Genomic DNA, 142,943 nt, shown 5'->3' with positions numbered 1-142,943 from the left:
GATGACACAGCTTTGCAACAGTTGATATTCTAGTTTCAAGCATGTTTTACTCAATATAGGTCATCAAATCTCAGCAACAAGCTGTAATATCTTACTGAGATCATTTAGGACCAACACACTTAAAACAAGTAAAACACTCTAACATAAAAATCTGCTTAGTGAGAAGAATTATCTTATCAGACAGAAAATAAGCAAATGTCACCCTTATTTGAGATATTTAATCTTACTTAGATATCAGTTTTTGCAGTGCACCGTAGACTTAAATAGCGACGACTAAACACAGGGAGACAAAATAAAGCTGCTGCAGGACACTCAAAAGGAAGTGGAACTACAAAAAAGGTGTGCAGGACAGGAACTCAACATTAAACATGGAAAAACACTAACAAACCAAAAATAAGGCAAGGCCTGGCGTACACTTTTCTTATTGCACTCAAAGAACAATTGACAATTTTACATATTACATGTAGTCTGCCACAATCTAGAATTAGGTTAGAATAGAATAGAAAGATGTATTGACATTGTATCGAATGCTTCATGATTTATGGTTGCCAATTTTGATCTGTGCTTTAAGACAAATGCAATAATCATGAGTAAATACTGAAAACAATGCTATGGCTGAAAGTACACAGATAAGACATGTGGCAGGTATATAAAACACACATTGATAAAGATAAAACACAAATGAAAAAGTGGGAATTTGTAACATAATTCAGTCAATTCACTTACAAGACGTTAGCAAAGGTGGGCTGTGCAAAACCCCGGAAATGATGTGACAAGCTGACCAATCACGGCTCTTTTTTTTGTCAAACTTTATTTCAACAAAACTATGACACAAATAAAGTCAAACAATCAGAAAATGCAAGTAAACATGTTTTTCAAAATATGTACATGAACATATTTGTTCACTTCAATTTTCCAACAGTCTTTATAAATTGAAGCAAAATAATTCCCCCCAAAAAATGAAACACAAAAAAACATGAAACGTGCAAAGGATAAAAATTTAGGGAAGAAAAAAAAAGAGTCATTACTATGGTTTTTATTTTGTCTTTGATGGAATTTGTCTTTATGTATTTTACAATTTGGGAAGATTTCACAACCTTTTTGTTTTTTTCATCATTAGTGAACGCTGATGCTAAGATAATATTTTTTTTTATGTGCACGTGATCCAGTTTGATCAGTGTCAAAATAAAAGCACATGTTACAAAATAAACCCGGCATTATGCCTGCAGTTGGTCAAGCTGATGGTCTTGTAGTCCATTCCGGTCTTGTGCGGGTCTACAATCTTCGGCAGCTCTTTGGTCTTGCCCGTGGCGGACAACAAACGGAATTTATTGACAGAGATGTGACACAATGTGATATTGATCACAAGCAGCGGTGATTCAAAGAAAGAGGAAATCCTTGTCATGATATCAAGGTGATGAAACGTGAGCCCTGAATGATTTCATAGCAACCAACTTATTTTTCTAATCAAGCCACCAACAGCCAAAGAAGAATCTATGGTATAACAAGAGAAGCAGTCGGATGAAGAAGAAAGCACATCTCCATCTCATCTCCAAGTGTGATGACGTGCCTCAGCCATGGAGACATCTCTCAGTGCACAAAGCATCCTGGAGGAAGAAGATGACTCAGCACATTCCCAACAAACACACATGAATCCAAGTTGAACATCTTCTTCACACAAAGTCCCAAGAACATTTAGAGATGCAAACAGTCCATGTGAGCTAACTCACCGCGTCCCACTCAGCCTTCAGCCGGCATGTTCTCGGGGAGCTCGGCCCCGCCGTGGCGAGCTGTGGGACAAACGCACCGTGAGCCGGTTACTCCCGCTAAGCAAACACCTCACACTGGTGGAGGAAGAACATCCAGAAGGTGCCTCATCACTCACATCAGATCTTTGAGGAGTGACTTAGAAACATCAAGAAGCAGAGTGCTGATCTTCTACTTCCTGACTAAGATACATTCTTGATGAGTCAGCAAACCTGAATGTGCACACTTGATGTCTCATTTGGTCGATCCTCATCATGAGGACTCATGTCAAAAGTTCGATATAAAGTGTGGCGTATTGATGGATGGAAACTCTGTCTTTTATTGTGAAAGTTGGGATTTTCAGGCTAAACTTGTCACAAACGTCTGCATCAGACCTTCATATGAGTGATGCTTCACCACGGCTTTGTTTCTTGCGGCTCAAAGAAAATATGTTTTACTTACGAGCTGGATCGTATTTGGCTGAAATGACAGAGAAACAAAAGGTGAAATGGACTTTTTCCTCACGCCACGCTGTGTTTCTATGTGAGAGTGGGTGCTCTGTCTCTGTGGATCTTTGAGGAGGAGGAGGAGGAAGAAAAAGGAAAAAAAAGAATAAGAAAAAGGGGAAGAAGAAGAAGAAGAAAAAGAAAGTGAAGAATGAAGAGAAAAAGAAAGTGAAGAATGAAAAGAAAAACAAGAAAAGAAGAAGAAAAACAACAATGACAAGTAAAAGAAGGAAATCTGTGTTCCTCACCTTGTCTGTGTCGCCTGACGAGGAAGATGGCCGCCAGGAGGGCCGCCACAGCCACGACCGCCGCCGTGGCACCGATGGCGACGCTCCAGTGGTCTGTTGAGAGCAAAAAGCACAAGTGGAGTGACAAAGCATGAAGAGGAAACCTTCATGACTACTTTGCATGCAGACGTCAAGCGTTGTCATGGTGACATGGATCAATAACGGCGACACGGATCAATAATGGCGACAGGTGGACTTGTGATAGGAAACATCTCCAACTAAATGTGTCTTTCTCACCTTCATGGCTTGCGTTGCTCAGGATGCTTCTTCTCTCCAGCTTGGTGACCAAGTCCTCCTCGACGCCAGACAGCTGGAACACACATTCGTACTTGCCCTCCACGTCGGCCGTCACCTCCACTTTCAGCTCCACCGACATCTGGAAGGTTCCGTCGTGGTTGGGGAGCAGCTCTCCGTGCTCCACGTCCTCGAACATCTGCTCGCCGTCTTTCCTCCAAAACAGGTCGGCTAGGTCGGGGTAGAAACCTGTCGCCATGCAGGTGACCGGAGAGGACGGCGTCTTCTGGAGGAGGAACACCTCTGGAAGCTCTGCACAGGAAGTGATGTCACGTGTGGACAGAAGACAACGTGGAGAGAAGGTGTGAACGGAGGTGAAGATGGAGAGAAGGTGTGAACGGAGGTGAAGACAGAGACAAGGTGTGAACGGAGGTAAAGATAAAAAGAAAAGCACAAAAAGAAGGTAAAATGGAGAGAAGGTGTGAAGGAGGTGAAGATGGAGACAAGGTGTGAACGGAAGTGAAGATGGAGAGAAGGTGTGAACGGAGGTGAAGATGGAGACAAGGTGTGAACGGAGGTAAAGATGAAAAGAAAAGCACAAAAAGAAGGTAAAATGGAGAGAAGGTGTGAAGGAGGTGAAGATGGAGAGAAGGTGTGAACGGAGGTGAAGATGAAGAGAAGTTGTAAACGGAGGTAAAGATGGAGGGATGGTGTGAACGGAGGTGAAGATGGATGGAAGGTGTGACGGAGGTGAAGATGGAGAGAAGGTGTGAACGGAGGTGAAGATGGAGAAAGGGTGAGAATAAAGGTTAAGATGGAGAGAAAGAAGAGAATACAGGTAAATATGGAAAGAAAGAGAATGAAGGTAAAGATGGAGAGAATGTGAGCATACAGATGGAGAGAAAAAAGAGAATGAAGGTGAAGGTGGAGAGACAAAATAAAGAATGAAGGGGAAAAGAGAGGATGAAGGTAAAGATGGAGAGAAGGTGTGAGCGGAGGTAAAGATGGAAAGAAAGAAGAATGAAGGTAAAGATTGCGAGAAGAAAGAGAATGAAAGAAAAGATGAGAGAAAAAAGAGAATGAAAGTAAAGATGGAGAGAAGGTGAGAATGAAAGTACAGATGGAAAGAAAGAAGAGAATAAAGGTAAAGATTGAGAAAAAAAAGAATGAAAGTAAAGATGGAGAAAAATAGAGAATGAAGGTAAAGATGTAAATAAAGAAGAGAATGAAGGTAAAGATGGAAAGAAAGAAGAGAATAAAGGTAAAGATTAAGAGAATTAAGGTAAATATGGAAAGAAAGAAGAGAATAAAGGTAAAGATGGAGAGAAAGAAGAGAATGAAGGTAAAGATGGAGAGAAAGAAGAGAATGGAGGTAAAGATGGAGAGAAAGTGAGAAAGAATGAAGGGGAAAAGAGAGGATGAAGGTAAAGACGGAGAGAAGGTGTGAGCGGAGGTAAAGATGGAAAGAAAGAAGAATGAAGGTAAAGATTGCAAGAAGAAAGAGAATGAAAGAAAAGATGAGAGAAAAAAAGAGAATGAAAGTAAAGATGGAGAGAAGGTGAGAATGAAAGTACAGATGGAAAGAAAGAAGACAATAAAGGTAAAGATTGAGAAAAAAATAATGAAAGTAAAGATGGAGAAAAATAGAGAATGAAGGTAAAGATGGAAATAAAGAAGAGAATGAAGGTAAAGATGGAAAGAAAGAAGAGAATAAAGGTAAAGATTAAGGGAATTAAGGTACAGATGGAAAGAAAGAAGAGAATAAAGGTAAAGATGGAGAGAAAGAAGAGAATGAAGGTAAAGATGGAGAGAAAGTGAGAAAGAGAAAAGTATAAAGAGACAGAGTGTAATGTCAGTGATGTTCCTATAGGGGGCGTAAAAGGTGAAATTACAAGGTGTGTTCCTACCTGTTCTCATTAGGACCTCCTTGCCATACTTCACATACTTCTTCAAGTAAGAAGGACATAGCTCAGTGTAGTAATACTTATTGTAGTCTAGTGTAAGTATGTCCTGGTCCCACTTGAGTTTGGTGGGGAAAGCTTGTTGTTTTGCTGCAGTATATGTCCATGTCTTCATGTCCAACGATATGAAATCTTCTCCATCATAACCATACTGATCCCAACCTTTAACTTCATCAGTCTCATCATTCCATTCACATCCATACATCCTCTGGACAATGTGAACACCTGAGAGACACAAAGTATTGTAAAGCAGAGTGAAACACACACAATGTGTTTTATGTAGAATATTATGGGATGGACAGAGACAAGTGTCAGTGCAGTAATGTGTGTTTTTACTACAGTATAAAAAGAGTACTTCAAATATATTTGAATAGTAGAAAGTTCAAGATAAACAAACCTCCAGTTTGGTTGAAACGCTTCTTAAGAATTTCAATGCTGACTTTGTAGACTTGCTCCTGAACAACCCAGATCTCTGTGTTTCTCTGCCAGTAGTTTGGATTCTCTTCTGTGATTTGGTTCATCCAGTCCTGTTTGGCTTCTGCTTTCCTGCTCTCGCTGTCATAGTGAACCACCTGGACTTCATCAACATAAGCAACCATCACAAACTCTGGGAAGTTTGGAACTTGAGAGGACGAAGTGTAGAAATACTTCAGCGTGTGAATCACTGAAAGAAGAGCAACTTTTTATTATTTTGTGTCATGTTCAACAATCTTGCAGTGTGAATATTTGATGTCATTCAGTCTTCAGTCGGGTCTTAAAGTGAACATCAAACACTGCCAGACATCACAGTCTACAGTCACATGGTGTCTATGAAAAATACAACACAATAATAATATTACTAACATTTATTTTAATAAGCCATCTGTTGACAGTTTGTACATTTTGAAAATAAACATATTTTTTTTCTCCAATGGAGGATGAATAATGTCAAGTACAAACGTGTAGACGCCCAAAGTTGTACACACCCTCAACACACAGACTAATAACTACTTTCATTTCTCAATAAATATTTTACATTTATGTCACAGGAGGTTAAATAAATTGTTTAACCTTTAATAACAAGTTTGTATTTTTCAAAATTATTTGTGTATATCTAAACATTTGTTTAGGCATTTTGTTTGTCCTAATTAAAAGAAAAGACATCAATTATTTTCACATCATTTGTATGAGCTTTTTTGGTGGGAAATGATATGTTCAATAAATCCCATTCAAAGTTTAAACAAATTATAAAACACTAAAATAATATTGATGTATTTCAGGAGAATTTCCTCAGTTACAGTTAAACTAAAGATGACAGGAAAGTGAGTGAATTTGTTCAAGTTGAACAACAATGAAGATGAAAACAATGACGTTATTCTTGTTATCTCAAAGTAAAAAATGTTAGGATTAAAAATAAATGACATATTTATTTACAAAATATAACCTGTTTCAAATGAATCATGATAAGGTAATAATAAGCTTGATTAAGATAAGAACGAGTATAATTAATAAGTAGAAACTCACAGAATAAGTGGAGGCACAAAGAGGATTTATGAATAATGTTTATAAATGTATTTTTTTTTTAAAAAGGAGGACTTACCAGGCGCCCCGCTGTGCATTTGCACGACCAGAAGACAGAATAAAAACAAGTTCATGATGTCAGCACAAAATAAAAAGATGTTTTCCACTTTTAATCCCGCAGAGAAAGACAAACTGACTAACAACCAGGAAACACCAACAAGGAAGTGTCGAGGCACTTTTAAGAATGCGCCACCTGAGCCAATGAGGAGTCAGCATTCTGTGACGTCAACGTTGATAGAGAGCGCCCCTTGTGGCCATGTTAGGTAAATGCTTGAGTAGCGTTTTCTGGGAAATCACGTGACCTGACAAGAACAACCGGCGCGTCAAGTTTGCAGCCAAATTTCCCTATCAGAGATTTGTTTTCTTCTAATGTTCACCAACTTATTTATTGGATGGAAAGAAAAAGAAAGAAAGAGGAACGAAGATGAAATTTAAATCGTATTATAGTCCTCTCAAGAAAGCATACAAATAATGATTGACAGGGCAGAAAGTGCGTGCCCACTTTTCTTCTTTTTATTTCACTTCTGAATTTGAACCTCCATTATGTCTTCCAAGCGTAAGGCGTCCCTGGTGGAGTAACGGGACACGCTTCTGCCTTGCATGGGTTCGATTCCCGGACAGGGTTGCATCGAGAAGGGCAACCGCTCTTATAACTAACTTGAAAGCATTCATGCGATTGATCAAAGTGCTGAAAGTGGGGAAAAGTGTGAGGCAGACGCTTTTGGTGGGCAAATCATCAAAGAAAAGGAAAGTGAAAGTAAAATTAGACACGGTGAAGCCAAACATTGACTGATGTTATCTTTATGCCACTGTCAAGTAAGGAAATGTTGGCAAAAAACACTTACAAGCTTATTTGACTTTGACCCAATTCATGTTTTGAAAATGTGGACTATTTAATATAATAATACATATATTTTATTAATACAATAATAAAGTAATACGTTTGGGGATGTGTAATATTGTTTGTCTGAATATACTGAATGTTTTCATCCTGGAATAGTTTTGATAAGTTGAGAAATGTGAAAGTAGTTGAGTGTGGAAAAAAATGATGCAGTATTAATAATAATAATAACAACAATGCTCTGCGGGTCGTCCGCAGATCTTGCCCCAAGTGGAGGAGTTCAAGTACCTCGGAGTCTTGTTCACGAGTGAGGGAAGAGTGGATCGTGAAATCGACAGGCGGATCGGTACGGCGTCTTCAGTAATGCGGACGCTGTATCGATCCGTTGTGGTGAAGAAGGAGCTGAGCCGGAAGGCAAAGCTCTCAATTTACCGGTCGATCTACGTTCCCATCCTCACCTATGGTCATGAGCTTTGGGTTATGACCGAAAGGACAAGATCACGGGTACAAGCGGCCGAAATGAGTTTCCTCCGCCGGGTGGCGGGTCTCTCCCTTAGAGATAGGGTGAGAAGCTCTGTCATCCGGGAGGAGCTCAAAGTAAAGCCGCTGCTCCTCCACATCGAGAGGAGCCAGATGAGGTGGTTTGGGCATCTGGTCAGGATGCCACCCGAACGCCTCCCTAGGGAGGTGTTTCGGACAAGTTCGACCGGTAGGAGGCCACGGGGGAAGACCCAGGACAGGTCGGGAAGACTATCTCTCCCGGCTGGCCTGGGAACGCCTCGGGATCCCCCGGGAGGAGCTGGACGAAGTGGCTGGGGAGAGGGTAGTCTGGGCTTCCCTGCTTAGGCTGCTGCCCCCGCGACCTGACCTCGGATAAGCGGAAGAAAATGGATGGATGGATGGACAATGCTCTGCAGCATTCTCACAATAACAACGTCCTTTGTTTTTTAATCCGTTATGAAATAAAAAATGTGAAAATGGAGCTCACGTCGTCTCTGAACTGAAGTCAGCCAAGCAGCAGTAAAGATGAGATCAATAAGGTGAAAAGGTCAGAAGTAAGGTTTCTTCAGGTAAAACGTGGAGTCTCTACCGCCACCCGGTGGCCGAAAAGTATACCAGCCTGAGGACAGAAGAATGACAGTGTTGGAGAGGAATTAAATTGTTGGGGTAAATTTGGCGATTAAAAGTCCAAAGCGCATCGGATTCCGTGTGACTGTCTGGACGCTACAATTTGTTTGATGTTCAAAATCCCGATGTTCGTCACGGCACCTTATGCGTGTGGCGAGTGTTATGTGGAAACAGTTTTGTTTGGTCGGTGGGTCGAAATTCACGATGGCCTGTGACTGTCACTACACGATCGGTCCACAAACGCGCAAAGACCACGTCACTTCCGTCAAATGGTTTTACGGCAGTTACGATCGTGCCCGCCATCCCAGTTACCATGGTTTTCTCTTTTGTAATCTTTATTTGAATAACAATATTTTATAAAAAAGATTACATACAAAACAAAACAAAAGTTACTTAGGAATACAGTATTTATTTTGGAAACTGTGCGTCATTTGTGATTAAGGGCTATGTCAGGTTCAAACACTGATGACTTCTATTAAACAGACAAGAAGCAAGGAATTAAACAGAGACAGAATTCAATTTAGCTCATTGAGGAGAAACGTCTGGGCTGTACTCTTTCTACAGTCTTCCACCACGCTCTGACATAAATGTCACAAAACATGATGTATAGCAGCCCGCGACCCCAAAAAGGGACAAGCGGTAGAAAATTGATGGATGGATGGATGATGTAGCAGAAGCTCCGTCGTAAAATATTGCAAGTCTCGGAAGTGACCTGCTCTTCGCGCATGCGTGGACAGTGGTATTCCTTTAGTATACACTTACATACATTCTGGTCGCACAATGACTTCCACTGAAACGCATATTTTCAACACACTGAAAACCTGACATAATGCTTTCCCCACAAATACTGAATGGAACCAAGCATCTCCCTTCGAAATAGAAGGAGAAAAGTAGATGTGGGTGTAATTACTTGCGAAATCTCTGGTTAATGCGAGGGACATGCAGTGTGTTTGTTCATTCAAATGTAAACATTGACTAACAAACGACTTAAATGCAAAAAACATTGTTATAAATTCCCTTTGTCAATGATGAAAATAGAAGATAAAGATCCCTATTTAATATGTTAATTGTTGAATATAATTTATTACATTATTGTTGACGTAAACAAGTTAATAATTGAGTCATGCACATTTAAGTTGTTTAAGTCAGCCCAGAGCCTGGGGGTCTTCAAAACCCTTCTTAAGACCTACCTCTTCTTGCTGGCCTTTGACCTGAGCTGAGTCCGCCCACTGAGCCACTATTTCTAGTTCCCCCCCACCCCCGACCCCCTTCGCTTTAGTTTTTTTTCAATTTGTCGGACTTTTATTATTATTATTTTTATTTTGCCATTTTTACTTTTTATTCGACCCCTTTTGCCGTATTGCTTTTGCACTATCTTGTTTGGCTCATTTATTGTTTATGTTCTTTGTTTGTTTTTTTGCTCTATGCTTTTTAACCTGTACAGCACTTTGGTTCAATTTAAAAGTTGTTGTAAACGTGCTCTATAAATAAAGTTGACTTGACTTGACTTAAGTTGAGTCTGTTTGAGTCAGGCAGTTTACCGGGCAGCTAATAGACCTGCATTTAAAATAAACTGCCTTTTTATGACAGCATGTCAAAAATAAATCTACAACTGGATACAATCTACGCCCAAATAACTGATTATTTGCCTCCTATTATTAGACTACATCCCAAAAGTGGCAGATTTGATGACAATCCACACCACATAAAAAAGGAAAAGTGGACATATTCAATGTTATCAAGTGCAAAAACATGTTTTTACCACCTATGTTGCACTTCAATCTCCATACGCGGCACTGACATTAGTCAGAGTAGCAGCTTGTCCAACACAACAAAATATAAATAACATATTTATTCATTTATTTATGTTTAATTGTTTGTTTAATTAGATGGTAAAACACTTATTTAACTACTTTATTAATTCCCAAAGGGAAAATTGTGTGGTTAATCCACAGCATGACAGCATGTCAAAAATAAATCTACAACTGGATACAATCTACGCCCAAATAACTGATTATTTGCCTCCTATTATTAGACTACATCCCAAAAGTGGCAGATTTGATGACAATCCACACCACATAAAAAAGGAAAAGTGGACATATTCAATGTTATCAAGTGCAAAAACATGTTTTTACCACCTATGTTGCACTTCAATCTCCATACGCGGGCGGCACTGACATTAGTCAGAGTAGCAGCTTGTCCAACACAACAAAATATAAATAACATATTTATTCATTTATTTATGTTTAATTGTTTGTTTAATTAGATGGTAAAACACTTATTTAACTACTTTATTAATTCCCAAAGGGAAAATTGTGTGGTTAATCCAATTTGCTGCAAAATAGAAACAGAAAGAAAAAAATGTCATTAGTAAATAAAAGTAATAAAAAGACACAAGAGTACGAAATGTTGTTTCCCGATGAAAAAAATAGTTCATAAAGTAATAAAAGAAAGGTATACTAGTACAAATTCTTTCCTTGCAAATTAATGACAGCGTAATGTAATAAACTTAAATAAGTACCAAGTACAGTCTGAGTGGACCCTCCAATTACACATCTAATTGGTTCTTGAAATGGGTTCGCAATTGCAGAAAATAGTTTTTTGGAACACCCATAATAAATGTTGGAATTGTGGATAATGTGTTCCATCTTCGACAAACGTCCCTATTTTAGTAAAAGGATGTAATCTATGTACACTTTAAACACAATCAAAAATAAATAAGTAAGCACAAAATATGGTAGCAAAGTTTACAAAAATTTAAAAAAAAAAAAATCTACGTTCAGTTACGGTTTAAAGATCGTACTGTTGCACTCTCATCCGTTACAAAAAATAACTTTAAATATAAGATCTGTAAAGTTACTCGTGTTATTTTTATACCGACTTCAACAGCAAGTTATGTCATTCCACACTCGAGATCTGACAGCGTTCTGTTGTGTGTCTCACTTAAATCGTTCCCCCTGCAACGATTATAACGCTACTAGCCACTGCTTAATCTGAGAACACAACTTGAAATGTTCTAGCATCAACCACACATTTACTTCATCTTTAATGTTTCATATTTGACATAGGGATAATATTATAAAGACATGTTACAGTATTATAACGACATTTAACTTCAGAGGTCCCATGTTCATGAACGTACCGTGTCTGAAAGGTGATTGGTGGAGAATGAGGAAGTGTTGTGGCTGGGAGGGACTGTCATGTGACTTCATAGGAGTTCCCCTCATTGGCTGCAGCTGGTGGGTAGCCATCTTCCTCAGGACAAAACATCTCCTGTGTGATTTAAAAAAACCATCATGTCAAGCAAAGTCAGATCGTGGCCAGACGCTTCGAAATATCCACTTCTAGACAACAATGTCAGCGCCTGAAGCCTCTGGGGAACGTTCTGGTGTTCTTAGATTTCAAATTGGTGGAGAAATGGCCGAGTTTGAGCGAGTTAGAAAGTTCGTATTTTTCATGTTTAGTTGTGACGAGAGGGAGATATTTAACTTTAGTCTCAATTAGAGAGAAGGGCGCACGTTTGCCATAAAAGTTACATTTTCTGAGAGAGACAAATATATCTACGTTTTACTGAAACACATGACGCACCATTCACTGCAGTTGCCGGTTTAAACTTCTCATTTAAAGTGGAGTTATCGGCATTGAAAAAAAGACTATGCGGAAACATACTTACTTGGAAGCGTCAGACGAGGGAACAGCGTTCAACAGCATACATACTTTTAACAATCTCCCGACAAAGACCACAGCACACTGCAAAAAGTCAGTGTTCAAAAACAAGAAAAAAAAATACAAAAATGAGGGGTATTTTACTTGAACTAAGCGAAATTATCTGCCAATAGAACAAGAAAATGTGGCTTGTCAGGACTTTCCAAAACAAGTAAAATTAGCTAACCTCAATGAACCCAAAAATACCTTAAAATAAGTATATTCTCACTAATAACAAGTGCACTTTTCTTTGTAGAAAAAAAAGAGACCTTTTTGCCCAATATGTTGAAAAATATTCTTAAATGAAGTAAATGCTAGTGCCATTATCTTGACATAATGATATGCGCATGATTTTTTTTTTCATGCTTGAAGTAAGAAATTATTACTTTAAAAAAGTAGTTTTATACTTGTGAGTGTTGATGACACAGCTTTGCAACAGTTGATATTCTAGTTTCAAGCATGTTTTACTCAATATAGGTCATCAAATCTCAGCAACAAGCTGTAATATCTTACTGAGATCATTTAGGACCAACACACTTAAAACAAGTAAAACACTCTAACATAAAAATCTGCTTAGTGAGAAGAATTATCTTATCAGACAGAAAATAAGCAAATGTCACCCTTATTTGAGATATTTAATCTTACTTAGATATCAGTTTTTGCAGTGCACCGTAGACTTAAATAGCGACGACTAAACACAGGGAGACAAAATAAAGCTGCTGCAGGACACTCAAAAGGAAGTGGAACTACAAAAAAGGTGTGCAGGACAGGAACTCAACATTAAACATGGAAAAACACTAACAAACCAAAAATAAGGCAAGGCCTGGCGTACACTTTTCTTATTGCACTCAAAGAACAATTGACAATTTTACATATTACATGTAGTCTGCCACAATCTAGAATTAGGTTAGAATAGAATAGAAAGATGTATTGACATTGTATCGAATGCTTCATGATTTATGGTTGCCAATTTTGATCTGTGCTTTAAGACAAATGCAATAATCATGAGTAAATACTGAAAACAATGCTATGGCTGAAAGTACACAGATAAGACATGTGGCAGGTATATAAAACACACATTGATAAAGATAAAACACAAATGAAAAAGTGGGAATTTGTAACATAATTCAGTCAATTCACTTACAAGACGTTAGCAAAGGTGGGCTGTGCAAAACCCCGGAAATGATGTGACAAGCTGACCAATCAGGGCTCTTTTTTTTTGTCAAACTTTATTTCAACAAAACTATGACACAAATAAAGTCAAACAATCACAAAATGCAAGTAGACATGTTTTTCAAAATATGTACATGAACATATTTGTTCACTTTAATTTTCCAACAGTCTTTATAAATTGAAGCAAAAAAAATTACCAAAAAAATAGAACATACAAAACAACATGAAACGTGCAAAGGATAAAAATTTAGGGAAAAAAAGAGTCATTACTATGGTTTTTATTTTGTCTTTGATGGAATTTGTCTTTATGTATTTTACAATTTGGGAAGATTTCACAACCTTTTTGTTTTTGTCATCATTAGTGAACGCTGATGCTAAGATAATATTTTTTTTTATGTGCACGTGATCCGGGTTGATCAGTGTCAAAATAAAAGCACATGTTACAAAATAAACCCAGCATTATGCCTGCAGTTGGTCAAGCTAATGGTCTTGTAGTCCATTCCGGTCTTGTGCGGGTCTACAATCTTCAGCAGCTCTTTGGTCTTGCCCGTGGCGGACAACAAACGGAATTTATTGACAGAGATGTGACACAATGTGATATTGATCACAAGCAGCGGTGATTCAAAGAAAGAGGAAATCCTTGTCATGATGTCAAGGTAATGAAACGTGAGCCCCGAATGATTTCATAGCAACCAACTTATTTTTCTAATCAAGCCACCAACAGCCAAAGAAGAATCTATGGTATAACAAGAGAAGCAGTCGGATGAAGAAGAAAGCACATCTCCATCTCATCTCCAAGTGTGATGACGTGCCTCAGCCATGGAGACATCTCTCTGTGCACAAAGCATCCTGGAGGAAGAAGATGACTCAGCATATTCCCAACAAACACACATGAATCCAAGTTGAACATCTTCTTCACACAAAGTCCCAAGAACATTGGGAGGTGCAAACAGTCCATGTGAGCTAACTCACCGCGTCCCACTCAGCCTTCAGCCGGCATGTCCTCGGGGAGCTCGGCCCCGCCGTGGCGAGCTGTGGGACAAACGCACCGTGAGCCGGTTACTCCCGCTAAGCAAACACCTCACACTGGTGGAGGAAGAACATCCAGAAGGTGCCTCATCACTCACATCAGATCTTTGAGGGGTGACTTAGAAACATCAAGAAGCAGAGTGCTGATCTTCTACTTCCTGACTAAGATACATTCTTGATGAGTCAGCAAACCTGAATGTGCACACTTGATGTCTCATTTGGTCGATCCTCATCATGAGGACTCATGTCAAAAGTTCGATATAAAGTGTGGCGTATTGATGGATGGAAATCTGTCTTTTATAGTGAAAGTTGGGATTTTCAGGCTAAACTTGTCACAAACGTCTGCATCAGACCTTCATATGAGTGATGCTTCACCACGGCTTTGTTTCTTGCGGCTCAAAGAAAATATGTTTTACTTACGAGCTGGATCGTATTTGGCTTAATTGGCTTAATTGGTTTAATATCCGAGCTCAAAACTTTAGCGAGACATGGGTACCCAGATTCGACTCGGGAAATTGGACAAACCCCCCTCGCGTGCTGTCAGGTATCCCCGCTTACCTGCGTCGTGCGCCGGCGGCTCCTTCACGAAGAAGGCGCTCCAAGAGGCGGGGGAGGAGGGGAGGTATTTTGGTGAAACTCAGGATCCTGCTGTCATCCTCTCGCACGTTCGATCATCGCCTCCTTCCTGGTGGACGCTGCCGGCGTACCTCCGATGTCCGGCGCACAGCGCGCTGGATCCAACCTGTCGCCTCTACCCTGGGCGACCTCCTGGCGCCGGCGACCGCTGCTGCCTCCGGCCTTTCTCCGCTGCTTCTCCTCCCGGTTAACCCGGCGGCATCTCCGGGCCGCGCTCCTCCTGGCTTGGTCTCACGGTGCTCTCCGGCCCGTGGGTTTGGGCGTGGTTTGGACCGCTCCGCCCTACGCATGCTGAAGCGTGCTGTATCACCTGCTAGCGAGGAGTTTAATCTTCGGATGGCCCTGTTAAATGTCCGGTCCTTGGCGAACAAAACGTTCTGGCTCAATGACTTCTTTACCACCCGAGAGTTGGATTTTATGTTCCTCACCGAGACCTGGCTGACTGTTGGAGACAATGTGGCGTTCTCCGAATTGCTTCCACCGGACTGTGATTTCCTCAACTCCCCCAGGACTACAGGCAGGTGCGGAGGAGGTTTAGCCTCTGTTCACAAATCTTCGTTCACTTGTCGGCAGATTCCACACGTTACCTATGCTAGTTTTGAACTACAACTCTTTGAATTAATTCTGTCTCCCCCTGTTCTGTGCGCAGTGGTATATCGTCCACCTAAATTCAACAAAGACTTTTTACATCACTTTGCTGATTTTCTATCGGGGATTTTGGTGAATTACGACCAAATTGTAATTTGCGGCGATTTTAATGTTCATGTTTGCTGCCAATCAAAACCTTTGGCCCGAGATTTTCTGAATCTCCTTGATTCATTTGACCTCAAGCAATCTGTCATTGGCCCGACACACGAAAAGGGACATACTTTAGATCTCGTGGTATCATATGGTTTATCTGTTTCTGTAAATGAAATATGTGCTATGTCTCTCTCCGACCATTCACCAATTTTGTTTACAACGGTAATCCCGTGCTCTGGCAATAATTCCAGCTATGTCCCCGAGCGCCGCTCACGCATGATCAACCCTTCAACTGCTGCTATGTTTTCAGTTGCCTTCAATAGTCATTCAATCTGTGTACTGGGTGTAAACTGTGATTTTACTGCTGACGAGATTTTTTCCATGTTTACCTCGGCTTGCACTGATATTTTGGACTCTGTTGCGCCCCTTAGATCCAAACGTAGCAAAGCTTTTCTAACACCATGGCTAAATGACTCTACGCGCGCTCTCAGACGTGCTTGCAGGCGCGCGGAGCGAAAGTGGGTGAAGGATAGGCTTCATGTCTCCCTCCAAATCCTGCGGGACTCCGTGTCTGAATACCAGCGAGCCGTAAAAGCATCAAAAACAAAGTATATTTCCACCTTGATCTCCAGTAACAGTCATAAACCCCAAGTTCTTTTTAAAGTTTTAAATTCTCTCATCAACCCCCGTGATGTGTCACCTGTTGTCCCCTCACCTGTCCTCTGTGAAAGTTTCTTAAACTTCTTCATTGACAAAATCTCTGCACTCAGACCATCTGACACCTCCGCTCCTCCTCTCCCTCCCCCTCCCCCGCTTCCCCAGCTTGCTGTTTTCGAGCAGTTTGAGCCTATTTCCCTCTCCTCCCTCTCGGACGCAGTCAAACACCTGCGGCCCACATATTGCCCATCAGATAGCCTTCCCTCTCGCCTTCTCAAAGAAGTCCTTGATTCAGTTGGCCCTACTATTTTATGGTTGATTAACACCTGCCTCTCCTCCGGATATGTCCCGGCTGCTTTTAAGCATGCTGTGGTGCAGCCTTTAATTAAAAAGAAAAATCTTGACACGTCTGTTCTTTCTAACTTTAGGCCTATCTCTCAGTTACCCTTTCTGTCCAAAATCCTTGAGAGAGTAGTGTATGTCCAGTTACAATCTTTTCTAGCTGCAAATAACATCCACGAGAAATTCCAATCTGGTTTCAAAACATCTCACAGCACTGAAACGGCACTCCTGAGGGTGCAAAACGATCTGCTTCTGGCCGCTGACTCTGGTAGTCCTGTGATCCTGATGCTTCTGGACCTCACAGCTGCCTTTGACACAGTGGATCACAGGATTCTACTGTCACGACTGAAGCAGTACGTGGGCATCTCAGGTGTAGCCCTAAGCTGGTTTCAGTCCTACCTAACTGACCGGAGTTTCTCTGTGCAGCTAGGAGACTTTCTCTCCTCGGTGGCCCCCCTTACCTGTGGTGTTCCTCAGGGGTCAATCCTGGGTCCCATACTCTTCCTACTGTACATTCTACCTTTAGGTGAAATCCTGGTCAAGCACAATGTCCCATTCCACTGTTATGCCGATGATGTTCAGATCTATTTACCTCTTAAGGCCACAGGACAGGTCGCACTTCAACCACTGCTTGACTGTCTGACTGACATTAAAGCATGGATGAGTGCTAACTTCCTCAATCTTAATGAGAGCAAGACCGAGATAATCATCTTCGGCGATACATCTCCAGTCTCGTCTGTCAGTGCTCTTGGTCCTCTGGGTGTAAACATCCGGTCCTCCGTGAGAAATCTCGGTGTGATCTTTGATAGTGCCTTCAAATTCACCAAACAGGTCAGCTCAGTGGTTAGTACCAGCTTTTACCATCTCAGAACCCTAGCAAAGACCAAGGCCTATCTCTCCCAGAGCGACCTGGAGACTGCTATCCACGCCTTCACCACACACCGGCTAGACAACAATAACTCACTGTACGCTGGCATTGATCAGGCATCACTCCGCCGTTTGCAGCTTGTGCAAAACGCGGCTGCCCGTCTCCTCACCAGTACCAAAAAACGCGAGCACATCACCCCAGTGCTGGCCTCACTCCACTGGCTCCCTGTCCGTCACCGCATTGATTTTAAATTACTTTTAATTGTTTTTAAATCCCTAAATGGTCTGGCCCCACAATACTTGACCGAGCTGCTGCATCACCATACCTCGTCTAGAGCCTTGAGGTCAGCTGACCAAATGCTTTTGGCGGTCCCCAGATCCAGGCTAAAGACCAGAGGGGACAGAGCCTTTTCCGTTGCCGCCCCTAAGCTCTGGAACAGCCTTCCCCTCCACATTAGGTCAGCCCGGAGCCTGGGGGTCTTCAAAACCCTCCTTAAGACCTACCTCTTCTCGCTGGCCTTTGACCCGAGCTGAGTCCGCCCACTAGGCCACCATTTCTAGTCCCCCCCCCTCCCACCCCTTCGCTTTAGTTGTATTTTTCAATTTGTAGCACTATTATTATTATTATTTTTTTTTTTTTCTGCAAATTTTTTAAACTTTTTATTCGACCCCTTTTACCGTATTGCATTTGCATTGTCTTGTTTAGCACACTCATTGTTTATGTTCTTTGTTTGTTTGTTTTTTTTTGTTTTGCTTAGTTGTTGTTGTTTTTTTTGTTGTTGGTTTTTTTTTGTTTTTTTTTTTTTTGTTTGTTTTTTGTTTGCTCCATGCTTTTTTAACCTGTAAAGCACTTTGGTGCAATCTAAACAGTTGTTGAAAATGTGCTATATAAATAAAGTTGACTTGACTTGACTTGACTTGGCTGAAATGACAGAGAAACAAAAGGTGAAATGGACTTTTTCCTCACGCCACGCTGTGTTTCTATGTGAGAGTGGGTGCTCTGTCTCTGTGGATCTTTGAGGAGGAGGAGGAGGAGGAGGAAGAAAAAGGAAAAAGAATAAGAAAAAGGGGAAGAAGAAGAAAAAGAAAGTGAAGAATGAAAAGAAAAAGAAGAAAAGAAGAAGAAAAAAAATAATGACAAGTAAAAGAAGGAAATCTGTGTTCCTCACCTTGTCTGTGTCGCCTGACGAGGAAGATGGCCGCCAGGAGGGCCGCCACAGCCAAGACCGCCGCCGTGGCACCGATGGCGACGCTCCAGTGGTCTGTTGAGAGCAAAAAGCACAAGTGGAGTGACAAAGCATGAAGAGGAAACCTTCATGACTACTTTGCATGCAGACGTTAAGCGTTGTCATGGTGACATGGATTAATAATGGCGACATGGATCAATAATGGCCACACGGATCAATAATGGCGACAGGTGGACTTGTGATAGGAAACATCTCCAACTAAATGTGTCTTTCTCACCTTCATGGCTTGCGTTGCTCAGGATGCTTCTTCTCTCCAGCTTGGTGACCAAGTCCTCCTCGACGCCAGACAGCTGGAACACACATTCGTACTTGCCCTCCACGTCGGCCGTCACCTCCACTTTCAGCCCCACCGACATCTGGAAGGTTCCGTCGTGGTTGGGGAGCAGCTCTCCGTGCTCCACGTCCTCGAACATCTGCTCGCCGTCTTTCCTCCAAAACAGGTCGGCTAGGTCGGGGTAGAAACCTGTCGCCATGCAGGTGACCGGAGAGGACGGCGTCTTCTGGAGGAGGAACACCTCTGGAAGCTCTGCACAGGAAGTGATGTCACGTGTGGACAGAAGGTGAGAACGGAGGTGAAGATGGAGAGAAGGTGTGAACGGAGGTGAAGATGGAAAGAAATGGACAAAAAGAAGATACAATGGAGAGGTGTGAACAGAGGTAAAATGGAGAGAAGTTGTGAACGGAGGTGAAGATGGAGAGAAGTTGTGAACGGAAGTGAAAATGGAGAGAAGTTGGAAATGGAGGTAAAGATGGTGTGAACAGAGGTGAAGATGGATGGAAGGTGTGAACGGAGATGAAGATGGAGAGAAGGTGAGAATAAATGTAAATATGGAAAGAAAGAGAATGAAGTTAAAGATGGAGTGAATGTGAGCATGAAGATGGAGAGAAAAAAGAGAGAGAAGGTAAAAGTGGAGAGAAAAAAGAAAGAATGAAGGGGAAAAGAGAGAATGAAGGTAAAGATGGAGAGAAGGTGTGAGTGGAGGTAAAGATGGAAAAAAAGAAGAATGAAGGTAAAGATTGTGAGAAGAAAAAGAATGAAAGAAAGATGAGAGAAAAAAGTGAATGAAAGTAAAGATGGAAAGAAAGAAGAGAATAAATGTAAAGATTGAGAAAAAAAGAATGAAGGTAAAGATGGAGATAAAGAGAATGAAGGTGAAGATGGAGAAAAGGTGAGAATGAAAGTAAAGATGGGGAAAAGGTGAGAATAAAGGTAAAGATTAAGAGAATGAAGGTAAAGATGGAAAGAAAGAAGAGAATAAAGGTAAAGATTGAGAAAAAAAGAATGAAGGTAATGATGGAGAGAAAGAGAATGAAGGTAAAGATGGAGAAAAGGTGAGAATAAAGGTAACAATGGAAAGAAAGAAGAGAATAAAGGTAAAGATTAAGAGAATGAAGGTAAAGATGGAAAGAAAGAAGAGAATAAAGGTAAAGATTAAGACAATGAAGGTAAAGATGGAAAGAAAGAAGAGAATAAAGGTAAAGATTAAGAGAATGAAGGTAAAGATAGGAAGAAAGAAGAAAATAAAGGTAAAGATTGAGAAAAAAGAATGAAGGTAATGATAGAGAGAAAGAGAATGAATGTAAAGATGGACAAAAGGTGAGAATAAAGGTAAAGATGGAAAGAAAGAAGAGAATAAAGGTAAAGATTAAGAGAATGAAGGTAAAGATGGAAAAAAAGAAGAGAATAAAGGTAAAGATTGAGAAAAAAAGAATGAAGGCAAAGATGGAGAGAAAGAGAATGAAAGTAAAGATAGAGAAAAGGTGAGAATAAAGGTAAAGATGGAAAGAAAGAAGAGAATAAAGGTAAAGATGGAAAGAAAGAAGAGAATAAAGGTAAAGATTGAGAAAAAAGAATGAAGGTAAAGATGGAGAGAAGGTGAGAATGAAAGTAAATATGGAGAAAAATAGAAAATTAAGGTAAAGATGGAAAAAAGGTGAGAATAAAGGTAAAGATGGAAAGAAAGAAGAGAATTAAGGTAAAGATGGAGAGAAAGAAGAGGATGGAGAGAAAGTGAGAAAGAAAAGTATAAAGAGACAGAGTGTAATGTCAGTAATGTTCATATAGGGGGCGTGCTAACATGTTAAAAGGTGAAAGTACAAGGTGTGTTTCTACCTGTTCTCATTAGGACCTCCTTGCCATACTTCACATACTTCTTCAAGTAAGAAGGACATTCCTCAGTGTAGTAATACTTTAGGTAGTCTAGTCTAAGTATGTCCTGGTCCAACATGAGTTTGGAGGGGAAAGCTTGTTGTTTTGCTGCAGTATATGTCCATGTCTTCATGTCCAACGATGTGAAATCTTCTCCATCATAACCATGCTGATGCCAACCTTTAACTTCATCAGTCTCATCATTCCATTCACATCCATACATCAACTGGACAATGTGAACACCTGAGAGACACAAAGTGTTGTAAAGCAGAGTGAAACACACACAATGTGTTTTATGTAGAATATTATGGGATGGACAGAGACAAGTGTCAGTGCAGTAATGTGTGTTTTTACTACAGTATAAAAAGAGTACTTCAAATATATTTGAATAGTAGAAAGTTCAAGATAAACAAACCTCCAGTTTGGTTGAAACGCTTCTTAAGATTTTCAATGCTGACTTTGTCGACTTGCTCAGCAGCAACACAGTTCTCTGTTTGTCTCTGCCAGTAGTTTGGATCCTCTTCTGTGATTTGGTTCATCCAGTCCTGTTTGGCTTCTGCTTTCCTGCTCTCGCTGTCATAGTGAACCACCTGGACTTCATCAACATAAGCAACCATCACAAACTCTGGGAAGTTTGGAACTTGAGAGGACGAAGTGTAGAAATACTTCAGCGTGTGAATCACTGAAAGAAGAGCAACTTTTTATTATTTTGTGTCATGTTCAACAATCTTGCAGTGTGAATATTTGATGTCATTCAGTCTTCAGTCGGGTCTTAAAGTGAACATCAAACACTGCCAGACATCACAGTCTACAGTCACATGGTGTTTATGAAAAATACAACACAATAATAATATTACTAACATTTATTTTAATAAGCCATCTGTTGACAGTTTGTACATTTTGAAAATAAACGTATTTTTTTTCTCCAATGGAGGATGAATAATGTCAAGTACAAATGTGTAGACGCCCAAAGTTGTACACAACCTCAACACACAGACTAATAACTACTTTCATTTCTCAATAAATATTTTACATTTATGTCACAGGAGGTTAAATAAATTCTTTAACCTTTAATAACAAGTTTGTATTTTTCAAAATTATTTGTGTATATCTAAACATTTGTTTAGGCATTTTGTTTGTCCTAATTAAAAGAAAAGACATCAATTATTTTCACATAATTTGTATGAGCTTTTTTAGTGGGAAATGATATGTTCAATAAATCCCATTCAAAGTTTAAACAAATGATAAAACACAAAAATAATATTGATGTATTTCAGGAGAATTTCCTCAGTCACAGTTCAATTAAAGATGACAGGAAAGTGAGTGAATTTGTTCAAGTTGAACAACAATGAAAATGAAAACAATGACGTTATTCTTGTTATCTCAAAGTAAAAAATGTTAGGATTAAAAATAAATGACAGGTTATATTTTGTAAATAAACATGTTTCAAACGAATCATGATAAGGTAATAATAAGCTTGAATGAGATAAGAACGAGTAGAATTAATAACTAGAAACTCACAGAATAACTGAAGGCACAAAGAGGATTTATGAATAATGTTTATAAATTTATATTAAAAAAAAAAGAAGGAGGACTTACCAGGCGCCCCGCTGTGCATTTGCACGACCAAAAGACAGAATAAAAACAAGTTCATGATGTCAGCACAAAATAAAAAGATGTTTTCCACTTTTAATCCCGCAGAGAAAGACAAACTGACTAACAACCAGGAAACACCAACAAGGAAGTGTCGAGGCTCTTTTAAGAATGCGCCACCTGAGCCAATGAGGAGTCAGCATTTTGTGACGTCATCTTTGATAGAGAGCGCCCCTTGTGGCCATGTCAGGTAAATGCTTCAGTAGCGTTTTCTGGGAAATCACGTGACCTGACAAGAACAACCGGCGCGTCAAGTTTGCAGCCAAATTTCCCTATCAGAGGTTTGTTTTCTTCTAATGTTCACCCACTTATTTATTGGATAGATAGACAGAAAAAGAAAGAAAGAGGAAGGAAGATGAAATTTAGAGTTAAAAGTAATGAAAAGGTTGAACATCCAATCAGTGATCGTGTTAGTCCTCTCAAGAAAGCATACAAATAATGATTGACAGGGCAGAAAGTGCGTCCCCACTTTTGTTCTTTTTATTTCACTTCTGAATTTGAACCTCCATTATGTCTTCCAAGAGTAAGGCGTCCCTGGTGGTGTAACGGGACACGCTTCTGCCTTGCATGGGTTCGATTCCCGGACAGTGTTGCATCGAGAAGGGCAACCGCTCTTATAACTAACTTGAAAGCATTCATGCGATTGATCAAAGTGCTGAAAGTGGGGAAAAGTGTGAGGCAGACGCTTTTGGTGGGCAAATCATCAAAGAAAAGGAAAGTGAAAGTAAAATTAGACACGGTGAAGCCAAACATTGACTGATGTTATCTTTATGCCACTGTCAAGTAAGGAAATGTTGGCAAAAAACACTTACAAGCTTATTTGACTTTGACGCAATTAATGTTTTGAAAATGTGGACTATTTAATATAATAATACATATATTTTATTAATACAATAATAAAGTAATAAGTTTGGGGATGTGTAATATTGTTTGTCTGAATATACTGAATGTTTTCATCCTGGAATAGTTTTAATAAGTTGAGAAATGTGAAAGTAGTTGAGTGTGGAAAAAAATGATGCAGTATTAATAATAATAATAACAACAATGCTCTGCGGGTCGTCCGCAGATCTTGTCCCAAGTGGAGGAGTTCAAGTACCTCGGAGTCTTGTTCACGAGTGAGGGAAGAGTGCATCGTGAGATCGACAGGTGGATCGGTGCGGCGTCTTCAGTAATGCGGACGCTGTATCGATCCGTTGTGGTGAAGAAGGAGCTGAGCCGGAAGGCAAAGCTCTCAATTTACCGGTCGATCTACGTTCCCATCCTCACCTATGGTCATGAGCTTTGGGTTATGACCGAAAGGACAAGATCACGGGTACAAGCGGCCGAAATGAGTTTCCTCCGCCGGGTAGCTCTGTCATCCGGGGGGAGCTCAAAGTAAAGCCGCTGCTCCTCCACATCGAGAGGAGCCAGATGAGGTGGTTTGGGCATCTGGTCAGGATGCCACCCGAACGCCTCCCTAGGGAGGTGTTTCGGACAAGTTCGACCGGTAGGAGGCCACAGAGGAAGACCCAGGACAGGTTGGGAAGACTATCTCTCCCGGCTGGCCTGGGAACGCCTCGGGATCCCCCGGGAGGAGCAGGACGAAGTGGCTGGGGAGAGGGTAGTCTGGGCTTCCCTGCTTAGGCTGCTGCCCCCGCGACCTGACCTCAGATAAGCGAAAGAAAATGGATGGATGGATGGACAATGTTCTGCAGCATTCTCACAATAACAACGTCCTTTGTTTTTTAATCCGTTATGAAATAAAAAATTTGGAAATGGAGCTCATGTCGTCTCTGAACTGAAGTCAGCCAAGCAGCAGTAAAGATGAGATCAATAAGGTGAAAAGGTCAGAAGTAAGGTTTCTTCAGGTAAAACATGGAGTCTCTACCGCCACCCGGTGGCCGAAAAGTATATCAGCCTGAGGACAGAAAATTGAGAGTTGGAGAGGAATTAAATTGTTGAAATTGAGCCCGCTGTTGGGGTAAGTTTGGCGATTAAAAGTTCAAAGCGCATCGGATTCCGTGTGACTGTCTGGACGCTAGAATTTGTTTGATGTTCAAAATCCTGATGTTCGTCACGGCACCTTATGCGTGTGGCGAGTGTTATGTGGAAACAGTTTTGTTTGGTCGGTGGGTCGAAATTCATGATGGCCTGTGACTGTCACTACACGATCGGTCCACAAACGCGCAAAGACCACGTCACTTCCGTCAAATGGTTTTACGGCAGTTACGATCGTGCCCGCCATCCCAGTTACCATGGTTTTCTCTTTTGTAATCTTTATTTGAATAACAATATTTTATAAAAAAAAGATTACATACAAAACAAAACAAAAGTTACTTAGGAATACAGTATTTATTTTGGAAACTGTGCGTCATTTGTGATTAAGGGCTATATCAGGTTCAAACACTGATGACTTCTATTAAACAGACAAGAAGCAAGGAATTAAACAGAGACAGAATTCAATTTAGCTCATTGAGGAGAAACGTCTGGGCTGTACTCTTTCTACAGTCTTCCACCACGCTCTGACGAAAGATTGCACGCCTCCTCTTTTATTTGGACTTTCCCTGATTACCTGGCAACAGCTGTTTCTAAGGGGAGAGGGGGGTCGTAAACAGCCGTTGCCCTTGGTCACAAAACAGTTCAAAGAAAAGATGCCTGGAGCTTGCGTCAGGTCCTGCTTCCTCTCCGCTTTGTAGATCTCGGGTCAAGACAAAATCTTCCTGTGGATTACAATAGAAGAAAGAAACCAACACCTTCATGTCGCTTCTCATCGTACACAGTGGAGTTTTACAAGCCTTCTGCTTGGTAGGATCAAAGACAGCTTTTTTCCTCTCGCCGGGAACTCATGGCAACACAAAGTTTTGTGATAACTTAGATACAATTATTCTGACAGGCTTTATAAATAAACTTTGATTGATTTATTCATTGCAACGACACAAAAGTAAAAGTGATGGAAAATGTGGCGATAATACTCCCTAAATTTGTTAAATCTACCCCTTGTTCATGTTTAGATTTTTGTTCCTTTATACTCCCAGGTAAGATATTATTTTTATACAAAACATTGACCAAAACATAAATGTCACAAAACATGATGTAGCAGCCCGCGACCCCAAAAAGGGACAAGCGGTAGAAAATGAATGGATGGATGGATGATGTGGCAGAAGCTCCGTCGTAAAATATTGCAAGTCTCGGAAGTGACCTGCTCTTCGCGCATGCGTGGACAGTGGTATTCCTTTAGTATACACTTACATACATTTTGGTCGCACAATGACTTCCACTGAAACGCATATTTTCAATACACTGAAAACCTGACATAATGCTTTCCCCAAAAATAATGAATGGATCCAAGCATCTCCCTTCGAAATAGAAGGAGAAAAATAGATGTGGGTGTAATTACTTGCGAAATCTCTGGTTAATGCGAGAGACATGCAGTGTGGTTGTTCATTCAAATGACTAACAAACGACTTAAATGCAATAAACATTGTTATAAATTCTCTTTGTCAGTAATGAAAATAGAGGACAATGAACCCTATTTAATATGTTAATTGTTGAATATAATTTATTACATTATTGTTGACGTAAACAAGTTAATAATTTAGTCATGCACCTTTAAATTGAGTCTGTTTGAGTCAGGCAGTTTACCGGGCAGCTATGTTTACGTGCCGGGGTCTTTGAGTCAGGGTTGTTGAACAAGTGTGAGAGCTGCTGAAAAAGTAACACATAAAGAAGAATTTGGAACGTAAAAACGTTAACCGGAGTACGCTCACGGGTGAAGAATCCCAGCACAACATCAACATCGGTTTATCTATATGGTTCTTTAATAATGATCGTGGTGGGTTTTTATTTCACAGAGGTGTGTAAATGTGGGTTTTATATGTGCAATGACACCTTTAAACCACTAGATCTCGACAAATCACGTGGTTATGTAACTTCAACGTTATTGACGTTAAAACAAACGCTCAGTTTAAGCAAAAATAGGTGCCGATACCGTCCATCCATCCATCCATTTTCTACCACGTGTCCCTCTTGGGGTCTCAGGAGCCCATCCCAGCTGCATTTGGGCGGAAGGCGGGGTACACCCTGGACAAGTCACCACTTCATCACAGGGCCAACACAGATAGACAACATTCACACACTAGGGTCAATTTAAGTTGCCAATCAGCCTATCCCCAGGTGCATGCATGTCCTAGGGCAGGGGTGTCCAAACTTTTTCCACTGAGAGCCGCACACGGAAAAATTCAAGCATGCGGGGGCCATTTTGATATTTTTCATTTTCAACCATAACAAAATATATGGATTTTGTTTTTTTTTACCTTTAGGGCTCCCGGGGACCATAAAGGGTCTAAGTCATTAAAATGTAAAAAAAACCAAGTCGAATTATATATATATATATATATATATATATATATATATATATATATATATATATATATATATATATATATATATATATATATATATATTAACGCTTACAGTAAATCTCTACAGTATATCAACTTCAGGTTGAAATAAAGTTTTTAAAAAAAAAAAAGGTTTTATGCCTTTTCTGTCAAAAGACAACTTTGTTTTTTATAATAAAACTGAAGTATGCAGTATTTCCCCCACTGCCCAAAACATTCAAAAAGCAATGTTTGATGTGAAGTAATTAGAGCCTTAAAAAGATCAATAATGCAGGACACCATTCATTATTATTTTTGAGTAATCACAGTGAAAAGACAAATAAAATCCCATTAAATATATTTGGGACCAAAAAGGTTTGTATCATAAAGTGATACATTTTTATTAATTTTTTTTAAAACTTTCAACACTTAAGTTACGAGATCAACTTCAGATATATCTGTCGATTTTACGTTTGAACTATTATTTTGTTTGTTTTATGCTCTTTTGTCAAAGAAAACATTGATGTTTTTGTATGGCAACCACACAATATTTTCCACATAAAACATTTTAAAGTTAAATATTTGAAATAATTGGAGTCTTGAATAGGTCAATAATTCATTATAACATTGAGTTCTTTTTTCTTTTTTTTTAAGAAATGGCAAAAAAAGAAAAAAAAAGAAAAAAAACAGCCTGCATGGCAGCTTTGTGTCAACATTGCAACTTTTTCTAGTCAGATTTCACCTCATTCCACTTTTATTTAATGTTTTTTTTAATTTTTGCAATAGCATTTCCAGAACGTGTGGAGGGCCGGTAAACTATTAGCTGCGGGCCGCAAATGGCCCCCGGGCCGCACTTTGGACACCCCTGCCCTAGGGAGTCAAACCTGGGACTTTTTCACAGTGAGGAACAAGCGCGAGCCACTGCGTCACCATGCTGCCCCGTGCCAAAACCTAATATCAAATATTCCACTTTGAAGCAATTTTTTAGGAAAATATTGCTCATTTAAAAAAAATAGTTAATGCTTTTTTTATTTTTTCAAACAAAAAAAAAAAAAAAGACGTTAAAAAAGAAAAACGAAAACTAAAATCTATGGACAGATCTGAAGCTGCTGAAAGATTTGAAGTGTTTAAAGTACAAAAACAACAACAATATCTTACTTACTTATACCTGCTCAGTGGCCTTGTGGTTAGAGTGTCTGCCCTGAGATTGGTAGGTCGAGAGTCATACCAAAGACTATAAAAATGGGACCCATTACCTTCCTGCTTGGCACTCAGCATCAAGGGTTGGAATTGGGGGTTAAATCACCAAAATGATTCACGGGCGTGGCCACCGCTGCTGCTCACTGCTCCCCTCACCTCCCAGGGGGTGGAACAAGGGGATGGGTCAAATGCAGAGGGTAATTTCACCACACCTAGTGTGTGTGTGATTTAACTTTTAGAACACTTTTATGTATGAGTTTGTCCATTTTTCAGCAAGGAGGGATAGTGTGAGTTTTTCAATAAAACTGTCTTTGTTCCAAAAAAAAACAAAAACATCAAAATCAGCGTTATGAATTATTGACCTTTTTCAGGCTGCAATTACCTCATCCGAGTTTAAAAAAAATTCCAGGAAGTCCCAGAATTCCCAATTTTCAAAAGCCCTATATTTTCACCTCTTGCTGGAAAGTTTTCTCAGACCGCATTTTTCAACCATTTTTGACCATTCAGCCTTCAAAACATTCTTCTGAGCTGGAATAACAACATCACCATTTTTTTTTTCCGCACAAATTCCCCAGTTTTCCCGAAATTCTAAGAATTCCGAAATACCCATTCTCAATTCAAACCGTTGCCACGTCAACAATTTTCAACCGGTTCTGAAAAATCCAATACCAACCCCATTCATAAAATCTAGGATAATTGTGCTAGTATCAATATTTTCTGAAATTCCCACATTTCCAGGACATTCCTATTCTATTGCATGGACGTATTTATACGATGCCCTAAATTCAAAACTTATTTTTAAAACCCGATTTCGACCTCTTTCCACCCACAATACTCTTCCGATATATAGAGGGCCCAATAGGGGTCTTGTGTATGGGGGCTCAGAATTTGGTGCTCCCCCCCTGCCTGGCACCACTAGTAGGGCTTACATAGTAGCATGCTAACTACAAAGGGCCAAATGGGACAAAATAAATAAATAATGATGTCTTTAAATAAATACATAAATGTGTCATTATTTAATAAAAAAAAATGAAAACATTAAAGTCAATAATTATTGAATTGTGAAATCATGCAATAATGATATGAATAATGAATTCAATGATTAAATGTAATTTAATATTGAGTACAACAATGACAGTGTTTAATTCTAATGTTAATTAATGAATGACACATTTAGGTAATTACTTAAATATGTAGTTATTTATCCAATTTTGTCCCATTTGGCCCTCAATAGCAAACTTCCTTTTCATCGTACTTCTGTTGTATATTGTTTTGGACTTTGTTTTCACCTTCAAAAACATTAGAACGTAATAAAACAAAGTTACAAAAGTATCTCCAGACAAAATATAGTTACAAAGTAATAAAATATTCAGTATTTTCTAATAAAATACAAAAGTAGCAAGTATTGTCTGACAAAATAAGATTAGACAAGGTGATAATATTAGACAATAGTTGAGTAAACGTACTCCCTACAGAAAAAAACCTTAATATGTTAAAAATTAACCATATCCTGCGTGTGTGTGTACGTGTACAAGATGGTGACATGTATGTTATTGTGTCTTCAATGTTTTATTGCTTTGTCACCACGAATAAAAATGATGTGTCATCTGCCAGTTAAAGAGGATGATGTAGGAAATCAACGAGGAAGAAAGGTCACGAGCATTTCAGCTGAATAGCAACAGACTATAATGAGGAGGAAGTGTTCTTTCATGTTCTCTGTGAACTTCCAAAAGCGGATGTTGTGTTGTTCTATTGTCTAAATCAGCTGATGCTTCCTTACGGTGCAAATTGAGACCGCACCAGCGAACGTGACTCAGACTTTTCTTTCAACAAGTTCCTGGTGTGTGTGTGTATCAGTGCGCGAGAGATATGAGAGATACAGTATGTAAATAGCAAGGAGCTTAACAACAAAATGACTGAAGAATACATAATAAGGAAGGGAAGAATGTTCAAGTCACTTTGTAAACAAATCGATGGGTCCTTTAAAACAGTGTTTCTTAACCATAGGGCCTGGGCCGCCAAAAAAAAAATCAATTCATCTATCCATCTATTTACACATTTCCACCATGTGTGGCAGTGATGACAATCTCAAACAAACATAGGGAGTCTGGAGCTAAAGTCATAGAGAAGATTAAGTGCAAAAAATATGACTAAAGTGATCAAGCTGTATTATCATTTTCAATTTAATTTTAATAATAGTAATAATAATAATAGATTTTATTTGTAAAAAGCACTTTACGTTGAGCAAACAACCTCAAAGTGCTACAGTGTTAAAAAAAAAGAAAAACAAAAAAAATTGTAATAATAATAATAATAATAATAAAAGATAATAAAAATAAATAAAATATAAAACTAGAAACAGCCCAATAGCTAGAACCAGCATGCATACAGTATCTATAAAAATCTATAAAAACAGTTTATAGTTGACAGTTTATTTAAAAAATCATATTATTAATTTAGTTTATTTATTGTCCCTTTGGAAGCAGCTGTTGCCATGTGGTCAGGGAAGGTCCAAATAAAAGAAGGAGGCGTGCAATCTTTTGGCAGAGCGTAATGATACTGTGCAAGGGTACAAATGTACACGTTTCTCCTCACTGAGACAACTTGAGTTCTGTCTCTGTTTGATTCTTTGCTTCTTGTCTGTTTTAATAGACGTCATCGATGTTTAAACCTGACAGAGGGTTTACAAGCAGAATGTTTTTAAAGAAAAAAAAAAGAAAAAAAGACTAATCTTCATTGTTTTCTAAAAGGGGACACATTGCTCAAGTGCAGCAAACTGGACTTAAACTGAATTAGAATAATTTCAGAGGGGTCCGAGATTAATTGCAATGTTTGAATGAGCAGCAAAAAGTTTGTTTGGATCGCTACTGACAAAGCTAAGAAAATCGGTTTTAGAAATATTTATTAGTGTTTAAAAGCACCTGACACGGACAAAAGGTGAAAGGTCAGTCGGTCTTCGTGTTGTGAGACGTCACAAATAAGAGGTCAATCTGACGAAAAAAAACAAGAAAAATAATGAAGTTAAAACATCATTCAAAAAGTGCTTGTTGAAAAAAGATGACTGCTCACTTTGTTGCTTTTTCGGTATCTTTTCTCCTCTGATGAACTACAAAGGCAAAGAGCGGGATGAGGAATTAATAATAATAATAATAATAATGGATTCGATTTTATATCGCGCTTTTCTATTGTTAGATACTCAAAGCGCTCACAGAGAAGTGGGAACCCATCATTCATTCACACCTGGTGGTGGTAAGCTACATTTGTAGCCACAGCTGCCCTGGGGTAGACTGACGGAAGTGAGGCTGCCAGTTTGCGCCTACAGCCCCTCCGACCACCACCTACCATTCATTCATCATTCATTCACCAGTGTGAGCGGCACCGGGGGAAAGGGTGAAGTGTCCTGCCCAAGGACACAACCGCAGCGGTTTGGATGTCAAGAGGCGGGGAGCGAACCTGCAACCCTCAGGTTTCTGGCACGGCCGCTCTACCCACTACGCCATACCGCCCCCAGACTACGCCATACCGCCCCCATAAGCGCCAGACGGACACGATATTAGGACCAGTACCTACCAGTCAGCAGGACATGCAGCAAGAAGGTGACAACGATGACAACGCAGACGAAAAGGCCGACCGGGACGACGACGACTCTGATCAACTTCTGATTGGCTGGCGTGACGAGGAGAGACGATGGCTCACCTGTGGGGAGATTGAGGCGTTTGAAAGCGTTTCAAAATTGACAGCGGTTTTAAACTTGACAAACAAGTCAATGGCGTTTTAAAATCGTGTTTTTATCATCTTCGTCTTTCAGTAAAGGTAAAACCATTCTTATCTTTTAACCTTTTTGAACACGTCGTGCATGCTTTTATTTCAAGTGGCCTGGACTACTGCAATGCACTTTATGCTGGCATTAGCCAAAAAGCTCTCTCCCGGTTGCAGTTAGTCCAGAACGCGGCAGCACGACTTTTAACAGGGGCCAGGAAACGCCAGCATATAACCCCAATTCTTCAGAGTTTGCACTGGCTCCCTGTTTATTTTAGAATTGATTATAAAACCTTGCTGTTTGTTTTTAAAGCTTTACATGGACTGGCACCTCAGTATATCTCGGACCTCATCCAAATTTACACCCCTGCGCGCGCTCTGAGGTCCGAGAGCCAGCTCCAGCTCGTGGTGCCCAAGACCAGACTTAAATCCAGGGGAGACAGGGCCTTCTCTTTCACAATATTATGTCAGACCCACTCGACATCCATTGCTTTCGGTCTCCCCTAGAGAGGGGGGTTACCCACATATGCGGTCCTCTCCAAGGTTTCTCATAGTCATTCACATTGACGTCCCACTGGGGTGAGTTTTCCTTGCCCGTATGTGGGCTCTGTACCGAGGATGTCGTTGTGGCTTGTACAGCCCTTTGAGACACTTGTGATTTCTGTGAGGACTCCATCATCCCGACAAAAACTGTCCACTGTTACCCAAATAACAAGCCCTGGATCACCAGCCAGCTAAAGGTGCTGCTAAATAAAAAGAAGCGAGCCTTCAGATCCGGTGATCGGGACGAGTTGAAGAGGATTCAGTGGCAGCTCAAAGTTAATCTTCAAGAAGGGAAAGATGCCTATAGAAGGAAGCTTGAAGCTAAACTCCAACAAAACAACACTCGTGAGGTTTGGAAGGGTATGACGGCCATCACAGGCTTCAACAATAAAGCCTAACTGCTGGATGGGGGTGCAGATAGAGCCAACGAGCTGAATTTGTTTTTCAACAGATTTAGCAACGCACCCCTTACTGGCCCTCCCCCCACTACTCCTGTTCTCACACCTCCACCTCCCCCCTCCTTCTCTATTACATAGCGCTATATTAGTCTATTTATACCTGCATTGTCCTTTCCATCATTGTAACTGAGCTACTGTGTTGAACAATTTCCCTTGTGGATCATTAAAGTTTGTCTAAGTCTAAGTCTAAGTCTATTTAGGGCTATATAAATAAACATTCATTGATTGATTGATTGATTCTCTGTGGTCGGCCCTAAGCTCTGGAACACTCTGCCCCTCCATGTTCAAAAGTCTCGTCTTAAGACCCACTTTTATTCTTTGGCTTTTAACACTATGTGAGTTGTGTGGTCCTCTGTCCTCTGTTGTCCTCTGTGTTTTTTTAAGTTTTTTTTCATAAATTTTGATTTCTATTTACTGTTTTAATTGGTTTTTCCCTTTAAAATCGTTTTTAATCATATTTTTATATTGTTTTTATATTGGTTCTATATTTATTTATTTTTTGTTTTTATTCAGTCATTGGTGGAGCTGAGGATAATATTTGGTTATTGTTTTTTAATATTGTTTTTAATATTGTTGTGCAGCACTTTGGAAACATTTTTGTTGTTTAAATGTGCTATATAAATAAAGTGGATTGGATTGGATTGAAAATACAATATAATAACAATACTTACTGCGTCTCTCGGTGAGACAGTGAACGATTGTGGGAGCATATTTCACATCCATTCTCCTCACCTGCACAATAAAAACATATTTAGATATATGCTAATTTGCATTTCTATGAATATAATAGAACTCACATAAAAACAAGAGTGAGCGTCAGTCACGTTGAAGCCAACAGATGTATGCTCTATCTGAAAAAATGAATAAAATCGGTTGCCGTGGTTTATGATGAGGAAATGACGCTGGGTTTAATACGTACCGCGTGGATCACGGCGTGGGTCTCCGGACTGCGGCACACGGCAGAGCCTGGCGACGGCGTACACGTGTGCACGGAGAAAGTGGCGTTGATGTGCGACATTAGTTTTGCCTCTTTGTGATCCACATATTGCACCACAGTCACATCCCACGCTGGAAATAAAGAGCATGAACAGTCGTCGTTCAGCAGGAAAATAAACCACAAACAGTTGATCATTCATTATGTAACATAATTATGAGAATTGATGGAGCAAGAAAAAGTCCAACCTTGGAATCTCCCGACAAAAGGACAACTGATCCAAGACTGATTGCCTGCACTAAACTAAAACAAAACAATAATATTATTTCATACACTATGATATTACATTGTTTTATCTTTTTATTTTTATTTTAACTCACTTTTATTTGATTCATTGTTTTTTTTTAATCATTTTTAAATTCCTAAATGTATTATTGACTTTTGTTTGAAATTATATGTTTAAATGTGTTTTAGGTTTTGTCTTTATGCTTTCCTACATTTTTACTTGTTTGTGGTGTACAACCTTTTGTTTCTCAACTGTGGCTGTTTTTAAAGGGCTCTACAAATAAAGTAGTATGGTATGGTATGGTATGGTATGGTATGGTACACTGAGTACATTATGATTTTTTAAATCTGTCCTTTCTAATCCATTTTCTACCGCTTGTTACCCTCGGTGTCTCCAAGCCGCTCAGGCAAATCATATTGTCTAAAAATAAATTTTTCCATCGATAACGTGACATCAAGTGTGCACTCTTTCAGTCAATTAGTGCGCGAGGAATATAGAATATATATAAAAAAGTTTGGGGACCCATAGTTTAGTCTTTTTAATATTTATACAATACTTCATTGAATAATTCTAAATGTTCTAGTGATTTACAATGTCATCATATCATTACATTAAATAACAATTATGTTATAAGCTGACCTCATTTTTTCTTTTAAATTATATTTATGAAATATTTGTAGATTTTGGCACAACCTTTCTTATCTTGAATTGTATTTTTATTCTGTTATATACTAGAGGATTTTAAATGCATTTCCATATTTTAAATGCTTCTGTTAAAATGTATAATATATGAAGTTCATATTTAATAATAGTAATGTTTTATTTATGTTTATTCAATTGAATTATAATAATTATTGTCATTATTATAAAAATAATTATTATATTTTTTTTCCAGAATTGTTTTGTATTTTATTTTTATACTGAATATTGTTTTTTTTATTTTATTTGTTTTATTTAGCATGACCTTGCTTTGTTTTTATTATATGTATACAGTATTTGTGGTGTTATAGTATTTATTAATAAGGGTGCTGAAAAAATTAGTTACATATTCGAATCGCAATTCTAATTTATTCTGATTCAGAATCGATTCATCATTTTCAAACATATGCATATATTTTTTTAAGAATCAATGTTTAGGCCATCTCAGTGCCTACTTGCTGCTCGTATACTTTTTATTCGACCCCTTTTGCCGTATTGCTTTTGCACTATCTTGTTTGGCTCATTTATTGTTTATGTTCTTTGTTTGTTTTTTTTTCTCTATGCTTTTTAACCTGCACTTTGGTTCAATTTAAAAGTTGTTGTAAACGTGTTATATAAATAAAGTTGACTTGACTTGACTTGACTTGACTTAAGTTGAGTCTGTTTGGGTCAGGCAGTTTACCGGGCAGCTAATAGACCTGCATTTAAAATAAACTGCCTTTTTATGACAGCATGTCAGTAATAAATCTACAACTGGATACAATCTACACCCAAATAACTGATTATTTGCCTCCTATTATTAGACTACATCCCAAAAGTGGCAGATTTGATGACAATCCACACCACATAAAAAAGGAAAAGTGGACATATTCAATGTTATCAAGTGCAAAAACATGTTTTTACCACCTATGTTGCACTTCAATCTCCATACGCGGCACTGACATTAGTCAGAGTTGCAGCTTGTCCAACACAACAAAATATAAATAACATATTTATTCATTTATTTATGTTTAGTTGTTTGTTTAATAAGATGGTAAAACATTTATTTAACTACTTTATTAATTCCCAAAGGGAAAATTGTGTGGTTAATCCAATTTGCTGCAAAATAGAAACAGAAGGAAATAAATGTCATTAATATATAAAAGTAATAAAAAGACACAAGAGTACGAAATGTTGTATCCTGATGAAAAAAATAGTTCATAAAGTAATAAAAGAAAGGTATACAAGTACAAATTGTTTCCTTGCAAATTAATGACAGCGTAATGTAATAAACTTAAATAAGTACCAAGTACAGCCTGAGTGGACCCTCCAATTACACATCTAATTGGTTCTTGAAATGGGTTCGCAATTGGAGAAAATTGTTTTTTGGAACACCCATAATAAATGTTGGAATTATGGATAATGTGTTCCATCTTCGACAAACGTCCCTATTTTAGTAAAAGGAAGTAATATGTGTACACTTTAAACACAATCAAAAATAAATGAGTAAGCACAAAATATGGTAACAAAGTTTTTTTTTTTAATTTAAAAACAAATCTACGTTCAGTTACTGTTTAAAGATCGTACTGTTGCACTCTCATCCATTACAAAATTAACTTTAAATAGAAGATCTGTAAAGTTACTCGTGTTATTTTTATACCGACTTCAACAGCAAGTTATGTCATTTCACACTCGAGATCCGATAGCGTTCTGTTGTGTGTCTCACTTAAATCGTTCCCCCTGCAACGATTATAACGCTACTAGCCACTGCTTAATCTGAGAACACAACTCTAAATGTTCTACCATCAACCACACATTTACTTCATCTTTAACGTTTCATCTTTAACGTAGGGATAATATTATAAAGACATGTTACAGTATTATAACGACATTTAACTTCAGAGGTCCCATGTTCGTGAACGTACCGTGTCTGAAAGGTGATTGGTGGAGAATGAGGAAGTGTTCTGGCTGGGAGGGACTGTCATGTGACTTCAAAGGAGTTCCCCTCATTGGCTGCAGCTGGTGGGTAGCCATCTTCCTCAGGACAAAACATCTCCTGTGTGATTTTAAAAAAACATCATGTCAAGCAAAGTCAGATCGTGGCCAGACGCTTCGAAATATCCACTTCTAGACAACACTGCCAGCGCCTGAAGGTTTTGGGGAACGTTCTGGTGTTCTTAGATTTCAAATTGGTGGAGAAATGGCCGAGTTTGAGCGAGTTAGAAAGTTCGAATTTTTCATGTTTAGTGGTGACGAGAGAGAGATATTTAACTTTAGACTCAATTAGAGAGAATGGTGACTTGTGTGGCTTTTAGGGCCAGCAAAGGCGAAATGGGACGCACGTTTGCCATAAAAGTTACATTTTCTGAGAGAAGACAATACGTTTTACTGAAACACGTGACACACTGCAGTTGCCGGTTTAAACTTCTCATTGAAAGTGGAGTTAACGGCATTGAAAAATAATGCTGGAGTCCAGCAGAGGGCGATGTTGCACAAATTCACTCAACATTTTTTCAGCCGGAAGATGCGCTGAAATGGGACACGATTAAATATATATTTAAATAAGTCCTTAAATGTGTCAATACATAATTGGAATTAAATACATATTTGTTTTATTAAAGTTTTAATAATTTATTTAATGTGTCAGTATTACTCGTTTTATTTGTATACCGACTTTAACAGCAAGTTATGTAATTCCACACTCGAGATCCGACAGCGTTGTTGTGTGTCTCACTTAAATAGTTCCCCCTGCAACATGTTTACTTTAGGACGTTTTTATAACGCTACTGGCCACTGCTAAATCTGAGAACACAACTCTAAATGTTCTACCATCCACCACACATTTACTTCATCTTTAACGTTTCATCTTTGACGTAGGGATAATATTATAAAGACATGTATTATAACGACATTTAACTTCGGAGGTCCCATGTTCGTGAACGTACCGTGTCTGAAAGGTGATTGGTGGAGAATGAGGAAGTGTTGTGGCTGGGAGGGACTGTCATGTGACTTCAAAGGAGTTCCCCTCATTGGCTGCAGCTGGTGGGTAGCCATCTTCCTCAGGACAAAGCATCTCCTGTGTGATTTTAGAAAACCATCATGTCAAGCAAAGTCAGATCGTGGCCAGACGCTTCGAAATATCCACTTCTAGACAACACTGCCAGCGCCTGAAGGTTTTGGGGAACGTTCTGGTGTTCTTAGATTTCAAATTGGTGGAGAAATGGCCGAGTTTGAGCGAGTTAGAAAGTTCGAATTTTTCATGTTTAGTGGTGACGAGAGAGAGATATTTAACTTTAGACTCAATTAGAGAGAATGGTGACTTGTGTGGCTTTTAGGGCCAGCAAAGGCGAAATGGGACGCACGTTTGCCATAAAAGTTACATTTTCTGAGAGAAGACAATACGTTTTACTGAAACACGTGACACACTGCAGTTGCCGGTTTATACTTCTCATTGAAAGTGGAGTTAACGGCATTGAAAAATAATGCTGGAGTCCAGCAGAGGGCGATGTTGCACAAATTCACTCAACATTTTTTCAGCCGGAAGATGCACTGAAATGGGACACGAATAAACATATATTTAAATAAGTCATTAAATGTGTCAATACATAATTGGAATTAAATACATATTTGTTTTATTAAAGTTTTAATAATTTATTTAATGTGTCATTATTACTCGTTTTATTTGTATACCGACTTTAACAGCAAGTTATGTAATTCCACACTCGAGATCCGACAGCGTTGTTGTGTGTCTCACTTAAATAGTTCCCCCTGCAACGTGTTTACTTTAGGACGTTTTTATAACGCTACTGGCCACTGCTAAATCTGAGAACACAACTCTAAATGTTCTACCATCCACCACACATTTACTTCATCTTTAACGTTTCATCTTTGACGTAGGGATAATATTATAAATACATGTATTATAACGACATTTAACTTCGGAGTTCCCATGTTCGTGAACGTACCGTGTCTGAAAGGTGATTGGTGGAGAATGAGGAAGTGTTGTGGCTGGGAGGGACTGTCATGTGACTTCAAAGGAGTTCCCCTCATTGGCTGCAGCTGGTGGGTAGCCATCTTCCTCAGGACAAAGCATCTCCTGTGTGATTTTAGAAAACCATCATGTCAAGCAAAGTCAGATCGTGGCCAGACGCTTCGAAATATCCACTTCTAGAAAACACTGCCAGCGCCTGAAGGCTTTGGGGAACGTTCTGGTGTTCTTAGATTTCAAATTGGTGGAGAAATGGCCGAGTTTGAGCGAGTTAGAAAGTTCGTTTTTTCATGTTTAGTGGTGACGAGAGGGAGATATTTAACTTTAGACTCAATTAGAGAGAAGGGCGCACGTTTACCATAAAAGTTACATTTTCTGAGAGAGACAAATATATCTACGTTTTACTGAAACACATGACGCACCATTCACTGCAGTTGCCGGTTTAAACTTCTCATTTAAAGTGGAGTTATCGGCATTGAAAAATAATACTATGCGGAAACATACTTCCTTGGAAGCGTCAGACGAGGGAACAGCGTTCAACAGCATACATACTTTTAACAATCTCCCGACAAAGACCACAGCACACTGCAAAAAGTCAGTGTTCAAAAACAAGAAAAAAAAATACAAAAATGAGGGGTATTTTACTTGAACTAAGCAAAATTATCTGCCAATAGAACAAGAAAATTTGGCTTGTCAGGACTTTCCAAAACAAGTAAAATTAGCTAACCTCAATGAACCCAAAAACACTTTAAATAAGTATATTCTCACTAATAACAAGTGCACTTTTCTTTGTAGAAAAAAAAGAGACCCTTTTGTCCAATATGTTGAAAAATATTCTTAAATGAAGTAAATGCTAGTGCCATTATCTTGACATAATGATATGCGCATGATTTTTTTTCTTCATGCTTGAAGTAAGAAATTATTACTTTAAAAAAAGTAGTTTATACTTGTGAGTGTTGATGACACAGCTTTGCAACAGTTGATATTCTAGTTTCAAGCATGTTTTACTCAATATAGGTCATCAAATCTCAGCAACAAGCTGTAATATCTTACTGAGATCATTTAGGACCAACACACTTAAAACAAGTAAAACACTCTAACATAAAATCTGCTTAGTGAGAAGAATTATCTTATCAGACAGAAAATAAGCAAATGTCACCCTTATTTGAGATATTTATTCTTACTTAGATATCAGTTTTTGCAGTGCACCGTAGACTTAAATAGCGACGACTAAACACAGGGAGACAAAATAAAGCTGCTGCAGGACACTCAAAAGGAAGTGGAACTACAAAAAAGGTGTGCAGGACAGGAACTCAACATTAAACATGGAAAAACACTAACAAACCAAAAATAAGGCAAGGCCTGGCGTACACTTTTCTTATTGCACTCAAAGAACAATTGACAATTTTACATATTACATGTAGTCTGCCACAATCTAGAATTAGGTTAGAATAGAATAGAAAGATGTATTGACATTGTATCGAATGCTTCATGATTTATGGTTGCCAATTTTGATCTGTGCTTTAAGACAAATGCAATAATCATGAGTAAATACTGAAAACAATGCTTTGGCTGAAAGTACACCGATAAGACATGTGGCAGGTATATAAAACACACATTGATAAAGATAAAACACAAATGAAAAAGTGGGAATTTGTAACAGAATTCAGTCAATTCACTTAGAAGACGTTAGCAAAGGTGGGCTGTGCAAAACCCCGGAAATGATGTGACAAGCTGACCAATCACGGCTCTTTTTTTTTGTCAAACTTTATTTCAACAAAAACTATGACACAAATAAAGTCAAACAATCAGAAAATGCAAGTAAACACGTTTTTCAAAATATGTACATGAACATATTATTTCACTTTAATTTTCCAACAGTCTTTATAAATTGAAGCAAAATAATTCCCCCAAAAAAATGAACATACAAAAAAACATGAAACGTGCAAAGGATAAAAATTTAGGGAAAAAAAAAAAAGAGTCATTACTATGGTTTTTATTTTGTCTTTGATGGAATTTGTCTTTATGTATTTTACAATTTGGGAAGATTTCACAACCTTTTTGTTTTTGTCATCATTAGTGAACGCTGATGCTAAGATAATATTTTTTTTTATGTGCACATGATCCGGTTTGATCAGTGTCAAAATAAAAGCACATGTTACAAAATAAACCCGGCATTATGCCTGCAGTTGGTCAAGCTGATGGTCGTGTAGTCCATTCCGGTCTTGTGCGGGTCTACAATCTTCGGCAGCTCTTTGGTCTTGCCCGTGGCGGACAACAAACGGAATTTATTGACAGAGATGTGACACAATGTGATATTGATCACAAGCAGCGGTGATTCAAAGAAAGAGGAAATCCTTGTCATGATATCAAGGTGATGAAACGTGAGCCCCGAATGATTTCATAGCAACCAACTTATTTTTCTAATCAAGCCACCAACAGCCAAAGAAGAATCTATGGTATAACAAGAGAAGCAGTCGGATGAAGAAGAAAGCACATCTCCATCTCATCTCCAAGTGTGATGACGTGCCTCAGCCATGGAGACATCTCTCTGTGCACAAAGCATCCTGGAGGAAGAAGATGACTCAGCACATTCCCAACAAACACACATGAATCCAAGTTGAACATCTTCTTCACACAAAGTCCCAAGAACATCTAGAGATGCAAACAGTCCATATGAGTTAACTCACCGCGTCCCACTCAGCCTTCAGCCGGCATGTTCTCGGGGAGCTCGGCCCCGCCGTGGCGAGCTGTGGGACAAACGCACCGTGAGCCGGTTACTCCCGCTAAGCAAACACCTCACACTGGTGGAGGAAGAACATCCAAAAGGTGCCTCATCACTCACATCAGATCTTTGAGGGGTGACTTAGAAACATCAAGAAGCAGAGTGCTGATCTTCTACTTCCTGACTAAGATACATTCTTGATGAGTCAGCAAACCTGAATGTGCACACTTGATGTCTCATTTGGTCGATCCTCATCATGAGGACTCATGTCAAAAGTTCGAAATAAAGTGTGGCATATTGATGGATGGAAACCCTGTCTTTTATTGTGAAAGTTGGGATTTTCAGGCTAAACTTGTCACAAACGTCTGCATCAGACCTTCATATGAGTGATGCTTCACCACAGCTTTGTTTCTTGCGGCTCAAAGAAAATATGTTTTACTTACGAGCTGGATCGTATTGGGCTGAAATGACAGAGAAACAAAAGGTGAAATGGACTTTTTCCTCACGCCACGCTGTGTTTCTATGTGAGAGTGGGTGCTCTGTCTCTGTGGATCTTTGAGGAGGAGGAGGAGGAAAAAGGGGGAAAAAAATAAGAAAAAGGGGAAGAAGAAGAAAAAGAGAAAGGGCGAAAGAAGAAAAAGAAAGTGAAGAATGAAAAGAATAAGAAAGTGAAGAATGAAAAGAAAAAGAAGAAAAGAAGAAGAAAAAAAATGATGACAAGTAAAAGAAGGAAATCTGTGTTCCTCACCATGTCTGTGTCGCCTGACGAGGAAGATGGCCGCCAGGAGGGCCGCCACAGCCACGACCGCCGCCGTGGCACCGATGGCGACGCTCCAGTGGTCTGTTGAGAGCAAATAGCACAAGTGGAGTGACAAAGCATGAAGAGGAAACCTTCATGACTACTTTGCATGCAGACATTAATCGTTGTCATGGTGACACGGATCAATAACGACGACACGGATCAATAATGCCGACACGGATCATTAATGGCGAGAGGTGGACTTGTGATAGGAAACATCTCCAACTAAATGTGTCTTTCTCACCTTCATGGCTTGCGTTGCTCAGGATGCTTCTTCTCTCCAGCTTGGTGACCAAGTCCTCCTCGACGCCAGACAGCTGGAACACACATTCGTACTTGCCCTCCACGTCGGCCGTCACCTCCACTTTCAGCTCCACCGACATCTGGAAGGTTCCGTCGTGGTTGGGGAGCAGCTCTCCGTGCTCCACGTCCTCGAACATCTGCTCGCCGTCTTTCCTCCAAAACAGGTCGGCTAGGTCGGGGTAGAAACCTGTCGCCATGCAGGTGACCGGAGAGGACGGCGTCTTCTGGAGGAGGAACACCTCTGGAAGCTCTGCACAGGAAGTGATGTCACGTGTGGACAGAAGACAACGTGGGGAGAAGGGGAGAACGGAGGTGAAGATGGAGAGAAGGTGTGAACGGAGGTGAAGATGGAAAGGACAAAAAGAAGATACAATGGAGAGGTGTGAACAGAGGTAAAATGGAGAGAAGTTGTGAACGGAGGTGAAGATGGAGAGAAGGTGTGAACGGAAGTGAAAATGGAGAGAAGTTGGAAATGGAGGTAAAGATGGTGTGAACGGAGGTGAAGATGGATGGAAGGTGTGAACGGAGATGAAGATGGAGAGAAGGTGAGAATAAATGTAAATATGGAAAGAAAGAGAATGAAGTTGAAGATGGAGTGAATGTGAGCATGAAGATGGAGAGAAAAAAGAGAGAGAAGGTAAAAGTGGAGAGAAAAAAGAAAGAATGAAGGGGAAAAGAGAGAATGAAGGTAAAGATGGAGAGAAGGTGTGAGTGGAGGTAAAGATGGAAAAAAAGAAGAATGAAGGTAAAGATTGTGAGAAGAAAAAGAATGAAAGAAAAGATGAGAGAAAAAAGTGAATGAAAGTAAAGATGGAAAGAAAGAAGAGAATAAATGTAAAGATTGAGAAAAAACAACGAAGGTAAAGATGGAGATAAAGAGAATGAAGGTAAAGATGGAGAGAAGGTGAGAATAAAGGCAAAGATTAAGAGAATGAAGGTAAAGATGGAAAGAAAGAAGAGAATAAAGGTAAAGATTGAGAAAAAAAGAATGAAGGTAATGATGGAGAGAAAGAGAATGAAGGTAAAGATGGAGAAAATGTGAGAATAAAGGTAACAATGGAAAGAAAGAAGAGAATAAAGGTAAAGATTAAGAGAATGAAGGTAAAGATGGAAAGAAAGAAGAGAATAAAGGTAAAGATTGAGAAAAAAAGAATGAAGGTAAAGATGGAGAGAAAGAGAATGAAGGTAAAGATGGAGGGAAGGTGAGAATAAAAGTAAAGATAGAGAAAAGGTGAGAATAAAGGTAAAGATGGAAAGAAAGAAGAGAATAAAGGTAAAGATTAAGAGAATGAAGGTAAAGATGGAAAGAAAGAAGAGAATAAAGGTAAAGATTGAGAAAAAAAAGAATGAAGGCAAAGATGGAGAGAAAGAGAATGAAAGTAAAGATAGAGAAAAGGTGAGAATAAAGGTAAAGATGGAAAGAAAGAAGAGAATAAAGGTAAAGATGGAAAGAAAGAAGAGAATAAAGGTAAAGATTGAGAAAAAAGAATGAAGGTAAAGATGGAGAGAAGGTGAGAATGAAAGTAAATATGGAGAAAAATAGAAAATTAAGGTAAAGATGGAAAAAAGGTGAGAATAAAGGTAAAGATGGAAAGAAAGAAGAGAATAAAGGTAAAGATGGAAAGAAAGAAGAGAATGAAGGTAACGATGGAGAGAAAGAAGAGAATGAAGGTAACGATGGAGAGAAAGAAGAGAATGAAGGTAACGATGGAGAGAAAGAAGAGAATGAAGGTAAAGATGGAGAGAAAGAAGAGAATGGAGAGAAAGTGACAAAGAAAAGTATAAAGAGACAGAGTGTAATGTCAGTAATGTTCCTATAGGAGGCGTGCTAACATGTTTAAAGGTGAAAGTACAAGGTGTGTTTTTACCTGTTCTCATTAGGACCTCCTTGCCATACTCCACATACTTCTTCAAGTAAGAAGGACAATCCTCAGTGAAGTAATACTTTTGGTTGTTTATTAGATGTGTGTCCTGGTCCCACTTGAGTTTGGAGGGGAAAGCTTGTTGTTTTGCTGCAGTCCATGTCCATGTCTTCATGTCCAACGATATGAAATCTTCTCCATCATAACCTTGCTGATGCCAACCTTTAACTTCATCAGTCTCATCATTCCATTCACATCCATACATCCTCTGGACAATGTGAACACCTGAGAGACACAAAGTGTTGTAAAGCAGAGTGAAACACACACAATGTGTTTTATGTAGAATATTATGGGATGGACAGAGACAAGTGTCAGTGCAGTAATGTGTGTTTTTACTACAGTATAAAAAGAGTACTTCAAATATATTTGAATAGTAGAAAGTTCAAGATAAACAAACCTCCAGTTTGGTTGAAACGCTTCTTAAGATTTTCAATGCTGACTTTGTAGACTTGCTCAGCAACAACACAGATCTCTGTTTGTGTCTGCCAGTAGTTTGGATCCTCTTCTGTGATTTGGTTCATCCAGTCCTGTTTGGCTTCTGCTTTCCTGCTCTCGCTGTCATAGTGAACCACCTGGACTTCATCAACATAACCAACCATCACAAACTCTGGGAAGTTTGGAACTTGAGAGGACGAAGTGTAGAAATACTTCAGCGTGTGAATCACTGAAAGAAGAGCAACTTTTTATTATTTTGTGTCATGTTCAACAATCTTGCAGTGTGAATATTTGATGTCATTCAGTCTTCAGTCGGGTCTTAAAGTGAACATCAAACACTGCCAGACATCACAGTCTACAGTCACATGGTGTCTATGAAAAATACAACACAATAATAATATTACTAACATTTATTTTAATAAGCCATCTGTTGACAGTTTGTACATTTTGAAAATAAACGTATTTTTTTTCTCCAATGGAGGATGAATAATGTCAAGTACAAATGTGTAGACGCCCAAAGTTGTACACAAACTCAACACACAGACTAATAACTACTTTCATTTCTCAATAAATATTTTACATTTATGTCACAGGAGGTTAAATAAATTGTTTAACCTTTAATAACAAGTTTGTATTTTTCAAAATTATTTGTGTATATCTAAACATTTGTTTAGGCATTTTGTTTGTCCTAATTAAAAGAAAAGACATAAATTATTTTCGCATCATTTGTATGAGCTTTTTTGGTGGGAAATGATATGTTCAATAAATCCCATTCAAAGCTTAAACAAATGATAAAACACAAAAATAATATTGATGTATTTCAGGAGAATTTCCTCAGTCACAGTTCAATTAAAGATGACAGGAAAGTGAGTGAAATTTGTTCAAGTTGAACAACAATGAAGATGAAAACAATGACGTTATTCTTGTTATCTCAAAGTAAAAAATGTTAGGATTAAAAATAAATGACAGGTTATATTTTGTAAATAAATATGTTTCAAACGAATCATGATAAGGTAATAATAAGCTTGATTAAGATAAGAACGAGTAGAATCAATAAGTAGAAACTCACAGAATAAGTGGAGGCACAAAGAGGATTTATGAATAATGTTTATAAATGTATTTAAAAATTAAAAAAAAGGAGGACTTACCAGGCGCCCCGCTGTGCATTTGCACGACCAAAAGACAGAATAAAAACAAGTTCATGATGTCAGCACAAAATAAAAAAATGTTTTCCACTTTTAATCCCGCAGAGAAAGACAAACTGACTAACAACCAGGAAACACCAACAAGGAAGTGTCGAGGCTCTTTTAAGAATGCGCCACCTGAGCCAATGAGGAGTCAGCATTTTGTGACGTCATCGTTGATAGAGAGCGCCCCTTGTGGCCATGTCAGGTAAATGCTTGAGTAGCGTTTTCTGGGAAATCACGTGACCTGACAAGAACAACCGGCGCGTCAAGTTTGCAGCCAAATTTCCCTATCAGAGGTTTGTTTTCTTCTAATGTTCACCAACTTATTTATTGGATAGAAAGAAAAAGAAAGAAAGAGGAAGGAAGATGAAATTTAAATCGTATTATAGTCCTCTCAAGAAAGCATACAAATAATGATTGACAGGGCAGAAAGTGCGTCCCCACTTTTCTTCTTTTTATTTCACTTCTGAATTTGAACCTCCATTATGTCTTCCAAGCGTAAGGCGTCCCTGGTGGAGTAACGGGACACGCTTCTGCCTTGCATGGGTTCGATTCCCGGACAGTGTTGCATCGAGAAGGGCAACCGCTCTTATAACTAACTTGAAAGCATTCATGCGATTGATCAAAGTGCTGAAAGTGTGGAAAAGTGTGAGGCAGACGCTTTTGGTGGGCAAATCATCAAAGAAAAGGAAAGTGAAAGTAACATCAGTCACGGTGAAGCCAAACATTGACTGATGTTATCTTTATGCCACTGTCAAGTAAGGACATGTTGGCAAAAAACACTTACAAGCTTTTTTAACTTTGACGCAATTAATGTTTTGAAAATGTGGACTATTTAATATAATAATACATATATTTTATTAATACAATAATAAAGTAATAAGTTTGGGGATGTGTAATATTGTTTGTCTGAATATACTGAATGTTTTCATCCTGGAATAGTTTTAATAAGTTGAGAAATGTGAAAGTAGTTGAGTGTGGAAAAAAATGATGCAGTATTAATAATAATAATAACAACAATGCTCTGCGGGTCGTCCGCAGATCTTGCCCCAAGTGGAGGAGTTCAAGTACCTCGGAGTCTTGTTCACGAGTGAGGGAAGAGTGCATCGTGAGATCGACAGGTGGATCGGTGCGGCGTCTTCAGTAATACGGACGCTGTATCGATCCGTTGTGGTGAAGAAGGAGCTGAGCCGGAAGGCAAAGCTCTCAATTTACCGGTCGATCTACGTTCCCATCCTCACCTATGGTCATGAGCTTTGGGTTATGACCGAAAGGACAAGGTCACGGGTACAAGCGGCCAAAATGAGTTTCCTCCGCCGGGTAGCTCTGTCATCCGGGGGGAGCTCAAAGTAAAGCCGCTGCTCCTCCACATCGAGAGGAGCCAGATGAGGTGGTTTGGGCATCTGGTCAGGATGCCACCCGAACGCCTCCCTAGGGAGGTGTTTCGGACAAGTTCGACCGGTAGGAGGCCACGGGGGAAGACCCAGGACAGGTTGGGAAGACTATCTCTCCCGGCTGGCCTGGGAACGCCTCGGGATCCCCCGGGAGGAGCTGGACGAAGTGGCTGGGGAGAGGGTAGTCTGGGCTTCCCTGCTTAGGCTGCTGCCCCCGCGACCTGACCTCGGATAAGCGGAAGAAGATGGATGGATGGATGGACAATGCTCTGCAGCATTCTCACAATAACAACGTCCTTTGTTTTTTAATCCGTTATGAAATAAAACATTTGAAAATGGAGCTCACGTCGTCTCTGAACTGAAGTCAGCCAAGCAGCAGTAAAGATGAGATCAATAAGGTGAAAAGGTCAGAAGTAAGGTTTCTTCAGGTAAAACATGGAGTCTCTACCGCCACCCGGTGGCCGAAAAGTATACCAGCCTGAGGACAGAAGAAGGACAGTGTTGGAGAGGAATTAAATTGTTGGGGTAAATTTGGCGATTAAAAGTTCAAAGCGCATCGGATTCCGTGTGACTGTCTGGACGCTACAATTTGTTTGATGTTCAAAATCCCGATGTTCGTCACGGCACCTTATGCGTGTGGCGAGTGTTATGTGGAAACAGTTTTGTTTGGTCGGTGGGTCGAAATTCACGATGGCCTGTGACTGTCACTACACGATCGGTCCACAAACGCGCAAAGACCACGTCACTTCCGTCAAATGGTTTTACGGCAGTTACGATCGTGCCCGCCATCCCAGTTACCATGGTTTTCTCTTTTGTAATCTTTATTTGAATAACAATATTTTATAAAAAAAGATTACATACAATACAAAACAAAAGTTACTTAGGAATACAGTATTTATTTTGGAAACTGTGCGTCATTTGTGATTAAGGGCTATGTCAGGTTCAAACACTGATGACTTCTATTAAACAGACAAGAAGCAAGGAATTAAACAGAGACAGAATTCAATTTAGCTCATTGAGGAGAAACGTCTGGGCTGTACTCTTTGTACAGTCTTCCACCACGCTCTGACGAAAGATTGCACGCCTCCTCTTTTATTTGGACTTTCCCTGATTACATGGCAACAGCTGTTTCTAAGGGGAGAGGGGGGTCGTAAACAGCCGTTGCTCTCGGTCACAAAACAGTTAAAAAAAAAGATGCCTGGAGCTTGCGTCAGGTCCTGCTTCCTCTCCGCTTTGTAGATCTCGGGTCAAGACAAAATCTTCCTGTGGATTACAATAGAAGAAAGAAACCAACACCTTCATGTCGCTTCTCATCGTACACAGTGGAGTTTTACAAGCCTTCTGCTTGGTAGGATCAAAGACAGCTTTTGTCCTCTCGCCGGGAACTCATGGCAACACAAAGTTTTGTGATCACTTAGATACAATTATTCTGACAGGCTATATAAATAAACTTTGATTGATTTATTTATTGCAACGACAGAAAAGTAAAAGTGATGGAAAATGTGGCGATAAAACTCCCTAAATTTGTTAAATCTACCCCTTGTTCATGTTTATATTTTTGTTCCTTTATACTCCCAGGTAAGATATTATTTTTATACAAAACATTGACAAAACATAAATGTCACAAAACATGATGTAGCAGCCCGCGACCCCAAAAAGGGACAAGCGGTAGAAAATGGATGGATGGATGGATGATGTAGCAGAAGCTCCGTCGTAAAATATTGCAAGTCTCGGAAGTGACCTGCTCTTCGCGCATGCGTGGACAGTGGTATTCCTTTAGTATACACTTACATACATTCTGGTCGCACAATGACTTCCACTGAAACGCATATTTTCAACACACTGAAAACCTGACATAATGCTTTCCCCAAAAATACTGAATGGATCCAAGCATCTCCCTTCGAAATAGAAGCAGAAAAATAGATGTGGGTGTAATTACTTGCGAAATCTCTGGTTAATGCGAGGGACATGCAGTGTGGTTGTTCATTCAAATGTAAACATTGACTAACAAACGACTTAAATGCAAAAAACATTGTTATAAATTCCCTTTGTCAATGATGAAAATAGAAGATAAAGATCCCTATTTAATATGTTAATTGTTGAATATAATTTATTACATTATTGTTGACGTAAACCAGTTAATAATTGAGTCATGCACATTTAAGTTGTTTAAGTCAGCCCAGAGCCTGGGGGTCTTCAAAACCCTTCTTAAGACCTACCTCTTCTTGCTGGCCTTTGACCTGAGCTGAGTCCGCCCATTGGGCCACTATTTCTAGTGCCCCCCTCACCCCCGACCCCCTTCGCTTTAGTTTTTTTTCAATTTGTCGCACTTTTATTATTATTATTTTTATTTTGCCATTTTTACTATTTATTCGACCCCTTTTGCCGTATTGCTTTTGCACTATCTTGTTTGGCTCATTTATTGTTTATGTTCCTTGTTTGTTTTTTCTTTTTGTGTTTTTTTGCTCTACGCTTTTTAACCTGTACAGCACTTTGGTTCAATTTAAAAGTTGTTGTAAACGTGCTCTATAAATAAAGTTGACTTGACTTGACTTAAGTTGAGTCTGTTTGAGTCAGGCAGTTTACCGGGCAGCCAATAGACCTGCATTTAAAATAAACTGCCTTTTTATGACAGCATGTCAAAAATAAATCTACAACTGGATACAATCTATGCCCAAATAACTGATTATTTGCCTCCTATTATTAGACTACATCCCAAAAGTGGCAGCTTTGATGACAATCCACACCACATAAAAAAGGAAAAGTGGACATATTCGATGTTATCAAGTGCAAAAACATGTTTTTACCACCTATGTTGCACTTCAATCTCCATACGCGGCACTGACATTAGTCAGAGTAGCAGCTTGTCCAACACAACAAAATATAAATAACATATTTATTCATTTATTTATGTTTAATTGTTTGTTTAATAAGATGGTAAAACACTTATTTAACTACTTTATTAATTCCCAAAGGGAAAATTGTGTGGTTAATCCAATTTGCTGCAAAATAGAAACAGAAGGAAATAAATGTCATTAATAAATAAAAGTAATAAAAAGACACAAGAGTACGAAATGTTGTTTCCCGATGAAAAAAATAGTTCATAAAGTAATAAAAGAAAGGTATACTAGTACAAATTGTTTCCTTCCAAATTAATGACAGCGTAATGTAATAAACTTAAATAAGTACCAAGTACAGTCTGAGTGGACCCTCCAATTACACATCTAATTGGTTCTTGAAATGGGTTCGCAATTGGAGAAAATAGTTTTTTGGAACACCCATAATAAATGTTGGAATTGTGGATAATGTGTTCCATCTTCGACAAACGTCCCTATTTTAGTAAAAGGATGTAATCTGTGTACACTTTAAACACAATAAAAAATAAATAAGTAAGCACAAAATATGGTAACAAAGTTTACAAAAAATTTTTTTAAAAAAATCTACGTTCAGTTACTGTTTAAAGATCGTACTGTTGCACTCTCATCCGTTACAAAAATTAACTTTAAATATAAGATCTGTAAAGTTACTCGTGTTATTTTTATACCGACTTCAACAGCAAGTTATGTCATTCCACACTCGAGATCTGACAGCGTTCTGTTGTGTGTCTCACTTAAATCGTTCCCCCTGCAACGATTATAACGCTACTAGCCACTGCTTAATCTGAGAACACAACTCTAAATGTTCTAGCATCAACCACACATTTACTTCATGTTTAACGTTTCATATTTGACGTAGGGATAATATTATAAAGACATGTTACAGTATTATAACGACATTTAACTTCAGAGGTCCCATGTTCGTGAACGTACCGTGTCTGAAAGGTGATTGGTGGAGAATGAGGAAGTGTTGTGGCTGGGAGGGACTGTCATGTGACTTCAAAGGAGTTCCCCTCATTGGCTGCAGCTGGTGGGTAGCCATCTTCCTCAGGACGAAACATCTCCTGTGTGATTTTAGAAAACCATCATGTCAAGCAAAGTCAGATCGTGGCCAGACGCTTCGAAATATCCACTTCTAGACAACAACGTCAGCGCCTGAAGGCTTTGGGGAACGTTCTGGTGTTCTTAGATTTCAAATTGGTGGAGAAATGGCCGAGTTTCAGCGAGTTAGAAAGTTCGAATTTTTCATGTTTAGTTCTGACGAGAGGGAGATATTTAACTTTAGTCTCAATTAGAGAGAAGGGCGCACCTTTGCCATAAAAGTTACATTTTCTGAGAGAGCCAAATATATCTACGTTTTACTGAAACACACGACTCACCATTCACTGCAGTTGCCGGTTTAAACTTCTCATTTAAAGTGGAGTTATCGGCATTGAAAAAAAGACTATGCGGAAACATACTTAGTTGGAAGCGTCAGACGAGGGAACAGCGTTCAACAGCATACATACTTTTAACAATCTCCCGACAAAGACCACAGCACACTGCAAAAAGTCAGTGTTCAAAAACAAGAAAAAAAAATACTAAAATGAGGGGTATTTTACTTGAACTAAGCAAAATTATCTGCCAATAGAACAAGAAAATGTGGCTTGTCAGGACTTTCCAAAACAAGTAAAATTAGCTAACCTCAATGAACCCAAAAACACCTTAAAATAAGTATATTCTCACTAATAACAAGTGCACTTTTCTTGATAGAAAAAGAGACCTTTTTGTCCAATATGTTGAAAAATATTCTTAAATGAAGTAAATGCTAGTGCCATTATCTTGATATAATGATATGCGCATGATTTTTTTTTTTCATGCTTGAACTAAGAAATTATTACTTTAAAAAAGTAGTTTTATACTTGTGAGTGTTGATGACACAGCTTTGCAACAGTTGATATTCTAGTTTCAAGCATGTTTTACTCAATATAGGTCATCAAATCTCAGCAACAAGCTGTAAAATCTTACTGAGATCATTTAGGACCAACACACTTAAAACAAGTAAAACACTTTAACATAAAATCTGCTTAGTGAGAAGAATTATCTTATCAGACAGAAAATAAGCAAATGTCACCCTTATTTGAGATATTTATTCTTACTTAGATATCAGTTTTTGCAGTGCACCGTAGACTTAAATAGCGACGACTAAACACAGGGAGACAAAATAAAGCTGCTGCAGGACACTCAAAAGGAAGTGGAACTACAAAAAAGGTGTGCAGGACAGGAACTCAACATTAAACATGGAAAAACACTAACAAACCAAAAATAAGGCAAGGCCTGGCGTACACTTTTCTTATTGCACTCAAAGAACAATTGACAATTTTACATATTACATGTAGTCTGCCACAATCTAGAATTAGGTTAGAATAGAATAGAAAGATGTATTGACATTGTATCGAATGCTTCATGATTTATGGTTGACAATTTTGATCTGTGCTTTAAGACAAATGCAATAATCATGAGTAAATACTGAAAACAATGCTATGGCTGAAAGTACACAAATAAGACATGTGGCAGGTATATAAAACACATATTAATAAAGATAAAACACAAATGAAAAAGTGGGAATTTGTAACAGAATTCAGTCAATTCACTTAGAAGACGTTAGCAAAGGTGGGCTGTGCAAAACCCCGGAAATGATGTGACAAGCTGACCAATCAGGGCTTTTTTTTTGTCAAACTTTATTTCAACAAAAACTATGACACAAATAAAGTCAAACAATCAGAAAATGCAAGTAAACACGTTTTTCAAAATATGTACATGAACATATTTGTTCACTTTAATTTTCCAACAGTCTTTATAAATTGAAGCAAAATAATTACCAAAAAAATAGAACATACAAAAAAACATGAAACGTGCAAAGGATAAAAATTTAGGGAAAAAAAGAGTCATTACTATGGTTTTTATTTTGTCTTTGATGGAATTTGTCTTTATGTATTTTACAATTGGGGAAGATTTCACAACCTTTTTGTCTTTGTCATCAATAGTGAACGCTGATGCTAAGATAATATTTTTTTTATGTGCATGTTATCCGGTTTGATCAGTGTCAAAATAAAAGCACATTTTATAAAATAAACCCGGCATTATGCCTGCAGTTGGTCAAGCTGATGGTCTTGTAGTCCATTCCGGTCTTGTGCGGGTCTACAATCTTCGGCAGCTCTTTGGTCTTGCCCGTGGCGGACAACAAACGGAATTTATTGACAGAGATGTGACACAATGTGATATTGATCACAAGCAGCGGTGATTCAAAGAAAGAGGAAATCCTTGTCATGATGTCAAGGTGATGAAACGTGAGCCCCGAATGATTTCATAGCAACCAACTTATTTTTCTAATCAAGCCACCAACAGCCAAAGAAGAATCTATGGTATAACAAGAGAAGCAGTCGGATGAAGAAGAAAGCACATCTCCATCTCATCTCCAAGGGTGATGACGTGCCTCAGCCATGGAGACATCTCTCTGTGCACAAAGCATCCTGGAGGAAGAAGATGACTCAGCACATTCCCAACAAACACACATGAATCCAAGTTGAACATCTTCTTCACACAAAGTCCCAAGAACATTTAGAGGTGCAAACAGTCCATGTGAGCTAACTCACCGCGTCCCACTCAGCCTTCAGCCGGCATGTTCTCGGGGAGCTCGGCCCCGCCGTGGCGAGCTGTGGGACAAACGCACCGTGAGCCGGTTACTCCCGCTAAGCAAACACCTCACACTGGTGGAGGAAGAACATCCAGAAGGTGGCTCATCACTCACATCAGATCTTTGAGGGGTGACTTAGAAACATCAAGAAGCAGAGTGCTGATCTTCTACTTCCTGACTAAGATACATTCTTGATGAGTCAGCAAACCTGAATGTGCACACTTGATGTCTCATTTGGTCGATCCTCATCATGAGGACTCATGTCAAAAGTTCGATATAAAGTGTGGCATATTGATGGATGGAAACTCTGTCTTTTATAGTGAAAGTTGGGATTTTCAGGCTAAACTTGTCACAAACGTCTGCATCAGACCTTCATATGAGTGATGCTTCACCACGGCTTTGTTTCTTGCGGCTCAAAGAAAATATGTTTTGCTTACGAGCTGGATCGTATTTGGCTGAAATGACAGAGAAACAAAAGGTGAAATGGACTTTTTCCTCACGTCACGCTGTGTTTCTATGTGAGAGTGGGTGCTCTGTCTCTGTGGATCTTTGAGGAGGAGGAGAAGGAAAAAGGGGGAAAAAAATAAGAAAAAGGGGAAGAAGAAGAAAAAGAGAAAGGGCGAAAGAAGAAAAAGAAAGTGAAGAATGAAAAGAATAAGAAAGTGAAGAATGAAAAGAAAAAGAAGAAAAAAAATGATGACAAGTAAAAGAAGGAAATCTGTGTTCCTCACCTTGTCTGTGTCGCCTGACGAGGAAGATGGCCGCCAGGAGGGCCGCCACAGCCACGACCGCCGCCGTGGCACCGATGGCGACGCTCCAGTGGTCTGTTGAGAGCAAAAAGCACAAGTGGAGTGACAAAGCATGAAGAGGAAACCTTCATGACTACTTTGCATGCAGACGTTAAGCGTTGTCATGGTGACACGGATCAATAACGGCGACACGGATCAATAATGCCGACACGGATCATTAATGGCGAGAGGTGGACTTGTGATAGGAAACATCTCCAACTAAATGTGTCTTTCTCACCTTCATGGCTTGCGTTGCTCAGGATGCTTCTTCTCTCCAGCTTGGTGACCAAGTCCTCCTCGACGCCAGACAGCTGGAACACACATTCGTACTTGCCCTCCACGTCGGCCGTCACCTCCACTTTCAGCCCCACCGACATCTGGAAGGTTCCGTCGTGGTTGGGGAGCAGCTCTCCGTGCTCCACGTCCTCGAACATCTGCTCGCCGTCTTTCCTCCAAAACAGGTCGGCTAGGTCGGGGTAGAAACCTGTCGCCATGCAGGTGACCGGAGAGGACGGCGTCTTCTGGAGGAGGAACACCTCTGGAAGCTCTGCACAGGAAGTGATGTCACGTGTGGACAGAAGACAACGTGGGGAGAAGGTGTGAACGGAGGTGAAGATGGAGAGAAGGTGTGAACGGAGGTGAAGATGGAAAGAAAAGGACAAAAAGAAGATACAGGTGTGAACAGAGGTAAAATGGAGAGAAGTTGTGAACGGAGGTGAAGATGGAGAGAAGTTGTGAACGGAAGTGAAAATGGAGAGAAGTTAGAAATGGAGGTAAAGATGGTGTGAACGGAGGTGAAGATGGATGGAAGGTGTGAACGGAGATGAAGATGGAGAGAAGGTGAGAATAAATGTAAATATGGAAAGAAAGAGAATGAAGTTAAAGATGGAGTGAATGTGAGCATGAAGATGGAGAGAAAAAAGAGAGAGAAGGTAAAAGTGGAGAGAAAAAAGAAAGAATGAAGGGGAAAAGAGAGAATGAAGGTAAAGATGGAGAGAAGGTGTGAGTGGAGGTAAAGATGGAAAAAAAGAAGAATGAAGGTAAAGATTGTGAGAAGAAAAAGAATGAAAGAAAAGATCAGAGAAAAAAGTGAATGAAAGTAAAGATGGAAAGAAAGAAGAGAATAAATGTAAAGATTGAGAAAAAAGAATGAAGGTAAAGATGGAGATAAAGAGAATGAAGGTAAAGATGGAGAGAAGGTGAGAATGAAAGTAAAGATGGGGAAAAGGTGAGAATAAAGGTAAAGATTAAGAGAATGAAGGTAAAGATGGAAAGAAAGAAGAGAATAAAGGTAAAGATTGAGAAAAAAAGAATGAAGGTAATGATGGAGAGAAAGAGAATGAAGGTAAAGATGGAGAAAAGGTGAGAATAAAGGGAACAATGGAAAGAAAGAAGAGAATAAAGGTAAAGATTAAGAGAATGAAGGTAAAGATGGAAAGAAAGAAGAGAATAAAGGTAAAGATTGAGGAAAAAAGAATGAAGGTAAAGATGGAGAGAAAGAGAATGAAGGTAAAGATGGAGGGAAGGTGAGAATAAAAGTAAAGATAGAGAAAAGGTGAGAATAAAGGTAAAGATGGAAAGAAAGAAGAGAATAAAGGTAAAGATGGAAAGACAGAAGAGAATAAAGGTAAAGATTAAGAGAATGAAGGTAAAGATGGAACGAAAGAAGAGAATAAAGGTAAAGATTAAGAGAATGAAGGTAAAGATGGAAAGAAAGAAGAGAATAAAGGTAAAGATTAAGAGAATGAAGGTAAAGATGGAAAGAAAGAAGAAAATAAAGGTAAAGATTGAGAAAAAAAGAATGAAGGTAATGATAGAGAGAAAGAGAATGAAGGTAAAGATGGAGAAAAGGTGAGAATAAAGGTAAAGATGGAAAGAAAGAAGAGAATAAAGGTAAAGATTAAGAGAATGAAGGTAAAGATGGAAAGAAAGAAGAGAATAAAGGTAAAGATTGAGAAAAAAAAGAATGAAGGCAAAGATGGAGAGAAAGAGAATGAAAGTAAAGATAGAGAAAAGGTGAGAATAAAGGTAAAGATGGAAAGAAAGAAGAGAATAAAGGTAAAGATGGAAAGAAAGAAGAGAATAAAGGTAAAGATTGAGAAAAAAGAATGAAGGTAAAGATGGAGAGAAGGTGAGAATGAAAGTAAATATGGAGAAAAATAGAAAATTAAGGTAAAGATGGAAAAAAGGTGAGAATAAAGGTAAAGATGGAAAGAAAGAAGAGAATAAAGGTAAAGATGGAAAGAAAGAAGAGAATAAAGGTAAAGATGGAAAGAAAGAAGAGAATAAAGGTAAAGATGGAGAGAAAGAAGAGAATGAAGGTACCGATGGAGAGAAAGAAGAGAATGAAGGTAACGATGGAGAGAAAGAAGAGAATGAAGGTAAAGATGGAGAGAAAGTGACAAAGAAAAGTATAAAGAGACAGAGTGTAATGTCAGTAATGTTCCTATAGGAGGCGTGCTAACATGTTAAAAGGTGAAAGTACAAGGTGTGTTTTTACCTGTTCTCATTAGGACCTCCTTGCCATACTCCACATACTTCTTCAAGTAAGAAGGACATTCCTCAGTGTAGTAATACTTTTGGTAGTCTAGTCTAAGTATTTCCTGGTCCCACTTGAGTTTGGAGAGGAAAGCTTGTTGTTTTGCTGCAGTATATGTCCATGTCTTCATGTCCAACGACATGAAATCTTCTCCATCATAACCATGCTGATGCCAACCTTTAACTTCATCAGTCTCATCATTCCATTCACATCCTGACATCCACTGGTAAGTGTGAACACCTGAGAGACACAAAGTGTTGTAAAGCAGAGTGAAACACACACAATGTGTTTTATGTAGAATATTATGGGATGGACAGAGACAAGTGTCAGTGCAGTAATGTGTGTTTTTACTACAGTATAAAAAGAGTACTTCAAATATATTTGAATAGTAGAAAGTTCAAGATAAACAAACCTCCAGTTTGGTTGAAACGCTTCTTAAGAATTTCAATGTTGACTTTGTTGACTTGCTCCTGAGCAACAAAGTTCTCTGTTTCTCTCTGCCAGTAGTTTGGATCCTCTTCTGTGATTTGGTTCATCCAGTCCTGTTTGGCTTCTGCTTTCCTGCTCTCGCTGTCATAGTGAACCACCTGGACTTCATCAACATAAGCAACCATCACAAACTCTGGGAAGTTTGGAACTTGAGAGGACGAAGTGTAGAAATACTTCAGCGTGTGAATCACTGAAAGAAGAGCAACTTTTTATTATTTTGTGTCATGTTCAACAATCTTGCAGTGTGAATATTTGATGTCATTCAGTCTTCAGTCGGGTCTTAAAGTGAACATCAAACACTGCCAGACATCACAGTCTACAGTCACATGGTGTCTATGAAAAATACAACACAATAATAATATTACTAACATTTATTTTAATAAGCCATCTGTTGACAGTTTGTACATTTTGAAAATAAACGTATTTTTTTTCTCCAATGGAGGATGAATAATGTCAAGTACAAATGTGTAGACGCCCAAAGTTGTACACACCCTCAACACACAGACTAATAACTACTTTCATTTCTCAATAAATATTTTACATTTATGTCACAGGAGGTTAAATAAATTGTTTAACCTTTAATAACAAGTTTGTATTTTTCAAAATTATTTGTGTATATCTAGACATTTGTTTAGGCATTTTGTTTGTCCTAATTAAAAGAAAAGACATCAATTATTTTCACATCATTTGTATGAGCTTTTTTAGTGGGAAATGATATGTTCAATAAATCCCATTCAAAGTTTAAACAAATGATAAAACACAAAAATAATATTGATGTATTTCAGGAGAATTTCCTCAGTCACAGTTCAATTAAAGATGACAGGAAAGTGAGTGAATTTGTTCAAGTTGAACAACAATGAAGATGAAAACAATGACGTTATTCTTGTTATCTCAAAGAGATAAATGGTGTAGTGGGTAGAGCGCCCGTGTCAGAAACCTGAGGGTTGCAGGTTCGCTCCCCGCCTCTTACCATGCCGTTGTGTCCTTGGGCGGGACACTTCACCCTTGCCCCCGGTGCCACTCACACCGGTGAATGAATGTTGAATGAATGATAGGTGGTGGTCGGAGGGGCCGTAGGCGCAAATTGGCAGCCACGCTTCCGTCAGTCTTCCCCAGGGCAGCTCTGGCTACGAAAGTAGCTTACCACCACCAGGTGTGAATGAATGATGGGTTTTTAACATGTAAAGCGACTTTGAGTACTTAGAAAAGCGCTATATAAATCCCAGGTATTATTATTATCTCAAAGTAAAAAATGTTAGGATTAAAAATAAATGACAGATTAGATTTTGTAAATAGATATGTTTCAAACGAATAATGATAAGGTAATAATAAGATTGAATAAGATAAGAACGAGTAGAATTAATAACTAGAAACTCACAGAATAAGTGGAGGCACAAAGAGGATTTATGAATAATGTTTATATATATATATATTTATTTTTAAAAGGAGGACTTACCAGGCGCCCCGCTGTGCATTTGCACGACCAAAAGACATAATAAAAACAAGTTCATGATGTCAGCACAAAATAAAAAGATGTTTTCCACTTTTAATCCCGCTGAGAAAGACAAACTGACTAACAACCAGGAAACACCAACAAGGAAGTGTCGAGGCCCTTTTAAGAATGCGCCACCTGAGCCAATGAGGAGTCATGGGGATGGAATGGGGAGCTCCACTAACCACGTTAAACCCAGATTCCGAACTAACAAAGGTCTTAACTCATTCTCTTTCTATGCCACATCAATGTGGAATGCGCTCCCAACAGGTATAAAGGAAAGGGCATCTCTATCCTCCTTCAAAACCGCAATAAAAGTTCACCTCCAGGCAGCTACAACCCTAAACTAACACCCTCCCCGGATTGCTAATAATCAAATGTAAACAATCAAATGCAGATACTTTTTCTTATGCCTTCTGATCTCTCTCTCTCTCTCTCTGTCTCTCTATATGTCCACTACTTGCTGTCCATATCCTACCCCCCCCCCCCCTCCACACCCCTGATTGAAAATAATGTAAATAATTCAATGTGATTATCTTGTGTGATGACTGTATTATGATGATAGTATATATCTGTATCATGAATCAATTTAAGTGGATCCCGACTTAAACAAGTTGAAAAACGTATTCGGGTGTTACCATTTAGTGGTCAATTGTACGGAATATGTACTTCACTGTGCAACCTACTAATAAAAGTCTCAATCAATCCAAAAAAAAGAGTCAGCATTATGTGACGTCATCATTGATAGAGAGCGCCCCATGTGGCCACGTCGGGTAAATGCTTGAGTAGAGTTTTCTGGGAAATCACGTGACCTGACAAGAACAACCGGCGCGTCAAGTTTGCAGCCAAATTTCCCTATCAGAGGTTTATTTTCTTCTAATGTTCACCAATTTATTCATTGAATAGAAAGAAAGAGGAAGAAAGAGGAAAGAAGATGACATTTAGAGTTAAAAGTAATGAAAAGGTTGAACATCCAATCAGTGATCGTGTTATAGTCCTCCCAGGAAAGCATACAAATGACGTACATTTTTTCATATATGGGACATTATGAGCATATCTTCTACATGAAAACATACTGCAATATACATTTTTTGTGTGTCTGAAACATTTCAGAGCACAGTTGCAGTTATTGCCAGCATCTTCTATTCGCGCACCTTCAGCGTGGTGTAAAGTGGATTCTGTTGTAGATGCACTGCTTCTAAAATGCCCTGAAAAAACGCGACCGGTAGGAGCATGATAACATGATTTAAATGAGTGTTTCCATGGTGAAAGCCACATAGTACATGCAAAAGGGTCATTTCATGATTGTTTTTTTTCTACGTTTAAAACCCTTCCTTGTGGTCTTCATACATGTAATGGTGGTTCTTTGGTCAACATTTTGCATAGATTATGTCTTACAGACCATCTTTCTGCCTGTCTATTCAGGATGCGTTTTGTGAGCGGTCTTGTTTACGTGCAGCCACCTCGACTGCGCCTTCTCCCCGTCAGCCATGTTGTAGTTTTTACCGCTTCCATATGTAGTTTGCTGACAAATCACATTTAGAACTGTATGGTACTTTGTATTAGAAATGGCAACAGCGAAGCATGTATGTTTATTTATGAGCCAGTCTGCCCCACAACAAGAGTTTAGAGAAAAAATTGCTTATTGACTACAATGGCGGACAATGGCAAAGCTCTTCGAGTAAAATTTACTATATTGTGATTACTTGTGGAGTATATTGTGACTAAATTGAGAACAGGAAGTGAACAAAAGTTTTAGCAACTGTTACGTAAAAGAAAAGGGGTATGATTAAATAAGCTCTGCTTCTTCCTACTCCTTTTCGAACATGTTGAAAAGAGAAACTCAAAATCAAACTCAAACTCAAATAATGATTGATAGGGCAGAAAGTGCGTCCCCACTTTTTTTCTTTTTATTTCACTTCTGAATTTGAACCTCCATTATGTCTTCCAAGCGTAAGGCGTCCCTGGTGGAGTAACGGGACACGCTTCTGCCTTGCATGGGTTCGATTCCCGGACAGGGTTGCATCGAGAAGGGCGACCGCTCTTATAAAACTTGAAAGCATTCATGCGATTGATCAAAGTGCTGAAAGTGGGGAAAAGTGTGAGGCAGACGCTTTTGGTGGGCAAATCATCAAAGAAAAGGAAAGTGAAAGTGAAATTAGACACGGTAAAGCCAAACATTGACTGCTGTTATCTTTTTTCAACATTTTTAGGTGCCACCGTCAAGTAAGGAAATGTTGGCAAAAAACACTTACAAGCTTATTTGACTTTGACCCAATTAATGTTTTGAAAATGTGGACTATTTAATATAATAATACATATATTTTATTAATACAATAATGAAGTAATAAGTTTGGGCATGTGTAATATTGTTTGTCTGAATATACTGAATGTTTTCATCCTGGTATTAATAATAATTATAACAACAATGCTCTGCGGGTTGTCCGCAGATCTTGCCCCAAGTGGAGGAGTTCAAGTACCTCGGAGTCTTGTTCACGAGTGAGGGAAGAGTGCATCGTGAGATCGACAGGCGGATCGGTGCGGCGTCTTCAGTAATGCGGACGCTGTATCGATCCGTTGTGGTGAAGAAGGAGCTGAGCCGGAAGGAAAAGCTCTCAATTTACCGGTCGATCTACGTTCTCATCCTCACTTATGGTCATGAGCTTTGGGTTATGACCAAAAGGACAAGATCACGGGTACAAGCGGTCGAAATGAGTTTCCTGGACCCCGACTTAAACAAATTGAAAAACTTATTCGGGTTTTACCATTTAGTGGTCAATTGTACGGAATATGTACTGTACTGTGCAATCTACTGATAAAAGTCTCAATCAATCAATCCTCCGCCGGGTGGCGTGGCTCTCCCTTAGAGATAGGGTGAGAAGCTCTGACATCCGGGGGTAGCTCCAAGTAAAGCCGCTGCTCCTCCACATCAAATTGTGACATAATAAATAAACCATGAAATCAATTAATAATTAAATGATTCAATAATTGAACTTTGAAATAAATAATCCAATAATTAAATGTACTTTTACATTGAATAAATCAATGACACGGTTAGTAACACATTTATGTATTTGTTTACAAAAAATCAATTAATGACAGTGACAAGTAATTATTTTTATTTTGTCCTATTTGACCAACTTCCCAGGTAACACCTAACGTTAACGTAACGTTACTGTATGGTTCTCTTTTGGTTATGCAAGATGAGAACGTTCTAAGAACATTCTTAGAACATATCAAAAACTATCTGACACACACTACCCAAATATAATTTATGGAAACAGCGACTGTTAGGCTTTTACAAGTGTTTTTTTTCGCAAATGTACTTTTTATACAGTATGTTGTAACGTTTCCCTAACGTTCTGCGAACGTGTTGTGTTTTGTGAACAATCTGACGTCGGCTGAGTCAAGGCTGCACGCACAGTAGGTGGCGGTAATGCACACCACAAGGTTGCTTGCCAACCGCCATAAAAAATCAAAAGAAGAAGAAGAAGAAGAAGGCTGCACGCATGCGCGTTGAAGCTGTTCGGTGAGACAAAGAAGGACGAAGGCTAAGCTGCAAATTCCAGGATCCCGATATTCAGGCAATTGGGTGCGCCATCCATTTATCACAAGTAAGTAGATAGAAAGAGTGAAATACGAAGCACGTTTTTGTATAACAATTTCCAACCTACATGATTAATTTCAGACCATTTTACGGTTTTAGCGTTGTGTCAAATGCGCGCCATGCTCAACGGCCGGCGCTAACTAGCATACATTTCTCGTGCAGGTTGGCTGTTATAAAGTTTCCAAACTGACCAAAGACCAACAAATGACTTCTGAAGAAGGGTGGATCTATCTGTAGCCTAGTTAAACAATCATTTGCCCTGTCAGTGTCATGGTTTGAGGTCCATATGGCACGAATGCTGCCTGAACGTTCCGTGAACGTTATAGTTCCGTGTGGGCGATAATAGGGCAACCCATTTTCCTTGGGGTTTTTTTTATAGAATAAACACAATGAAGAAGTTTCAACAGAGGGCTTATAAGCGTAGATGGGCTGCCACAACTAGGCATTTGAAGAAGCAATGCCGACAGTCAACTTTAGAATTAGAGAGTGATGATAGCAAGCAAGAGAATGACACGACAATCTCAACTCCAGAAACAGTGACAACCCTTCAGTACATGGATGCTGCGGAGACTGCTTCCTGCACTGCCGCGGGTGCTGACAATGCCACCTACAGTGGCCCTGATAGTGATGAGCCTGATGAAAATGATGCTGATTGGAGACTAATCGACCATCATGTCACCTTGTCATCTGATTCAGAAAATGAGAGTGATAGTGACTGCTTTGAAGATCATTTGAGTTTGTTGGCAACCGAATATCATGTCAAACATAATGCATTGGACAGCCTTTTGAAGCTACTCAAGAAAGTTTTCCAGATGGCTCCTTCTTTTGTGGTCGTTGAGTTCCTTGGTGAACGTTCAGTCGCTGTTGTCCCAACCATATGGACAGAAGATGATGGAAAGGTTATTACTTTTTCTGAAAAGTATTGTGCATAGGCATAATATTGTAGCTTATTATTAATTATTATGTCATTCATCATGACTGGATTATTTTATCTTCAGAATAGCTTCTGCTATTGGCCAAGGCCAAATCCTACCCACTCCAGAATCCGGAAAGCTGAGATTCCTGACAAAGAAGTCTGGGATAGGCTGCCAATTCGGGTTTTCAGGAAAACATTGACTGGTAAGGGAATATTGTCAAAGTCATATCATGTATATTTGAAACAACATAAGTTAGATTCATCTTGAGTCATCAGCATACTTTGAAATTTTGCAGAAGACTTTGACAAGGCCCTTCAATACGAAAAACAAGCTGAAATGTTTTCGAGCCCAGAAGAAGTGTCAACCAAACGGAGCCACATCACCCCTGAACGTTATAGAAACGATGAGGAAGATGTGTTTGATGCTGACGGTATAGTCACTTTTCAAAGACTGTTTACTTACAATACTCAAACACTACTTAGTGGTGCATAAATTTTATTGTCTTCGTTGGTTTAGACGAAGAGGAAATTCGGCCAAAAAAGAAGTGCAGAAAAGAGAAACCACAGATCCTCGTCCAGGCACCCCCACTGCCAGAGCTCCCACCATTTAACTTTCCAATCTCCAGCGAGTACCAGACCACTTCAGCCAGTACCAGCCAATACCAGACCACTCCAAGGCATCCAGGCCGACCTCACAGCCCAGCGAGAAGCAGCACTTCCAGGCTCAGTCCAGACAGGAATAATGCATCCAGCTCAAGCCAGTACCAGACGACTCCAGCCAGTACCAGTCAGTACCAGACCGCTCCAAGAAGCAGCAGGAATGCCCTTGACAGTGAACGTTAGTTGGCTATTTAACTTTTGATAGGTGGTGTTAAACAGGCTGTTACAACGGGCAGTAATACGAATTACCTCTTTGACTTTTGTTGTCTTTGCAGTTTTACAGTTGAACATGAAAGTTCAAAATATACTTGAGAACCAGGGAGAAATTATGCGCATGCTGAGAGGGCTGGCAGCACAGTCTGTGGGGCCAGAAGCTGTGGATGTTCAAGATCTCATTGAGAAGCCTTTCGAGACTCTTGAGCAGCTGAAGGCCTTCTGTGAACGGCTCGACACTGATCTTCTGCTCAGAAAGCAGCTGGTAATTAGTTTTAATTCCCCACTGCAAAATTATCTTGCTCAGTTATCAAAAAACATGTTCTAATCAAGTACAATATTGTTGTTTATTTATTTGTATAGGTGAAAGCTCTTACTGCTCTTGGTGGGCAGAATTTGGCAGACACGGTGAGGACAATGCTGAGGAAAATTGCCACAAACAAAGTCCTGGAGCAGCTTGGCCTCCGTGGAAAGACAGGAAAAGTGGCGTTTGAGGACTTGCCCCTTTACAGAATAATAAATAGTAAGTATTAATAATAGGTTTGCATCTTTGAACATATGTTGCATGTATGCTCACAAGGTCGATCTAGCTGTTATTATTACAGTATTTATTCTAAAGGGAATTCTAAATTGTGCTGGTGATTCCAGAGGCATGCAGGGGTGTTTACAAGCAGACGACCACAGCTGAAGTGGATTGTGGGCTTGGAGAGGTCCTGAAACTGGCCACTTTTCGAAAGGGAGGTTCAAAATTTGAGGTACGGAGAAGATAAGATATCCCAATTTTGAATTCCATTTTATTGAAGTTCCACTGCATGTCTTTTGAATTTGCAATTATAACTACTTGCAGGAGAAGAGGAGGAATTAAGAGGGAGGACAAAAAAGGAAAAAGAAACAAGCAAAAGAACAGAGTGAGATGAGTGACCAGGTAAATGATAAAGTAATTATGCCAATGTTTTAATTCAAATAATGAAGATCCCAGTTCTGTGTTGAATTTGCAATTATAAATACTTGCAGGAAGCGACGGCGAAGAACAAGGATAAAGCCAAGAAAACGGACAGTGACATCTCACTGTCCGTTTTCTTGGCTTTTTGCAGGAAGCGACGGCGAAGAAGGGCAAAGGGAAGTGTACAAAGGAAAGGGACAGTGAGAGTGGCCAGGTAAGTAACTATGCCAATTTTTTAATTCAATTCATGAAGATCCCAGTTCTGTGTAAATTTGCAATTATAAATACTTGCAGGAAGCGACGGCGAAGAACAAGGATAAAGCCAAGAAAACGGACAGTGACATCTCACTGTCCGTTTTCTTGGCTTTTTGCAGGAAGCGACGGAGAAGAAGGGCAAAGGGAAGTGTACAAAGGAAAGGGACAGTGAGAGTGGCCAGGTAAATGATAAAGTAACTATGCCAATTTTTTAATTCAATTCATGAAGATCCCAGTTCTGTGTTGAATTTGCAATTATAAATACTTGCAGGAAGCGACGGAAAAGAAGGGCAAAGGGAAGTGTACAAAGGAAAAGGACAGTGAGAGTGGCCAGGTAAATGATAAAGTAACTATGCCAATTTTTTAATTCAATTCATGAAGATCCCAGTTCTTTGTTGAATTTGCGATTATAACTACTTGCAGGAAGCGCGAAGAAGAAAACAGGGAAAGGGAAAAGAACCGAGCAAACGGACTATAGTGAGACCAGTGAGCATTGAGCAGGTAAACAAGGAGTAAATTATGCCATGTTTTAATTGAATTCAATTAATCTACATTCCAGTGCTGTCTTTGTTGTATTTGTGAATATCTATAATTATTTACTTCCAGGAAGAGAACCAACAAGAAGGGGCAGGAGTACACTGACGCGCACGACCAAGACCACTGCATTCCATTTCTATTGTATTATAATTATCACTAATAAAGAATTAATTCTGTTGAAATCACTAATCACTATCACTAATAAAGAATTAATTTTGTTGAAATTTCTGTTTGAGTGTTATTCCTGACAATATAGCATAAAAACAGATGTAAATAGCATGTTCCTAAATAGTTCCCTAAACGTTCTAGCCAAACGTTCTTGGCTAACGTTCAGCTAACCAAGCTAGAACTCCACAACCTCACGTTCTTTGAACGTTATAAACTAACGTTCCCAGAACAATGCTACTACGTTCTCCTAACGTTCACATAACGTTCACTTGTTACCTGGGTTTACAGTATAATATAGAATCATTTTGGGGACTTGTTATGGTTTTGCGGAACTACTGTATTTATCACTGTGGCTTGTGCAGTTATACTTATGACCATGAGACGGAGCCATTATAATGATAAATAAATGATAAATGGGTTATACTTGTATAGCACTTTTCTACCTTCAAGGTACTCAAAGCGCTTTGACACTATTTCCGCATTCACACACACATTCACACACTGATGGCGGGAGCTGCCATGCAAGGCGCTAACCAGCAGCCATTAGGAGCAAGGGTGAAGTGTCTTGTCCAAGGACACAACGGACGTGACTAGGATGGTAGAAGGTGGGGATTGAACCCCAGTAACCAGCAACCCTCCGATTGCTGGCACGGCCACTCTACCAACATATTCCTTCAGAGATTTTTTTAATTATTATTCTGTTAAATTATTTTTATAAGGAAAAATAATGATTTATGTTATTTTTCTTTGTTTTATTTTTAAGACAAGAGTTATCCTAAGTTTCAAAGGTAAAATTTTAAAAATGTGAAAAACCCCTTTTGGTCAGGAGACACAACAGTAAATACATTTAATTCATACATAATACATATTAGAAATATATACATATACACAATAATTTAAGTTCTCATAAATAAATAGTTAAGTTATGTATGGTTTACCTATAGGAGATTAATGAGACGATCTCGTTTTTGTTTTAAAAAAAAAAAAAGATTGAAAATGTTTATCATAATTATTTTTTGTACTTTGTGAACACTTTAACGTAGTTTGAACAGTTTCTTGAACTGGATCATATAAGTGCTTTGTTTGATTTCCTTGCTTAATCCATTCCATAAATTAATTCCACATACGTATATACAAAAGAGCTTAAGTCTCAAGACAAAACTTTTCATTTGGCCCGCCGAACAACACCCAAATAGGCTTGATGAAACCATTCAAAACAGGGTTGCTCATGTATGCAGTACCCCCGCCACCCCGCAGAGGGCCAAAGCGATGCATATGTGTCAAAATGAAGCAGCAGTGGAGTCGAGGAAGATTGCACTATTGACCCTGAATAAAAGCTAAATAAATCGCGAAAATTAGACTTTTAACAGCGAGTGGACATCAAAGTAAGAATGTATTGAAATTGCATACTTTTTGATGTGTCTTTTGTATTCGTGGTCGTGTTGTTTTTTGGCTGTTTAACTCTGGCGATCGAAACTGGTAAATACATGTAACGCCGAATTTGACCAGCAGAGGACGACAAAGCAACACCTATAGTGTTTGCTGTGTGTATTAACACTAAACCTTCTATTTTATTTATGTAACATACACAATGGACAATATTTATGTAACATACACAATGGACATTATTTATGCAACATACACAATGTACTATATTTATGTAACGGCGACGGCGTGGCAAAGTTGATAGAGTGGCCGTGCCAGCAATCGGAGTGTTGCTGGTTACTGGGGTTCAATTCCCACCTTCTACCTTCCTAGTCACGTCCGTTGTGTCCTTGGGCAAGACATTTTCACCCTTTGCCTCTGATGGCTGCTGGTTAGTGCCTTGCATGGCAGCTCCCGCCATCAGTGTGTGTGAATGTGTGTGTGAATGGGTAAATGTGGAAATACTGTCAAAGCGCTTTGAGTACCTTGAAGGTAGAAAAGCACTATACAAGTACAACCCATTTATTTATTTACAATGGACAGTATTTATGTAACATACACAATGGACCATATTTATGTAACATACCCAATGGACATTATTTTTGTAACATAGACAATGGACAATATGTATGTTTGTAACATACACAATGGACATTATACTTTTGTAATGTTTATATTTTCAGTCTTACAAACCTACATAAAGGAAGACGTATAAAGAAATTAAGGCTGCAGCTAACGATTATTTTTCTATCGATTAATCTATAGATTATTTTTTTCGATTAATCGGTTAATCTATAGATTATTTTTTCGATTAATCTATAGATTATTTTTCCTTTTACCGATTATTTTTTTATTCAAAATGAAGATGAAAAAATAAATGTAGGCCCGTTTTTTCAAAAGTCATGGCTTTTATTTACAAAAAAAAAGAAGTATGGCCACTCAGTGAACATTGACAACAACATGACTAAATATTCTGTAACAATGTAAACATTTAAAACTTTTAACATTTAACAAAATTAAAAGTAGCTTATTTGCTTTTTAATGTGCAAATATAAAAGTCAACATCCAGTGCAAATCTTAATATTCTGCAATAGTATAAGCATTTCAAAAGTAAAAGTATTGCTTATTTTGCTTTAAAATGTGCAAAAATAAAGATAAACATCCAATACAAAAAAGTGCAAAACGAAATATTCTGTAACAACAGTGTAAACATTTCGACAAAAGTGAAAGTATTGCTTATTTGCTAAAATGTGCAAAAATAAAGATAAACATCCAATACAAAAAAGGGCCAATCTATATATTCTGGAGCACTGTAAACATTAAGTATTGCTTTTAAAATGTGCAAAATAAACATCCAGTCCAACACAGTACACAATAACCAATTCTACTCATTCCAGTGAGTGTCTAACAGTTGTAATGAAGAAAGGTTAGCATGTCTACATGCTTTGGTTCTTTTCTTGTTTACAATATTCCCAGCAGCTGAAAATAGGCGCTCAGAAGGGGTCGATGTGGCTGGAACTGAGAGCTAATTAGCCTTCACCTCAAGCCAGGATTGCGAGTGAGCTGAGCTGCAGTTTAAGTTTCTAGAAGGTCAACGGGCTCATAGTGATGTTACTAGTAGTTGACTGGGAGGTGTTTATTGTCATTTGGGGAGAGTCCGCTGCCTGATGCTCACCTGCTAAACACATATCTGCTCCACGCTGAAGCGCTGACTACATGCGCTCTGAATACGCACTGCTGATTGGCTGATAATGCTTCGTGTGTACCAATCAGATGGTTGTGTGGGTGGGACAATGCTGCGTGTGTACCAATCAGATGGTTGTGTGGGTGGGACAATGCTGCGTGTGTACCAATCAGATGGTTGTGTGGGTGGGACAATGCTGCGTGCTGAGACAGAGGCAGACGGAGCAAAGCAGCTTGTTAAGACTTTAGCTTAAGCTTAGAAACTCGTTCGGTACACCCCCGTACCGAACCGAAAGCCCCGTACCGAAACGGTTCAATACAAAACACGTACCGTTACACCCCTAGCAGATACAAATGACACATTCATGTTTTTGTGTAATGATGACAACGTATGCTCGCGCGGACGATTGACTAGTTGATGGTTTTCTTTCAAATGTTCGTTCATAGCCGTTGTGCTGCTATGATAGGCCATTTCCGCTCGACACAGTGTGCATACAACAACATTATTAGGCCGTTTATTGAAATACTCCCACACTTTTGACCACTTTTGGCATGCTTTTCCCCCCTCGCTCGCACCGCTCGCATCGTCTTCTTTGATCGTCTGCTTTGCGCTTCGCCATGACGGTAGTGTGACGTCATTATGCGACGCGTCGACGCACAAAAACGGCGTCGACGTATTTACATAACCGATGACGTCGACTACGTCGACGCGTCGTTTCAGCCTTAAAAGAAATAAAACTGAGGAAGAAAAATAATTCAAAAGAAGGAACATCAATGATCAACAAAACTTGGCTTCTGTTTCTTAATGCTGTTAACTATCTGTCGAGATGCACACATTGGGAACGAGTAGCGAGGGCCGAATAATGAATTTATTGACAGTGCAGTGTGAAAGCTGATGTGTTTACTTTATAAGTAAGTAAACACAGTCTGTGGAGGCACTTTCTGAAGAAACATCCACATTTTGATGTCCGGCCTCTGAGACCTTGGGGTCTAGAAACTGCGGCCCTCTTCATTATGTAGTTGAATAGCCCTGTCTTAAGTGTTGTACAAGCATACTAATGTTTAGATTAAATTGTCCTCTAAGGTTATATTTCTCTTCTTTAGTTGAGAAGAATTGGTGTACATTCTTGGGTAGCAGGTTATAGTTTGCTTTGTACATAATTTTAGCTGTTTGCAAATGCACCAAATCGTTCAATTTCAATATTTTTGGATTTAATAAATAAAGGGTTTGTATGTTCTCTACATCCAACATTATGTATTATTCCAATTAATCTTTTTGGTAACACAGTTAGTGAATGAAGCGCACATTTGTAATTATTTCCCCATATTTCTGCACAATAACTCAGATATGGCAACACTAGTGAGCAGTAGGGAATATGGAGTGATTTTTGGTCCAGAACACTTGCATTAGTTTACGCTACGTGGGCAGTTTGGACTTCGCTAATAATTGGCAACAAGCCAACCAGCTGTGTGCGCTTCTACATGTCTATAAGTGCATCGGAGGCGCTGCTAACTACATTATCTGTCACTCTTTATAGTCTGTGCAGATCCGAATGTTTGTTATTTAAATATTTACCTAAGTTTGAAGCCAAGGTTAAGTTAAAGTTAAAGTACCAATGATTGTCACACACACACACATGAGGTGTGGCGAAATTAGTCTCTGCATTTGACCCATTACCCTTGATCACCCCCTGGGAGGTGAGTGGGGCAGTGAGCAGCAGCGGTGGCCGCGCCCGGGAATCATTTTTGGTGATTTAACCCCCAATTCCAACCCTTGATGCTGAGTGCCAAGCAGGGAGGTAACGGATCCCATTTTTACAGTCTTTGATATGACTCACAACCTACCGATCTCAGGGCGGACACTCTACCCACTAGGCCACTGAAATGGTAATACTGTATTGTCACCTTTGGCAAGACAAGTGTAGTAGAATTTCTGACCTTTGAACTATATTTCATGTCTGTCAAGAATGTACGCTCATTCAATTGCTCTTCTATTCTGTGCCATTGAATGGACCGGGTGTGGGACAAAAGTGAATATTAAGTCGTGCCAACCTGTCTACAGAATGTTTTGATTGTCTAAGTATGATTAAGGGATTCAAGGATGTTGCAATAACAAACATGTCGAAGACCACAAGAGTGACGCACGAGAAAAAACAGAGTGACGCACGAAGAGACAGATAAAAATGGCAGGAGACCGGGACTGGAGAGAGATTGCTTTTTGTGAGTCCTCCGGAGGACGGCCGTTTGTTTGCAGGGACAAAACAATCCAACTTATGCACTTTTGACTATGAGAAAATAAAGTTGTTGTACTAAATTCACTTTTGTTGCTGTTTAAGCTCTGGACAATCCACTACACAAGTTTTAAAGTTCCACCTTTATCTGTAGTTTTGAAGCCCAAATACCTCCATGTTGTGCTTCACACACCTTTTTTATTAACCACTAGAATTGCTGTTTTTTTGCCATTCTTCCTCACCACACTGTTTCTGCTTGTATGCGCTCTTTGTGTGCACGTTGACACACAACATGCACCTTGACTCAACAATGTCACCACCGCGCGGCAGCATAAAAAAGTACCAGAATTTTTCAAAGGCAGTAATCCATCCATTTCCTACCGCTTTTCCCTTTCAGGGTAACCTGGGGTGCTGGAGCCTATCTCAGCTGCATTCGGAAGGAAGGCGGGGTACACCTTGGACAAGTCGCCACATCATCACAGGGCCAACACAGATAGACAGACAACATTCACACTCACATTGATATTAAATATATATTAACTATTAGTTAAGTGATTCTTTGGCGTACGCCAAATAATCGCTTGATTCATATTTAAAGGCCTACTGAAACCCACTACTACCGACCACGCAGTCTGATAGTTTATATATCAATGATGAAATCTTAACATTATAACACATGCCAATACGGTCGGGTTAACTTATAAAGTGACATTTTAAATTTGCCGCTAAACTTCCGGTTCGAAACGCCTCTGAGGATGACATATGCGCGTGACGTAGCCCGGGGAACAGAGGTATGCCTTCCCCATTGAATACAATACAAAAAAGCTCTGTTTTCATTTCATAATTCCACAGTATTCTGGACATCTGTGTTTGTGAATCTGTTGCAATTATGTTCATTGCATTATGGAGAAAGAAGCTGAGCAAGCAAAGAAGAAAGTTGTCGGTGCGAAACGGACGTATTTTTCGAACGAAGTCAGCAACAACAGTACACAGCCGGCGCGTCTTTGTTTACATTCCCGAAAGATGCAGTCAAAATGGAAGAACTCGGATAACAGAGACTCTAACCAGGAGGACTTTTGACTTCGATACACAGACGCCCGTAGAGAACTGGGACAACACAGACTCTTACCAGGATTACTTTGATTTGGATGACAAAGACGCAGACGTGCTACCGTGAGTATGCAGCTTTGGCTTCTAAACGCTTGATCGCTTGACCGTATGTGCCAACTTTTTTTTTGCGTATGTACGTAACTTTTTAAAAATATATAAGCTTTATGAACCTTGGGTTAGGTAAACGGTCTTTTGGGCTGAGTGATTGTGTGTGTTGATCAGGTGTTTGAATTGTATTGGCGTGTTCTATGGAGCTAGGAGCTAGCATAGGAGCTAGGAGTTAGCATAACAAAGACGTAGGTGTTTTTATGCAGGATTAATTTGTGTCATATTAAATATAAGCCTGGTTGTGTTGTGGCTAATAGAGTAAATATATGTCTTGTGTTTATTTACTGTTTTAGTCATTCCCAGCTGAATACCAGGTACCGTGAGTATGCAGCCTTGGCTGCTAAACATTTGATAGCTTGACCGTATGTGCGCGTCACGTACGTAACTTTTAAAAAATATATACGCTTTATGAACATTGGGTTAGGTGAACTGTCTTTTGGGCTGAGTGATTGTGTGTGTTGATCAGGTGTTTGAATTGTATTGGCGTGTTCTATGGAGCTAGGAGCTAGCAGAGGAGCTAGGAGCTAGCATAACAAACACGTAGGTGTTTTTATGCAGGATTAATTTGTGGCATATTAAATATAAGCCTGGTTGTGTTGTGGCTAATAGAGTATATATATGTCTTGTGTTTGTATACTGTTGTAGTCATTACCAGCTGAATATCAGGTACCGTGAGTATGCAGCCTTGGCTGCTAAACATTTGATAGCTTGACCGTATGTGCGCGTCACGTACGTAACTTTTTAAAAATATATAAGCTTTATGAACCTTGGGTTAGGTGAACAGTCTTTTGGGCTGAGTGATTGTGTGTGTTGATCAGGTGTTTGAATTGTATTGGCGCGTTCTATGGAGCTAGGAGCTAGCAGAGGAGCTAGGAGCTAGCATAACAAACACGTAGGTGTTTTTATGCAGGATTAATTTGTGGCATATTAAATATAAGCCTGGTTGTGTTGTGGCTTATAGAGTATATATATGTCTTGTGTTTATTTACTGTTGTAGTCATTCCCAGCTGAATATCAGGTCACCCCCGGCTCTCACAGCATCTTCCCTATCTGAATAGCTTCAACTCCCCACTAGTCCTTCACTTGCACTTTACTCATCCACAAATCTTTCATCCTCGCTCAAATTAATGGGGAAATTGTCGCTTTCTCGGTCCGAATCTCTCTCACTTCATGCGGCCATCATTGTAAACAATAGGGAACTTTGCGTATATGTTCAATTGACAACGTCACGCTACTTCCGGTAGGGGCAAGCCTTTTTTTATCAGATACCAAAAGTTGCGATCTTTATCGTCGTTGTTCTATACTAAATCCTTTCAGCAAAAATATGGCAATATCGCAAAATGATCAAGTATGACACATAGAATAGATCTGCTATCTCCGTTTAAATAAATAAAAATCATTTCAGTAGGCCTTTAAACACCGTGGTACTGTTCAAACTGATTGTAATGTTAGGGTGGACAAAAATATTAAATATATTTGTTAAATAAAACCTCTGCCTGGTTTTTAATGGATATAGAGAGCGAGAGTGACATCTTCTTGTGTGTAACAGTGGTTATAGACTAATGGCTTCTGAAAAGACACTTACTTTAATGTTGGAGCAGGAACTAACCATCCGTCCATTTCCTACCGCTTGTCCCTCTCGGGGTCGCTGGAGCCTAATCATTTTGACACAACGGTAATTGCTTCGAACTCTTACAAGACGTTAGCAAAGGTGGGCTGTGCAAAACCCCGGAAATGATGTGACAAGCTGACCAATCACGGCTCTTTTTTTGGTCAAACTTTATTTCAACAGAAAATATGACACAAATAAAGTCAAACAATCACAAAATGCAAGTCAACATCCATCCATCCATTTAAACATGTTTTTCAAAATATGTACATGAACATATTTTTTCTCTTTACTTTTCCAACAGTTTTTACAAATTGAAGCAAAAATCATTCAGAAAAAAAAGAATATACAAAAAAACATGAAACGTGCAAAGGACAAAAATTTCGAAAAAAAAAAAAAAGTCATTACTATGGTTTTTATTTTGTCTTCGATGGAATTTGTCTTTATGGTATTTTTTTACAATGTGGGAAGATTTCACAACTTTTTTGTTAGAGATGTCCGATAATGGCTTCTTTGCAGATATCCGATATTGTCCAACTTAATTACCGATTCCGATATCAACCGATACAGATATATACAGCCATGGATGTAGCAGGGGTGTATATTGTAGCATCCCGGAAGAGTTAGTGCTGCAAGGGGTTCTGGGTATTTGTTCTGTTGTGTTTATGTTGTGTTACGGTGCGGATGTTCTCCCGAAATGTGTTTGTCATTCTTGTTTGGTGTGGGTTCACAGTGTGGCGCATATTTGTAACAGTGTTAAAGTTGTTCATACGACACCCTTAGTGTGACCTGTATGGCTGTTGAACAAGTATGTGTTGCATTCACTTGTGGGTGTGAAAAGCCGTAGATATTATGTGTTTGAGCCGGCACGCAAAGGCAGTGCTTTTAAAGGTTTATTGTCGCTCTGTACTTCTCCTTACGTCCGTGTATCACTCCGTACGGCGGCGTTTTAAAAAGTCATAAATTTTACTTTTTGAAACAGATACCGATAATTTCCGATATTACATTATAAAGCATTTATCCGCCGATATTATCGGACATATCTACTTTTTGTTTTTGTCATCAATAGTGAACGCTGATGCTAAGATAAGATATTTTTTATGTGCACGTGAGCCGGTTTGATCAGTGTCAAAATAAAAGCACATGTTACAAAATAAATCCGACATTACGCCTGCAGTTGGTCAAGCTGATGGTCTTGTAGTCCATTCCGGTCTTGTGCGGGTCTACAATCGTCGGCAGCTCTTTGGTCTTGCCCGTGGTGGACAACAAACGGAATTTATTGACAGAGATGTGACACAATGTGATATTGATCACAAGCAGCGGTGATTCAAAGAAAGAGGAAATCCTTGTCATGATGTCAAGGTGATGAAACGTGAGCCCCGAATGATTTCATAGCAACCAACTTATTTTTCTAATCAAGCCTCCAACAGCCAAAGAAGAATCTATGGTATAACAAGAGAAGCAGTCGGATGAAGAAGAAAGCACATCTCCATCTCATCTCCAAGTGTGATGACGTGCCTCAGCCATGGAGACATCTCTCTGTGCACAAAGCATCCTGGAGGAAGAAGATGACTCAGCACATTCCCAACAAACACACATGAATCCAAGTTGAACATCTTCTTCACACAAAGTCCCAAGAACATTTAGAGATGCAAACAGTCCATGTGAGCTAACTCACCGCGTCCCACTCAGCCTTCAGCCGGCATGTTCTCGGGGAGCTCGGCCCCGCCGTGGCGAGCTGTGGGACAAACGCACCGTGAGCCGGTTACTCCCGCTAAGCAAACACCTCACACTGGTGGAGGAAGAACATCCAGAAGGTGGCTCATCACTCACATCAGATCTTTGAGGGGTGACTTAGAAACATCAAGAAGCAGAGTGCTGATCTTCTACTTCCTGACTAAGATACATTCTTGATGAGTCAGCAAACCTGAATGTGCACACTTGATGTCTCATATGGTCGATCCTCATCATGAGGACTCATGTCAAAAGTTCGATATAAAGTGTGGCATATTGATGGATGGAAACTCTGTCTTTTATTGTGAAAGTTGGGATTTTCAGGCTAAACTTGTCACAAACGTCTGCATCAGACCTTCATATGAGTGATGCTTCACCACGGCTTTGTTTCTTGCGGCTCAAAGAAAATATGTTTTACTTACGAGCTGGATCGTATTGGGCTGAAATGACAGAGAAACAAAAGGTGAAATGGACTTTTTCCTCACGTCACGCTGTGTTTCTATGTGAGAGTGGGTGCTCTGTCTCTGTGGATATTTGAGGAGGAGGAGGAGGAAGAAAAAGGAAAAAAAAGAATAAGAAAAAGGGGAAGAAGAAGAAAAAGAGAAAGGGTGAAAGAAGAAAAAGAAAGTGAAGAATGAAAAGAAAAAGAAGAAAAGAAGAAGAAAAAAAATAATGACAAGTAAAAGAAGGAAATCTGTGTTCCTCACCTTGTCTGTGTCGCCTGACGAGGAAGATGGCCGCCAGGAGGGCTGCCACAGCCACGACCGCCGCCGTGGCACCGATGGCGACGCTCCAGTGGTCTGTTGAGAGCAAAAAGCACAAGTGGAGTGACAAAGCATGAAGAGGAAACCTTCATGACTACTTTGCATGCAGACGTTAAGCGTTGTCATGGTGACATGGATTAATAATGGCGACATGGATCAATAACGGCCACACGGATCAATAATGGCGACAGGTGGACTTGTGATAGGAAACATCTCCAACTAAATGTGTCTTTCTCACCTTCATGGCTTGCGTTGCTCAGGATGCTTCTTCTCTCCAGCTTGGTGACCAAGTCCTCCTCGACGCCAGACAGCTGGAACACACATTCGTACTTGCCCTCCACGTCGGCCGTCACCTCCACTTTCAGCTCCACCGACATCTGGAAGGTTCCGTCGTGGTTGGGGAGCAGCTCTCCGTGCTCCACGTCCTCGAACATCTGCTCGCCGTCTTTCCTCCAAAACAGGTCGGCTAGGTCGGGGTAGAAACCTGTCGCCATGCAGGTGACCGGAGAGGACGGCGTCTTCTGGAGGAGGAACACCTCTGGAAGCTCTGCACAGGAAGTGATGTCACGTGTGGACAGAAGACAACGTGGAGAGAAGGTGTGAACGGAGGTGAAGATGGAGAGAAGGTGTGAACGGAGGTGAAGATGGAAAGAAAAGGACAAAAAGAAGATACAATGGAGAGGTGTGAACAGAGGTAAAATGGAGAGAAGTTGTGAACGGAGGTGAAGATGGAGAGAAGTTGTGAACGGAAGTGAAAATGGAGAGAAGTTGGAAATGGAGGTAAAGATGGTGTGAACGGAGGTGAAGATGGATGGAAGGTGTGAACGGAGATGAAGATGGAGAGAAGGTGAGAATAAATGTAAATATGGAAAGAAAGAGAATGAAGTTAAAGATGGAGTGAATGTGAGCATGAAGATGGAGAGAAAAGAGAGAGAGAAGGTGTAGTAGAATTTCTGACCTTTGACCTATAGTTCATGTCTGTCAAAAATGTATGCTCATTTTGATTTCTCTTCCTCTTCTGTGGGACAAAAGTGAACTTTAAGTCGTGCCAACCTGTCTAACTGAATGTGTTGACTGTCTGAAAGATTCGAGTTGTTATGGAACAGATAGGGAAAACAAAATAAGACATTGACGCACTAACAAGAGAGATAAGAAAGGGATAAAGCCAAACGAAGACAGTGTTTTGGGCACCATCTTCTCTTTCATGGTGACGGGCGCGCCCGGGGGGGAAACTTTCTGTGTGCTAGACAACTCAACCCAAACATTGTACCATTTGATTATGAGTAAAATAAAACTCTTGTGTTAAATCTACTTTGGTTCTCATTGACAACCTGGACTTTCCACTACAAAATTGGCGTCACGAACTAGGATGGTCCAGAACTCTGCAAGTCAACATCCGATCCGGCTTCTCTCTCAGGCAGACAACGCTTGCACGCGCGCATCTAATAAAAGGTAAGCTATTTTGCTTATTGTGTAAAAGTTGTCTGTCTGAAGAGAAACGGGATCGGTAAGATGAAAACTGAAATTTTTTTTTCATAAAAGATAGTTCTCCAAAAACAACCTAGACTGAGGCATGTGTTGGTTGGCTTGAGTTGTATTATATGTGATCATTTGTCTGTGTGTTTGTTGAAAACTTGTAATCTCTTGTTTTTAACAAATGGGGATTGTTGATAGAATTTTGGTGGTTTGGAGTGTAGAAGCATAGACGATGTGAGACGAAAAATTTCTTGGCAAGTACATGGTTAGCCGGAGTTGGACACAGCGAAATTTAAGGCAAGGTTGGCTAAACTGATGTGACATTTGGCCCACACAAATTTATGACGTCTATGAAGGTCCTACGTATCTGTCTATGTGGAAGCTGCAGCCGGGTAAAAAGCCTGATATAAGGTGATCGTTCAGTGACTCCGGTAGAGGAGATCAACTGAGCCAAGTTGTCACGAATTTGGAAATTTGCTGCAGTATAGATGGATAGAGTAAGGGCTCCATATGGTAGAGACTTGGTGAAACTATATGGACTGACCAGACACGATGTACTGTAGAAATTGAAAGGTGATTCCTGGAAATTCTACAGCGCCTTAGGCTGTTATCCGTGTTGGTCAGGAAGGAAAAGCAGGATTTGCTCCGCTGAATGGGTTAATCGCCATTATATGAGTAAGAATGACCTGCGTGTGTGTGTTATGAGACGGCCGATTCCACAAAAGCACGCGTGCATTAGTTGTTTATATTGGTCCGGACCAGGGGGGAGTGTTTTGTGGGATAAAAATGTGTGTTTTTAAATTTATATATATATATCTGCGTATTTTAATAACTTTTGTGTAGCACCTGGTTTCTTATCTGTTTTAATTCTCCCTCATGCTTTTGTGAGAGTTCCCTAACGCTTTTTTCGCACCCACGCTGATCTGCAAGAGCTGGGAAATTGTTGGTTATGTGTGTGCGTGTGAGAAAATAGACAAAGTTATGTACAGAAAACACATGAGTGAATGATCCATCCATATAATTATTTTCTTTCGCTTATCAAGAGGTTGGATCGCGGAGGCAGCAGCCTAAGCAGGGAGGCTCCCCCTCTTGGGAGCTGCGAGCTAATTCCAGTCATTTGAATTTGTTTTTAACTATACTGGTGATTGTGACTGTGCGATATTACAGTTGTTTTAATTTACCGGCTCTTGCTCGCTGGTAAATTCTCTGTGTGTGAGTGACTGTGTGACGCATATAAAAAAAAAAAAAGAGCTGGGAGACATTTTGAGATAAGAGTGTGTGCGTGTGACGAGGCTGTGTGAATGACAGCTGCGTGAGGCATTAGTTCGAAGAGGAGTGACACATAGCATTGAGCTAGGTTGGCATTGTTGCTTATCTGATCCATCCAGTTTCTGTGTGGAAGTTGAGACAAACACACACGCACGAACATCATAGATTAGGACACATTGTAACTTTGAATTAATAGTTATACAACAAATAAATTAATAATATTGAATTTAAATTTGATAAAGATAAATTGATTATACATTGACGTTTTAAATTTTTTAGGAATAAACACACAATAAAATAAAAGTTAAATTTATATTCTAATACATCTAAGGGCATCTGTGAAACATAGAGTCTGAAGAAGTACAGATAAGAGCCACTCAGCGCCATTGTCAAAACAAAACGTAGAGAAGCGTTAAACAAATTCTAATCAGAAGGAAGACAGACCAAAATATGAGAACTTAAGTAAACAGACAGCAAGTAAACCAGAAATAATAATGTAAATAAATAACAAAGAAAGCAAATTTCTATGTGACATTGGTGCATGTAGAATTACATGTAGAGAATAAAACTAAATGGAAATAACTGTCTGCAAGATGAGCATGACGTCATGAATTGTGCTCGGGTTAGTAATAGATAGATAGATAGACAGATAAAACGTTATTGATTCCTTCAGGAGAGTTCCCTTTGGAAGAAGAACTAAAAAGTAAACAGTAACTAATAAGGGTATAAATGGAAACAAAATAGATTCTATTAAAAGAGAAACTAGGCATTAACGACCATGATATAAAAAAAAGTATTGCACTGTTAATGTTTTGCATTCCCTGTCATTATAGCCCCCCAAAGAGGAGTTGTACAGTGTAATGATGTATGAGACAAAGGATTTTTCATAGGCTAAACCAGTAGTTCTCAAATGAGGGTATGGTGTTTCCGCCCGGACAAAAAAGGGAGGTACTTGAAGGTATGCCAAGGGGTACCTGAGATTTTAAATATTTTAAAATGCAGACAATAAAAATAAACACAGTACGGACGTTAAAAGTTAAAAGATTAAAAGATTTAGCTGAAAGATAAGGAGAAACGTGAATAAAAACATTCCTTTATTTTGGAGAGTATCACGCACAGCAGGAGGTCAGAGTGCACGCATGACAGCTTGCTCGCGCCTACTGATAGACAAATGATAGGTTAAATTAACTTATACATAATCTTTAAGTGAATTAAAAGGGTACTTAAATACACATGAAGTAGTACGTATAATCTTTGAATTAAGGTTATTGATTAGCAATTAATGGGATAGTTAAGACTGTAATTTTAAAACGTGATATGCAAATTGAACTAACCGAGAGGATATGAAAACGATGGGTGTACATGTTTTGAGTTCCAAATTCTGGAGGAAAAAACCTCAACAAAACGTAAAACCATACAGACGGACTTGGGTGGTAGCCACGGGTGCCCTAGGTCAAGCAAGGGTGGAAAGGATGTGCAGCCGGGGGACTGCCAGCTTCTCTGAACAAGACAAGCTCCAAAGTTGTAGCCAGAACATGCTCACAAAAAATACAGGTGTGACAGCAGGACGAACAGCAGGATACAAACAGACCCCTGCTGGACATAAGTGTCAACGGACAATGTTCAACACAATCTTTGAAGCATTCCTTTGTGGTCAACCTGCACACACCTTGTAATGACCTGCTTACGAACTGTGCCCTGACATTCAATACTGCACAGAAGGAACTTCCTGATGTTGCCTGACAGCACGACATCAGCGGACAACTAATAGGGACGCCTCCCAGGAATGAGTGGAAGACGGGGACTGCTCCAACTGTCCTAGCGCTGGCTGACGGAGGTGCGTCCGTGTGTCCTGCCACCCAAACCGCAAAATTGTATGATCACCAATTAGACGACTCATAATAGGAGCCTTTTGACTCTTATATATGGTGGGACTCAAGGTATGGCCGCTCATGTGAACTATCCTTAAAACAATTAGAATGGTATAAGATGGACAACTAATGTCCCACATTGTTCCCTCTGTCCTGCCTACGAAACAAAAAAAAAAATTTAGGTCAAATGATAAAACAGGGCGTAGCTGCCGCTGATTGAACCGATACGCAAATCAATTATTTCGGTTGTCTGTTAAAAACATAGCTATTGGTTGCAATTTGGACATTTCTGCTGTAGGCTACAAAGAGCTAGCAGCTACACAACAGCTGAGCTAAAACAAAATTTAAGCATATCAAATATTTATAGTTGTTTATTACATACACAAAGTCGCAGAGAGACAGAAGTCTGTAGAAAGTATTCAGTAACAAACGTGTCCGCATTAATAAACTTTCTACCACAGGAAATATACTGAACAAATACAGCAGTTACTGTCAGACTCTAATCCGGATTACCTTGTCTATCAGAGACATGGTTAAAACCCACAACAACTTTTGTTCTAATTAATGTCCCGGGGGACAAGATTACAGAAAAGACAGATCGAGTGACAAAGGGGGGAGGAATTATGATTTATGAAAGGGAAAACATTAAAAGTAGATCAATTTGAGTATGCTGAAATCAAAATCACATTTTCCTCAGAAATGTATTTCAAGGTAATTGTAGTATACCGACCGACCACAGCTAAAGACATTTTTCTTGATTCATTTTCAGACATCCTCAAACAGCATAGTATGACAGAAGTAACGTCATGGAGGACGTTAATCTGGACTGGTTAAATAAAACACGTAGAAAGAAACTTAAGGATATTATAAACGGCTTCTACATGATACAAATGATAAGCAGCCCTACTAGAATTACAATTGGATGACAAAAATTAAAGAGAACATCTGTAAATACACGAATACAAAACCAGAAAGAAGAGTGTTAAAATAAAAATACCATTGGATTCTAATAAAGACATGAGGACTCAGCTCTCATAAGAGCAATTAAAAAACAGGTCTAAATACAGATCGTATGATTTAAAAGTTTGGAGGAACAAAAGTTACAATGTTTATGCGGAAGTCTAAGGCTGACTTTCACTTAGAATTAATCAAAGCTGTAAAAGGGAACATTAGAAAGTTATGGAAAACCAGATACAAACTTACGGAAAGAGAGCAAACAAGAAACAACACTATAACATTGGATATCAATGGCGCTACTATCGCAGACAGTCTGGACATAAGTGGTAATTTTGATGAACATTTCATCCAGTAATTAACAAATGAAACAAAGTTAAACAAAATCTTCGCTGCATTATCAGACTCACGATCTAGAGATATATATATGGGTTGGACACTATCTTCCTAAAAACATATAAGGATTGTATTATTGCTCGTATAACAACGATTGATAAATAAATCAATAACGGAAAACACTTTCCCTACCACGTCGAGAAACTGCTACTATGATTAAATCCATAAAGCAGGAAATAAAGAAGACCAGAACATGTACAGACCAATTAGCTTTCTCCACGTTATAACAAAAGGAATAGAACATTTGAAATTAAAAAGTGGCTTTGGAGCAATCAAGGCTGCTCAGACGGTCACTAAGAGGGGCATTATGTTGACACATCAATTTAATGAGTATTATATTTATCTATGAGAGCATTTTTGTTGTAAATTGTGAGGTATGGCTGTTAAAATCTTGGTTGTTGTTACGAATGATGACAGATGTGAACAAGAGCATGTATGGTCTTTGTGTGATGATGTCAATAAGGTGTGGTTGTATTGTATGGTAAGTATGTGTCCATGAAGGGGCATTTGGTGACTTTTCTTATAATTGAATACATGATACAGTATGATTATTTTTGATTAATTATTGATTATTATGAATGTATATATTTATTATGATTAATTAGTGTCATAATTTTATTGCTTGATTTGTGGATCCCTTTAATTTAGGTAGCCAGGGACTACAGATGGAAAGTAGCTATTTAGATATAATCTGGTACAGAACATATCTGTTTCTGAACTTAATGTTTCTGTGCATTGTCCCATCATAGATAGACTAAATTAAATACAACTATTTAGTGAATTATTGAGGCCACAATAATTCACTAGGTGTTGTGAAATATCAAAGTACTATTGCAAAAGCGAACAGTGACCTCAAACATGACCTGTCCTCCGCCTCTGTTCTTGCTGCACTTGACTATCAGCTGTCTTTTCTTTTTCTTGGATGTTTCTGAAACTACTAATACTACTACTACTACTACTATTACTATTACTACGACTAACACTGTCCCTGTGAGAGGGACAGAGGGGGGAGGTGAGTTTGGATTGGGTCAAGTTTGAGCGTGTTGAGGTTTTATTTAATCGATATGATCAAGGATAAAGGAACGTAATGATTTAGATTGACAATTGCAGTGGTTGGCGAAAGCAACCCCAACCTCAAAGGAGGGTGCCAATTCAGTAATTAAATATTTTGTGAATGATCTAATATCCCGACATGGTTTCCCCAAAAAGATTAGGTCAAACAACGGCACCTATTTTAAGAAAACAGGTTATCATCTTCAGTCACAAGATCAGCACTTCTCAGGACCAGCAGCTTCCTAGGAAGGTGGAAAGACCATGAGACCAAAATGGTAAGTTTGCAAAATGTAGAATTTGTGTGCCAGTTCCTCTGTGCAGATTTGAGGATGAAAGCAGCCACTCCAGATTCCCTTGCACTCGCTAAGAGGGGCACGGTCAAAGCCGATCCAGGACCAACACCCGATACCTGACTGGAAGGAACCGAGAGGAGAGACAACACCTTGCCAGCGATGACGAGAACAACTAAGGTTGCCAGCCAATGTGTCCACCGGGACTCCAGCAGCTGTGGAAAGAAGTGTCGGGAGTGCCGAAGCAGCGAGGAGGCGTTGAAGCAAGCCGAGGGCCTGGACCAAAGCCCCAACGCCCCATACTTTGCCCCGCCTTCCCCAAAGCCCCATACTTTTCCCCAATTTCGGCCAGCACGGACATGCCATTAAACAGTCTGCCCAATGGACTGAACCACACCCCAAGAACAGACAGAGACAGACTGTTTGAGTGGATCTCTTTCTTCACCAAGGCAGCCAAGAGCCCAACGAGGTGTCGGCAGGCCACCAGCCTGAGGCACCACCGAGCCATCCATACGAGCACTAGTCGAACATGGACTCATACGAAATTCAGTTGTGTGTACAAAATCAATTGGTAACTACATTCATTGCAAATGCCGGGAAAAATAATAATGCAACAGCTTACAGTCATAAGTCTATATTAATTCTAAACCAGATCTTGTTTGATTCATTATTAATGTGAAAATACATATTGAATAAGCATATATATATTCATCTAATTATGTTCATGATCAAAGTATTTTGGTATTACGTTACTAACTCAAAGGGTAGGCCACTAATTGTGTTCTGTGAGATGGTTTTACTGCAGGCTGGTAACAGCGATCGCTCTGAAGGAGGGTCATAGACGGAATTTTTGCCTCGTATAAAAACATTGAGGTTTTTGCCTCTATCTGCGGTAGAGATTTAATTTAGTGGTCTATATCAGAAATTGTTTTGGTCCAGGGTCTTAAGACCCTGGAAGGCGGGTATGTAGTAGAATTTCTGACCTTTGACCTATAGTTCATGTCTGTCAAAAATGTATGCTCATTTTGATTTCTCTTCCTCTTCTGTGGGACAAAAGTGAACTTTAAGTCGTGCCAACCTGTCTAACTGAATGTGTTGACTGTCTGAAAGATTCGAGTTGTTATGGAACAGATAGGGAAAACAAAATAAGACATTGACGCACTAACAAGAGAGATAAGAAAGGGATAAAGCCAAACGAAGACAGTGTTTTGGGCACCATCTTCTCTTTCATGGTGACGGGCGCGCCCGGGGGGGAAACTTTCTGTGTGCTAGACAACTCAACCCAAACATTGTACCATTTGATTATGAGTAAAATAAAACTCTTGTGTTAAATCTACTTTGGTTCTCATTGACAACCTGGACTTTCCACTACAAAGGTAAAAGTGGAGAGAAAAAAGAAAGAATGAAGGGGAAAAGAGAGAATGAAGGTAAAGATGGAGAGAAGGTGTGAGTGGAGGTAAAGATGGAAAAAAAGAAGAATGAAGGTAAAGATTGTGAGAAGAAAAAGAATGAAAGAAAAGATCAGAGAAAAAAGTGAATGAAAGTAAAGATGGAAAGAAAGAAGAGAATAAATGTAAAGATTGAGAAAAAAAGAATGAAGGTAAAGATGGAGATAAAGAGAATGAAGGTAAAGATGGAGAGAAGGTGAGAATGAAAGTAAAGATGGGGAAAAGGTGAGAATAAAGGTAAAGATTAAGAGAATGAAGGTAAAGATGGAAATAAAGAAGAGAATAAAGGTAAAGATTGAGAAAAAAAGAATGAAGGTAATGATGGAGAGAAAGAGAATGAAGGTAAAGATGGAGAAAAGGTGAAAATAAAGGTAACGATGGAAAGAAAGAAGAGAATAAAGGTAAAGATTAAGAGAATGAAGGTAAAGATGGAAAGAAAGAAGAGAATAAAGGTAAAGATTGAGAAAAAAAGAATGAAGGTAAAGATGGAGAGAAAAAGAATGAAGGTAAAGATGGAGGGAAGGTGAGAATAAAAGTAAAGATAGAGAAAAGGTGAGAATAAAGGTAAAGATGGAAAGAAAGAAGAGAATAAAGGTAAAGATGGAAAGACAGAAGAGAATAAAGGTAAAGATTAAGAGAATGAAGGTAAAGATGGAAAGAAAGAAGAGAATAAAGGTAAAGATTAAGAGAATGAAGGTAAAGATGGAAAGAAAGAAGAAAATAAAGGTAAAGATTGAGAAAAAAGAATGAAGGTAATGATAGAGAGAAAGAGAATGAAGGTAAAGATGGAGAAAAGGTGAGAATAAAGGTAAAGATGGAAAGAAAGAAGAGAATAAAGGTAAAGATTAAGAGAATGAAGGTAAAGATGGAAAGAAAGAAGAGAATAAAGGTAAAGATTGAGAGAAAAAAAAGAATGAAGGCAAAGATGGAGAGAAAGAGAATGAAAGTAAAGATAGAGAAAAGGTGAGAATAAAGGTAAAGATGGAAAGAAAGAAGAGAATAAAGGTAAAGATGGAAAGAAAGAAGAGAATAAGGGTAAAGATTGAGAAAAAAGAATGAAGGTAAAGATGGAGAAGGTGAGAATGAAAGTAAATATGGAGAAAAATAGAAAATTAAGGTAAAGATGGAAAAAAGGTGAGAATAAAGGTAAAGATGGAAAGAAAGAAGAGAATAAAGGTAAAGATGGAAAGAAAGAAGAGAATAAAGGTAAAGATGGAGAGAAAGAAGAGAATGAAGGTACCGATGGAGAGAAAGAAGAGAATGAAGGTAACGATGGAGAGAAAGAAGAGAATGAAGGTAAAGATGGAGAGAAAGAAGAGAATGAAGGTAAAGATGGAGAGAAAGAAGAGGACGGAGAGAAAGTGACAAAGAAAAGTATAAAGAGACAGAGTGTAATGTCAGTAATGTTCCTATAGGGGGCGTGCTAACATGTTAAAAGGTGAAAGTACAAGGTGTGTTTTTACCTGTTCTCATTAGGACCTCCTTGCCATACTTCACATACTTCTTCAGGTAAGAAGGACATTCCTCAGTGTAGTAATACTTATGGTTGCTTATTAGATGTGTGTCCTGGTCCCACTTGAGTTTGGTGGGGAAAGCTTGTTGTTTTGCTGCAGTCCATGTCCATGTCTTCATGTCCAACGATATGAAATCTTCTCCATCATAACCTTCCTGCTCCCAACCTTTAACTTCATCAGTCTCATCATTCCATTCACATCCATACATCCTCTGGACAATGTGAACACCTGAGAGACACAAAGTGTTGTAAAGCAGAGTGAAACACACACAATGTGTTTTATGTAGAATATTATGGGATGGACAGAGACAAGTGTCAGTGCAGTAATGTGTGTTTTTACTACAGTATAAAAAGAGTACATCAAATATATTTGAATAGTAGAAAGTTCAAGATAAACAAACCTCCAGTATGGTTGAAACGCTTCTTAAGAATTTCAATGTTGACTTTGTCGACTTGCTCAGCAACAACAAAGTTCTCTGTTTGTCTCTGCCAGTAGTTTGGATCCTCTTCTGTGATTTGGTTCATCCAGTCCTGTTTGGCTTCTGCTTTCCTGCTCTCGCTGTCACAGTAATCAATCTGGACTTCATCAACATAACCAACAATCACAAACTCTGGGAAGTTTGGAACTTGAGAGGACGAAGTGTAGAAATACTTCAGCGTGTGAATCACTGAAAGAAGAACAACTTTTTATTATTTTGTGTCATGTTCAACAATCTTGCAGTGTGAATATTTGATGTCATTCAGTCTTCAGTCGGGTCTTAAAGTGAACATCAAACACTGCCAGACATCACAGTCTACAGTCACATGGTGTCTATGAAAAATACAACACAATAATAATATTACTAACATTTATTTTAATAAGCCATCTGTTGACAGTTTGTACATTTTGAAAATAAACGTATTTTTTTTCTCCAATGGAGGATGAATAATGTCAAGTACAAATGTGTAGACGCACAAAGTTGTACACAACCTCAACACACAGACTAATAACTACTTTCATTTCTCAATAAATATTTTACATTTATGTCACAGGAGGTTAAATAAATTGTTTAACCTTTAATAACAAGTTTGTATTTTTCAAAATTATTTGTGTATATCTAAACATTTGTTTAGGCATTTTGTTTGTCCTAATTAAAAGAAAAGACATCAATTATTTTCACATCATTTGTATGAGCTTTTTTGGTGGGAAATGATATGTTCAATAAATCCCATTCAAAGTTTAAACAAATGATAAAACACAAAAATAATATTGATGTATTTCAGGAGAATTTCCTCAGTCACAGTTAAATTAAAGATGACAGGAAAGTGAGGGAATTTGTTCAAGTTGAACAACAATGAAGATGAAAACAATGACGTTATTCTTGTTATCTCAAAGTAAAAAATGTTAGGATTAAAAATAAATGACAGGTTATATTTTGTAAATAAATATGTTTCAAACGAATCATGATAAGGTAATAATAAGCTTGATTAAGATAAGAACGAGTATAATTAATAAGTAGAAACTCACAGAATAAGTGGAGGCACAAAGAGGATTTATGAATAATGTTTATAAATGTATTTTTTTTTTTTAAAAGGAGGACTTACCAGGCGCCCCGCTGTGCATTTGCACGACCAGAAGACAGAATAAAAACAAGTTCATGATGTCAGCACAAAATAAAAAGATGTTTTCCACTTTTAATCCCGCAGAGAAAGACAAACTGACTAACAACCAGGAAACACCAACAAGGAAGTGTCGAGGCTCTTTTAAGAATGCGCCACCTGAGCCAATGAGGAGTCAGCATTTTGTGACGTCAACGTTGATAGAGAGCGCCCCTTGTGGCCATGTTAGGTAAATGCTTGAGTAGCGTTTTCTGGGAAATCACGTGACCTGACAAGAAAAACCGGCGCGTCAAGTTTGCAGCCAAATTTCCCTATCAGAGGTTTGTTTTCTTCTAATGTTCACCAACTTATTTATTGGATAGAAAGAAAGAGGAAGGAAGATTAAATTTAGAGTTAAAAGTAATGAAAATGTTGAACATCCAATCAGTGATCGTATTATAGTCCTCTCAAGAAAGCATACAAATAATGATTGACAGGGCAGAAAGTGCGTCCCCACTTTTCTTCTTTTTATTTCACTTCTGAGTTTGAACCTCCATTATGTCTTCCAAGCGTAAGGCGTCCCTGGTGGTGTAACGGGACACGCTTCTGCCTTGCATGGGTTCGATTCCCGGACAGTGTTGCATCGAGAAGGGCAACCGCTCTTATAACTAACTTGAAAGCATTCATGCGATTGATCAACGTGCTGAAAGTGGGGAAAAGTGTGAGGCAGACGCTTTTGGTGGGCAAATCATCAAAGAAAAGGAAAGTGAAAGTAAAATTAGACACGGTGAAGCCAAACATTGACTGCTGTTATCTTTATGCCACTGTCAAGTAAGGAAATGTTGGCAAAAAACACTTACAAGCTTATTTGACTTTGACGCAATTAATGTTTTGAAAATGTGGACTATTTAATATAATAATACATATATTTTATTAATACAATAATAAAGTAATACGTTTGGGGATGTGTAATATTGTTTGTCTGAATATACTGAATGTTTTCATCTTGGAATAGTTTTAATAAGTTGAGAAATGTGAAAGTAGTTGAGTGTGGAAAAAAATGATGCAGTATTAATAATAATAATAACAACAATGCTCTGCGGGTCGTCCGCAGATCTTGTCCCAAGTGGAGGAGTTCAAGTACCTCGGAGTCTTGTTCACGAGTGAGGGAAGAGTGCATCGTGAGATCGACAGGTGGATCGGTGCGGCGTCTTCAGTAATACGGACGCTGTATCGATCCGTTGTGGTGAAGAAGGAGCTGAGCCGGAAGGCAAAGCTCTCAATTTACCGGTCGATCTACGTTCCCATCCTCACCTATGGTCATGAGCTTTGGGTTATGACCGAAAGGACAAGATCACGGGTACAAGCGGCCGAAATGAGTTTCCTCCGCCGGGTGGCGGGGCTCTCCCTTAGAGATAGGGTGAGAAGCTCTGTCATCCGGGGGGAGCTCAAAGTAAAGCCGCTGCTCCTCCACATGGAGAGGAGCCAGATGAGGTGGTTTGGGCATCTGGTCAGGATGCCACCCGAACGCCTCCCTAGGGAGGTGTTTCGGACAAGTTCGACCGGTAGGAGGCCACGGGGGAAGACCCAGGACAGGTTGGGAAGACTATCTCTCCCGGCTGGCCTGGGAACGCCTCGGGATTCCCCGGGAGGAGCAGGACGAAGTGGCTGGGGAGAGGGTAGTCTGGGCTTCCCTGCTTAGGCTGCTGCCCCCGCGACCTGACCTCGGATAAGCGGAAGAAAATGGATGGATGGATGGACAATGCTCTGCAGCATTCTCACAATAACAACATCCTTTGTTTTTTAATCTGTTATGAAATAAAAAATTTGAAAATGGAGCTCATGTCGTCTCTGAACTGAAGTCAGCCAAGCAGCAGTAAAGATGAGATCAATAAGGTGAAAAGGTCAGAAGTAAGGTTTCTTCAGGTAAAACATGGAGTCTCTACCGCCACCCGGTGGCCGAAAAGTATACCAGCCTAAGGACAGAAGAATGACAGTGTTGGAGAGGAATTAAATTGTTGGGGTAAATTTGGCGATTAAAAGTTCAAAGCGCATCGGACTCCGTGTGACTGTCTGGACGCTACAATTTGTTTGATGTTCAAAATCCCGATGTTCGTCACGGCACCTTATGCGTGTGGCGAGTGTTATGTGGAAACAGTTTTGTTTGGTCGGTGGGTCGAAATTCCTGATGGCCTGTGACTGTCACTACACGATCGGTCCACAAACGCGCAAAGACCACGTCACTTCCGTCAAATGGTTTTACGGCAGTTACGATCGTGCCCGCCATCCCAGTTACCATGGTTTTCTCTTTTGTAATCTTTATTTGAATAACAATATATTATAAAAAAGATTACATACAAAACAAAACAAAAGTTACTTAGGAATACAGTATTTATTTTGGAAACTGTGCGTCATTTGTGATTAAGGGCTATATCAGGTTCAAACACTGATGACTTCTATTAAACAGACAAGAAGCAAGGAATTAAACAGAGACAGAATTCAATTTAGCCCACTGAGGAGAAACGTCTGGGCTGTACTCTTTGCACAGTCTTCCACCACGCTCTGACGAAAGATTGCACGCCTCCTCCTTTATTTGGACTTTCCCTGATTACACGGCAACAGCTGTTTCTAAGGGGAGAGGGGGGTCGTAAACAGCCGTTGCCCTCGGTCACAAAACAGTTCAAAGAAAAGATGCCTGGAGCTTGCGTCAGGTCCTGCTTCCTCTCCGCTTTGTAGATCTCGGGTCAAGACAAAATCTTCCTGTGGATTACAATAGAAGAAAGAAACCAACACCTTCATGTCGCTTCTCATCGTACACAGTGGAGTTTTACAAGCCTTCTGCTTGGTAGGATCAAAGACAGCTTTTGTCCTCTCGCCGGGAACTCATGGCAACACAAAGTTTTGTGATAACTTAGATACAATTATTCTGACAGGCTATATAAATAAACTTTGATTGATTTATTTATTGCAACGACAGAAAAGTAAAAGTGATGGAAAATGTGGCGATAAAACTCCCTAAATTTGTTAAATCTACCCCTTGTTCATGTTTATATTTGTGTTCCTTTATACTCCCAGGTAAGATATTATTTTTATACAAAACATTGACAAAACATAAATGTCACAAAACATGATGTATAGCAGCCCGCGACCCCAAAAAGGGACAAGCGGTAGAAAATGGATGGATGGATGGATGATGTAGCAGAAGCTCCGTCGTAAAATATTGCAAGTCTCGGAAGTGACCTGCTCTTCGCGCATGCGTGGACAGTGGTATTCCTTTAGTATACACTTACATACATTTTGGTCGCACAATGACTTCCACTGAAACGCATATTTTCAACACACTGAAAACCTGACATAATGCTTTCCCCAAAAATACTGAATGGAACCAAGCATCTCCCTTTGAAATAGAAGGAGAAAAATAGATGTGGGTGTAATTACTTGCGAAATCTCTGGTTAATGCGAGGGACATACAGTGTGGTTGTTCATTCAAATGTAAACATTGACTAACAAACGACTTAAATGCAAAAAACATTGTTAGAAATTCCCTTTGTCAATGATGAAAATAGAAGATAAAGATCCCTATTTAATATGTTAATTGTTGAATATAATTTATTACATTATTGTTGACGTAAACCAGTTAATAATTGAGTCATGCACATTTAAGTTGTTTAAGTCAGCCCAGAGCCTGGGGGTCTTCAAAACTCTTCTTAAGACCTACCTCTTCTTGCTGGCCTTTGACCTGAGCTGAGTCCGCCCACTGGGCCACTATTTCTATTCCCCCCTCACCCCTGACCCCCTTCGATTTAGTTTTTTTTCCAATTTGTCGCACTTTTATTATTATTATTTTTATTTTGCCATTTTTACTTTTTATTCGACCCCTTTTGCCGTGTTGCTTTTGCACTATCTTGTTTGGCTCATTTATTGTTTATGTTCCTTGTTTGTTTTTTCTTTTTGTGTTTTTTTGCTCTACGCTTTTTAACCTGTACAGCACTTTGGTTCAATTTAAAAGTTGTTGTAAACGTGCTCTATAAATAAAGTTGACTTGACTTGACTTAAGTTGAGTCTGTTTGAGTCAGGCAGTTTACCGGGCAGCTAATAGACCTGCATTTAAAATAAACTGCCTTTTTATGACAGCATGTCAAAAATAAATCTACAACTGGATACAATCCACGCCCAAATAACTGATTATTTGCCTCCTATTATTAGACTACATCCCAAAAGTGGCAGATTTGATGACAATCCGCACCACATAAAAAAGGAAAAGTGGACATATTCAATGTTATCAAGTGCAAAAACATGTTTTTACCACCTATGTTGCACTTCAATCTCCATACGCGGCACTGACATTAGTCAGAGTAGCAGCTTGTCCAACACAACAAAATATAAATGACATATGTATTCATTTATTTATGTTTAATTGTTTGTTTAATAACATGGTAAAACACTTATTTAACTACTTTATTAATTCCCAAAGGGAAAATTGTGTGGTTAATCCAATTTGCTGCAAAATAGAAACAGAAGGAAATAAATGTCATTAATAAATAAAAGTAATAAAAAGACACAAGAGTACGAAATGTTGTTTCCCGATGAAAGAAATAGTTCATAAAGTAATAAAAGAAAGGTATACTAGTACAAATTGTTTCCTTCCAAATTAATGACAGCGTAATGTAATAAACTTAAATAAGTACCAAGTACAGCCTGAGTGGACCCTCCAATTACACATCTAATTGGTTCTTGAAATGGTTTCGCAATTGGAGAAAATTGTTTTTTGGAACACCCATAATAAATGTTGGAATTTTGGATAATGTGTTCCATCTTCGACAAACGTCCCTATTTTAGTAAAAGGATGTAATCTGTGTACACTTTAAACACAATAAAAAATAAATAAGTAAGCACAAAATATGGTAACAAAGTTTACAAAAATTTTAAAAAAAAAATCTACGTTCAGTTACTGTTTAAAGATCGTACTGTTGCACTCTCATCCGTTACAAAAAATAACTTTAAATATAAGATCTGTAAAGTTACTCGTGTTATTTTTATACCGACTTCAACAGCAAGTTATGTCATTCCACACTCGAGATCTGACAGCGTTCTGTTGTGTGTCTCACTTAAATCGTTCCCCCTGCAACGATTATAAAGCTACTAGCCACTGCTTAATCTGAGAACACAACTCTAAATGTTCTAGCATCAACCACACATTTACTTCATCTTTAACGTTTCATCTTTGACGTAGGGATAATATTATAAAGACATGTTGCAGTATTATAACGACATTTAACTTCAGAGGTCCCATGTTCGTGAACGTACCGTGTCTGAAAGGTGATTGGTGGAGAATTAGGAAGCGTTGTGGCTGGGAAGGACTGTCATGTGACTTCAAAGGAGTTCACCTCATTGGCTGCAGCTGGTGGGTAGCCATCTTCCTCAGGACGAAACATCTCCTGTGTGATTTTAGAAAACCATCATGTCAAGCAAAGTCAGATCGTGGCCAGACGCTTCGAAATATCCACTTCTAGAAAACACTGTCAGCGCCTGAAGCCTTTGGGGAACGTTCTGGTGTTCTTAGATTTCAAATTGGTGGAGAAATGGCCGAGTTTGAGCGAGTTAGAAAGTTCGTATTTTTCATGTTTAGTGGTGACGAGAGGGAGATATTTAACTTTAGTCTCAATTAGAGAGAAGGGCGCACGTTTGCCATAAAAGTTACATTTTCTGAGAGAGACAAATATATCTACGTTTTACTGAAACACATGACGCACCATTCACTGCAGTTGCCGGTTTAAACTTCTCATTTAAAGTGAAGTTATCGGCATTGAAAAAAAGACTATGCGGAAACATACTTACTTGGAAGCGTCAGACGAGGGAACAGCGTTCAACAGCATACATACTTTTAACAATCTCCCGACAAAGACCACAGCACACTGCAAAAAGTCAGTGTTCAAAAACAAGAAAAAAAAATACAAAAATGAGGGGTATTTTACTTGAACTAAGCAAAATTATCTGCCAATAGAACAAGAAAATTTGGCTTGTCAAGACTTTCCAAAACAAGTAAAATTAGCTAACCTCAATGAACCCAAAAACACCTTAAAATAAGTATATTCTCACTAATAACAAGTGCACTTTTCTTGATAGAAAAAGAGACCTTTTTGTCCAATATGTTGAAAAATATTCTTAAATGAAGTAAATGCTAGTGCCATTATCTTGACATAATGATATGCGCATGATTTTTTTTTTTTTCATGCTTGAAGTAAGAAATTATTACTTTAAAAATGTAGTTTTATACTTGTGAGTGTTGATGACACAGCTTTGCAACAGTTGATATTCTAGTTTCAAGCATGTTTTAGTCAATATAGGTCATCAAATCTCAGCAACAAGCTGTAATATCTTACTGAGATCATTTAGGACCAACACACTTAAAACAAGTAAAACACTCTAACATAAAATCTGCTTAGTGAGAAGAATTATCTTATCAGACAGAAAATAAGCAAATGTCACCCTTATTTGAGATATTTATTCTTACTTAGATATCAGTTTTTGCAGTGCACCGTAGACTTAAATAGCGACGACTAAACACAGGGAGACAAAATAAAGCTGCTGCAGGACACTCAAAAGGAAGTGGAACTACAAAAAAGGTGTGCAGGACAGGAACTCAACATTAAACATGGAAAAACACTAACAAACCAAAAATAAGGCAAGGCCTGGCGTACACTTTTCTTATTGCACTCAAAGAACAATTGACAATTTTACATATTACATGTAGTCTGCCACAATCTAGAATTAGGTTAGAATAGAATAGAAAGATGTATTGACATTGTATCGAATGCTTCATGATTTATGGTTGCCAATTTTGATCTAAGACAAATGCAATAATGAGTAAATACTGAAAACAATGCTATGGCTGAAAGTACACAAATAAGACATGTGGCAGGTATATAAAACACACATTGATAAAGATAAAACACAAATGAAAAAGTGGGAATTTGTAACAGAATTCAGTCAATTCACTTACAAGACGTTAGCAAAGGTGGGCTGTGCAAAACCCCGGAAATGATGTGACAAGCTGACCAATCACGGCTCTTTTTTTGTCAAACTTTATTTCAACAAAACTATGACACAAATAAAGTCAAACAATCAGAAAATGCAAGTAAACATGTTTTTCAAAATATGTACATGAACATATTTGTTCACTTTAATTTTCCAACAGTCTTTATAAATTGAAGCAAAATAATTACCAAAAAAATAGAACATACGAAAAAACATGAAACGTGCAAAGGATAAAAATTTAGGGAAAAAAAAGTCATTACTTTGGTTTTTATTTTGTCTTTATGTCTTTTACAATTTGGGAAGATTTCACAACCTTTTTGTCTTTGTCATCATTAGTGAACGCTGATGCTAAGATAATATTTTTTTTATGTGCCTGTGATCCGGTTTGATCAGTGTCAAAATAAAAGCACATGTTACAAAATAAACCCGGCATTATGCCTGCAGTTGGTCAAGCTAATGGTCTTGTAGTCCATTCCGGTCTTGTGCGGGTCTACAATCTTCGGCAGCTCTTTGGTCTTGCCCGTGGCGGACAACAAACGGAATTAATTGACAGAGATGTGACACAATGTGATATTGATCACAAGCAGCGGTGATTCAAAGAAAGAGGAAATCCTTGTCATGATGTCAAGGTGTTGAAACGTGAGCCCCGAATGATTTCATAGCAACCAACTTATTTTTCTAATCAAGCCACCAACAGCCAAAGAAGAATCTATGGTATAACAAGAGAAGCAGTCGGATGAAGAAGAAAGCACATCTCCATCTCATCTCCAAGTGTGATGACGTGCCTCAGCCATGGAGACATCTCTCTGTGCACAAAGCATCCTGGAGGAAGAAGATGACTCAGCATATTCCCAACAAACACACATGAATCCAAGTTGAACATCTTCTTCACACAAAGTCCCAAGAACATCTAGAGATGCAAACAGTCCATGTGAGCTAACTCACCGCGTCCCACTCAGCCTTCAGCCGGCATGTTCTCGGGGAGCTCGGCCCCGCCGTGGCGAGCTGTGGGACAAACGCACCGTGAGCCGGTTACTCCCGCTAAGCAAACACCTCACACTGGTGGAGGAAGAACATCCAGAAGGTGCCTCATCACTCACATCAGATCTTTGAGGGGTGACTTAGAAACATCAAGAAGCAGAGTGCTGATCTTCTACTTCCTGACTAAGATACATTCTTGATGAGTCAGCAAACCTGAATGTGCACACTTGATGTCTCATTTGGTCGATCCTCATCATGAGGACTCATGTCAAAAGTCAGATATAAAGTGTGGCATATTGATGGATGGAAACTCTGTCTTTTATTGTGAAAGTTGAGATTTTCAGGCTAAACTTGTCACAAACGTCTGCATCAGACCTTCATATGAGTGATGCTTCACCACGGCTTTGTTTCTTGCGGCTCAAAGAAAATATGTTTTACTTACGAGCTGGATCGTATTGGGCTGAAATGACAGAGAAACAAAAGGTGAAATGTACTTTTTCCTCACGTCACGCTGTGTTTCTATGTGAGAGTGGGTGCTCTGTCTCTGTGGATCTTTGAGGAGGAGGAGGAAGAAAAAGGAAAAAAAAGAATAAGAAAAAGGGGAAAAAGAAGAAAAAGAGAAAGGGTGAAAGAAGAAAAAGAAAGTGAAGAATGAAAAGAAAAAGAAGAAAAGAAGAAGAAAAAAAATTATGACAAGTAAAAGAAGGAAATCTGTGTTCCTCACCTTGTCTGTGTCGCCTGACGAGGAAGATGGCCGCCAGGAGGGCCGCCACAGCCACGACCGCCGCCGTGGCACCGATGGCGACGCTCCAGTGGTCTGTTGAGAGCAAAAAGCACAAGTGGAGTGACAAAGCATGAAGAGGAAACCTTCATGACTACTTTGCATGCAGACGTCAAGCGTTGTCATGGTGACACGGATCAATAACGGCGACACGGATCAATAATGGCGACACGGATCATTAATGGCGACAGGTGGACTTGTGATAGAAAACATCTCCAACTAAATGTGTCTTTCTCACCTTCATGGCTTGCGTTGCTCAGGATGCTTCTTCTCTCCAGCTTGGTGACCAAGTCCTCCTCGACGCCAGACAGCTGGAACACACATTCGTACTTGCCCTCCACGTCGGCCGTCACCTCCACTTTCAGCTCCACCGACATCTGGAAGGTTCCGTCGTGGTTGGGGAGCAGCTCTCCGTGCTCCACGTCCTCGAACATCTGCTCGCCGTCTTTCCTCCAAAACAGGTCGGCTAGGTCGGGGTAGAAACCTGTCGCCATGCAGGTGACCGGAGAGGACGGCGTCTTCTGGAGGAGGAACACCTCTGGAAGCTCTGCACAGGAAGTGATGTCACGTGTGGACAGAAGACAACGTGGGGAGAAGGTGTGAACGGAGGTGAAGATGGAGAGAAGGTGTGAACGGAGGTGAAGATGGAAAGAAAAGGACAAAAAGAAGATACAGGTGTGAACAGAGGTAAAATGGAGAGAAGTTGTGAACGGAGGTGAAGATGGAGAGAAGTTGTGAACGGAAGTGAAAATGGAGAGAAGTTAGAAATGGAGGTAAAGATGGTGTGAACGGAGGTGAAGATGGATGGAAGGTGTGAACGGAGATGAAGATGGAGAGAAGGTGAGAATAAATGTAAATATGGAAAGAAAGAGAATGAAGTTAAAGATGGAGTGAATGTGAGCATGAAGATGGAGAGAAAAAAGAGAGAGAAGGTAAAAGTGGAGAGAAAAAAGAAAGAATGAAGGGGAAAAGAGAGAATGAAGGTAAAGATGGAGAGAAGGTGTGAGTGGAGGTAAAGATGGAAAAAAAGAAGAATGAAGGTAAAAATTGTGAGAAGAAAAAGAATGAAAGAAAAGATGAGAGAAAAAAGTGAATGAAAGTAAAGATGGAAAGAAATAAGAGAATAAATGTAAAGATTGAGAAAAAAATAATGAAGGTAAAGATGGAGATAAAGAGAATGAAGGTAAAGATGGAGAGAAGGTGAGAATGAAAGTAAAGATGGGGAAAAGGTGAGAATAAAGGTAAAGATTAAGAGAATGAAGGTAAAGATGAAAAGAAAGAAGAGAATAAAGGTAAAGATTGAGAAAAAAGAATGAAGGTAATGATGGAGAGAAAGAGAATGAAGGTAAAGATGGAGAAAAGGTGAGAATAAAGGGAAGAATGGAAAGAAAGAAGAGAATAAAGGTAAAGATTAAGAGAATGAAGGTAAAGATGGAAAGAAAGAAGAGAATAAAGGTTAAGATGGAGAGAAAGAGAATGAAGGTAAAGATGGAGGGAAGGTGAGAATAAAAGTAAAGATAGAGAAAAGGTGAGAATAAAAGTAAAGATAGAGAAAAGGTGAGAATAAAGGTAAAGATGGAAAGAAAGAAGAGAATAAAGGTAAAAATGGAAAGAAAGAAGAGAATAAAGGTAAAGATTAAGAGAATGAAGGTAAAGATGGAAAGAAAGAAGAGAATAAAGGTAAAGATTAAGAGAATGAAGGTAAAGATGGAAAGAAAGAAGAAAATAAAGGTAAAGATTGAGAAAAAAGAATGAAGGTAATGATAGAGAGAAAGAGAATGAAGGTAAAAGATGGAGAAAAGATGAGAATAAAGGTAAAGATGGAAAGAAAGAAGAGAATAAAGGTAAAGATTAAGAGAATGAAGGTAAAGATGGAAAGAAAGAAGAGAATAAAGGTAAAGATTGAGAAAAAAAGAATGAAGGCAAAGATGGAGAGAAAGAGAATGAAAGTAAAGATAGAGAAAAGGTGAGAATAAAGGTAAAGATGGAAAGAAAGAAGAGAATAAAGGTAAAGATGGAAAGAAAGAAGAGAATAAAGGTAAAGATTGAGAAAAAAGAATGAAGGTAAAGATGGAGAGAAGGTGAGAATTAAAGTAAATATGGAGAAAAATAGAAAATTAAAGTAAAGATGGAAAAAAGGTGAGAATAAAGGTAAAGATGGAAAGAAAGAAGAGAATAAAGGTAAAGATGGAAAGAAAGAAGAGAATAAAGGTAAAGATGAAGAGAAATAAGAGAATGAAGGTAACGATGGAGAGAAAGAAGAGAATGAAGGTAAAGATGGAGAGAAAGAAGAGAATGGAGAGAAAGTGAGAAAGAAAAGTATAAAGAGACAGAGTGTAATGTCAGTAATGTTCCTATAGGGGGCGTGCTAACATGTTAAAAGGTGAAAGTACAAGGTGTGTTTTTACCTGTTCTCATTAGGACCTCCTTGCCATACTTCACATACTTCTTCAAGTAAGAAGGACAATACTCAGTGTAGTAATACTTATTGTAGTCTAGTCCAAGTATGTCCTGGTCCCTCTTGAGTTTGGAGGGGAAAGCTTGTTGTTTTGCTGCAGTCCATGTCCATGTCTTCATGTCCAACGATGTGAAATCTTCTCCATCATAACCTTGCTGATGCCAACCTTTAACTTCATCAGTCTCATCATTCCATTCACATCCATACATCCACTGGACAATGTGAACACCTGAGAGACACAAAGTGTTGTAAAGCAGAGTGAAACACACACAATGTGTTTTATGTAAAATATTATGGGATGGACAGAGACAAGTGTCAGTGCAGTAATGTGTGTTTTTACTACAGTATAAAAAGAGTACTTCAAATATATTTGAATAGTAGAAAGTTCAAGATAAACAAACCTCCAGTTTGGTTGAAACGCTTCTTAAGATTTTCAATGCTGACTTTGTCGAGTTGCTCCTGAACAACCCAGTTCTCTGTTTCTCTCTGCCAGTAGTTTGGATCCTCTTCTGTGATTTGGTTCATCCAGTCCTGTTTGGCTTCTGCTTTCCTGCTCTCGCTGTCATAGTGAACCACCTGGACTTCATCAACATAACCAACCATCACAAACTCTGGGAAGTTTGGAACTTGAGAGGACGAAGTGTAGAAATACTTCAGCGTGTGAATCACTGAAAGAAGAGCAACTTTTTATTATTTTGTGTCATGTTCAACAATCTTGCAGTGTGAATATTTGATGTCATTCAGTCTTCAGTCGGGTCTTAAAGTGAACATCAAACACTGCCAGACATCACAGTCTACAGTCACATGGTGTCTATGAAAAATACAACACAATAATAATATTACTAACATTTATTTTAATAAGCCATCTGTTGACAGTTTGTACATTTTGAAAATAAACATATTTTTTTTCTCCAATGGAGGATGAATAATGTCAAGTACAAATGTGTAGACGCCCAAAGTTGTACACACCCTCAACACACAGACTAATAACTACTTTCATTTCTCAATAAATATTTTACATTTATGTCACAGGAGGTTAAATAAATTGTTTAACCTTTAATAACAAGTTTGTATTTTTCAAAATTATTTGTGTATATCTAAACATTTGTTTAGGCATTTTGTTTGTCCTAATTAAAAGAAAAGACATCAATTATTTTCACATCATTTGTATGAGCTTTTTTAGTGGGAAATGATATGTTCAATAAATCCCATTCAAAGTTTAAACAAATGATAAAACACACAAATAATATTGATGTATTTCAGGAGAATTTCCTCAGTCACAGTTAGATTAAAGATGACAGGAAAGTGAGGGAATTTGTTCAAGTTGAACAACAATGAAGATGAAAACAATGACGTTATTCTTGTTATCTCAAAGTAAAAAATGTTAGGATTAAAAATAAATGACATATTTATTTACAAAATATAACCTGTTTCAAACGAATCATGATAAGGTAATAATAAGCTTGATTAAGATAAGAACGAGTATAATTAATAAGTAGAAACTCACAGAATAAGTGGAGGCACAAAGAGGATTTATGAATAATGTTTATAAATGTATTTTTTTTTTAAAAAGGAGGACTTACCAGGCGCCCCGCTGTGCATTTGCACGACCAGAAGACAGAATAAAAACAAGTTCATGATGTCAGCACAAAATAAAAAGATGTTTTCCACTTTTAATCCCGCAGAGAAAGACAAACTGACTAACAACCAGGAAACACCAACAAGGAAGTATCGAGGCTCTTTTAAGAATGCGCCACCTGAGCCAATGAGGAGTCAGCATTCTGTGACGTCAACGTTGATAGAGAGCGCCCCTTGTGGCCATGTTAGGTAAATGCTTGAGTAGCGTTTTCTGGGAAATCACGTGACCTGACAAGAAAAACCGGCGCGTCAAGTTTGCAGCCAAATTTCCCTATCAGAGGTTTGTTTTCTTCTAATGTTCAGCAACTTATTTATTGGATGGAAAGAAAAAGAAAGAAAGAGGAACGAAGATGAAATTTAAATCGTATTATAGTCCTCTCAAGAAAGCATACAAATAATGATTGACAGGGCAGAAAGTGCGTGCCCACTTTTCTTCTTTTTATTTCACTTCTGAATTTGAACCTCCATTATGTCTTCCAAGCGTAAGGCGTCCCTGGTGGAGTAACGGGACACGCTTCTGCCTTGCATGGGTTCGATTCCCGGACAGTGTTGCATCGAGAAGGGCAACCGCTCTTATAACTAACTTGAAAGCATTCATGCGATTGATCAAAGTGCTGAAAGTGGGGAAAAGTGTGAGGCAGACGCTTTTGGTGGGCAAATCATCAAAGAAAAGGAAAGTGAAAGTAAAATTAGACACGGTGAAGCCAAACATTGACTGATGTTATCTTTATGCCACTGTCAAGTAAGGAAATGTTGGCAAAAAACACTTACAAGCTTATTTGACTTTGACGCAATTCATGTTTTGAAAATGTGGACTATTTAATATAATAATACATATATTTTATTAATACAATAATAAAGTAATACGTTTGGGGATGTGTAATATTGTTTGTCTGAATATACTGAATGTTTTCATCCTGGAATAGTTTTAATAAGTTGAGAAATGTGAAAGTAGTTGAGTGTGGAAAAAAATGATGCAGTATTAATAATAATAATAACAACAATGCTCTGCGGGTTGTCCGCAGATCTTGTCCCAAGTGGAGGAGTTCAAGTACCTCGGAGTCTTGTTCACGAGTGAGGGAAGAGTGCATCGTGAGATCGACAGGCGGATCGGTGCGGCGTCTTCAGTAATGCGGACGCTGTATCGATCCGTTGTGGTGAAGAAGGAGCTGAGCCGGAAGGCAAAGCTCTCAATTTACCGGTCGATCTACGTTCCCATCCTCACCTATGGTCATGAGCTTTGGGTTATGACCGAAAGGACAAGATCACGGGTACAAGCGGCCGAAATGAGTTTCCTCCGCCGGGTGGCGGGGCTCTCCCTTAGAGATAGGGTGAGAAGCTCTGTCATCCGGGGGGAGCTCAAAGTAAAGCCGCTGCTCCTCCACATCGAGAGGAGCCAGATGAGGTGGTTTGGGCATCTGGTCAGGATGCCACCCGAACGCCTCCCTAGGGAGGTGTTTCGGACAAGTTCGACCGGTAGGAGGCCACAGAGGAAGACCCAGGACAGGTTGGGAAGACTATCTCTCCCGGCTGGCCTGGGAACGCCTCGGGATCCCCCGGGAGGAGCAGGACGAAGTGGCTGGGGAGAGGGAAGTCTGGGCTTCCCTGCTTAGGCTGCTGCCCCCGCGACCTGACCTCAGATAAGCGAAAGAAAATGGATGGATGGATGGACAATGTTCTGCAGCATTCTCACAATAACAACGTCCTTTGTTTTTTAATCCGTTATGAAATAAAAAATGTGAAAATGGAGCTCATGTCGTCTCTGAACTGAAGTCAGCCAAGCAGCAGTAAAGATGAGATCAATAAGGTGAAAAGGTCAGAAGTAAGGTTTCTTCAGGTAAAACATGGAGTCTCTACCGCCACCCGGTGGCCGAAAAGTATATCAGCCTGAGGACAGAAAATTGAGAGTTGGAGAGGAATTAAATTGTTGAAATTGAGCCCGCTGTTGGGGTAAGTTTGGCGATTAAAAGTTCAAAGCGCATCGGATTCCGTGTGACTGTCTGGACGCTAGAATTTGTTTGATGTTCAAAATCCTGATGTTCGTCACGGCACCTTATGCGTGTGGCGAGTGTTATGTGGAAACAGTTTTGTTTGGTCGGTGGGTCGAAATTCATGATGGCCTGTGACTGTCACTACACGATCGGTCCACAAACGCGCAAAGACCACGTCACTTCCGTCAAATGGTTTTACGGCAGTTACGATCGTGCCCGCCATCCCAGTTACCATGGTTTTCTCTTTTGTAATCTTTATTTGAATAACAATATTTTATAAAAAAAGATTACATACAAAACAAAACAAAAGTTACTTAGGAATACAGTATTTATTTTGGAAACTGTGCGTCATTTGTGATTAAGGGCTATATCAGGTTCAAACACTGATGACTTCTATTAAACAGACAAGAAGCAAGGAATTAAACAGAGACAGAATTCAATTTAGCTCATTGAGGAGAAACGTCTGGGCTGTACTCTTTCTACAGTCTTCCACCACGCTCTGACGAAAGATTGCACGCCTCCTCTTTTATTTGGACTTTCCCTGATTACCTGGCAACAGCTGTTTCTAAGGGGAGAGGGGGGTCGTAAACAGCCGTTGCCCTCGGTCACAAAACAGTTCAAAGAAAAGATGCCTGGAGCTTGCGTCAGGTCCTGCTTCCTCTCCGCTTTGTAGATCTCGGGTCAAGACAAAATCTTCCTGTGGATTACAATAGAAGAAAGAAACCAACACCTTCATGTCGCTTCTCATCGTACTCAGTGGAGTTTTACAAGCCTTCTGCTTGGTAGGATCAAAGACAGCTTTTGTCCTCTCGCCGGGAACTCATGGCAACACAAAGTTTTGTGATAACTTAGATACAATTATTCTGACAGGCTTTATAAATAAACTTTGATTGATTGACTTATTGCAACGACAAAAAAGTACAAGTGATGGAAAATGTGGCGATAAAACTCCCTAAATTTGTTAAATCTACCCCTTGTTCATGTTTATATTTTTGTTCCTTTATACTCCCAGGGAAGATATTATTTTTATACAAAACATTGACAAAACATAAATGTCACAAAACATGATGTAGCAGCCCGCGACCCCAAAAAGGGACAAGCGGTAGAAAATGGATGGATGGATGGATGATGTGGCAGAAGCTCCGTCGTAAAATATTGCAAGTCTCGGAAGTGACCTGCTCTTCGCGCATGCGTGGACAGTGGTATTCCTTTAATATACACTTACATACATTTTGGTCGCACAATGACTTCCACTGAAACGCATATTTTCAACACACTGAAAACCTGACATAATGCTTTCCCCAAAAATAATGAATGGATCCAAGCATCTCCCTTCGAAATAGAAGGAGAAAAATAGATGTGGGTGTAATTACTTGCGAAATCTCTGGTTAATGCGAGAGACATGCAGTGTGTTTGTTCATTCAAATGACTAACAAACGACTTAAATGCAATAAACATTGTTATAAATTCTCTTTGTCAGTAATGAAAATAGAGGACAATGAACCCTATTTAATATGTTAATTGTTGAATATAATTTATTACATTATTGTTGACGTAAACAAGTTAATAATTTAGTCATGCACCTTTAAGTTGAGTCTGTTTGAGTCAGGCAGTTTACCGGGCAGCTATGTTTACGTGCCGGGGTCCTTGAGTCAGGGTTGTTGAACAAATGTGAGAGCTGCTGAAAAAGTTACACATAAAGAAGAATTTGGAACGTAAAAACGTTAACCGGAGTACGCTCACGGGTGAAGAATCCCAGCACAACATCAACATCGGTTTATCCATATGGTTCTTTAATAATGATCGTGGTGGGTTTTTATTTCACAGAGGTGTGTAAATGTGGGTTTTATATGTGCAATGACACCTTTAAACCACTAGATGTCGACAAATCACGTGGTTATGTAACTTCAACGTTATTGACGTTAAAACAAACGCTCAGTTTCAGCAAAAATAGGTGCCAATACCGTCCATCCATCCATCCATTTTCTACCACGTGTCCCTCTTGGGGTCTCAGGAGCCCATCCCAGCTGCATTTGGGCGGAAGGCGGGGTACACCCTGGACAAGTCACCACTTCATCACAGGGCCAACACAGATAGACAACATTCACACACTAGGGTCAATTTAAGTTGCCAATCAGCCTATCCCCAGGTGCATGCATGTCCTAGGGCAGGGGTGTCCAAACTTTTTCCACTGAGGGCCGCACACGGAAAAATTCAAGCATGCGGGGGCCATTTTGATATTTTTCATTTTCAAACCATAACAAAATATATGGATTTTGTTTTTTTTTACCTTTAGGGCTCCCGGGGACCATAAAGGGTCTAAGTCATTAAAATGTAAAAAAAAACCAAGTCGAATTATATATATATATATATATATATATATATATATATATATATTTTTTTTTTTTAACGCTTACAGTAAATCTCTACAGTATATCAACTTCAGGTTGAAATAAAGTTTAAAAAAAAAAAAAAGGTTTTATGCCTTTTCTGTCAAAAGACAACTTTGTTTTTTATAATAAAACTGAAATATGCAGTATTTCCCCCACTGCCCAAAACATTCAAAAAGCAATGTTTGATGTGAAGTAATTAGAGCCTTAAAAAGATCAATAATGCACGACACCATTCATTATTATTTTTGAGTAATCACAGTGAAAAGACAAATAAAATCCCATTAAATATATTTGGGACCAAAAAGGTTTGTATCATAAAGTGATACATTTTTATTAATTTTTTTTTAAACTTTCAACACTTAAGTTACGAGATCAACTTCAGATATATCTGTCGATTTTACGTTTGAACTATTATTTTGTTTGTTTTATGCTCTTTTGTCAAAGAAAACATTGATGTTTTTGTATGGCAACCACACAATATTTTCCACATAAAACATTTTAAAGTTAAATATTTGAAATAATTGGAGCCTTGAATAGGTCAATAATTCATTATAACATTGAGTTCTTTTTTCTTTTTTTTTAAGAAATGGCAAAAAAAGAAAAAAAAAAGAAAAAAAACAGCCTGCATGGCAGCTTTGTGTCAACATTGCAACTTTTTCTAGTCAGATTTCACCTCATTCCACTTTTATTTAATGTTTTTTTTAATTTTTGCAATAGCATTTCCAGAACGTGTGGCGGGCCGGTAAACTATTAGCTGCGGGCCTCAAATGGCCCCAGGGCCGCACTTTGGACACCCCTGCCCTAGGGAGTCAAACCTGGGACTTTTTCACAGTGAGGAACAAGCGCGAGCCACTGCGTCACCATGCTGCCCCGTGCCAAAACCTAATATCAAATATTCCACTTTGAAGCAATTTTTTAGGAAAATATTGCTCATTTAAAAAAAATAGTTAATGCTTTTTTTTATTTTTTCAAACAAAACAAAAAAAAAAGACGTAAAAAAGAAAAACGAAAACTAAAATCTATGGACAGATCTGAAGCTGCTGAAAGATTTGAAGTGATTAAAGTACAAAAACAACATCTTACTTACTTGTACCTGCTCAGTGGCCTTGTGGTTAGAGTGTCTGCCCTGAGATTGGTAGGTCGAGAGTCATACCAAAGACTATAAAAATGGGACCCATTACCTCCCTGCTTGGCACTCAGCATCAAGGGTTGGAAATGGGGGTTAAATCACCAAAATGATTCACGGGCGTGGCCACCGCTGCTGCTCACTGCTCCCCTCACCTCCCAGGGGGTGGAACAAGGGGATGGGTCAAATGCGGAGGGTAATTTCACCACACCTAGTGTGTGTGTGATTTAACTTTTATAACACTTTTATGTATGAGTTTGTCCATTTTTCAGCAAGGAGGGATAGTGTGAGTTTTTCAATAAAACTGTCTTTGTTCCAAAAAAAAAAAAATACATCAAAATCAGCGTTATGAATTATTGACGTTTTTCAGGCTGTAATTACCTCATCCGAGTTAAAAAAAATTCCAGGAAGTCCCAGAATTCCCAATTTTCAAAAGCCCTATATTTTCACCTCTTGCTGGAAAGTTTTCTCAGACTGCATTTTTCAACCGTTTTTGACCATTCAGCCTTCAAAACATTCTTCTGAGCTGGAACAACAACATCACCATTTTTCTTTTCGCACAAATTCCCAGTTTTCCCGAAATTCTAAGAATTCCGGAATACCCATTCTCAATTCAAACTGTTGCCACGTCAACAATTTTCAACCGATTCTGAAAAATCCAATACCAACCCCATTCATATAATCTAGGATAATTGTGCTAGTATCAATATTTTCTGAAATTCCCACATTTCCAGGACATTCCTATTCTATTGCATGGACGTATTTATACGATGCCCTAAATTCAAAACTTATTTTTAAAACCCGATTTCGTCCCTTTCCACCCACAATACTCTTCCGATATATAGAGGGCCCAATAGGGGTCTTGTGTATGGGGGCTCAGAATTTGGTGCTCCCCCCCTGCCTGGCACCACTAGTAGGGCTTACATAATAGCATGCTAACTACAAAGGGCCAAATGGGACAAAATAAATAAATAATGATGTCTTTAAATAAATACATAAATGTGTCATTATTTAATAAAAAAAAATGAAAACATTAAAGTCAATAATTATTGAATTGTGAAATCATGCAATAATGATATGAATAATGAATTCAATGATTAAATGTAATTTAATATTGAGTACAACAATGACAGTGTTTAATTCTAATGTTAATTAATGAATGACACATTTAGGTAATTACTTAAATATGTAGTTATTTATCCAATTTTGTCCCATTTGGCCCTCAATAGCAAACTTCCTTTTCATCGTACTTCTGTTGTATATTGTTTTGGACTTTGTTTTCACCTTCAAAAACATTAGAACGTAATAAAACAAAGTTACAAAAGTATCTCCAGACAAAATATAGTTACAAAGTAATAAAATATTCAGTATTTTCTAATAAAATACAAAAGTAGCAAGTATTGTCTGACAAAATAAGATTAGACAAGGTGATAATATTAGACAATAGTTGAGTAAACGTACTCCCTACAGAAAAAACCTTAATATGTTAAAAATTAACCATATCCTGCGTGTGTGTGTACGTGTACAAGATGGTGACATGTATGTTATTGTGTCTTCAATGTTTTATTGCTTTGTCACCACGAATAAAAATGATGTGTCATCTGCCAGTTAAAGAGGACGATGTAGGAAATCAACGAGGAAGAAAGGTCACGAGCATTTCAGCTGAATAGCAACAGACTATAATGAGGAGGAAGTGTTTTTTCATGTTCTCTGTGAACTTCCAAAAGCGGATGTTGTGTTGTTCTATTGTCTAAATCAGCTGATGCTTCCTTACGGTGCAAATTGAGACCGCACCAGCGAACGTGACTCAGACTTTTCTTTCAACAAGTTCCTGGTGTGTGTGTGTATCAGTGCGCGAGAGATATGAGAGATACAGTATGTAAATAGCAAGGAGCTTAACAACAAAATAAACAAAATGACTGAAGAATACATAATAAGGAAGGGAAGAATGTTCAAGTCACTTTGTAAACAAATCAATGGGTCCTTTAAAACAGTGTTTCTTAACCATAGGGCCTGGGCCGCCAAAAAAAAAATCAATTCATCTATCCATCTATTTACACATTTCCACCATGTGTGGCAATGATGACAATCTCAAACAAACATAGGGAGTCTGGAGCTAAAGTCATAGAGAAGATTAAGTGCAAAAAATATGACTAAAGTGATCAAGCTGTATTATCATTTTCAATTTAATTTTAATAATAGTAATAATAATAATAGATTTTATTTGTAAAAAGCACTTTACGTTGAGCAAACAACCTCAAAGTGCTACAGTGTTAAAAAAAAAGAAAAACAAAAAAAATTGTAATAATAATAATAATAATAATAAAAGATAATAAAAATAAATAAAATATAAAACTAGAAACAGACCAATAGCTAAAACCAGCATGCATACAGTATCTATAAAAATCTATAAAAACAGTTTATAGTTGACAGTTTATTTAAAAAATCATATTATTAATTTAGTTTATTTATTGTCCCTTTGGAAGCAGCTGTTGCCATGTGGTCAGGGAAGGTCCAAATAAAAGAAGGAGGCGTGCAATCTTTTGGCAGAGCGTAATGATACTGTACAAGGGTACAGATGTACACGTTTCTCCTCACTGAGACAACTTGAGTTCTGTCTCTGTTTGATTCTTTGCTTCTTGTCTGTTTTAATAGACGTCATCGATGTTTAAACCTGACAGAGGGTTTACAAGCAGAATGTTTTTAAAGAAAAAAAAAAGAAAAAAAAGACTAATCTTCATTTTTTTCTAAAAGGGGACACATTGCTCAAGTGCAGCAAACTGGACTTAAACTGAATTAGAATAATTTCAGAGGGGTCCGAGATTAATTGCAATGTTTGAATGAGCAGCAAAAAGTTTGTTTGGATCGCTACTGACAAAGCTAAGAAAATCGGTTTTAGAAATATTTATTAGTGTTTAAAAGCAGCTGACACGGACAAAAGGTGAAAGGTCAGTCGGTCTTCGTGTTGTGAGACGTCACAAATAAGAGGTCAATCTGATGAAAAAAAACAAGAAAAATAATGAAGTTAAAACATCATTCAAAAAGTGCTTGTTGAAAAAAGATGACTGCTCACTTTGTTGCTTTTTCGGTATCTTTTCTCCTCTGATGAACTACAAAGGCAAAGAGCGGTATGAGGAATTAATAATAATAATAATAATGGATTAGATTTTATATCGCGCTTTTCTATTGTTAGATACTCAAAGTGCTCACAGAGAAGTGGGAACCCATCATTCATTCACACCTGGTGGTGGTAAGCTACATTTGTAGCCACAGCTGCCCTGGGGTAGACTGACAGAAGTGAGGCTGCCAGTTTGCGCCTACAGCCCCTCCGACCACCACCTACCATTCATTCATCTTTCATTCACCAGTGTGAGCGGCACCGGGGGAAAGGGTGAAGTGTCCTGCCCAAGGACACAACCGCAGCGATTTGGATGTCAAGAGGCGGGGAGCGAACCTGCAACCCTCAGGTTTCTGGCACGGCCGCTCTACCCACTACGCCATACCGCCCCCAGACTACGCCATACCACCCCCATAAGCGCCAGACGGACACGATATTAGGACCAGTACCTACCAGTCAGCAGGACATGCAGCAAGAAGGTGACAACGATGACAACGCAGACGAAAAGGCCGACCGGGACGACGACGACTCTGATCAACTTCTGATTGGCTGGCGTGACGAGGAGAGACGATGGCTCACCTGTGGGGAGATTGAGGCGTTTGAAAGCGTTTTAAAATTGACAGCGGTTTTAAACTTGACAAACAAGTCAATGGCGTTTTAAAATCGTGTTTTTATCATCTTCGTCTTTCAGTAAAGGTAAAACCATTCTTATCTTTTAACCTTTTTGAACAAGTCGTGCATGCTTTTATTTCAAGTGGCCTGGACTACTGCAATGCACTTTATGCTGGCATTAGCCAAAAAGCTCTCTCCCGGTTGCAGTTAGTCCAGAACGCGGCAGCACGACTTTTAACAGGGGCCAGGAAACGCCAGCATATAACCCCAATTCTTCAGAGTTTGCACTGGCTCCCTGTTTATTTTAGAATTGATTTTAAAACCTTGCTGTTTGTTTTTAAAGCTTTACATGGACTGGCACCTCAGTATATCTCGGACCTCATCCAAATTTACACTCCTGCGCGCGCTCTGAGGTCCGAGAGCCAGCTCCAGCTCGTGGTGCCCAAGACCAGACTTAAATCCAGGGGAGACAGGGCCTTCTCTTTCACAATATTATGTCAGACCCACTCGACATCCATTGTTTTCGGTCTCCCCTAGAGGGGGGGGGTTACCCACATATGCGGTCCTCTCCAAGGTTTCTCATAGTCATTCACATTGACGTCCCACTGGGGTGAGTTTTCCTTGCCCGTATGTGGGCTCTGTACCGAGGATGTCGTTGTGGCTTGTACAGCCCTTTGAGACACTTGTGATTTCTGTGAGGACTCCATCATCCCGACAAAAACTGTCCACTGTTACCCAAATGACAAGCCCTGGATCACCAGCCAGCTAAAGGTGCTGCTAAATAAAAAGAAGCGAGCCTTCAGATCCGGTGATCGGGACGAGTTGAAGAGGATTCAGTGGCAGCTCAAAGTTAATCTTCAAGAAGGGAAAGATGCCTATAGAAGGAAGCTTGAAGCTAAACTCCAACAAAACAACACTCGTGAGGTTTGGAAGGGTATGAAGGCCATCACAGGCTTCAACAATAAAGCCAAACTGCTGGATGGGGGTGCAGATAGAGCCAACGAGCTGAATTTGTTTTTCAACAGATTTAGCAACGCACCCCTTACTGGCCCTCCCCCCACTACTCCTGTTCTCACACCTCCACCTCCCCCCTCCTTCTCTATTACATAGAGCTATATTAGTCTATTTATACCTGCATTGTCCTTTCCATCATTGTAACTGAGCTACTGTGTTGAACAATTTCCCTTGTGGATCATTAAAGTTTGTCTAAGTCTAAGTCTATTTAGGGCTATATAAATAAACATTCATTGATTGATTGATTGATTCTCTGTGGTCGGCCCTAAGCTCTGGAACACTCTGCCCCTCCATGTTCAAAAGTCTCGTCTTAAGACCCACTTTTATTCTTTGGCTTTTAACACTATGTGAGTTGTGTGGTCCTCTGTCCTCTGTTGTCCTCTGTGTTTTTTTAAGTTTTTTTTCATAAATTTTGATTTCTATTTACTGTTTTAATTGGTTTTTCCCTTTAAAATCGTTTTTAATCATATTTTTATATTGTTTTTGTATTGGTTCTATATTTATTTATTTTTTGTTTTTATTCAGTCATTGGTGGAGCTGAGGATAATATTTGGTTATTGTTTTTTAATATTGTTTTTAATATTGTTGTGCAGAACTTTGGATACATTTTTGTTGTTTAAATGTGCTATATAAATAAAGTGGATTGGATTGGATTGAAAATACAATATAATAACAATACTTACTGCGTCTCTCGGTGAGACAGTGAACGATTGTGGGAGCATATTTCACATCCATTCTCCTCACCTGCACAATAAAAACATATTTAGATATATGCTAATTTGCATTTCTATGAATATAATAGAACTCACATAAAAACAAGAGTGAGCGTCAGTCACGTTGAAGCCAACAGATGTATGCTCTATCTAAAAAAATGAATAAAATCGGTTGCCGTGGTTTATGATGAGGAAATGACGCTGGGTTTAATACGTACCGCGTGGATCACGGCGTGGGTCTCCGGACTGCGGCACACGGCAGAGCCTGGCGACGGCGTACACGTGTGCACGGAGAAAGTGGCGTTGATGTGCGACATTAGTTTTGCCTCTTTGTGATCCACATATTGCACCACAGTCACATCCCACGCTGGAAATAAAGAGCATGAACAGTCGTCGTTCAGCAGGAAAATAAACCACAAACAGTTGATCATTCATTATGTAACATAATTATGAGAATTGATGGAGCAAGAAAAAGTCCAACCTTGGAATCTCCCGACAAAAGGACAACTGATCCAAGACTGATTGCCTGCACTAAACTAAAACAAAACAATAATATTATTTCATACACTATGATATTACATTGTTTTATCTTATTTTTTTTATTTTAACTCACTTTTATTTGATTCATTGTTTTTTTTTAATCATTTTTAAATTCCTAAATGTATTATTGACTTTTGTTTGAAATTATATGTTTAAATGTGTTTTAGGTTTTGTCTTTATGCTTTCCTACATTTTTACTTGTTTGTGGTGTACAACCTTTTGTTCCTCAACTGTGGCTGTTTTTAAAGGGCTCTACAAATAAAGTAGTATGGTATGGTATGGTATGGTATGGTATGGTACACTGAGTACATTATAATTTTTTTAATCTGTCCTTTCTAATCCATTTTCTACCGCTTGTTACCCTCGGTGTCTCCAAGCCGCTCAGGCAAATCATATTGTCTAAAAATAAATGTTTCCACCGATAACGTGACATCAAGTGTGCACTCTTTCAGTCAATTAGTGCGCGAGGAATATAGAATATATATAAAAAAGTTTGGGGACCCATAGTTTAGTCTTTTTAATATTTATACAATACTTCATTGAATAATTCTAAATTTTCTAGTGATTTACAATGTCATCATATCATTACATTAAATAACAATTATGTTATAAGCTGACCTCATTTTTTCTTTTAAATTATATTTATGAAATATTTGTAGATTTTGGCACAACTTTTCTTATCTTGAATTGTATTTTTATTCTGTTATATACTAGAGGATTTTAAATGCATTTCCATATTTTAAATGCTTCTGTTAAAATGTATAATATATGAAGTTCATATTTAATAATAGCAATGTTTTATTTATGTTTATTCAATTGAATTATAATAATTATTGTCATTATTATAAAAATAATTATTATATTTTTTTTCCAGAATTGTTTTGTATTTTATTTTTATACTGAATATTGTTTTTTTATTTTATTTGTTTTATTTAGCATGACCTTGCTTTGTTTTTATTATATGTATACAGTATTTGTGGTGTTATAGTATTTATTAATAAGGGTGCTGAAAAAATTAGTTACATATTCGAATCGCAATTCTAATTTATTCTGATTCAGAATCGATTCATCATTTTCAAACATATGCATATATTTTTTTAAGAATCGATGTTTAGGCCATCTCAGTGCCTACTCGCTGCTCGTATACTTTTTATTCGACCCCTTTTGCCGTATTGCTTTTGCACTATCTTGTTTGGCTCATTTATTGTTTATGTTCTTTGTTTTTTTTTTTTTCTCTATGCTTTTTAACCTGCACTTTGGTTCAATTTAAAAGTTGTTGTAAACGTGTTATATAAATAAAGTTGACTTGACTTGACTTGACTTGACTTAAGTTGAGTCTGTTTGGGTCAGGCAGTTTACCGGGCAGCTAATAGACCTGCATTTAAAATAAACTGCCTTTTTATGACAGCATGTCAATAATAAATCTACAACTGGATACAATCTACGCCCAAATAACTGATTATTTGCCTCCTATTATTAGACTACATCCCAAAAGTGGCAGATTTGATGACAATCCACACCACATAAAAAAGGAAAAGTGGACATATGCAATGTTATCAAGTGCAAAAACATGTTTTTACCACCTATGTTGCACTTCAATCTCCATACGCGGCACTGACATTAGTCAGAGTTGCAGCTTGTCCAACACAACAAAATATAAATAACATATTTATTCATTTATTTATGTTTAATTGTTTGTTTAATAAGATGGTAAAACATTTATTTAACTACTTTATTAATTCCCAAAGGGAAAATTGTGTGGTTAATCCAATTTGCTGCAAAATAGAAACAGAAGGAAATAAATGTCATTAATATATAAAAGTAATAAAAAGACACAAGAGTACGAAATGTTGTTTCCTGATGAAAAAAATAGTTCATAAAGTAATAAAAGAAAGGTATACAAGTACAAATTGTTTCCTTGCAAATTAATGACAGCGTAATGTAATAAACTTAAATAAGTACCAAGTACAGTCGGAGTGGACCCTCCAATTACACATCTAATTGGTTCTTGAAATGGGTTCGCAATTGGAGAAATTTGTTTTTTGGAACACCCATAATAAATGTTGGAATTATGGATAATGTGTTCCATCTTCGACAAACGTCCCTATTTTAGTAAAAGGAAGTAATATGTGTACACTTTAAACACAATCAAAAATAAATGAGTAAGCACAAAATATGGTAACAAAGTTTTTTTTTAAATTTAAAAACAAATCTACGTTCAGTTACTGTTTAAAGATCGTACTTTTGCACTCTCATCCATTACAAAATTAACTTTAAATAGAAGATCTGTAAAGTTACTCGTGTTATTTTTATACCGACTTCAACAGCAAGTTATGTCATTCCACACTCGAGATCCGATAGCGTTCTGTTGTGTGTCTCACTTAAATCGTTCCCCCTGCAACGATTATAACGCTACTAGCCACTGCTTAATCTGAGAACACAGCTCTAAATGTTCTAGCATCAACCACACATTTACTTCATCTTTAACGTTTCATCTTTGACGTAGGGATAATATTATAAAGACATGTTACAGTATTATAACGACATTTAGCTTCAGAGGTCCCATGTTCGTGAACGTACCGTGTCTGAAAGGTGATTGGTGGAGAATGAGGAAGTGTTCTGGCTGGGAGGGACTGTCATGTGACTTCAAAGGAGTTCCCCTCATTGGCTGCAGCTGGTGGGTAGCCATCTTCCTCAGGACAAATCATCTCCTGTGTGATTTTAGAAAACCATCATGTCAAGCAAAGTCAGATCGTGGCCAGACGCTTCGAAATATCCACTTCTAGACAACACTGCCAGCGCCTGAAGGCTTTGGGGAACGTTCTGGTGTTCTTATATTTCAAATTGGTGGAGAAATGGCCGAGTTTGAGCGAGTTAGAAAGTTCGAATTTTTCATGTTTAGTGGTGACGAGAGAGAGATATTTAACTTTAGACTCAATTAGAGAGAATGGTGACTTGTGTGGCTTTTAGGGCCAGCAAAGGCGAAATGGGACGCACGTTTGCCATAAAAGTTACATTTTCTGAGATAAGACAATACGTTTTACTGAAACACGTGACACACTGCAGTTGCCGGTTTAAACTTCTCATTGAAAGTGGAGTTAACGGCATTGAAAAATAATGCTGGAGTCCAGCAGAGGGCGATGTTGCACAAGTTCACTCAACATTTTTTCAGACGGAAGATGCACTGAAATGGGACACGATTAAATATATATTTAAATAAGTCCTTAAATGTGTCAATACATAATTGGAATTAAATACATATTCGTTTTATTAAAGTTTTAATAATTTATTTAATGTGTCATTATTACTCGTTTTATTTGTATACCGACTTTAACAACAAGTTATGTAATTCCACACTCGAGATCCGACGGCGTTGTTGTGTGTCTCACTTAAATAGTTCCCCCTGCAACGTGTTTACTTTAGGACGTTTTTATAACGCTACTGGCCACTGCTAAATCTGAGAACACAACTCTAAATGTTCTACCATCAACCACACATTTACTTCATCTTTAACGTTTCATCTTTGACGTAGGGATAATATTATAAAGACATGTTACAGTATTATAACGACATTTAACTTCAGAGGTCCCATGTTCGTGAACGTACCGTGTCTGAAAGGTGATTGGTGGAGAATGAGGAAGCGTTGTGGCTGGGAAGGACTGTCGTGTGACTTCAAAGGAGTTCCCCTCATTGGCTGCAGCTGGTGGGTAGCCATCTTCCTCAGGACGAAACATCTCCTGTGTGATTTTAGAAAAACATCATGTCAAGCAAAGTCAGATCGTGGCCAGACGCTTCGAAATATCCACTTCTAGACAACAACGTCAGCGCCTGAAGCCTTTGGGGAACGTTCTGGTGTTCTTAGATTTCAAATTGGTGGAGAAATGGCCGAGTTTGAGCGAGTTAGAAAGTTCGTATTTTTCATGTTTAGTGGTGACGAGAGGGAGATATTTAACTTTAGACTCAATTAGAGAGAAGGGCGCACGTTTGCCATAAAAGTTACATTTTCTGAGAGAGACAAATATATCTACGTTTTACTGAAACACATGACGCACCATTCACTGCAGTTGCCGGTTTAAACTTCTCATTTAAAGTGAAGTTATCGGCATTGAAAAAAAGACTATGCGGAAACATACTTACTTGGAAGCGTCAGACGAGGGAACAGCGTTCAACAGCATACATACTTTTAACAATCTCCCGACAAAGACCACAGCACACTGCAAAAAGTCAGTGTTCAAAAACAAGAAAACAAAATACAAAAATGAGGGGTATTTTACTTGAACTAAGCAAAATTATCTGCCAATAGAACAAGAAAATTTGGCTTGTCAAGACTTTCCAAAACAAGTAAAATTAGCTAACCTCAATGAACCCAAAAACACCTTAAAATAAGTATATTCTCACTAATAACAAGTGTACTTTTCTTGATAGAAAAAGAGACCTTTTTGTCCAATATGTTGAAAAATATTCTTAAATGAAGTAAATGCTAGTGCCATTATCTTGACATAATGATATGCGCATGATTTTTTTTTTTTCATGCTTGAAGTAAGAAATTATTACTTTAAAAATGTAGTTTTACACTTGTGAGTGTTGATGACACAGCTTTGCAACAGTTGATATTCTAGTTTCAAGCATGTTTTAGTCAATATAGGTCATCAAATCTCAGCAACAAGCTGTAATATCTTACTGAGATCATTTAGGACCAACACACTTAAAACAAGTAAAACACTCGAACATAAAATCTGCTTAGTGAGAAGAATTATCTTATCAGACAGAAAATAAGCAAATGTCACCCTTATTTGAGATATTTATTCTTACTTAGATATCAGTTTTTGCAGTGCACCGTAGACTTAAATAGCGACGACTAAACACAGGGAGACAAAATAAAGCTGCTGCAGGACACTCAAAAGGAAGTGGAACTACAAAAAAGGTGTGCAGGACAGGAACTCAACATTAAACATGGAAAAACACTAACAAACCAAAAATAAGGCAAGGCCTGGCGTACACTTTTCTTATTGCACTCAAAGAACAATTGACAATTTTACATATTACATGTAGTCTGCCACAATCTAGAATTAGGTTAGAATAGAATAGAAAGATGTATTGACATTGTATCGAATGCTTCATGATTTATGGTTGCCAATTTTGATCTGTGCTTTAAGACAAATGCAATAATCATGAGTAAATACTGAAAACAATGCTATGGCTGAAAGTACACAGATAAGACATGTGGCAGGTATATAAAACACACATTGATAAAGATAAAACACAAATGAAAAAGTGGGAATTTGTAACAGAATTCAGTCAATTCACTTAGAAGACGTTAGCAAAGGTGGGCTGTGCAAAACCCCGGAAATGATGTGACAAGCTGACCAATCAGGGCTCTTTTTTTGTCAAACTTTATTTCAACAAAACTATGACACAAATAAAGTCAAACAATCAGAAAATGCAAGTAAACATGTTTTTCAAAATATGTACATGAACATATTTGTCCACTTCAATTTTCCAACAGTCTTTATAAATTGAAGCAAAATAATTCCCCCAAAAAAATGAACATACAAAAAAACATGAAACGTGCAAAGGATAAAAATTTAGGGAAAAAAAAAAAAGAGTCATTACTATGGTTTTTATTTTGTCTTTGATGGAATTTGTCTTTATGTATTTTACAATTTGGGAAGATTTCACAACCTTTTTGTTTTTTTCATCATTAGTGAACGCTGATGCTAAGATAATATTTTTTTTTTTGTGCACGAGATCCGGTTTGATCAGTGTCAAAATAAAAGCACATGTTACAAAATAAACCCGGCATTATGCCTGCAGTTGGTCAAGCTGATGGTCTTGTAGTCCATTCCGGTCTTGTGCGGGTCTACAATCTTCGGCAGCTCTTTGGTATTGCCCGTGGCGGACAACAAACGGAATTTATTGACAGAGATGTGACACAATGTGATATTGATCACAAGCAGCGGTGATTCAAAGACAGAGGAAATCCTTGTCATGATGTCAAAGTGATGAAACGTGAGCCCCGAATGATTTCATAGCAACCAACTTATTTTTCTAATCAAGCCACCAACAGCCAAAGAAGAATCTATGGTATAACAAGAGAAGCAGTCGGATGAAGAAGAAAGCACATCTCCATCTCATCTCCAAGTGTGATGACGTGCCTCAGCCATGGAGACATCTCTCTGTGCACAAAGCATCCTGGAGGAAGAAGATGACTCAGCACATTCCCAACAAACACACATGAATCCAAGTTGAACATCTTCTTCACACAAAGTCCCAAGAACATTGGGAGGTGCAAACAGTCCATGTGAGCTAACTCACCGCGTCCGACTCAGCCTTCAGCCGGCATGTTCTCGGGGAGCTCGGCCCCGCCGTGGCGAGCTGTGGGACAAACGCACCGTGAGCCGGTTACTCCCGCTAAGCAAACACCTCACACTGGTGGAGGAAGAACATCCAGAAGGTGCCTCATCACTCACATCAGATCTTTGAGGGGTGACTTAGAAACATCAAGAAGCAGAGTGCTGATCTTCTACTTCCTGACTAAGATACATTCTTGATGAGTCAGCAAACCTGAATGTGCACACTTGATGTCTCATTTGGTCGATCCTCATCATGAGGACTCATGTCAAAAGTTCGATATAAAGTGTGGCGTATTGATGGATGGAAACTCTGTCTTTTATTGTGAAAGTTGGGATTTTCAGGCTAAACTTGTCACAAACGTCTGCATCAGACCTTCATATGAGTGATGCTTCACCACGGCTTTGTTTCTTGCGGCTCAAAGAAAATATGTTTTACTTACGAGCTGGATCGTATTGGGCTGAAATGACAGAGAAACAAAAGGTGAAATGGACTTTTTCCTCACGTCACGCTGTGTTTCTATGTGAGAGTGGGTGCTCTGTCTCTGTGGATCTTTGAGGAGGAGGAGGAGGAAGAAAAAGGAAAAAAAAGAATAAGAAAAAGGGGAAGGGGAAGAAGAAGAAGAAGAAGAAAAAGAAAGTGAAGAATGAAGAGAAAAAGAAAGTGAAGAATGAAAAGAAAAACAAGAAAAGAAGAAGAAAAACAACAATGACAAGTAAAAGAAGGAAATCTGTGTTCCTCACCTTGTCTGTGTCGCCTGACGAGGAAGATGGCCGCCAGGAGGGCCGCCACAGCCACGACCGCCGCCGTGGCACCGATGGCGACGCTCCAGTGGTCTGTTGAGAGCAAAAAGCACAAGTGGAGTGACAAAGCATGAAGAGGAAACCTTCATGACTACTTTGCATGCAGACGTCAAGCGTTGTCATGGTGACATGGATCAATAACGGCGACACGGATCAATAATGGCGACAGGTGGACTTGTGATAGGAAACATCTCCAACTAAATGTGTCTTTCTCACCTTCATGGCTTGCGTTGCTCAGGATGCTTCTTCTCTCCAGCTTGGTGACCAAGTCCTCCTCGACGCCAGACAGCTGGAACACACATTCGTACTTGCCCTCCACGTCGGCCGTCACCTCCACTTTCAGCCCCACCGACATCTGGAAGGTTCCGTCGTGGTTGGGGAGCAGCTCTCCGTGCTCCACGTCCTCGAACATCTGCTCGCCGTCTTTCCTCCAAAACAGGTCGGCTAGGTCGGGGTAGAAACCTGTCGCCATGCAGGTGACCGGAGAGGACGGCGTCTTCTGGAGGAGGAACACCTCTGGAAGCTCTGCACAGGAAGTGATGTCACGTGTGGACAGAAGGTGAGAACGGAGGTGAAGATGGAGAGAAGGTGTGAACGGAGGTGAAGATGGAGAGAAGGTGTGAACGGAGGTGAAGATGGAGAGAAGGTGTGAACGGAGGTGAAGATGGAAAGAAAAGGACAAAAAGAAGATACAATGGAGAGGTGTGAACAGAGGTAAAATGGAGAGAAGTTGTGAACGGAGGTGAAAATGGAGAGAAGTTGGAAATGGAGGTAAAGATGGTGTGAACGGAAGTGAAGATGGATGGAAGGTGTGAACGGAGATGAAGATGGAGAGAAGGTGAGAATAAATGTAAATATGGAAAGAAAGAGAATGAAGTTAAAGATGGAGTGAATGTGAGCATGAAGATGGAGAGAAAAAAGAGAGAGAAGGTAAAAGTGGAGAGAAAAAAGAAAGAATGAAGGGGAAAAGAGAGAATGAAGGTAAAGATGGAGAGAAGGTGTGAGTGGAGGTAAAGATGGAAAAAAAGAAGAATGAAGGTAAAGATTGTGAGAATAAAAAGAATGAAAGTAAAGATGGAAAGAAAGAAGAGAATAAATGTAAAGATTGAGAAAAAAGAATGAAGGTAAAGATGGAGATAAAGAGAATGAAGGTAAAGATGGAGAGAAGGTGAGAATGAAAGTAAAGATGGGGAAAAGGTGAGAATAAAGGCAAAGATTAAGAGAATGAAGGTAAAGATGGAAAGAAAGAAGAGAATAAAGGTAAAGATTGAGAAAAAAAGAATGAAGGTAATGATGGAGAGAAAGAGAATGAAGGTAAAGATGGAGAAAAGGTGAGAATAAAGGTAAAGATGGAAAAAAGGTGAGAATAAAGGTAACGATGGAAAGAAAGAAGAGAATAAAGGTAAAGATTAAGAGAATGAAGGTAAAGATGGAAAGAAAGAAGAGAATAAAGGTAAAGATTGAGAAAAAAAGAATGAAGGTAAAGATGGAAGGAAGGTGAGAATAAAAGTAAAGATAGAGAAAAGGTGAGAATAAAGGTAAAAATGGAAAGAAAGAAGAGAATAAAGGTAAATATTAAGAGAATGAAGGTAAAGATGGAAACAAAGAAGAAAATAAAGGTAAAGATTGAGAAAAAAAGAATGAAGGTAATGATAGAGAGAAAGATAATGAAGGTAAAGATGGAGAAAAGGTGAGAATAAAGGTAAAGATGGAAAGAAAGAAGAGAATAAAGGTAAAGATTAAGAGAATGAAGGTAAAGATGGAAAGAAAGAAGAGAATAAAGGTAAAGATTGAGAAAAAAAGAATGAAGGCAAAGATGGAGAGAAAGAGAATGAAAGTAAAGATAGAGAAAAGGTGAGAATAAAGGTAAAGATTGAGAAAAAAAGAATGAAGGTAATGATAGAGAGAAAGAGAATGAAGGTAAAGATGGAGAAAAGGTGAGAATAAAGGTAAAGATGGAAAGAAAGAAGAGAATAAAGGTAAAGATTAAGAGAATGAAGGTAAAGATGGAAAGAAAGAAGAGAATAAAGGTAAAGATTGAGAAAAAAAGAATGAAGGCAAAGATGGAGAGAAAGAGAATGAAAGTAAAGATAGAGAAAAGGTGAGAATAAAGGTAAAGATGGAAAGAAAGAAGAGAATAAAGGTAAAGATGGAAAGAAAGAAGAGAATAAAGGTAAAGATTGAGAAAAAAGAATGAAGGTAAAGATGGAGAGAAGGTGAGAATGAAAGTAAATATGGAGAAAAATAGAAAATTAAGGTAAAGATGGAAAAAAGGTGAGAATAAAGGTAAAGATGGAAAGAAAGGTGAGAATAAAGGTAAAGATGGAAAGAAAGAAGAGAATAAAGGTAAAGATGGAGAGAAAGACGAGAATGATGGTACCGATGGAGAGAAAGAAGAGAATGAAGGTAACGATGGAGAGAAAGAAGAGAATGAAGGTAAAGATGGAGAGAAAGAAGAGAATGGAGAGAAAGTGAGAAAGACAAGTATAAAGAGACAGAGTGTAATGTCAGTAATGTTCCTATAGGAGGCGTGCTAACATGTTAAAAGGTGAAAGTACAAGGTGTGTTTCTACCTGTTCTCATTAGGACCTCCTTGCCATACTTCACATACTTCTTCAAGTAAGAAGGACAATCCTCAGTGTAGTAATACTTTAGGTAGTCTAGTCTAAGTATGTCCTGGTCCCACTTGAGTTTGGTGGGGAAAGCTTGTTGTTTTGCTGCAGTCCATGTCCATGTCTTCATGTCCAACGATATGTGATCTTCTCCATCATAACCACGCTGATTCCAACCTTTAACTTCATCAGTCTCATCATTCCATTCACATCCATACATCCACTGGTAAGTGTGAACACCTGAGAGACACAAAGTGTTGTAAAGCAGAGTGAAACACACACAATGTGTTTTATGTAGAATATTATGGGATGGACAGAGACAAGTGTCAGTGCAGTAATGTGTGTTTTTACTACAGTATAAAAAGAGTACTTCAAATATATTTGAATAGTAGAAAGTTCAAGATAAACAAACCTCCAGTTTGGTTGAAACGCTTCTTAAGATTTTCAATGTTGACTTTGTAGACTTGCTCCTGAGCAACACAGTTCTCTGTTTGTCTCTGCCAGTAGTTTGGATCCTCTTCTGTGATTTGGTTCATCCAGTCCTGTTTGGCTTCTGCTTTCCTGCTCTCGCTGTCATAGTGAACCACCTGGACTTCATCAACATAACCAACCATCACAAACTCTGGGAAGTTTGGAACTTGAGAGGACGAAGTGTAGAAATACTTCAGCGTGTGAATCACTGAAAGAAGAGCAACTTTTTATTATTTTGTGTCATTTTCAACAATCTTGCAGTGTGAATATTTGATGTCATTCAGTCTTCAGTCGGGTCTTAAAGTGAACATCAAACACTGCCAGACATCACAGTCTACAGTCACATGGTGTCTATGAAAAATACAACACAATAATAATATTACTAACATCTATTTTAATAAGCCATCTGTTGACAGTTTGTACATTTTGAAAATAAACGTATTTTTTTTCTCCAATGGAGGATGAATAATGTCAAGTACAAATGTGTAGACGCCCAAAGTTGTACACACCCTCAACACACAGACTAATAACTACTTTCATTTCTCAATAAATATTTTACATTTATGTCACAGGAGGTTAAATAAATTGTTTAACCTTTAATAACAAGTTTGTATTTTTCAAAATTATTTGTACATATCTAAACATTTGTTTAGGCATTTAGTTTGTCCTAATTAAAAGAAAAGACATCAATTATTTTCACATCATTTGTATGAGCTTTTTTAGTGGGAAATGATATGTTCAATAAATCCCATTCAAAGTTTAAACAAATGATAAAACACAAAAATAATATTGATGTATTTCAGGAGAATTTCCTCAGTCACAGTTCAATTAAAGATGACAGGAAAGTGAGTGAATTTGTTCAAGTTGAACAACAATGAAGATGAAAACAATGACGTTATTCTTGTTATCTCAAAGTAAAAAATGTTAGGATTAAAAATAAATGACAGATTAGATTTTGTAAATAGATATGTTTCAAACGAATAATGATAAGGTAATAATAAGCTTGAATAAGATAAGAACGAGTAGAATTAATAACTAGAAACTCACAGAATAAGTGGAGGCACAAAGAGGATTTATGAATAATGTTTATATATATATATATTTATTTTTAAAAGGAGGACTTACCAGGCGCCCCGCTGTGCATTTGCACGACCAAAAGACATAATAAAAACAAGTTCATGATGTCAGCACAAAATAAAAAAATGTTTTCCACTTTTAATCCCGCTGAGAAAGACAAACTGACTAACAACCAGGAAACACCAACAAGGAAGTGTCGAGGCCCTTTTAAGAATGCGCCACCTGAGCCAATGAGGAGTCATGGGGATGGAATGGGGAGCTCCACTAACCACGTTAAACCCAGATTCCGAACTAACAAAGGTCTTAACTCATTCTCTTTCTATGCCACATCAATGTGGAATGCGCTCACAACAGGTATAAAGGAAAGGGCATCTCTATCCTCCTTCAAAACCGCAATAAAAGTTCACCTCCAGGCAGCTACAACCCTAAACTAACACCCTCCCCGGATTGCTAATAATCAAATGTAAACAATCAAATGCAGATACTTTTTCTTATGCCTTCTGATCTCTCTCTCTCTATATATATATGTCCACTACTTGCTGTCCATATCCTACCCCCCCCCCACCCCCCTCCACACCCCTGATTGTAAATAATGTAAATAATTCAATGTGATTATCTTGTGTGATGACTGTATTATGATGATAGTATATATGATAGTATATATCTGTATCATGAATCAATTTAAGTGGACCCAGACTTAAACAAGTTGAAAAACGTATTCGGGTGTTACCATTTAGTGGTCAATTGTACGGAATATGTACTTCACTGTGCAACCTACTAATAAAAGTCTCAATCAATCAAAAAAAAAAGGTCAGCATTCTGTGACGTCATCATTGATAGAGAGCGCCCCATGTGGTTGAGTAGAGTTTTCTGGGAAATCACCTGACCTGACAAGAACAACCGGCGCGTCAAGTTTGCAGCCAAATTTCCCTATCAGAGGTTTATTTTCTTCTAATGTTCACCAATTTATTCATTGAATAGAAAGAAAGAGGAAGAAAGAGGAAAGAAGATGACATTTAGAGTTAAAAGTAATGAAAAGGTTGAACATCCAATCAGTGATCGTGTTATAGTCCTCTCAAGAAAGCATACAAATGACGTACATTTTTTCATATAGGGGACATTATGAGCATATCTTCTACATGAAAACATACTGCAATATACATTTTTTGTGTGTCTGAAACATTTCAGAGCACAGTTGCAGTTATTGCCAGCATCTTCTATTCGCGCACCTTCAGCGTGGTGTAAAGTGGATTCTGTTGTAGATGCACTGCTTCTAAAATGCCCTGAAAAAACGCGACCGGTAGGAGCATGATAACATGATTTAAATGAGTGTTTCCATGGTGAAAGCCACATAGTACATGCAAAAGGGTCATTTCATGATTGGTTTTTTTCTACGTTTAAAACACTTCCTTGTGGTCTTCATACATGTAATGGTGGTTCTTTGGTCAACATTTTGCATAGATTATGTCTTACAGACCATCTTTCTGCCTGTCTATTCATGATGCGTTTTGTGAGCGGTCTTGTTTACGTGCAGCCACCTCGACTGCGCCTTCTCCCCGTCAGCCATGTTGTAGTTTTTACCGCTTCCATATGTAGTTTGCTGACAAATCACATTTAGAACTGTATGGTACTTTGTATTAGAAATGGCAACGCTACAGTACACGCATCAATAGGGACTGGAGGTCGGCTGTAATGGCTGACCTCCTAATTTTAACTACACAGTAGACACTCTGGGGGCCTTGTACACATGCATGTGGGGGGGTTGGGGTTCGGCGCACCCCTCATTGCCTCGTCGGCCGGCGCGGATTCCGGGGACTGCGTTGTGGTGGCCTGCCAGGCTTTTATTAATTTATTATTATTATTATTTTTTTTTTTATGTGTATATATATGTGTGTATATATGTGTATATATATGTATGTACATATATATATATATGTGTGTATGTGTGTATATATGTATATGTATATGTATGTGTATATGTATATATATGTATATATATATATTTATTTATTTATTTTAAATAATTTGTATTATTTACTTACTTTATTTAATTTAATTATTTGTATTTGTTATTTTTAATTTAATTTGTATTTCATTTTATTATTATTATTATTTTTTTTAAATTATTGTTATTTTTGTTTAATCTTATTATTTATTTGTGTGGCGTCGCGCGGGTCTCGCTTCCTGTTGGGTGGGGTCCGTGCCCGTGTGGCCCGACCTTGCGCTGTGGGGTCTCTGTTGGCGACTTGATGTGGTGGCGGCGCGGCGCCCGTGTCTGGTCTGGATACTGTGTCTCGGTTGTTTGGGCGGTGGTGTGTTTGTGCGGGTTTGGGTTGGGGTGGTGGGGTCTTTTGGTGGGGGGTGGGGGGTGGGGTGTGTGTGTTGGTGTCTCTTGTTTGCGTGTTGGCGTTTGGGCTTGCTGGCGGGCTGGCGCTGGCTGGTATCTGTGATCCTGTTGGCGTGTGGTTGCCGGTCGCGTTTTTTTTTTTGATCGCTTTGATTTGATTGGGTGGTGCTGGCTGTCTGGGGGTGTTGTGGCTGCTGTTTCTGCTGCCGTTTGTTTGTGGTGTGGGCGCCCGTGGCTGCTGGGTCTGGTGCAGGGGGGTGGCTGATGTTGTGACTGGTGGCAGCGCGCGCGCGTGGTGGTTGTCGGGGCTGACAAACTGTGTATATGTATGTGTATGTGTGTGTGTGTATGTATGTATATATATGTGTATGTGTATGCATGTGTATGTGTGTGTATGTGTACATGTGTATGTTTATGTGTATGTATATATATATGTATGTATATTTCTGGGGATACGTTCTGGGCCTGCCTGTCGGGTGGGGGTCGGCGCCTCAGGCTACTGCATCCGGACTGCGTGTCTGGAGCTCCTGGGTCTCGCCGTCCATCCCTTCCGGGTGCCCGTCTTGGTTGGGGCCTGCTGGGTCTGGTCCCTGCGTCTACTGTGGTGGCTTGGTGCTGCAGGGTATTCCGAGGTGCTGCGAGTCGGCCACTTGTTGGGGTAGCGACCTTGTGTGTCAGCATGTCTGTGATCTTCTTTTAATTCTTTTTTTATTTATTTTTTTATTTTATTTTTTATAAATAGATTTAATTATTTATTTATTTTTTTCCTTTTTTTAAAATATATTTTATTAATATTATTATTATTATTATTATTATGTATTTATTTATTTTATTTATTTATTCCCCTACCTCAGGGGGGGGACTCGGCGGGGCGGTTGCTGGTTGTTCCATCTCCATCGTTGGGGTCCCTGCGGGTGGGGTGGGTGGTTCCTGTGGCCCCGTGCTGGGTGGTCCTGTGGCGGCCGGCTTGGGTGGGGTGGCCGTGGGCTGGCCTCGCCGCGCTCTCCGGGGGTGGGGGCCCTGTTGCCGGTGGGGCGGGGGCGGTCTTCCCGTCCGGTTGCGGGGGGTCTCCGGGCCCCTCGGGCGGGGCGTCCCGCCTTTCTGTCTGTGTGGGGTGTGGTCTCTCGCTGGCTTGGGGTCTGGCTGCCCCCTGTTTTTCTCGTGCCTTGTCCTCTGCCGGGTGCGTCTGTCTGCGGCCTGCTGCTGGCCCTTGTGGGCGGCACGGTGGGCCAGGCTCTGGGGTTCCTGTCGCTGTCCGGCTTGGCTGCGTGGGGGCGGTGGCCCCTGGTTCCCTGGGCACCACACCTACTGTTTGTGGGATGGGTTCTCGGGGAGGCTGGGGCCGTACTCTGGCTCCCGCACACACTGGGAGTCAAATGTATTGTACATGCAAATTCACATATACTCACACACATACATACAGACATACATAGGTACCTACGCTCCCACATACATATACAAATAAATACAGTACATATTTACACACTCAAAGTTCGTACATCCACACGCACATTCATTATACAAACATACTGTATACACACACTGTACATATACATTCACTGTAAAAACATACATATACACATACTGTACATATACACTCACTGTACAAACACACACATACACATACTACACATACATTTACTGTACAAACACACACATACATATACTGTACATATACATTCACTGTACAAACACACATATACACATACTGTACATATACATTCACTGTTCAAACACACATACTGTACATATACATTCGCTGTACACACATATACACATACTGTACATATACATTCACTGTACAAGCACACATACACATACTGTACATGTACAAGTACATATGCACACATACACTCATGCACATAATCACGTTTCATCAAACATATATTAACGTTGTTGCCCTAGGGTAAACTGGGTATAACACATGGCACACTGACAAAGCTTAACCTATTGTTACTATAACAATCTACAAGGTTAATGTAGGTTGCTTCTCTTTCTTCCCCTCCATTGTTCTGCATTCTTTCGTATCTCAAGTTATCATTACGTATATGTATTGTTGCATTTGAACAATTGTATTGTTGATAATAAAGGTAAAGTACTGGTATTGTTTATTATCAATAGCACTATTTCTATTGGTATTCATATTGCTCCATTTTTAGTGTAATAAAGCTCATTGTCATTTCTGTATTTTTTTTAAATTTTTCGCTAACTGCTTATTTGCTATTACTTTTACCATCATATTTGTACATGTCGTATTTGCTGATGTTGCTCTGTTGTTGTTGTTGTTGTTGTTGTGTTTGCTGTTGTTGTTTTTGTCTCTCTGTCTAATCCCCCTCTTGTCCCCACAATTCCCCCCTTTGTCTTCCTTTTTCTCTCTTTCTATCCCCTCCTGCTCCGGCCCGGCTGCACCAAATGATAATATAAATACATTTAATAAAGTCAAAATACAAGTAAGGCAACAAGAGAAGTATCCTACACTTCTCTTTTGTAAAGTAAATCTGAACAGCCGATATGGGCATCTACATCTGCTATATGATTTGCCCGAGAAGCTGGGCAGGACATTATAAAAAAAATAAAATAAAAAAAGAAATGGCAACAGCGAAGCATGTATGTTTATTTATGAGCCAGTCTGCCCCACAACAAGAGTTTAGAGAAAAAATTGCTTATTGACTACAATGGCGGACAATGGCAAAGCTCTTCGAGTAAAATTTACTATATTGTGATTACTCGTGGAGTATATTGTGAATAAATTGAGAACAGGAAGTGAACAAAAGTTTTAGCAACTGTTATGTAAAAGAAAAGGGGTAGGATTAAATAAGCTCTGCTTCTTCCTACTCCTTTTCGAACATGTTGAAAAGAGAAACTCAAACTCAAACTGAAACTCAAACTCAAATAATGATTGATAGGGCAGAAAGTGCATCCCCACTTTTTTTGTTTTTATTTCACTTCTGAATTTGAACCTCCATTATGTCTTCCAAGCGTAAGGCGTCCCTGGTGGAGTAACGGGACACGCTTCTGCCTTGCATGGGTTCGATTCCCGGACAGTGTTGCATCGAGAAGGGCGACCGCTCTTATAACTAACTTCAAAGCATTCATGCGATTGATCAAAGTGCTGAAAGTGGGGAAAAGTGTGAGGCAGACGCTTTTGGTGGGCAAATCATCAAAGAAAAGGAAAGTGAAAGTGAAATTAGACACGGTAAAGCCAAACATTGACTGCTGTTATCTTTTTTCAACATTTTTAGGTGCCACCGTCAAGTAAGGAAATGTTGGCAAAAAAACACTTACAAGCTTATTTGACTTTGACCCAATTAATGTTTTGAAAATGTGGACTATTTAATATAATAATACATATATTTTATTAATACAATAATGAAGTAATAAGTTTGGGGATGTGTAATATTGTTTGTCTGAATATACTGAATGTTTTCATCCTGGTATTAATAATAATTATAACAACAATGCTCTGCGGGTTGTCCGCAGATCTTGCCCCAAGTGGAGGAGTTCAAGTACCTCGGAGTCTTGTTCACGAGTGAGGGAAGAGTGCATCGTGAGATCGACAGGCGGATCGGTGCGGCGTCTTCAGTAATGCGGACGCTGTATCGATCCGTTGTGGTGAAGAAGGAGCTGAGCCGGAAGGAAAAGCTCTCAATTTACCGGTCGATCTACGTTCCCATCCTCACCTATGGTCATGAGCTTTGGGTTAAGGACAAGATCACGGGTACAAGCGGTCGAAATGAGTTTCCTGGACCCCGACTTAAACAAGTTGAAAAACTTATTCGGGTGTTACCATTTGGTGGTCAATTGTACGGAATATGTACTGTACTGTGCAATCTACTGATAAAAGTCTCAATCAATCAATCCTCCGCCGGGTGGCGTGGCTCTCCCTTAGAGATAGGGTGAGAAGCTCCAAGTAAAGCCGCTGCTCCTCCACATCAAATTGTGACATAATAAATAAACCATGAAATCAATTAATAATTAAATGATTCAATAATTGAACTTTGAAATAAATAATCCAATAATTAAATGTACTTTTACATTGAATAAATCAATGACACGGTTAGTAACACATTTATGTATTTGTTTACAAAAAATCAATTAATGACAGTGACAAGTAATTATTTTTATTTTGTCCTATTTGACCAACTTCCCAGGTAACACCTAACGTTAACGTAACGTTACTGTATGGTTCTCTTTTGGTTATGCAAGATGAGAACGTTCTAAGAACATTCTTAGAACATATCAAAAACTATCTGACACACACTACCCAAATATAATTTGCCTGCAATGGAAACAGCGACTGTTAGGCTTTTACAAGTGTTTTTTTCGCAAATTTACTTTTTATACAGTATGTTGTAACGTTTCCCTAACGTTCTGCGAACGTGTTGTGTTTTGTGAACAATCTGACGTCGGCTGAGTCAAGGCTGCATGCACAGTAGGTGGCGGTAATGCACACCACAAAGTTGCTTGCCAACCGCCATAAAAAATCAAAAGAAGAAGAAGAAGAAGAAGGCTGCACGCATGCTGTTCGGTGAGACAAAGAAGGACGAAGGCTAAGCTGCAAATTCCAGGATCCTGATATTCAGGCAATTGGGTGCGCCATCCATTTATCACAAGTAAGTAGATAGAAAGAGTGAAATACGAAGCACGTTTTTGTATAACAATTTCCAACCTACATGATTAATTTCAGACCATTTTACGGTTTTAGCGTTGTGTCAAATGCGCGCCATGCTCAACGGCCGGCGCTAACTAGCATACATTTCTCGTGCAGGTTGGCTGTTATAAAGTTTCCAAACTGACCAAAGACCAACAAATGACTTCTGAAGAAGGGTGGATCTATCTGTAGCCTAGTTAAACAATAATTTGCCCCGTCAGTGTCATGGTTTGAGGTCCATATGGCACGAATGCTGCCTGAACGTTCCGTGAACGTTATAGTTCCGTGTGGGCGATAATAGGGCAACCCATTTTCCTTGGGGTTTTTTTTTATAGAATAAACACAATGAAGAAGTTTCAACAGAGGGCTTATAAGCGTAGATGGGCTGCCACAACTAGGCATTTGAAGAAGCAATGCCGACAGTCAACTTTAGAATTAGAGAGTGATGATAGCAAGCAAGAGAATGACACGACAATCTCAACTCCAGAAACAGTGACAACCCTTCAGTATATGGATGCTGCGGAGACTGCTTCCTGCACTGCCGCGGGTGCTGACAATGCCACCTACAGTGGCCCTGATAGTGATGAGCCTGATGAAAATGATGCTGATTGGAGACTAATCGACCATCATGTCACCTTGTCATCTGATTCAGAAAATGAGAGTGATAGTGACTGCTTTGAAGATCATTTGAGTTTGTTGGCAACCGAATATCATGTCAAACATAATGCATTGGACAGCCTTTTGAAGCTACTCAAGAAAGTTTTCCAGATGGCTCCTTCTTTTGTGGTCGTTGAGTTCCTTGGTGAACGTTCAGTCGCTGTTGTCCCAACCATATGGACAGAAGATGATGGAAAGGTTATTACTTTTTCTGAAAAGTACTGTGCATAGGCATAATATTGTAGCTTATTATTAATTATTATGTCATTCATCATGACTGGATTATTTTATCTTCAGAATAGCTTCTGCTATTGGCCAAGGCCAAATCCTACCCACTCCAGAATCCGGAAAGCTGAGATTCCTGACAAAGAAGTCTGGGATAGGCTGCCAATTCGGGTTTTCAGGAAAACATTGACTGGTAAGGGAATATTGTCAAAGTCATATCATGTATATTTGAAACAACATAAGTTAGATTCATCTTGAGTCATCAGCATACTTTGAAATTTTGCAGAAGACTTTGACAAGGCCCTTCAATACGAAAAACAAGCTGAAATGTTTTCGAGCCCAGAAGAAGTGTCAACCAAACGGAGCCACATCACCCCTGAACGTTATAGAAACGATGAGGAAGATGAGTTTGATGCTGACGGTATAGTCACTTTTCAAAGACTGTTTACTTACAATACTCAAACACTACTTAGTGGTGCATAAATTTTATTGTCTTCGTTGGTTTAGACGAAGAGGAAATTCGGCCAAAAAAGAAATGCAGAAAAGAGAAACCACAGATCCTCGTCCAGGCACCCCCACTGCCAGAGCTCCCACCATTTAACTTTCCAATCTCCAGCGAGTACCAGACCACTTCAGCCAGTACCAGCCAATACCAGACCACTCCAAGGCATCCAGGCCGACCTCACAGCCCAGCGAGAAGCAGCACTTCCAGGCTCAGTCCAGACAGGAATAATGCATCCAGCTCAAGCCAGTACCAGACCACTCCAGCCAGTACGAGTCAGTACCAGACCGCTCCAAGAAGCAGCAGGAATGCCCTTGACAGTGAACGTTAGTTGGCTATTTAACTGTTGATAGGTGGTGTTAAACAGGCTGTTACAACGGGCAGTAATACGAATTACCTCTTTGACTTTTGTTGTCTTTGCAGTTTTACAGTTGAACATGAAAGTTCAAAATATACTTGAGAACCAGGGAGAAATTATGTGCATGCTGAGAGGGCTGGCAGCACAGTCTGTGGGGCCAGAAGCTGTGGATGTTCAAGATCTCATTGAGAAGCCTTTCGAGACTCTTGAGCAGCTGAAGGCCTTCTGTGAACGGCTCGACACTGATCTTCTGCTCAGAAAGCAGCTGGTAATTAGTTTTAATTCCCCACTGCAAAATTATCTTGCTCAGTTATCAAAAAACTTGTTCTAATCAAGTACAATATTGTTGTTTATTTATTTGTATAGGTGAAAGCTCTTACTGCTCTTGGTGGGCAGAATTTGGCAGACACGGTGAGGACAATGCTGAGGAAAATTGCCACAAACAAAGTCCTGGAGCAGCTTGGCCTCCGTGGAAAGACAGGAAAAGTGGCGTTTGAGGACTTGCCCCTTTACAGAATAATAAATAGTAAGTGTTAATAATAGGTTTCCATCTTTGAACATATGTTGCATGTAAGCTCACAAGGTCGATCTAGCTGTTATTATTACAGTATTTATTCTAAAGGGAATTCTAAATTGTGCTGGTGATTCCAGAGGCATGCAGGGGTGTTTACAAGCAGACGACCACAGCTGAAGTGGATTGTGAGCTTGGAGAGGTCCTGAAACTGGCCACTTTTCGAAAGGGAGGTTCAAAATTTGAGGTACGGAGAAGATAAGATATCCCAATTTTGAATTCCATTTTATGGAAGTTCCACTGCATGTCTTCTGAATTTGCAATTATAACTACTTGCAGGAGAAGAGGAGGAATTAAGAGGGAGGACAAAAAAGGAAAAAGAAACAAGCAAAAGAACAGAGTGAGATGAGTGACCAGGTAAATGATAAAGTAATTATGCCAATGTTTTAATTCAAATAATGAAGATCCCAGTTCTGTGTTGAATTTGCAATTATAAATACTTGCAGGAAGCGACGGCGAAGAACAAGGATAAAGCCAAGAAAACGGACAGTGACATCTCACTGTCCGTTTTCTTGGCTTTTTGCAGGAAGCGACGGCGAAGAAGGGCAAAGGGAAGTGTAAAAAGGAAAGGGACAGTGAGAGTGGCCAGGTAAATGATAAAGTAACTATGCTATTTTTTTAATTCAATTCATGAAGATCCCAGTTCTGTGTAAATTTGCAATTATAAATACTTGCAGGAAGCGACGGCGAAGAACAAGGATAAAGCCAAGAAAACGGACAGTGACATCTCACTGTCCGTTTTCTTGGCTTTTTGCAGGAAGCGACAGAGAAGAAGGGCAAAGGGAAGTGTACAAAGGAAAGGGACAGTGAGAGTGGCCAGGTAAATGATAAAGTAACTATGCCAATTTTTTAATTCAATTCATGAAGATCCCAGTTCTGTGTTGAATTTGCAATTATAAATACTTGCAGGAAGCGACGGAAAAGAAGGGCAAAGGGAAGTGTACAAAGGAAAAGGACAGTGAGAGTGGCCAGGTAAATGATAAAGTAACTATGCCAATTTTTTAATTCAATTCATGAAGATCCCAGTTCTTTGTTGAATTTGCGATTATAACTACTTGCAGGAAGCGCGAAGAAGAAAACAGGGAAAGGGAAAAGAACCGAGCAAACGGACTATAGTGAGACCAGTGAGCATTGAGCAGGTAAACAAGGAGTAAATTATGCCATGTTTTAATTGAATTCAATTAATCTACATTCCAGTGCTGTCTTTGTTGTATTTGTGAATATCTATAATTATTTACTTCCAGGAAGAGAACCAACAAGAAGGGGCAGGAGTACACTGACGCGCACGACCAAGACCACTGCATTCCATTTCTATTGTATTATAATTATCACTAATAAAGAATTAATTCTGTTGAAATCACTAATCACTATCACTAATAAAGAATTAATTTTGTTGAAATTTCTGTTTGAGTGTTATTCCTGACAATATAGCATAAAAACAGATGTAAATAGCATGTTCCTAAATAGTTCCCTAAACGTTCTAGCCAAACGTTCTTGGCTAACGTTCAGCTAACCAAGCTAGAACTCCACAACCTCACGTTCTTTGAACGTTATAAACTAACGTTCCCAGAACAATGCTACTACGTTCTCCTAACGTTCACATAACGTTCACTTGTTACCTGGGTTTACAGTATAATATAGAATCATTTTGGGGACTTGTTATGGTTTTGCGGAACTACTGTATTTATCACTGTGGCTTGTGCAGTTATACTTATGACCATGAGACGGAGCCATTATAATGATAAATAAATGATAAATGGGTTATACTTGTATAGCACTTTTCTACCTTCAAGGTACTCAAAGCGCTTTGACACTATTTCCGCATTCACACACACATTCACACACTGATGGCGGGAGCTGCCATGCAAGGCGCTAACCAGCAGCCATCAGGAGCAAGGGTGAAGTGTCTTGTCCAAGGACACAACGGACGTGACTAGGATGGTAGAAGGTGGGGATTGAACCCCAGTAACCAGCAACCCTCCGATTGCTGGCACGGCCACTCTACCAACATATTCCTTCAGAGATTTTTTAAATTATTATTCTGTTAAATTATTTTTATAAGGAAAAATAATGATTTATGTTATTTTTCTTTGTTTTATTTTTAAGACAAGAGTTATCCTAAGTTTCAAAGGTAAAATTTTAAAAATGTGAAAAACCCCTTTTGGTCAGGAGACACAACAGTAAATACATTTAATTCATACATAATACATATTAGAAATATATACATATACACAATAATTTAAGTTCTCATAAATAAATAGTTAAGTTATGTATGGTTTACCTATAGGAGATTAATGAGACGATCTCGTTTTTGTTTTAAAAAAAAAAAAAGATTGAAAATGTTTATCATAATTATTTTTTGTACTTTGTGAACACTTTAACGTAGTTTGAACAGTTTCTTGAACTGGATCATATAAGTGCTTTGTTTGATTTCCTTGCTTAATCCATTCCATAAATTAATTCCACATACGTATATACAAAAGAGCTTAAGTCTCAAGACAAAACTTTTCATTTGGCCCGCCGAACAACACCCAAATAGGCTTGATGAAACCATTCAAAACAGGGTTGCTCATGTATGCAGTACCCCCGCCACCCCGCAGAGGGCCAAAGCGATGCATATGTGTCAAAATGAAGCAGCAGTTGAGTCGAGGAAGATTGCACTATTGACCCTGAATAAAAGCTAAATAAATCGCGAAAATTAGACTTTTAACAGCGAGTGGACATCAAAGTAAGAATGTATTGAAATTGCATACTTTTTGATGTGTCTTTTGTATTCGTGGTCGTGTTGTTTTTTGGCTGTTTAACTCTGGCGATCGAAACTGGTAAATACATGTAACGCCGAATTTGACCAGCAGAGGACGACAAAGCAACACCTATAGTGTTTGCTGTGTGTATTAACACTAAACCTTCTATTTTATTTATGTAACATACACAATGGACAATATTTATGTAACATACACAATGGACATTATTTATGCAACATACACAATGTACTATATTTATGTAACGGCGACGGCGTGGCAAAGTTGATAGAGTGGCCGTGCCAGCAATCGGAGTGTTGCTGGTTACTGGGGTTCAATTCCCACCTTCTACCTTCCTAGTCACGTCCGTTGTGTCCTTGGGCAAGACATTTTCACCCTTTGCCTCTGATGGCTGCTGGTTAGTGCCTTGCATGGCAGCTCCCGCCATCAGTGTGTGTGAATGTGTGTGTGAATGGGTAAATGTGGAAATACTGTCAAAGCGCTTTGAGTACCTTGAAGGTAGAAAAGCACTATACAAGTACAACCCATTTATTTATTTACAATGGACAGTATTTATGTAACATACACAATGGACCATATTTATGTAACATACCCAATGGACATTATTTTTGTAACATAGACAATGGACAATATGTATGTTTGTAACATACACAATGGACATTATACTTTTGTAATGTTTATATTTTCAGTCTTACAAACCTACATAAAGGAAGACGTATAAAGAAATTAAGGCTGCAGCTAACGATTATTTTTCTATCGATTAATCTATAGATTATTTTTTCGATTAATCGGTTAATCTATAGATTATTTTTTCGATTAATCTATAGATTATTTTTCCTTTTACCGATTATTTTTTTATTCAAAATGAAGATGAAAAAATAAATGTAGGCCCGTTTTTTCAAAAGTCATGGCTTTTATTTACAAAAAAAAAGAAGTATGGCCACTCAGTGAACATTGACAACAACATGACTAAATATTCTGTAACAATGTAAACATTTAAAACTTTTAACATTTAACAAAATTAAAAGTAGCTTATTTGCTTTTTAATGTGCAAATATAAAAGTCAACATCCAGTGCAAATCTTAATATTCTGCAATAGTATAAGCATTTCAAAAGTAAAAGTATTGCTTATTTTGCTTTAAAATGTGCAAAAATAAAGATAAACATCCAATACAAAAAAGTGCAAAACGAAATATTCTGTAACAACAGTGTAAACATTTCGACAAAAGTGAAAGTATTGCTTATTTGCTAAAATGTGCAAAAATAAAGATAAACATCCAATACAAAAAAGGGCCAATCTATATATTCTGGAGCACTGTAAACATTAAGTATTGCTTTTAAAATGTGCAAAATAAACATCCAGTCCAACACAGTACACAATAACCAATTCTACTCATTCCAGTGAGTGTCTAACAGTTGTAATGAAGAAAGGTTAGCATGTCTACATGCTTTGGTTCTTTTCTTGTTTACAATATTCCCAGCAGCTGAAAATAGGCGCTCAGAAGGGGTCGATGTGGCTGGAACTGAGAGCTAATTAGCCTTCACCTCAAGCCAGGATTGCGAGTGAGCTGAGCTGCAGTTTAAGTTTCTAGAAGGTCAACGGGCTCATAGTGATGTTACTAGTAGTTGACTGGGAGGTGTTTATTGTCATTTGGGGAGAGTCCGCTGCCTGATGCTCACCTGCTAAACACATATCTGCTCCACGCTGAAGCGCTGACTACATGCGCTCTGAATACGCACTGCTGATTGGCTGATAATGCTTCGTGTGTACCAATCAGATGGTTGTGTGGGTGGGACAATGCTGCGTGTGTACCAATCAGATGGTTGTGTGGGTGGGACAATGCTGCGTGTGTACCAATCAGATGGTTGTGTGGGTGGGACAATGCTGCGTGCTGAGACAGAGGCAGACGGAGCAAAGCAGCTTGTTAAGACTTTAGCTTAAGCTTAGAAACTCGTTCGGTACACCCCCGTACCGAACCGAAAGCCCCGTACCGAAACGGTTCAATACAAAACACGTACCGTTACACCCCTAGCAGATACAAATGACACATTCATGTTTTTGTGTAATGATGACAACGTATGCTCGCGCGGACGATTGACTAGTTGATGGTTTTCTTTCAAATGTTCGTTCATAGCCGTTGTGCTGCTATGATAGGCCATTTCCGCTCGACACAGTGTGCATACAACAACATTATTAGGCCGTTTATTGAAATACTCCCACACTTTTGACCACTTTTGGCATGCTTTTCCCCCCTCGCTCGCACCGCTCGCATCGTCTTCTTTGATCGTCTGCTTTGCGCTTCGCCATGACGGTAGTGTGACGTCATTATGCGACGCGTCGACGCACAAAAACGGCGTCGACGTATTTACATAACCGATGACGTCGACTACGTCGACGCGTCGTTTCAGCCTTAAAAGAAATAAAACTGAGGAAGAAAAATAATTCAAAAGAAGGAACATCAATGATCAACAAAACTTGGCTTCTGTTTCTTAATGCTGTTAACTATCTGTCGAGATGCACACATTGGGAACGAGTAGCGAGGGCCGAATAATGAATTTATTGACAGTGCAGTGTGAAAGCTGATGTGTTTACTTTATAAGTAAGTAAACACAGTCTGTGGAGGCACTTTCTGAAGAAACATCCACATTTTGATGTCCGGCCTCTGAGACCTTGGGGTCTAGAAACTGCGGCCCTCTTCATTATGTAGTTGAATAGCCCTGTCTTAAGTGTTGTACAAGCATACTAATGTTTAGATTAAATTGTCCTCTAAGGTTATATTTCTCTTCTTTAGTTGAGAAGAATTGGTGTACATTCTTGGGTAGCAGGTTATAGTTTGCTTTGTACATAATTTTAGCTGTTTGCAAATGCACCAAATCGTTCAATTTCAATATTTTTGGATTTAATAAATAAAGGGTTTGTATGTTCTCTACATCCAACATTATGTATTATTCCAATTAATCTTTTTGGTAACACAGTTAGTGAATGAAGCGCACATTTGTAATTATTTCCCCATATTTCTGCACAATAACTCAGATATGGCAACACTAGTGAGCAGTAGGGAATATGGAGTGATTTTTGGTCCAGAACACTTGCATTAGTTTACGCTACGTGGGCAGTTTGGACTTCGCTAATAATTGGCAACAAGCCAACCAGCTGTGTGCGCTTCTACATGTCTATAAGTGCATCGGAGGCGCTGCTAACTACATTATCTGTCACTCTTTATAGTCTGTGCAGATCCGAATGTTTGTTATTTAAATATTTACCTAAGTTTGAAGCCAAGGTTAAGTTAAAGTTAAAGTACCAATGATTGTCACACACACACACATGAGGTGTGGCGAAATTATTCTCTGCATTTGACCCATCACCCTTGATCACCTCCTGGGAGGTGAGGGGAGCAGTGAGCAGCAGCGGTGGCCGCGCCCGGGAATCATTTTTGGTGATTTAACCCCCAATTCCAACCCTTGATGCTGGGTGCCAAGCAGGGAGGTAACGGATCCCATTTTTACAGTCTTTGATATGACTCACAACCTACCGATCTCAGGGCGGACACTCTAACCACTAGGCCACTGAAATGGTAATACTGTATTGTCACCTTTGGCGAGACAAGTGTAGTAGAATTTCTGACCTTTGAACTATATTTCATGTCTGTCAAGAATGTACGCTCATTCAATTGCTCTTCTATTCTGTGCCATTGAATGGACCGGGTGTGGGACAAAAGTGAATATTAAGTCGTGCCAACCTGTCTACAGAATGTTTTGATTGTCTAAGTATGATTAAGGGATTCAAGGATGTTGCAAAAACAAACATGTCGAAGACCACAAGAGTGACGCACGAGAAAAAACAGAGTGACGCACGAAGAGACAGATAAAAATGGCAGGAGACCGGGACTGGAGAGAGATTGCTTTTTGTGAGTCCTCCGGAGGATGGCCGTTTGTTTGCAGGGACAAAACAATCCAACTTATGCACTTTTGACTATGACAAAATAAACTTGTTGTACTAAATTCACTTTTGTTGCTGTTTAAGCTCTGGACAATCCACTACACAAGTTTTAAAGTTCCACCTTTATCGGTAGTTTTGAAACCCAAATATTTCCATGTTGTGCTTCATACACCTTTTTTATTAACCACTAGAATTGCTGTTTTTTTGCCATTCTTCCTCACCACACTGTTTCTGCTTGTATGCGCTCTTTGTGTGCACGTTGACACACAACATGCACCTTGACTCAACAATGTCACCACCGCGCGGCAGCATAAAAAAGTACCAGAATTTTTCAATGGCAGTAATCCATCCATTTCCTACCGCTTTTCCCTTTCAGGGTAACCTGGGGTGCTGGAGCCCATCTCAGCTGCATTCGGGCGGAAGGCGGGGTACACCCTGGACAAGTCGCCACATCATCACAGGGCCAACACAGATAGACAGACAACATTCACACTCACATTGATATTAAATATATATTAACTATTAGTTAAGTGATTCTTTGGCGTACGCCAAATAATCGCTTGATTCATATTTAAACACCGTGGTACTGTTCAAACTGATTGTAATGTTAGGGTGGACAAAAATATTAAATATATTTGTTAAATAAAACCTCTGCCTGGTTTTTAATGGATATAGAGAGCGAGAGTGACATCTTCTTGTGTGTAACAGTGGTTATAGACTAATGGCTTCTGAAAAGACACTTACTTTAATGTTGGAGCAGGAACTAACCATCCGTCCATTTCCTACCGCTTGTCCCTCTCGGGGTCGCTGGAGCCTAATCATTTTGACACAACGGTAATTGCTTCGAAATCTTACAAGACGTTAGCAAAGGTGGGCTGTGCAAAACCCCGGAAATTATGTGACAAGCTGACCAATCACGGCTCTTTTTTTGGTCAAACTTTATTTCAACAGAAAATATGACACAAATAAAGTCAAACAATCACAAAATGCAAGTAAACATCCATCCATCCATTTAAACATGTTTTTCAAAATATGTACATGAACATATTTTTTCTCTTTACTTTTCCAACAGTTTTTACAAATTCAAGCAAAAATAATTCAGGAAAAAAAGGACATACAAAAAAACATGAAACATGCAAAGGACAAAAATTTAGAAAAAAAAAAAAAAAGTCATTACTATGGTTTTTATTTTGTCTTCGATGGAATTTGTCTTTATGTTTTTTTTTTTACAATGTGGGAAGATTTCACAACTTTTTTGTTAGAGATGTCCGATAATGGCTTCTTTGCCGATATCCGATATTGTCCAACTTAATTACCGATTCCGATATCAACCGATACAGATATATACAGTCATGGATGTAGCAGGGGTGTATATTGTAGCATCCCGGAAGAGTTAGTGCTGCAAGGGGTTCTGGGTATTTGTTCTGTTGTGTTTATGTTGTGTTACGGTGCGGATGTTCTCCCGAAATGTGTTTGTCATTCTTGTTTGGTGTGGGTTCACAGTGTGGCGCATATTTGTAACAGTGTTAAAGTTGTTTATACGACACCCTCAGTGTGACCTGTATGGCTGTTGACCAAGTATGTGTGGCATTCACTTGTGTGTGTGAAAAGCCGTAGATATTATGTGATTGGGCCGGCACGCAAAGGCAGTGCTTTTAAAGGTTTATTGGCGCTCTGTACTTCTCCTTACGTCCGTGTATCACTCCGTACGGCGGCGTTTTAAAAAGTCATACATTTTACTTTTTGAAACAGAGACCGATAATTTCCGATATTACATTTTAAAGCATTTATCCGCCGATATTATCAGACATCTCTACTTTTTGTTTTTGTCATCAATAGTGAACGCTGATGCTAAGATAAGATATTTTTTATTTGCACGTGAGCCGGTTTGATCAGTGTCAAAATAAAAGCACATGTTACAAAATAAACCCAACATTACGCCTGCAGTTGGTCAAGCTGATGGTCTTGTAGTCCATTCCGGTCTTGTGCGGGTCTACAATCTTCGGCAGCTCTTTGGTCTTGCCCGTGGTGGACAACAAACGGAATTTATTGACAGAGATGTGACACAATGTGATATTGATCACAAGCAGCGGTGATTCAAAGAAAGAGGA

At 39.0% G+C, this 142,943-nt stretch overlaps 9 protein-coding genes and 2 long non-coding RNA genes across 11 annotated transcripts in view; 3 read left to right on the top strand and 8 right to left on the bottom strand.

The window, feature by feature from the left end:
* The window catches only part of LOC133662603 (class I histocompatibility antigen, F10 alpha chain-like), a 7,294-nt gene extending 926 nt beyond the window's left edge, over positions 1-6,368 (bottom strand). Inside the window, exons 1-7 of the mRNA XM_062066716.1 lie at positions 6,314-6,368; positions 5,132-5,398; positions 4,681-4,959; positions 2,777-3,085; positions 2,501-2,593; positions 2,209-2,318; positions 1,731-1,790 (exon numbers count right to left, since the gene is read on the bottom strand). Coding sequence (XP_061922700.1) covers positions 1,731-1,790; positions 2,209-2,318; positions 2,501-2,593; positions 2,777-3,085; positions 4,681-4,959; positions 5,132-5,398; positions 6,314-6,368 — 1,173 coding nt within the window. The remainder of the gene's footprint in view (positions 1-1,730; positions 1,791-2,208; positions 2,319-2,500; positions 2,594-2,776; positions 3,086-4,680; positions 4,960-5,131; positions 5,399-6,313) is intronic.
* An 11,775-nt stretch (positions 6,369-18,143) lies between these two features.
* Positions 18,144-18,658, bottom strand: LOC133661395 (uncharacterized). Its single transcript, XR_009827937.1, has 2 exons — positions 18,583-18,658; positions 18,144-18,335 (listed from the first exon to the last, which is right to left on the bottom strand). It is a non-coding gene; the product is annotated as an uncharacterized LOC133661395 (long non-coding RNA).
* A 118-nt stretch (positions 18,659-18,776) lies between these two features.
* On the bottom strand, positions 18,777-21,458 carry LOC133662602 (class I histocompatibility antigen, F10 alpha chain-like). The gene is made up of 3 exons (XM_062066715.1): positions 21,225-21,458; positions 20,774-21,052; positions 18,777-19,186 (listed from the first exon to the last, which is right to left on the bottom strand). The coding sequence occupies exons 1-3, from the start codon at positions 21,424-21,426 to the stop codon at positions 18,777-18,779; spliced, it is 891 nt and encodes a 296-aa protein (XP_061922699.1). The 5' UTR covers positions 21,427-21,458.
* A 9,416-nt stretch (positions 21,459-30,874) lies between these two features.
* LOC133662600 (class I histocompatibility antigen, F10 alpha chain-like) lies at positions 30,875-46,053 on the bottom strand. Its single transcript, XM_062066714.1, has 14 exons — positions 45,999-46,053; positions 44,813-45,079; positions 44,362-44,640; positions 42,435-42,743; positions 42,140-42,232; positions 41,835-41,944; positions 41,357-41,416; positions 33,963-34,017; positions 33,700-33,848; positions 33,578-33,631; positions 33,452-33,512; positions 31,591-31,716; positions 31,090-31,126; positions 30,875-31,010 (listed from the first exon to the last, which is right to left on the bottom strand). The coding sequence occupies exons 1-14, from the start codon at positions 46,051-46,053 to the stop codon at positions 30,992-30,994; spliced, it is 1,674 nt and encodes a 557-aa protein (XP_061922698.1). The 3' UTR covers positions 30,875-30,991.
* Positions 46,054-47,838: 1,785 nt separating this feature from the next.
* On the bottom strand, positions 47,839-57,939 carry LOC133662599 (class I histocompatibility antigen, F10 alpha chain-like). The gene is made up of 9 exons (XM_062066713.1): positions 57,723-57,939; positions 57,272-57,550; positions 55,010-55,318; positions 54,715-54,807; positions 54,421-54,530; positions 53,943-54,002; positions 53,750-53,883; positions 51,241-51,371; positions 47,839-47,909 (listed from the first exon to the last, which is right to left on the bottom strand). Exons 1-9 carry the CDS (start codon positions 57,922-57,924, stop codon positions 47,839-47,841), a joined length of 1,389 nt encoding a protein of 462 aa, XP_061922697.1. The 5' UTR covers positions 57,925-57,939.
* Positions 57,940-63,215: 5,276 nt separating this feature from the next.
* LOC133662598 (uncharacterized) lies at positions 63,216-65,743 on the top strand. The gene is made up of 9 exons (XM_062066712.1): positions 63,216-63,797; positions 63,897-64,017; positions 64,111-64,245; positions 64,332-64,652; positions 64,750-64,952; positions 65,051-65,210; positions 65,336-65,442; positions 65,535-65,612; positions 65,702-65,743. Exons 1-8 carry the CDS (start codon positions 63,288-63,290, stop codon positions 65,550-65,552), a joined length of 1,575 nt encoding a protein of 524 aa, XP_061922696.1. The 5' UTR covers positions 63,216-63,287; the 3' UTR covers positions 65,553-65,612; positions 65,702-65,743.
* A 224-nt stretch (positions 65,744-65,967) lies between these two features.
* On the top strand, positions 65,968-66,617 carry LOC133662655 (uncharacterized). The gene is made up of 4 exons (XR_009828128.1): positions 65,968-66,067; positions 66,157-66,219; positions 66,309-66,386; positions 66,492-66,617. It is a non-coding gene; the product is annotated as an uncharacterized LOC133662655 (long non-coding RNA).
* A 9,827-nt stretch (positions 66,618-76,444) lies between these two features.
* LOC133662597 (class I histocompatibility antigen, F10 alpha chain-like) lies at positions 76,445-89,127 on the bottom strand. The gene is made up of 6 exons (XM_062066711.1): positions 89,109-89,127; positions 87,926-88,207; positions 87,475-87,753; positions 77,493-77,801; positions 77,198-77,290; positions 76,445-76,494 (listed from the first exon to the last, which is right to left on the bottom strand). Exons 1-6 carry the CDS (start codon positions 89,125-89,127, stop codon positions 76,445-76,447), a joined length of 1,032 nt encoding a protein of 343 aa, XP_061922695.1.
* Positions 89,128-94,465: 5,338 nt separating this feature from the next.
* Positions 94,466-101,998, bottom strand: LOC133662596 (class I histocompatibility antigen, F10 alpha chain-like). Its single transcript, XM_062066710.1, has 8 exons — positions 101,944-101,998; positions 100,762-101,028; positions 100,311-100,589; positions 98,141-98,449; positions 97,846-97,938; positions 97,564-97,673; positions 97,086-97,145; positions 94,466-94,540 (listed from the first exon to the last, which is right to left on the bottom strand). Exons 1-8 carry the CDS (start codon positions 101,996-101,998, stop codon positions 94,466-94,468), a joined length of 1,248 nt encoding a protein of 415 aa, XP_061922694.1.
* A 15,024-nt stretch (positions 101,999-117,022) lies between these two features.
* LOC133662595 (class I histocompatibility antigen, F10 alpha chain-like) lies at positions 117,023-124,904 on the bottom strand. The gene is made up of 9 exons (XM_062066709.1): positions 124,868-124,904; positions 123,684-123,950; positions 123,233-123,511; positions 120,876-121,184; positions 120,600-120,692; positions 120,299-120,408; positions 119,821-119,880; positions 117,112-117,242; positions 117,023-117,026 (listed from the first exon to the last, which is right to left on the bottom strand). The coding sequence occupies exons 1-9, from the start codon at positions 124,884-124,886 to the stop codon at positions 117,023-117,025; spliced, it is 1,272 nt and encodes a 423-aa protein (XP_061922693.1). The 5' UTR covers positions 124,887-124,904.
* A 7,258-nt stretch (positions 124,905-132,162) lies between these two features.
* Positions 132,163-133,432, top strand: LOC133662593 (uncharacterized). The gene is made up of 5 exons (XM_062066708.1): positions 132,163-132,672; positions 132,772-132,892; positions 132,986-133,120; positions 133,207-133,268; positions 133,316-133,432. Exons 1-5 carry the CDS (start codon positions 132,163-132,165, stop codon positions 133,430-133,432), a joined length of 945 nt encoding a protein of 314 aa, XP_061922692.1.
* The last annotated feature ends 9,511 nt before the right edge of the window (positions 133,433-142,943 follow it).

This window comes from Entelurus aequoreus, linkage group LG12, assembly GCF_033978785.1.
Source record: "Entelurus aequoreus isolate RoL-2023_Sb linkage group LG12, RoL_Eaeq_v1.1, whole genome shotgun sequence".
In the NCBI taxonomy this organism is placed as follows: Eukaryota; Metazoa; Chordata; class Actinopteri; order Syngnathiformes; family Syngnathidae; genus Entelurus; species Entelurus aequoreus.
Note: the sequence above shows the minus strand (reverse complement) of the source record. Positions and strands in the feature narration are given on the sequence as shown.

Bases quoted from the DNA above. Each gene is read 5' to 3' on its own strand.
- LOC133662593 (XM_062066708.1), top strand. From the start codon at position 132,163: ATGAAGAAGTTTCAACAGAGGGCTTATAAGCGTAGATGGGCTGCCACA. The intron at 132,893-132,985 runs GTAAGGGAATAT...GAAATTTTGCAG, and splicing joins TTTCAGGAAAACATTGACTG to AAGACTTTGACAAGGCCCTT. The intron at 133,121-133,206 runs GTATAGTCACTT...TCGTTGGTTTAG, and splicing joins AGATGAGTTTGATGCTGACG to ACGAAGAGGAAATTCGGCCA.
- LOC133662600 (XM_062066714.1), bottom strand. From the start codon at position 46,053: ATGAACTTGTTTTTATTCTGTCTTTTGGTCGTGCAAATGCACAGCGGG. The intron at 45,080-45,998 runs GTAAGTCCTCCT...CTCTTCTTTCAG, and splicing joins AATGCACAGCGGGGCGCCTG to TGATTCACACGCTGAAGTAT. The intron at 33,849-33,962 runs GTTGGACTTTTT...CTTTATTTCCAG, and splicing joins TTTTGTCGGGAGATTCCAAG to CGTGGGATGTGACTGTGGTG.
- LOC133662602 (XM_062066715.1), bottom strand. From the start codon at position 21,426: ATGGTTGCTTATGTTGATGAAGTCCAGGTGGTTCACTATGACAGCGAG. The intron at 21,053-21,224 runs GTTTGTTTATCT...TGTGTCTCTCAG, and splicing joins GCGTTTCAACCAAACTGGAG to GTGTTCACATTGTCCAGTTG. The intron at 19,187-20,773 runs GTAGAAACACAC...CTTCCTGTGCAG, and splicing joins GGAGGTCCTAATGAGAACAG to AGCTTCCAGAGGTGTTCCTC.
- LOC133662598 (XM_062066712.1), top strand. From the start codon at position 63,288: ATGAAGAAGTTTCAACAGAGGGCTTATAAGCGTAGATGGGCTGCCACA. The intron at 63,798-63,896 runs GTTATTACTTTT...TTTTATCTTCAG, and splicing joins GGACAGAAGATGATGGAAAG to AATAGCTTCTGCTATTGGCC. The intron at 64,246-64,331 runs GTATAGTCACTT...TCGTTGGTTTAG, and splicing joins AGATGTGTTTGATGCTGACG to ACGAAGAGGAAATTCGGCCA.
- LOC133662597 (XM_062066711.1), bottom strand. The intron at 77,802-87,474 runs GTAAAAACACAC...CTTCCTGTGCAG, and splicing joins GGAGGTCCTAATGAGAACAG to AGCTTCCAGAGGTGTTCCTC. The intron at 77,291-77,492 runs GTGAGAAAGACA...TGCTCTCAACAG, and splicing joins GAGCAACGCAAGCCATGAAG to ACCACTGGAGCGTCGCCATC.
- LOC133662599 (XM_062066713.1), bottom strand. From the start codon at position 57,924: ATGGTTGCTTATGTTGATGAAGTCCAGGTGGTTCACTATGACAGCGAG. The intron at 54,808-55,009 runs GTGAGAAAGACA...TGCTCTCAACAG, and splicing joins GAGCAACGCAAGCCATGAAG to ACCACTGGAGCGTCGCCATC. The intron at 51,372-53,749 runs GTGCTTTCTTCT...AAAATCACACAG, and splicing joins CTTGGAGATGAGATGGAGAT to GAGATGTTTCGTCCTGAGGA.
- LOC133662596 (XM_062066710.1), bottom strand. From the start codon at position 101,998: ATGAACTTGTTTTTATTCTGTCTTCTGGTCGTGCAAATGCACAGCGGG. The intron at 101,029-101,943 runs GTAAGTCCTCCT...CTCTTCTTTCAG, and splicing joins AATGCACAGCGGGGCGCCTG to TGATTCACACGCTGAAGTAT. The intron at 97,146-97,563 runs GTAAGTAAAACA...TTTGTCCCACAG, and splicing joins AGCCCAATACGATCCAGCTC to CTCGCCACGGCGGGGCCGAG.
- LOC133662595 (XM_062066709.1), bottom strand. The intron at 123,512-123,683 runs GTTTGTTTATCT...TGTGTCTCTCAG, and splicing joins GCGTTTCAACCAAACTGGAG to GTGTTCACACTTACCAGTGG. The intron at 119,881-120,298 runs GTAAGTAAAACA...TTTGTCCCACAG, and splicing joins AGCCCAATACGATCCAGCTC to CTCGCCACGGCGGGGCCGAG.